The sequence below is a fragment of the Pistacia vera genome, unplaced genomic scaffold, assembly GCF_008641045.1.
Source record: "Pistacia vera cultivar Batoury unplaced genomic scaffold, PisVer_v2 Contig93, whole genome shotgun sequence".
NCBI lineage: Eukaryota > Viridiplantae > Streptophyta > Magnoliopsida > Sapindales > Anacardiaceae > Pistacia > Pistacia vera.
The window spans coordinates 1,579,302-1,722,020 of NW_022196812.1; the positions used below are offsets into that span (position 1 = coordinate 1,579,302).

Below are 142,719 nucleotides of genomic sequence, written 5' to 3' on the forward strand. Positions count from 1 at the left end.
GAACGTACAAGTTAGCTTTTAGATTTTCAAATGATATATCTATATATATATATATATATATATATATATATATATATATAGATATATATATATATATATATAGGGTTTAGGGTTATATATCTGATGTGTTTATGTTTTCAAAACGAATCCAAGCGAATGTTTTTATGAAAAACGCATTTAGAATACAGGTTTTTAGATTCCCACACGCCGAGTCTCATAGGTGCGTCCGGAGCTTATGGGGTAAAGAGGGTCGAGGCGGGCCGTGTCACTTATATAAAATTAAAAAAATATTATCAGTAGTTTCATTGTACGGCCGGCCAGGACGATGGTCTGCTACCATATTTGGTGGTACGTTTTGCAAAGTCGACACTATTAGAACCGTCTTTCAAGAATCTATTACTTTCTTGACTAATTTTGACTAATTTTCCAAAATATAACAAGATATATACAAAACTAGTCAAGAATTGATATATGGAAAACATGTATTTACTTGTAAGACTTTTAGTACTCCAGTATACGATGGAAGGGGCTTTTAGCTCAATGCTAATTGGGAGGAATTGAGAAGAGAAGCGTTTTAAAAGATAGAATTACTATTGCTTCTCAAATTTTTACTTATACAAAATGGCTAGGGGTCACCCCTTTTATAGTGCTCAAGGGAGTCTTTCACATTCCCACTTTCAACTACCACCGACCCTAATAAATATCATCTACCACCTCCTATAATTAATAACTGTATAACAATTCCCTAATAAATGAGATATTTTTACTAGATCTTTCTAAGTACAAGGCTTATTATTTGAGATAAATATATGGGTCAAATATGGACTTTACATTAGGCTTAGAAAAAATATTAAACTAGTACTATATATAAGTTTATTTGATAAACCCAAATATTCTTGAATCCAAATCAAGTTTGATATTCAACAGTATTTCGCTACGGCATTTACTTCTCCCTATAATTTTTTCCTTCGCTTTCCAATGATGCAGGATGATATATATTTACAAAAGTTTTCATTCAAATTTTTCTGTTCTACGAAATCTATCCTCTAGTCTTTTGCATTTTTTAATTTTTGTCTTCACTAGCTAATCATGGTTTTGCAACTGCAGATGAAATAATATTATGCAGAAAAGTATATGTAATTGAAGAAGAATTTAAATAAGATTGCTATGGATATAATCCTTTTTCGCAACATCAATCACAACAATTACCAATACATGAGATAGCAAGAAGGCACACGGAATTGTTATATTAACGTCTCTTCTCCTCCTATTTTCTTTGCTCTTTTTCATGTTGTCCATTTTGTCGGGACATATTCCTTTTTATATATCAGAATTTCCAACACTTAATATTCTTTGAAAAAGAGAATTCAACTTTAATTCTTAGTTAAGAAATGAACTGATGCAAATAATAATAATAATAATAATAATAATAATAATAATAATAATAATAATAAATAAACAAATCCTAGATATTATATACCAAATCAAGCCTAGCTAAAGTAAATTCAACTTTCCATGTTTTCACTCAAAGAACAATAAAAACTTTTTTGAAGTTTCATGTCGGGGGTAAGGAATTGCTTTGCCGGGGCAAGGACTCCATAAATACAGATCATAAAACATGTTGTTAGTTTTTTCTTTTAGATGAGATAAATGACCGCTTGAAACTTGTTTTACCCCTTACCTTGGCTTTAATTGGAATCTTTGAAATTGCCACAATATTTTTTTCCTTTTGGGAAAATTACGAAGAGAGGAAATCACTTACATGGAGCGAAAAGTCAGCATTATAGGTGATGTTGATAGTAAGAGCTTCAATCACTGTGGTGAAGTGGTGGAGCCTATTCAACCTAACAGCTTTAGGAGAAATGAAGAGGACGAAATCTCTAACATACGGATAATTTCCAGCGGTGAAGAAGAGTCCATGGAGAGAAAGGTTAGTATTAAAGGTGATTTTGATGGTAAAAGTTTCAATAACTATGATGAAGTGTTGGAGCCTGTTCAACCTAACAACTCTAGCAGAAATGAAGAGAACGAAATCTCTACCATAGAGATAAACTCCGACCGTGAAGAAGAATCCATGGAGCGAAAAGTCAGCATTAAAAGTGATTTTGATGGTAAGAGTTTCAATCACTGCGGTCAAGTGAAAGAACCTATTCAACCTAACAGCTTTGGCGGAAATGAAGACGGCGAAATCTCTAACATAGAGATAAAGTCCAGCTCTGAAGAAGAATCCAGTACCCTCCCGAAGATAGAAAAAGTAAGTTAAATACGGATGGTTTTTGATAGTACGTTATTTTTTAATTTCTTACAGTGATTCAATAACCCAAAGTATTTGTCTTGTACACTTTCTTATATGCGCATATAATTTTCAATTAACAGTGAATCCATCGAGGGAGGAGATTGAGGATCGTGTTCGGTGCTGGAAACTATTGAAGGCTATACAGCAAAATGATTGGAAAGGTGTAGCAGATTTCATAAGCCTAAATCCCAATGCCTTGTGTCCGCCATTGTTAGGATTTATATGCCGGACACTGTTTTTCACATGATAACTCGAAAGTTAGTTACTCCCTCTTGGCTTATCGAGAAGCTCGTATCGATGGTACCTCCAGAAACACTACATGTAAAACCCCGTTCTATATATATATATATTCTCTTTGGTTTTGTTTATAAGAAGGGACTTTTCTGTCAAATTTTAAAGTTTGGTTCGGGATGAAAACGAAGAAATGGAAACTGTTGGATTTGCATGTAGCAAGGGCACAAAATCTGGAGGTTTTTGGAAGGAAAAGATGATGTGACAGGGTTATATAGAATTAAGAGAATTTGGGGGCTGTTGTGTAAAAAATAAAATAAAATTGTTTTATATAAATTTGGGCTGCTCGCCCAAACGAAGAAGAAAAAGTTGAGAGAAGGAAAAGAAGAGAGAGAGAATGTGAGGTAAGTATCGGCCAAGTAAACATGAAGGGAGATCACACCAATTTTTGCAGAAATTGTATCATGCATGTAGTTACTAGAGTGAGTCATCTCACTATTTTCTTCGATTTGTGTAATTCTAATTCAATTTTGTTAAATTGGGTTGTTAGGTGGAGAAGAGAGGGATGATGCTTGAGGCAGTTTGGCATTTTGGGTTGAGCTAAAATTTTTGTGATTGGATTTCCAAATACTTGTTTTAAAGACTCAATTTCATTTGCATGTCAAGTGATGAATTTCTATTAAAATGTTTGGTGCAAAAATTGTTAGTTAATTATGATATTTGCTAAATCCCACTTTGCATGTTTCGGCTGAATTAATTGTTGGATGATTTTGCACTAGATTTGGTTCTAAAGTATGTGATTAGATGCTGCATGTTACATGTATATCTATATACTGTTCACACGGAATTCAATGAGGGTGAAAATGCTTGTAAGAGGTGTGGGTTGTGTTTGGCTGTTGGAATCTTTTTGTAAGAATGAAATTTTGCTAGTTTATGCTGCTGCATGTTGAATTTGAGTTTAAAATTTGTTATATTGGTGTTTGGTGGGTATATTTCTTTGACTGATTGTGCTATATTTTTAAATTTGGTTGTTTATATGAAAATTTATGGTTATGGGGTTGCTTTACTATGACCGAATGCATAAAAAGAAGTAGGTGAAGTGAACATGAAATGGAGGTGGTTCATTTTGCTGCATGGGGCTTCTATTCATGATTTATTTGGGTTTTCAATTGTGATGTTTGTTGGCTGCATTTTTGGCCGATTAAAGCAAATGGAGGCCGGGATTACATGCGTTTTGTGGACTGCATTTTTGGCCAATTTATGCATGTAATAGTGGCTGGATTCATATGTGTTCATGGCTGCATTTTTGGTCGATTTATGCATTTGATCGTGGCTGGAATGTTGTTTAAAAAATATGTTGTTTTGTGTTTTCAAATTCTCGAATTTAAGGTAATTTGAGTGGAAATTGTATTGAGTTCTTGAGTACTGCATTTTAAATATTCAATAGCCCCTTTTTATTTCCATGAGATGCACATTTTTGCATGTATAATGTAATTCATTACTTCTTAATATATATACTTTGACTATATTATCTGTATATGTGATCAAATTAGAGTTTGACATATTATATGTAGTGTTAATTGATGGATATAGAGCTTGGGTTTTGGATTTAATTAAATTGGTGTTTGGGGTTCAATGAAGTGAGTGGGCCTAATGGTGTTTAAGTTTAAGTAAATAGGCTTAATGGTGTTTGGTTTATTGAAATAGTTGGGCTGTTGGGTTTTTATTTCTTAATTTTGGGCTTAATGGAGTTGTTGGACTTAATTGAATTAGTGGATTAATTGTGTTGGTCGATTTACTTAGTTGGTGGACATAATTAAAAAGGGTTGAACTGTTTGTTTTGAAACATGTTTAGAAAACTGCAGTTTCACCCTTGTATGCGATTTTTGAATATTATGTCATATATGCATGATTTATAAGCACTTATATAATATGCTCTTGACTTATATGTTACTTGAGATTATGCATGAGATATTAGTGGTGCTACAACCACCCTATATAGTACCCATCCCCCAGTTTCAAGCTCTGTCCATGCGATACAGGATTCGCTAGGTATTGAGATATTCGGTCTTCAGGCTCTGCACATGCGTATTAAGATATTCAATGCCTTGCCTGAGCGTTGAGTCTATCCGCTAGGTATTGAGATGGTTTTCTTCAGGCTTTGCCCGCACGATGATACATCTTACTGGGTATTGAGATGTTTTTCCCAACTCTGCCTGTGTGTGGGACGCCCACCAGGTATCAAGATTTTTCCCCAGGGTACTAGTCGTGGTGAGAACCTTCAGTATCAGTTTATTGTTTCAGAGCAGGATATCAGTTTATAGTTTTCAGATACCGGCCTATAGGTTTCTGTATCAGTTAATAGTTTTAGTAACAGTCTCAAAATCAGCTTTTAGTTTTAGAATGTTCAAAATTCAGATTACAGTACTTAGAATAATTAGAAACGAGTTATGCATGCATACATGAATGATTAGCTGCTTCCATAACATGTTCATAGAATCATGTTGTTTTCAGAATTTCATAAGAACTATTACATGCCATAACTATTGTTGAAGATATGTTTTGCAAACTCCCCCTTTTCCCCACTCACTGAGTATTTCAAATCGTGCTAAGTAGTGAGTCACTGCTCAAGGTTGTGCCACGTGTCGACAACTTCTCATGTTTGTATTATGGCATATGTTCCAAAAACAAAATGGCTTATGTTTCTTTTGTAATAGTCTTATGTTTTTGTTGTAATTACACAAGACTTGATACTATGTTTCTAGATTTTCATGGATTATGCATTATATTTTTCCAGACCGCCTAAATATATTTATGTACCTATTCATACATATATTTCTAATTACATTTTCATACGGATTAATTATGTAAAGTATATTCAGGAAAACACGATTTCAGATTTCACAATTTTCCCCACACGGCACGTCTCGGTCATCCGAGTCTTGTGCGAGTGCCCGGATCCTATGGGATGAGGAAGGTCGGGATGGGTCGTGTCACTGCAAGAGTTGACAATTGAGCCTAATGGATTATCGCCTATATTCATTGCTGCTATATACGGCAATAAAAAGGCTGCAGAAGCATTTGTAGGTCGGAACAATGCTTTGCCCAACATTCGCCACAGCAGAGGTTTTCTCCCAATTCAAATATCAGCTTCATCTGGTCAGGAGGACATAACTCAGTACCTACTCAATGTGACAACTACTGTGAAACCCCGTTTTTAATCCTAATACATATTACATATTCTGTGTGATTTTATTTTTATGGAAGGGGATTTCTGTTAGTTTTTAAAAGTTTTATTGGGAATGAAATTGCAAGATAAGGAAGCTGTTGGGTTTGCATGTAACAAGGGGCAAAATCTGGAGGTTTATTTGAAAGAAATGCTGATGTGGTAGGGGTTTAGCGGGATTACCTGTAATCTAGGGGCAGAAGCATAAATTTAGAAAGACTAAAAATATAAAATATGAAGAAGAAGAAAGATGAGAGAAAAAACCCGAGAGAAAGAAAAGAAAAAGGAGAAGAGAAGAAAGAGTGGGTTGGCCGAGAGGTTGAGCGACAGAGCAATGGAGGAAATGAAACGAAATAGAATTGGGGAGAAGAAAGAAAAATAGCAGATCGGCCATAACCCAGTTTCTAATAGTCCATGCATGTAGATTGGGAGGTAGAGATTCTAAATTTCTTCTTCAATCCAAGAGAAATTAACCCATTATTGTTCTGATGCTAGGAACGAAGGAGAAGAATGGAGGAGAGTGCTTGAGCCTTCAATTTTTAGTTCGGTTGAGCTGAATAGGTGAGTGGACCAGCCAAAACCTCTTTTAAAAACTCAATTCCTTTTGTTCATGTAAAGTGTTGATTTCTATTATAGTGTTTGATCCAAATTTTGGTGTGATATCTTGTTAAATCTGTCTTGCATGTGTCGGCTGAGCTGACTTTAAAGTGCTGCATGTCCTTTCGATTCTAGCACCATGTCTTGATGAAATCTGGAATTTTTGTAAGTGGAAAATGATTGAATCCTTTTCTAAAGTTTGCATTTTTCAAGTTGCATGTAACTTGATGCTTTTGTTTGTACCATAGAGATGATTTTTGGATGTTGTTGATTTGAGAGTAGTATGGAGAAAGGTTTAAAATGGGCAGAATTAGAAATGCTAACTTGGCTGCATGTGTGCATTTTATGCATATACATAATGTTTGCGAATAGAAAAGAATTATGGGAAGTTGTATGTTGGATATGGTGGCTGACTATTGTGGTTAACTGAAATTGGAGATTTAATGCAACAATTTTATACGGTAAGCATAATGTGATCCTAAAGAACCAAGAGTTATTTATGTTTTTGGTTTAAAAAGTTATGCTGTGAAATTCTGACAGTCCGAACTTCCAAAATTTTATAATGTTTCGGGTTTGCAAATGAAGCTAAATTTCAAGATATTTTGTTTTAGACTTATAGAGATTGGGTGAAATTGATTTCACCCCAAAATTCGAAGTATTGGATTTTTTAAATTTTTAATTCTGCATGAATTCTGGAATTTCATGTTTTCTGTAGAGCATGCATTTTTCAGAACTGAAATAATCACTTATACTTACCAAATTGGTGATTTTAAATTCTGGTGAATCCTATATGTGCCTAGTTTAATTCTGGAGAGTTTCATGAGTTTAGATTAAGGCTGAATTGTTATGAATTTAACAAGTCAGTAACCTCAATTCTGAAACAGTTGGCAGATTTAAATAGTTGAAGAAAAATTGTGTTTTAAATAGTTATTGACTCGAAATGACTTGAAAATTTACTGGATCAACATATTTTTGTCGAATGCCCCTTGAAATTATAGCTTGTTTGGTGAGTGGATTAAACCATTCTTCTCCAAATCCTTAAATCCTGCTTGCTGTTAACTTGTGATTTAATTTTAAATGTTTTGATGAAGTTGGTATATGAATTTATAGTGTTCTGCTAATGAATAAATGTTGCTGTTGAGAGTAGAGAATTGGTTGATTGTATACGGGTTGAGGTTCCTATGTTTGTAAATGGTTTCTTGGTAAAAAGAAAAGAGAGGGTTCATTCGTCAGTTTTGAAAGTAAGTTTAAAACTTGCATTCTACCCCCATTTTGCTGGAATTTCATACGTTTTGGCATGATTGCTTTTATTGAAATGTGGTTGTGTCGGACATATGCTATGGTAATGGTATGTTGAAAGTAATTTTTAATCTGGGTTAAACTGTCGTTTTAAAACATGTTTGGAAATTTTTAGTTTCACCCCTGGTGTGATTTTTGAATATTTTGTCATATAGCATGATTTATAACACATATGTGGTATGTTCTGACTTATATATGTTACTTGAGTTATGCAGAGATTGTTGAAATATGCTCTTGACTTACATGTTACTGAGATTATGCATGAGATTGTTATGGTGCTAAAACACCCTACAAAGTACCCATCCCCCAGAGATACAGATTTTTGGCTCGCCCGCGCATGATAGATCTTGCCGGTATGACAATTTTATTGGCCTTCCTGGGCTTGATGTGCCGCCAGGTATGACAGATTTTATTGCTCTGCCGGGCGTTGAGTGGTCCGCCAGGTATGACAGATTTTATTGGCTCTGCCTGGGCGTTGAGGTGTCCGCCAGGTATGACAGTTCATTGGCTCTCTGCTGGCGTTGAGTGGTCCGCCAGTATGACAGATTTTATTGGCTCTGCCGCGTTGAGTGGTCCGCCAGGTATGACAGATTTTATTGCTCTGCCTGGGCGTTGAGTGGTCCGCCAGGTATGACAGATTTTATTGGCTCTGCCTGGGCGTTGAGTGGTCCGCCAGGTATGACAGTTTCAGTAGCTCTGCCCGCGCGATGATAGATCTTGCAGGTATGACAGTACATCCCTTGCTTTGCTTGCTGCGGAAGCCCACCAGGTAAGACAGATTTCCCCGAGGGTACTAGTTGCGTGAGATTTTTCTGTATTAACATCATAATCAGTTTAAATGTTCAAAATCACATTCAGTTTTTAGTATCAGCTATGAGTGATGGTCTCAATATGGGTTTCCAGAATATTTATTAAGAGAGCTTTGAGTATTAGCAACAGTTTCGAAATAAGATATCAACTTATATTTCAGTATCAGTAAAAGCTACAAGTACCAATTTAAAGTTCAGTCATCAGCATAAAGTTTACAGTATTCCCAAAATCAGTTATCAGTGCATAGTTTCAGAAAAATCAGTTTTCAATTTATATATCATCACAGCAGTTATAAATTTAGTTCCAGATTTTGTTTTGTGAACCATAGTGTTCATTGAATGATGGTTTGGATGTTTGCAGCATGATTAGTAGAGTTATTATTTTCATGATCATATGCATTCTTGAGGGATGACATAGATGGTTGCAGCATCCTTGCGGAAATATTGTTCCCAGAAGCATAAGCACTTATAGTTATGTTTTAAGTTTCCAGAAAAAATTTTAGCATTCAATGATGGCTATATTCAGAATTTGTTTCGCTTGAATGATGAGATTACATACTTAGAACAATTTTAGAAAACGGTTATAACATGCATACAGGAATGATTAGTACTTCCATAACACGTTCTATATCATGTTGTTTCTGGATTTCATAGAACTATTGCATGCCATGACTATTGTTGAAGAATGTTTTCAAACTCTCCCCAATCCCCCACTCACTGAGTATTTCAGCTCACCCCTTTTAGACCTTTTTCCCCAGGTTCCAGGAAGAGTCGTGCTGAGGAGTGATTCCTTTCGAGGTTGGGCCCTTACGTCATCGACTCATCATGTGTGTAAAATATCATGCTTGTTATCGCTCCCGAATTATGTTTTATCCTTATGTTTATCTCCTGTGTTGATTATAAAAGATATGAATATCTGATACCATCCGTTTTTGGATTTTATGAACGTACAAGTTAGCTTTCAGATTTTCAAATGTATACATATATATATCTTATGTGTTTATGCTTTCAAAACGAATCCAAGCGAATGTTTTTATGAAAAACGTATTTAGAATACAGGTTTTTAGATTCCCACACGGCACGTCTCGGCCGCCCGAGTCTCATAGGTGCACCCGGAGCTTATGGGGTAAGGAGGGTTGAGGCGGGTCGTGTCAACTACTCCCTTGGATGGTGAGACGGGCGTTGCACTGGTTAAATCTTTTATTCGTTCTGGTCTCTATTGTAAGTGTCATTGCCATAAATATTCCATATTAGTTAGATAACATTTAATTGTCAACGTAAACTCTGAAAGCATTTGCAATAATTATGCTACCTCAACTCCATTTACAGGTTCAGCTTTTGATTTATTGAAGATATATCCAAACTTAATAACTGAAAATGAGGACAGAGGAAGTATACTAGAAGAGCTAGCTTACAAGCCACTGGCATTTAAAAGTGGGAGTCGGTTTGGATATTGGCGATGTTTAATCTATCATTGTATATATGCTACTCTCTAGCTACTTTCTATATAGAATCTGTCACTAGACAGTATGTCAAAATTAACAGCGCTTGCATGTTTTTGCAGGGATTCCTGTGCAGGAAGAACATATTCGTTATCCTAAAACTGTGCTGGGAGACACAGAGAGTCAAATTGAGACTTTAAAGAAGTTCAAAAAATTCACTTATTTTGGATATATTAGTCATCAAATCTCTACTATATCTGGTTTGTGGATCACCTCCCATGTCTAAATTTATTTAAGGATCCATCTTTTAAATTCTATTACTTATAATACTAATTAAAAGATGCTATTTGTTTTATATCATAGCTGCCTTGTGCCAAAAGTTTCACATTTTGCTGTGGAATACCCTCATTAATCTAGGTATTCAACTATTTCTAATTAGAATGAGTACTTTAAAGACATATTTCTTCTGCTGACTGGAGTTGAATGACAGTTCTAGGCATCAAATACATAAGTGATATAAATTTAATGCACATTCAAACCCTTGAAATAGTTAGAATGATGTGCCATGAGGGAGTTATATGGAGTAATGCTGAAGCCTCGAAGCCATTGGCTACTTCAATTTTAACAGCCACAAGATTCGGGATTTGCGAGATGGTACGTGAAATTTTCAATGCCCATTTCTATTCTTATACTTTTTGTGAAGATGAACAACATAATATATTATTCCATCTCGCAATTTTACATCCCCAAGACAAAGTTTTTAGTCTCATAAATGAAATGGACTTATTTATATAGGAGTGGAAAGCAGCAATCGAGAATGAAAAAACTGACAACATATTGCATTTAACTGGAAGGTTGGTACCTTCAAGTCGAGTCTCTGGTGCAGCACTACACATGCAGAGAGAGTTACAATGGCTTAAGGTGATATATTTTTTGTGTATAGCTAGCATCTAACCATGCAATATAATAAAAGTTTGATAATACTTTTTTTGAATAATTATCTTTAATATAGAATGTCAAAACGACTATTTTCTTGGAATTTCTTGATCACTATAGCCCTTTTTTGATCTTGTATCAGAAGGTTGTCAACCACAAAAATGTTCTACTTTCATTTTCTACAGAAATAAATAATTACATGTAGCTTCTATAGGCTTATAAATTTGTAAATTTGTCTTCAAATAAACAGAAGTTTCAGAAAAGATTGCAGGTCTGTAGGGTTTTATAAGAAATTTAAAGTTTTTCTTGTTTTTTTGAATAATTAATATGTTATTTCATGTTCAGGCTGTGGAAAGTTATGTCCGTTCATCCTTTCAAGATCAAAAAAATTCATTCAATAAAACTCCTAGAGAAGTGTTTACGGAAGAACACAAGGATTTAGTTAAAGAAGGTGAAAAATGGATGAAGGGTACTGATTCATCATGCACTCTTGTAGCAGCACTAATAACCACAGTAGTGTTTGCAACAGCTTTTCCTGTACCAGGGGGCAACAATAATGACGGCATACCCAATTTCATGAACGAAATACCTTTCATAGTCTTTGCTATACCAGATGCCCTTGCATTCATTTCTTCTACCGCTTCAGTGCTAATGTTCTTGGGAATCCTCACTTGACGTTACTCAGAAGAGGATTTTTTGGAGTCGTTGCCAAAGAAGTTAATGGTTGGCCTTATGACCTTGTTCTTTTCCATTACAAGCATGATGGTAGCGTTTGGTGCAACATATTACATCGTTCTTTCAAACCCATGGAAATTGGTTATCATTCCAATTGCCTCACTTGGTTGTCTTCCAGTCCTGTTATTTGCATGGATGCAGTTTCCTCTCTTGGTCGATATATTTATATCCACTTATAGGCCTACTATTCGCTTTAACCGCAATTAAGCAACTGAGGATGTATGACCATGTAATTATATCTTCAGGAGCTAAACAAGGTCTTTCTTGTTTAACTATATAGTCATTATCAGTTTCAATTTCTTCTTATATTTATTGTAAATAACACATTAATTTGATAGATATTATAAACTTGATAGAAACGTTGAACTGAAAGCAGAACAAAACCAGAGCACCACATTACAACCAAACAGAGCAGCCTAGTCCTTAAGCATGAATTTTAACTTTAGCGGTTTAAAATTGTACCTCATCTGTGCATGACGCAGTATTGGTTTCAAATTTCATTCATTTTAAGCACTTACTTGACTTTATCTTTAAAAATTAATATAAACAAAAACCAAAAATCGTTGGAAAATGTTCTTTTAGCTCAAGACTAACTAGGAGGAATTGAGAAGAAAAGTGTTTTTGAAGACAAGATTACTATTGCTTCTCAAATTTGACTTATACAAAATGGTTGGGTGTCACCCCTTTTTAAAGTGCTCAAGGGCCTAGTTAGTGAATTCGTTCGCATATCATTTGCAAATTTCCGTATGTTATCAACACATCCATATTATTCACGAACTATATATCTCAGACATTTTATTCACTAATTATTCCCGTGTCAAAATTGTGCCCAACTTTTACAAACGTATTTTTCACCATTTGCTATATCATATCCGTAAAATTCTCATACTTTTTTTTTTATCATACCTGTATTTACCTTTGCATTTGAAATGTTATATTGATTTTAACTATGTGGTCCATGAAAAGTGTTAAAACCAAAATTGATATTGTTATATTTTTTAAAACGTGTTATTAACAATATGCCGTATTAAACCCGTATTGTATTTTTTCTGTACTGAATTTTATGACTGATTTTTTACAAACTTATTTTTTACTATTTGTCATATCATACCTATAAAATTTATGTATCTTTTTTTTTGCCGTGTATTACTAAGGGGGCGTTTGTCTAAGCTTATGAAAATTAGCTTATAAGCAACAATTGCTTATAAGCCAAAATTACCTTATAAGCATTTGAAATTTTAAGCAATTACGTGTTTGGTTAAAGTACTTATAAGTGGCTGATAAGTAATTGACGTGTTTGGCAAAATTTAGTTTATAAATACATTTTATTATAAAATTACTAAAAAAGATACTACATTAAACAATAGCATACTATGGAATTTTAAAATTAAACAAGGGTAATGTGGTAATATACTTGGTCAAACTAGCTTATAAGCAAAGTGCTTATAAGCCAAAAAAAAAAGTACCTTCCTCCCAACTTATTTTTTTTTAGCTTATAAACTCAACTTATAAGCTCAAAAAAATTATAAACAAACATGTCAGCTTAATTTTAGAGCTTATAAGCAAGTTTAACCAGCTTATAAGCTTAGACAAACACCCCCTAACTAGACTCAAGGGAGTCTTCTAACCTCCAAGTCCCATTTACCACATGTCCTAATAAATATTGTCTACCATATTCTATAATTAATAACTGTCTCACAACTTTCTAATAAATGAGATATTTTTACAAGATATTTCTAGTCACAAGGCCTATTATTTAGGCTAAATACATGGGTCAAATATGGGCTTTACATTGGGCTTAGAAAGAATATTAAGCTAACAATTTATATGGGTCGAAGTGATAAACCCAAATAGTCTTGGCCGAAATAAGTTTAATGTTCAACATAAATGGCTTTGGATGATCTTAGGATATAGAATAAATGGACATCAAACTAATAAATCTAATACTATTTAAATTCGATGTGACTCATCCAGTTTAGGAATTAGGATATATAAACACTGACTTCAAGCCGAAGTTCATAATCTTCAGAAGATTTAATCAAGACTTCTTTATTTTCACGTGATATTGGAGTTCCACCAGAAGTTTGATCTTCACAACAAACTGATCCTTACTTAAATTCGGTTTTGAAGTTGAAGTTTTCTCCNTCTTGGCCGAAATAAGTTTAATGTTCAACATAAATGGCTTTGGATGATCTTAGGATATAGAATAAATGGACATCAAACTAATAAATCTAATACTAATTAAATTCGATGTGACTCATCCAGTTTAAAAATTAGGATATATAACTACTGACGTCAAGCTGAAGTTCATAATCTTCAGAAGATTTAATCAAGACTTCTTTTTGGTTTTCTTCAATTTGTAGGGACGAGTTCCTGATTATCCGAATCCCATTTGTCTAACAGATCCCCACACACTGACTGTTTGTAGAAAAAGAAAATTGCAACTTTGATTGTGACAGAGGAAATGAATCGATGCAAACCAATAAGAAGAAGATTCATTAGTTCATTAATTAATGAAATAGTATATCGCTATGGTTCTGGAAAATCTGAAAGGAAAATGAAAAGGCAAATTTGGAGAAAAAGGAATTATATATGAAAGTTGATGAAAGGCTTCATGGCTGCATATATATATGTATATATCGTTGGGCAAAAGCTCACCAATTAAGAACAAATACTATAATTGAATTAAGCAAATATAAGAGGGAAAAAAGAACAAAAAGAATTTGATTGTTGAGCTGTGTAGATTAATCTACTGAAAAGCTGCAGAGTTAAAGAAACTTCAAAATCTTTTACAGCAAGGTCTAATTAAATATTGAAAAAATGGCTCTTTAAATACTGATTTTAACAGAAGTTCATTAGTTTGTCCTTGACACCTATTGAAACTTGTCTTCCCCTTGGTTTTGTTCCTCCGTTTCTGAATCTTGGACTTTGATTGTTGCAATACAAAGAGAGGAAATCACTTACATGGAGCAAACAGTCAGCAATGAAATAAAGTCCAGTGGTGAAGCTGAACCCAGTAGCAGCAGTCATGGCCCTCCGAGGAGAGAAGGTAAGTTAAATACATACATACACACGCGTGAGCACACACGTATATATATGCACACACACAGAGGATCAAGGATTGACCAAGTAAGTGTATAATACGGTTGAGCACACGAACGCACGCGCGCGCTCGCACGCGTACACACACATATATATATATATATATGACTTAGGGGTCTGGACAATCTTCCGCGTATCTCAATCAATCTTTCGAACCCTTGGAACTGTCAACTAAGCATACACACACACACATATATATGGGGGTCTGGGTCAGCTTACGCGTATCTCAATTATTCTCCCGGGGCCTTAAAACTGCTAGCAGAGTAGGAGTCTCAATGACCACCCCTATTATTGCTTTCTAATTAAAATATTGAGATTACTATGTATACACTCGGCTCTTTTTCGCAACATTTAACAATATATCAACAACAAAACAATCCCAAAAGTAACAATATATATATATATATATATATATAGAGAGAGAGAGAGAGAGAGAGAGAGGGCTCATGGAATTGTTATGTTAACGTATCTTCTCCTTTTATTTTATTTGCTAGCTTATTATGCTGTCCAGTTTGTGGGGACATATTCATAGTTACCTGAATTCCTAACGTAATTTTTAGTTTAAAAGAGAATTGAAACTTTGATTGTTAACTAAGAAATGAATAGATGCATTAAAAATTTTCATATCAATTGATGGAAATTGTACTTGAAAAGATACAAAAGGGAAGAGAACAATCTAGAAGGAAAGTGCAGAAAAACAGAGCAAGAAAAGTGAGAACTCTGAAATGAGATTCTGTTGAATTTTTACTAACTGACTGAACTAACTCTTTAACAAGAAGAAGGCTGAATTTATATAGACAGCCATCAGTAAAACGCAGCGTTTTATAACATTCTTATTAAAGAAACGCTGCGTATTAGTCATGCTTAAAGATATTACAAAAACCAAATAAAACTAGGCTTCTCCTTGATCTGCATAAGCCGAGACTAAACCACCAAGTTCTACAGTCTTCTTCTTCTTCTTTTATCAACAGTACTGAGCTTGCATGTTAAAAAAAAAAAAAAAATGGAGGGATATTTTGTTGAGATGATCAAATGGAAAAGATGGTACAAATTATTGAAAGCTTAACAAACAGATGCAAATGGCATCTCCTATGTTTAAATTACAGCTTGAATTGTTATCTCATAAATAATTTTATTGGTTAATTAAGTCATACATATTTTCAAACTGTGAACATCAATTTATTTGGTAAGAAATATTTCTTCCATATATGAAATTCTACAAACCGTAAAAGAGAAGTACAAAGAAGGGCAAAGCAAAGCCATAGAGATAGAATTCAACATAAAGTGACACGTGATGGATGCATTTAAATAAGATAAAAAAAAAGAAAGAAATTAACTTACAAGGTTTTCACTCAAAGAACAATAAAAAAATTCCAAAAGTTTTATGTCGGGGGAAGTAAGGTATTGCCTTCCCACAACTGAAATTAATTATTCCACTTCTTCTGTACGAATTGGATGAGGTATTGCCTTATATATAATTGAAAACTGGTGCCATGTTTCTCTAAAATTTTTCACTGATCAGCGATCACTTGACCAGCAAAAGTTAAGACAAATTGACAGACATGGCAGTTAGTATTCCTATTAATTCAGAAGGTAATTTTATTAATTGGTTTTACTCATTCTATACTTTACTGATGATTTAATGTCTAATATAGCTAACACTTTGTGTGTTAAAACAAAATGACAGACGTGGAACGTACTAGGAATTCTGAAGGTAATTTTATTAATTGGTTTTTTCTAATTCTATAGTTTACTAATGATTTAATGTCTAATATAGCTAGCACTTTATATTACGTACTTTCTCAATATATACAGAATTTCTGAAGAGCTATAGAGCGGCTACAGAATTGGATGTGGAGAAGCTTGATCATTACTGGCTTCTACGCAGAGCTATACAACAGAATAATTGGAAAGCTGTGGGAGAATTCATTAGTTATAATCAGCCGCAGGTGTTCACGGACAAGATTTCAGAATTGTACGAAACCCTTTTCCACTTAATTGTAAAATCAGATAATGACGCCGCAATTTCATTGCTGCGAGAGAATGTACCGAAGTTTGCAGGATCTGTATTGGCAGAAGATGCTGCTGGCTGGACGGCTTTATCAAGCGCAGCATTCCTTGGCAATAAAAAAGCTGTAAAAACCATTGTGAATTCTTGCAGTGATTTACCAGACGTACCTTCAAGTTCGAAAAATCTCCTTCCAATTCATTTTGCAGCATCTTCTGGACACAAGGAAATAGTTCAATTTCTACTTCCACGGACTAGATTACAAATAGATGAAACACGGAGCAAACTGGTTCTACGTCTGATCGATTCTAATCTATGTGGTTAGTGCAATATAACCTTAAATTTGCGGGATCTCTTTTTTCACTTAGAATTGTTTAATTTATTAATTATATGGTATAGTCGTATAGATTATTAGGAAATAATAAATCATATGATATATTATATTTATGATTATAATATGTTATATGATTCTTCAGTATTTTCCCCATGATTCTAATATATTATGATTCTATAATATATATTATATTATTATGTGTATATTTAGGATTCTGATTACCTTATTTGTGTACTTAGGTTTACCTATAAATTGTCACATTTGATTGTAAATTTTCATCAATTCAATATACACATTTTCTCTAATATTCTTTCATAGATGACCCTTTTGGCTTCTATACATTGTTGTGCTCGATCGCTCTGATTTTAGTTTCTCTTCATGCACAGGTATAGCTCTTCGTTTATTGAAGAACCAACCGCGCGATTTGCATCCAAAGTACAGAGAGAAGATTCTAAGAAGGCTGGCTACAAAGCCTAACCGGTTTAAAAGTGGGAGTCGGCATGGATTTTTGCAAAGCTTAATCTATAATTGTTAGTATCAAATCATCCCTGCTATCTTTCACTTTGTTAAATCACATGCATAATGCACCCACATATCACATAATCTTCTCATGATAGTCCAGGTTTATTTAAAACAAAAAAAAAAAGTTTTTAATTGCTATGATCATATCATATTTTGGGAATTAAAATTAGCAAAGATTGTTATATATGGGAACTTTTCTTTCCGTACAACAGAAAGAAACTAATATCTAACAAACCATCCGTTGTGGCATGATGGAGTGAATGAATTGAGGAGTTAAAAGACTAAGGGCTGTTGGGTTCAAGTTGCAACAAGGGCAAGGGGTGGCCACCAATTACCAAACCCAAAAAAAAAAAAAAAAAAAAAAAAGAGCTAATTTCTAACATTTTTCATGAGTAAATGATTAAATATTTTAAATGATTTAAAAATATTAAATTTAACAATTTGATAAGATATTTGGGAAATAAAAAACCTGTCATACATATTACTCTTATGATAATTACTTTTCATAAACAACATTGAATTACAAGGGCTTAAGTGTTTCATTCTGAAACTACAAGGGTGTAAGTATTTCATTTTGAAACTCATGGATCTCCTTAGTGTCTCAACTCTTAAGCAATGTCCATGTAAAAACCTCCAAATTGAGAAGAAAATAAAGTATAATTAATTAAATGAAGAATTAAATAAGAATGCATGCCACCTCAAACTCCAAACCAAAATGATATAAATGATAGTGTCTTGCTTTGGAAGACCAACCCCCCATATCTTTTGTGGTGCTACTCAATTTCTGGGAAAAAAACAAATTAAAGGTGGCAAGATTATATACAGATATTGGCTCCCTGCGCACGGGCTGGCAATGCCATCATCCATTGTTTTAACTTTTTCTTCTTCAAATTGTTCTCTAAAACACTCACCAATTCATCATCTCTTTGCTTCGTTGTCCTTATTGGATGGAGTCTCAAAAGTTGAGTAGGTTCAATTGAGCTCACAATTGTGTATCGGCTACGTGCCTGATCACATGCCATCGATCCTTGAAATCTAAGGGTGGTTCAGATTAAAAGATTATGGATATTTCCATCCAAATACATAACCCATCTGTTATCTGGTAGTTTATTGCTGAAGAAATTACTTTTGAGTTTCAAAATTACACTAGTAGTGTTAAAGTCATAGGAAACCTTATCCTGAATTTCGACTTGTATCCAACATAAAGATGCCTAAATTTCTCACGTCTATGTATTTGCAGGGATTCCAGTGAAAGATGATAATATGCCTTCCCCTCAGGCCGGAACCGATTTCCAAAACCCTGGAAGTGTAGATGGAGACATGGAAAACCCCAAACAGTTATCTGCAAGTACGTTTAATAGTAAATCTCTCTAATAGTTTTTCATTTCAAAATTTCCTGTATATAGACCACGATACTTGACCTTGTAAAGTCAACACTCAAAGCTATTTGTCTATATATCAGGTGGAATGCGCCAAAAATTGAACTCTATGTTCTGGAATGTCCTCATGCAGCTAGGTAAGGATTTTAATAGTTGTGTGAATTCATTTGACCAGGTTCTTTAAATAAAATAAATCTTCATTTATAAACTTGAGTTCAATACATATATACAGCCCCATGCATCAAACGCATACACGATGAAAAGTTAATTCACATGCAAGCGCTTGAAATTGTAAGAATAATGTGTGGGGAAGTTCTTTTGTACTTCGAAAAAGCTTCAGAGACAATAAAGCGACCACTCCTCACAGCTACAAGATTTGGGATTTTTGAGATTGTCGATGAAATTTTGAAGGTGTATGAAAATGCTTTTTGTTTCGTTGACGAAGCTGGAACAAATGTGTTGCAGCTTGCAGTTTTGCATCGTCATGAAATATTTTTCCGTATCATATTAAAGTATTCTGGGAAAAGTTGGACAGAGTACACAGATAATGATTGTAACAACATCTTGCACTTAGCCGGAAAGTCTGCACCTTCAAGTAAAATAGCAGGTTCAGCATTGCAAATGCAGCGGGAGGTGCAATGGTTCAAGGTGATTTATATACATTTGAGTAGTCTTTTAAGAACTAATTAATTAATTTATGTCGTGCCAATCTTCTTGATACTATTTTACAAAAGTGTTTTGTGCTTAATAAATTTGAAAAATGTGAAAGAAGAAGAAGAAAAGTATACATTTGATATTGTGTAACATTTATGATTTTATTCAAAACATAAACTAATTTTACTCTTCAAAAGATTTATTATATTCACATAAAGCTTTTTCTGTATTATATTTCCTTGAAAACTTTTAACATAATATTCTATATATGTGAAATACTAAACGCGACATTAATTTATTAGATTCAGATTTCTCACTATCCATATATGTCTAATATTATATGTAAACCTTTTCATCAGGCTGTGGAAAATCTTGTACGTCCATCCTTACATGAGAAGCGGAATGAGGAAGGAAAAACTCCTATAGAAGTGTTTGAGGAAGAACATAAGATATTAGTTAATGAAGGTGAAAAATGGATGAAGGGGAGTGCTAAATCATGCACGGTTGTTGCTGCACTCATAATCACCATGGTATTTGCCGCCGCTTTCACTATACCAGGAGGCAACAACACTGAAGGACCGGCTTTTATTATTTTCGCCATATCAGATGCGCTTGCATTCGTTTCTTCCATTGCTTCATTGTTAATGTTCTTGGGAATCCTCACTACGCGCTATTTGCCAGAAGATTTTTTGAAGTCCTTGCCCGAGAAGTTAATTATCGGCCAAATCAGCTTGTTAATTTCTATTGCAAGCATGATGGTAGCCTATGGTGCAACGTTCTACATCAATTGCACTCATCAATGGAAGTGGACTATCTTCCCAATTTCCCTTCTTACTAGTCTCCCAGTGACCTTATTTGCAATGGTGCAGTTTCCTCTCTTGTTTGAAATGATCTCTTCCACTTATGGACCTAGTATTTTTCCATCAAAGGAAGGAATAGGGAAGTAATTCTCTCTCTCTCTCTCTCTCTCTATGATGGTCAGGAGATTTCACCAGGATTCAATATGTATTGGGTATATAAACCAGAACTGTAGTCTTGAATACTTAATGAAAAACTTGTTTTCTTTGTTGTAGTTTCCTCTATGGTTGAAATTTGGATAAGACCAAGCAGTTAAGTTCATATTGACATCTTTTACTTTGCTAACATCTGGTTTTTTGAGCTGTCCAACTTGTATTTTAGAGAACTGGCAATCTGATGATTGTTGCAATAATAAGATGATTTGTACATGATTAACAGATAATGGAAATATAGATTAAAAAAAAACAGAGCTAATCATGGTTTTGTAACTCCCCTTAGTCTTTTCCATTTCTTATCTTTGTCTTCAGTAGCTAAATATGGTTTTGTAACAGCAGATGAAATATTATGCAGAAATGTTTTGTAATTTGCATATAAACTGATACTACAGAGCCAAAAAAACAGAGTTTGTGTGATTCTGTCTGCAGGTTTTTCATTCTGGATTTTCTGGAATTACTTAGACTGTATCGTCAAATTGTTTTAATCAAAGCAAAGAGAACTCTAAATATCCAAAAATACGAAACGTCAAATGTTATGGAATTAACCACAGGGAAAATACCAAAAGACTTCTTACAGACAAGTGAAGTTCCGATTTTGCATAATTTAGATACTTCAGAAGTCCACTAATTTCTAGTATAGAAATTTTTTATAGGGGAGGGCTAGCGGCTAGCCGGTTAAGCCCTTTGAAGAAAGAATGTAATCAATATCTAATTCTTATAACAAAGATAATTAAATTGGCAGAAAACATAAATATTTAGCCAGTCTTTATTTTTGTTTTTGTTTTTTATGTAATCTCTTTATAAATGAATTGTTTTTTTATTTTTTTTTTTTATGTTGTCCATTTGTGGAAATGTCCTTGTTATCTGAATTCCCAACACTTTCTAGTTTTAAAGAAGAGAATTTCAACTTGATTGCTAGTTAAAAAATGAACCAATGCCAAAACAAAAAATTGGTACATAATATTCTGTTTGCAAACGGAAAAAATGGTACAAATCATGAAAGCTTAACCCACAATGCAATTGGCATCACATTTTATCCTATCTAAAGCATTACAGCTTAAAGATATTACATATTTTCGAACACTAGACATTGATTTGTAAAAGCAAAAGAAAGCCGTAGAGATAAAGAACAAAGTAAAATCAAAGAACAATATCATAAAAGTGAAAAGAACATCCCTTGTTTTCACTCAAAGAACATAAAAAATTCCAAAAGTTTCATTTCGAGGGGAACTGGGGAAGGTATTGCTTTGCAACAACTCAAATTATTGATCGCATTTCTTAATTAATGCCGGGGGAGGCCTCAATAAATACAGATTATAACATATGTATGTTTATTAATTTCTCCTTAAAGATCGACTCTAAAATTGTTTTTCCTCTCATATTTCTTTCGTTGGTTTCAATCTTGGAAATTGTCACTATATTTCAACATTTGGGAGGATACAAAGAGAGGGAAGAAAAAATAAATTGCATGGAGCAAAAGGTCAGTGATAAAGGTGAAGTGCTGGAGCCTGTTCAACGTAACAGCTTTATCAGAAATGAAGAGTCCAGTAGTAGGAGTCACGACCCTCCAAAGATAGAAAGTAAGTTAAATTCTGATGTATCATTTAATTCTTAACAGTATTGTGTCTCACAAACTTTCTCGTGTGTAATTTCTTCTTAGACCCAAACATTCTTAAATTATTGGATATGGGCATATTTTAGAATGAACAGGTTAATTAAAACAAAGAACCCATCGCTAATAGTATTTATGTCTAATTTACTTTGTCATATGTTGATGTGGGCATATTAATGCAATTATTGAGGTCATGTTCAGTACTGAAATTAGCAAGGCTGTACAACAAAATGTGGAAGGGTGTAGAAGATTTTATAACCCAAAATCCCAATGCCTTGACGCCATTATTAGATTTATACACCGTATATCTTTTTTCACATAATAACTCGAAAGTTAGTTACTCCCTTGGTTATCGAGAAGCTCGTATCGATGGTGAGACCGGCGTTGAACTGCTTAAATCTTTTATCAGTTCTGGTCCTATAGTAAGTGTCATTGCCAAATATCCGTATTAGTTAAGATAACATTCAATTGTCAACGTAAACTGAAAGCATTTGTCAATAATTATGTTACCTCAACTCCATTTCAGGTTCAGCTTTTGATTATTGAAGAAATATCAAACTTAGTAACTGAAACTGAGGACAGAGGAAGTAACTAGAAGAGCTAGCTTATAAGCCACTGGCATTGAAAGTGGGAGTCGGTTTGGATATTGACTACGTTTAATCTATCATTGTATATAGCTACTCTGTAGCTACTTTCTATGGAATTATCACTAGACAGTATGTCAAAATTAACAGCGCTTGCATTGTTTTTGCAGGGATTCCTGTGCAGGAAGAACATATTCATTATCCTAAAACTGCGCTTGGAGAACAAAGAGTCGAATTGAGACTTTAAAGAAGTTCAAAAATTCACTTATGTTGGATCTATAGTCGACAAATCTCTACTATATCTGGTTTCTGGATCACCTCCATATCTAAATTTTTAATGATCCTCTTTTAAATTCTATTACTTATATACTAATTAAAGATGCTATTTAATTTGTTTTATATCATAGCTGCCTTGCCAAAGTTTCAAATTATGCTGTGAATGCCCTCATAATCTAGGTATTGAAATATTCTAATTAGAATGAGTACTTTAAAGACAATATTTTTCTGCTGACTTGAGTTGAATTACAGTTCGGGCATCAAATACATAAGTGATATAAAGTTGTGCACCTTCAAACCCTTGAAATAGTTAGAATGTGTGCCATGAGGGAGTTATATGGATTAAGCGTGAAGCCTCGAAGCCATTGGCTACTCCAATTTTAACAGCCACAAGATTCGGGATTCGCGAGATTGTACGGTGAATTTCAATGCCTATTTCTATTCTTATACTTTTTGTGAAGATGACAACATATATATTTCACTCGCAATATCCCCAGACAAAGTTTTTAGTCTCATAAATGAAATGGACTATTTATATAGGAGTGGAAAGCAGCAATCGAGAATGAAAAAACTGACAACATGTTGCATTTAACTGGAAGGTTGGTACCTTCAAGTCGAGTCTCTGGGGCACACTACAGATGCGAGAGAGTTACAATGGCTTAAGGTGTATATATCTTGGTATAGCTAGCATCTAACCATGCAATATAATAGAGTTTGATATACTTTTTTTTAATAATATATCTTTAATATAGAATGTCAAAACGACTATTCTTGGAATTTCTTGATCACTATAGCCCTTTTGATTGTCACGAAGGTTGTCAACCACAAAATGTTCTACTTTCATTTTCTACGGAAATAAATAATTACATGTAGCTTCTATAGGCTTATAAATTTGTAAATTGTCTTCAAATAAACAGAAGTTTCAGAAAAGATTGCGGTCTGTAGGGTTTATAAGAAATTTAAAGTTTCTGTTTTTGAATAATTAATATGTTATTTCATTCAGGCTGTGGAAAGTTATGTCCATTATCCTTTCAAGATCAAAAAATCATTCAATAAAACTCCTAGAGAAGTGTTTACGGAAGAACACAAGGATTTAGTTAAAGAAGGTGAAAAATGGTGAGGGTACTGATTCATCATGCACTCTTGTAGCAGCACTAATAAACACAGTAGTGTTTGCAGCAGCTTTTCCTGTACCAGGGCAACAATAATGACGGCATACCCAATTTCATGAACGAAATACCTTTCTAGTCTTTGCTATATCAGATGCCCTTGCATTCATTTCTCTACCGCTTCAGTGCTAATGTTCTTGGGAATCCTCACTTGACATTACTCAGAAGAGGATTTTTGGAGTGTTGCCAAAGAAGTTAATGGTGGCCTTATGACCTTGTTCTTTTCAATTGCAAGCATGTGGTAGCGTTTGGTGCAACATATTACATCGTTCTTTCAACCCATGGAAATTGGTTATCATTCCAATTGCCTCACTTGGTTGTCTTCCAGTCCTGTTATTTGCATGGATGCAGTTTCCTCTCTTGGTCGATATATTTATACCACTTATAGGCCTACTATTCGCTTTAACCGCAATTAAGCAACTGAGGATGTATGACCATGTAATTATATCTTCAGGAGCTAAACAAGGTCTTTCTTGTTTAACTATATAGTCATTATCAGTTTCAATTTCTTCTTATATTTATTGTAAAAACACATTAATTTTGATAGATATTATAAACTTGATAGAAACGTTGAACTGAAAGCAGAACAAAACCAGAGCACCACATTACAACCAAACAGAGCAGCCTAGTCCTTTAGCATGAATTTAAATTTAGCGGTTTAAAATTATACCTCATCTGTGCATAACGCAGTATGGTTTCAAATTTCATTCATTTTAAGCACTTACTTGACTTTATCTTTAAAAATTAATATAAACAAAAACCAAAAATCGTTGGAAGTTCTTTTAGCTCAAGACTAATAGGAGGAATTGAGAAGAAAAGTGTTTTGAAGACAAGATTACTATTGCTCTCAAATTTGACTTATACAAAATGGTTGGGGTCACCCCTTTTTAAGTGTCAAGGGCCTGTTAGTGAATTCGTTCGCTATCATTTGCAAATTTCCGTATGTTATAAACACATCCATATTATTCACGAACTATATGTCTCAGAATTTTATTAATATTATCCCGTGTCAAAATTGTGCCCAACTTTTACCAACGTATTTTTCACCATTTGCTATATCATATCCGTAAAATTCTCATACTTTTTTTTTATCATACCTGTATTTACCTTTGCATTTGAAATGTTATATTGATTTTAACTATGTGGTCATGAAAAGTGTTAAAACCAAGATTGATATTGTTATATTTTTTAAAACGTGTTATAACAATATGCCGTATTAAACCCGTATTGTATTTTTCTGTATCTGAATTTATGAACGATTTTTTACAAATTTATTTTTTACTACATATCATAACTGTAAAATTTATGTACCTTTTTTTTTGCTACCTGTTTTTACTAACTAGACATCAAGGGAGTCTTCTACCCTCCAAGTCCATTTACCACATGCCCAATAAATATGTTACCACATTCTATAATTAATAACTGCCTCACAACTTTCTAATAAATGAGATATTTTTACAAGATATTTCTAGTCACAACCACAAGGTAGGCTAAATACATGGGTCAAATATGGGGCTAAATACATGGGTCAAATATGGGCTTTACATTGGGCTTAGAAAGAATTAAGCTAACAATTGACATGGGTCGAAGTGATAACCCAAATAGTCTTGGCCGAAATAAGTTTAATGTTCAACATAAATGGCTTTGATGATCTTAGGATATAGAATAAGGAAAATGATAGAGTTATCGAAAAATTTACACCGAATTTGTGCATCGAATTACGTGGTAAAATCTTGACCGTTGATTAATATTAACTGATAATAAATAAATGGTCAAGATTTATCCGTCATTCGGTGCACAAATTTGGTGACACCCGTCGTAACTGTAGCATACTTATAGAATAAATGGACATCAAAAATAATAAATCTAATACTACTTAAATTCGATGGACTCATCCAGTTTAGGAATTAGGATATATAACCACTGACTTCAAGCCGAAGTTCATAACTTCAGAAGATTTAATCAAGACTTCTTTATTTTCACGTGATATTGGAGTTCCACCAGAAGTTTGATCTTCACAACAAATGATCCCTACTAAATTCGGTTTTGAAGTTGAAGTTTTCTCCTTTTCTCCTCTTTTGTAAAGAACGAAAGAGATGATCCTTATCCACCGGGTAATATATATATATTATAGCGAAAAAGAATTTATCCACCAGAAAAGCCAGCTAGGAGAAGCGTATTGGAGTACATGCAGGTAGAAAAATAGCATAAATCATCAAAAGATAAAACATAGAGAACTAATTATGGAATAAAGTACAAATAGCACTATGTTTCTTTGGTTATTCATTCTTCAACTATCTTTTCCCTTTTTCTTTTTCTTTTTCTTTTTGGTTTTCTTCAATTTGTAGGGACGAGTCCTGATTATCCGAATTCCATTTGTCTACAGATCCCCACACACTGACTGTTTGTAGAAAAAGAAAATTGCTGCAACTTTGATGTGACAGAAGAAATGAACCGATGCAAACCATTAAGAAGAGATTCATTAGTTCATTAATTAATGAAATAGTATATCGCTATGTTTCTGAAAATCTGGAAGGAAAATGAAAAGGCAAATTTGGAGAGAAAAGGATATATGAAAGTTGATGAAAGGCTCATGGCTGCATATATATATATATATCGTTGAGCAAAAGCTCACCAATTAAGAACAAACACTATAATGAATTAAGCAATATAAGAGGGAAAAAAGAACAAAAGAATTGGTTGCTGAGCTGCGTAGATTAATCTACTGAAAAGCAGCAGAGTTAAAGAAACTTCAAAATCTTTTCAACAAGGTCTAATTAATATTGAAAAATGGCTCTTTAAATACTGATTTAACAGAAGTTCATTAGTTTGTCCTTGAACATATTGAAACTTGTTCCCCTTGGTTTTGTTCCTTCGTTTTTGAATGATTTGACTGTCACAATACAAAGATAGGAAATCACTTACATGGAGCAAACGGTCGCAATGAAATAAAGTCCAGCGGTGAGCTGAACCAGTAGCAGCAGTCATGGCCTCCGAAGAGAGAAAGTAAGTTAAATACACACACACACACCATATATATACATATAGTAAGAGTCCGAATGACCATGATATTAGTGTCCTGAGAAATTAATGAATCTCCTTTTGTTCTTTTAGTATATAACAAAGTCGATTGCTTCTAAAAGCTATAATAGTATTTTAGCATTAAGTATCCTTTAAATGCTTACGCTATTCAATAACTAATAGTATTTTGTGTCTAACATTTACAACTACAGTTAATCTCGAGGGCGGAGATTGAGGATCATGTTCGTTGCTGGAAACATTCAAGGCTATACGGCAAAATATTGGAAAGGTGTAGAAGATTTCATACTCCTAAATCCCTGCCTTGACCAAACCGATTAAAGTATTTGAATTGGAAACGGTTTTTCACGTAATCAGTAGAGAGTTAAGTGCCCCCTCTTGGCTTATCGAGAAGCTCGTATCAGGTGTCCTCCACACACACTAGAACAGTTGACAGATGAAGGACGGCGAATCCGCTTTATTCAGGTTCTTATACGGTAATAGAAAGGCTGCAGAAGCCTTTGTGGGGTGGAATATTCATTTGCCAAACAGGACGAACCGCGTTGGTTTACTTCCAATTCACACAGCAGCAAAATATGGCCACAAGGAGATAATTCAATATTTACTGAAAGTGACAATGTCTCCCTGGATGACGACAATGCGGTTCAACTGCTTTAGATTAATCACGTCTGGTCACTATGGTAAATGCAATCCTATAGATTATAAACTGGGCAATTTAATAACATCAATATTGTCAACTAATTTACAGGTGCAGCTTTTGATTATTGAAGAAATATCCAGACTTAGTTTCTAAAACAGAGGACAGAGGAAGAGTTTTAGAAGCGCTGGCTAATAAGCCACTGGCATTTGCAAGTGGTAGTCAGTTGGGATATTTGCAACAGTTAATCTATCATTGTACGCTACTCTCTATCATCTTCTTTTTTTTTATCTTTAGTTTTTTTATTAATAATCTAGTATAATTGGAATTTCAGAAATCGTGGCTAATAAGCTTTTGCATCACTTGCAGGTATTCCTGTGCAAGAAGAAACATATATTTCCCAGAAGGTGGTTAGAGAGTAGAAAACATAGAGAATTCAAGAACTCTAAGAGATTCCTCTTTTTTTGGATGTATCCGTCGACATATCTTTCCTGCATTTGGTTTGTGGATCATCTCCCATCTAAATTTATTATTAGTGAATAATAAATTTTTCTCTTTTCAATTTTATTAACTTACGATTCTAATTAGAAACTGTATTTTTTTTTTTTTTTTTTTTTGGTTATATCACAGCTGTTGTGTGCATGAAATTACACCTTATGCTTTGGCATGCATTATGACTCTAGTGGAAATATTAAGCATTCAACAATTTCTAATTAGAATGAGCACTTTAAAGGAAACTTCTTTTGTGAATTGGTTGAATTACAGTTCAGGAATCAAACTCATCCGCGATATAAAGTTAATGCACAAGCAAACCGATGAAATTGTTAGATTGATGTGTCATGAGGGAGTTATTTGGAGTACTGATGCAGCCTTGAAGTCATTAAGAGTCCCAATTCTTACAGCGCGCAAGATGGGGATCGCGAGATTGTTCGTGAAATTCTGGACGCCTATTACTATTCTTACTGCTTTTGGGACGAAAATGGTCATGCTATATTCATATTGCAATAATACATCGCCAAGATAAAGTCTTTAGTCTCCTAAATAATTGGACTTATTTTGTGGGAGTGGAAAGCAGCCAGCAAGGTTGAAAAAACTGACAACATATTGCATTTGACTGGAAGGTTGGTACCTTCAGATCAGTCCCTGGAGCCGCATTACAGATGCAAAGGAACTAAAATGGTTCAGGTGATATATCTTCTTTATAGCTTGCACTAACCGTGCATAATCACAAAGATAAAAGCTATTTATATTTGTGGTGTTGTTTTATTTATGCTATTATACTACTTTTTGTTGTTAATTTGTTCTCAGGCTGTGAAAAGTTATGTGCATCCATCCTCCAAGAACAACGAAATGGATCCAATAAAACTCCTAGAAGGTGTTTACCAAAGAACATAAGAAATTGGTTAAAGAAGGTGAAAAAGGATGAGGAGACTGCTTCATCCTGCATTGTTGCAGCTGCACTCATAATCACTGTGGTTTGCTGCAGCTTTCACTTACCAGGGGGCAATGACAATGACGGGACCCCATTTTTTTTCTAAGAAATCGTTCAAAGCGTTTATCATATTCGATGCGCTTGCACTCTTTTTCCAGCGTGCTTCTTTGCTGATGTTCATGGGCATCGTCGCTTCACGTTATTCAGAAGAAGATTTTCTGGAGTACTTGCCAAAGAATTTATTATGGGCCACATCGCTTTACTCCTCTCTGTCTATGCATGAGATAAGCCTTTGGTGAAGCCATGTTCATGTCTTTCTCATAAAGGTTACCACTTTATCTACCACTATCCTTTGTTGGTTGCCTCACATGATCTTATTTCAAGGCTGCAGGTTTCCCCTTTTGATTGAAATGTTTTATCCACTTATGGACGTAGCATGTTTTAACCAATACAGTAATGAAAATGTAACTCTCCTTATGTAATACATATGCAAGTTCTTAATTTGCTATTAATTACAATTTCTATGTTTTCTTTAATTCAATAGATTGTTTCTGTAAGCTACTACGTATATTTGTATGCAGTTTCTATTGATCACCCCTATATAAACTTGTTGCCGCCAGCCGATAATAGCCAATAGGATAAGTAGTGCACCAAATTACACCTCCTCAATGGCCAGGAGATAACAGACCTGGTCATCAACTTTTCAACTCAAATCCTTCAAGTTAAGCCTACCTCTCTGGGAAGGGCATGGGTGAAGTTTTTAATAAAGAAAAAGGTTGCTTTGTACATGTGTAGGGATTTTGCCGAGGACTTTTTCTTGCAAGGGATTGAAGTTTGGTTAGTTTCGGTAGTCATTAGCTTGACCCACTAAAATATGCAGTTGTGGGTAAATGTGAAAGGAAGCTTGTGTTATGCATATAAATTTCTATATTAATTTAACAATCACTGTCGTCTTTGCAGCAGCTTTCAATACCAGGTGGTAACAAAGAGGGTGAGATACCCATTGCGCTTGCGATCTCTTCTCTTCCACTGCTTCATTGCCAATGTTCTGGCCATCCTCACCTCCGTTACTCAGAAACCGATTAATTTCTGAAGTCCAAATATGGCGTTCTCACCATATGGTGGATGGTAGCATTTGGTGCAACCATTTACATAGTTATGTTTCATCCATGGACCAATTGTCTTGCTTGGTTGTATCCCAGTGACCTTATTTACCTTGTTGCGTTTTCCTCTATTCGTTGAATTACTAATCCACTTATACATCAGCATTTTTCAAGCAATTAAGTAAATTAGGGTGTAATTCTCATATAGAGACGATTTGTCCCTGAACTAAATAGGGCTGGTAAATATTAATTCCACTCTTTAAATTGAATTATTGGTGTGCATATACTTACTCTTCTTGGGTCTTCCTTTTTCTTTTCTTTTTAAATATGATTAGGAAAGGTAAACTCCCAGAGAAACAGAGTACAATAATACTGTTTTCTAAATAATAAGTGTTGTTCGATAAAGGTTTAGATTGAAATTTTTGTACCTTCTATACTCTCTCATATAAAACTAAAAAAATTAATTACAGTAGTTTCAATAACGGCCAGCCACGACGATGGTCTGCTGCCATATCTGGTGGTACGCTCTGCCAAGTGGACTCCATCGGAATAGTCTTTCACAATATACTCTCCTGACTAATTTTACAACATATAACAAGATATAGAAAAAACTAGTCAAGAATTGATTTATGGAAAACATATATTTACTTGTAAGACTTTTAGTATCCTCTTATAGTTGGAAGAGAGCTTTGCTCAATACTAATTAGGAGGAATTGAGAAAAGTAAGGCTCCGTTTGGTTCACAATTGGGTGTTTTTAGGAAAAGTTTTTTGAAAAGTAAAAAAAAAAAGTTGAATTGGGCGGGTATATACGATGTAGGATTTATAATTATAAAATACCCCTTATATTTGTTTCTTTACAAAACACCCCCTATAATAAAATCTTAAAAGTTAACAAAAACCCCCCAACCCAATGTCAAATACGAACAGCCGGCCACTACCGCCGGAGGGTGGCGCGAGTTGCTGTAACAAAAACATTAAAAATATTTGAGGTATTAATTGAATTAACAAATTTAGGGAGTTTAAAAAATATTGAATAAAGTTGAATAATATTGTGAGTTTTTGGGTATTTTAACTGTTTAACTTTTTTGGGAATACTAAAAGTATATTCCCAATTGACAACCAAACGGAGCCTAAGTGTCTTAGAAGAGAGGTCACAAATTTTGCTGGTACAAAATGGCTAAAGGTCACCCCCTTCATAACTAATATAACCCTAATAAATATCATCTACCACTTTCCATAATTAATAACTACATAACAGCTCACTAATAAAGAGATATTGTTATAAGATCTTTCTAAGTACAAAGCCCATTATGGTTGGGTTAGATATATGAGTCAATATAGGTTTTACTTGGGTTGGAAGAATATTAACTAGCAATCTATAAGCCTGTTATATAATAAACCCAGTATTATTAGGCTCAAATCAAGTTTAATATTCAACAGTATTCGGCTTCGGCATGTTCTTCGCCCTATATATTTTTCCCTTCGTTTCCAACGATGCAGGATGATGAGATTAATAATTTCTTATATTTACAAAACTTTTCATTCAAGTCTTCTATTTTACGTAATCTATCAACTTCTGGTCTTTGCGTATTTCAATTTTGTCTTCCTAGCTAATCATGGTTTTGAAACTACAGATAAATAACATTATTTTAAGGTCTTCAAAGATATAAATTTAAGGTCTAATATTAATTGTATACTTTCTATCTAATCTACGGCCACTTGACCCCATGACTCCGTCTACGGCCATTAGAGGGCCTGCTAGAGGTAGCCGGTTGCGTTCTTTGAATAAAAAACAAATATATATATATATCTAATTTTGTATAGTGAAATCAAATTAGGCAAATAATAAATATTAATAAGACTTGTATTTTTTTCTCTCAAAGTCTATCTACATATAATCTCTTTATAATTATAATAAATTGTTTGTTATCGATACATGACACTTTGTCGAATTTCTAGTTCAATAATAATTTCAGGTAATACTCTCTCTTAAATAAGATTCTACCTATTTTGTATTTTCATATGTTGTTACTTGTTATTGGTATGAACCACGTAATCCTTTTTATATTTTGTTGAAGGTAATAATTGTGATGATTTTTTTTTTTTATTAAAGTGTGTTGAACCAATTTACCGTATCTCAACTAACCCTTCGAGACTTTGAAACTACCGATTAGGTAAAAGCTTCAGTTACTACTCCTATTAGTAACCGAGGAGAACTCAAACTCAGGATCTCTAAGTAATACACTCAAAAATTCTTATCAACCACTGGACCACAAGAGATAGTTAATGATTCATATTATGTTTTCTAATTAAAAATATTGAGATTACTATGATACAGTCGGGCTCTTTTTCGCAAATTTAACAATATATCAACAACAAAACAATCCCAAAAGTAACAATATATAAATATATATATATATAGAGAGAGAGAGAGAGAGAGAGAGAGAGAGAGAGAGAGGGCTTATGGAATTGTTATATTAACGTATCTTCTTCTTATTTTATTTGCTGCTATTATGCTGTCCAGTTTGTGGGACATATTCATAGTTACCTGAATTCCTAACTAATTTTTAGTTAAAAGAGAATTGCAACTTGATTGTTAACTAAGAAATGAATAGATGCATTAAAATTTTCTATAAATGATGAAATTGTACTGAGCTTGCATGTTAAAAAAAAAAAAAAATGGAGTGATATTTTCTTGAGATGATCAAATGAAAAGATGGTACAAAATATTGAAAGCTTAACACAAACAATGCAAATGGCATCTCATATTAATCCTATGTTAAATTACAGCTTGAATTGTTATCTCATAAATAATTTATGGTTAATTAAGTCATACATATTTTCGAACTTGTGAACATCAATTTATTTGGTAGAAAATATTTCCAATATGAAATTCTACAAACCGTAAAGAGAAGTACAAAGAAGGGCAAAGCAAAGCCAAGAGATAAAATTCAAAAAAAAATGCACGTGATGGATGCATTTCAATAAGATAAAAAAAAAAAAAAAAAACTTACCAGGTTTTCACTCAAAGAACAATAAAAATTCCAAAAGTTTTTGTGGGGGGTAAGGTATTGCTTCCCACAACTCAATTAATTATTCCAATTCTTCTTACGAATTGGATGAGGTATTGCCTTATATATACTGAAAACTGGTGCAATGTTTCTCTAAATTTTCACTGATCAGCGATCACTTGACCAGCAAAAGTTAAGACAAAATAACATACATGGAACTTCTTGTGAATCAGAAGGTAACTTTACTAATTGGTTTTTCTCATTCTATACTTTACTGATGATTAATGTCTAATATAGCTGACTTTATATTACTACTTCTCAATATATACAGAAATGAGAAGAAATTGATAGCGGCTGCAGAAGTTGATAAGGAGAAGTTTGTCGTTACTGGCCATTACGCAGAGCTATACCCAGGAATGATGGAAAGCTGTTGGAGAATTCACTAGAGATAATTCCCGCAGGTTTCACGGACAAGATTTCCGAAATTTCTTCAACCCTTTTCCAACGTAATGTACTATTAGATATGACGCCGCAATTTCATTGTTGCGAGAGAATGTACCGAAGTTTACAGAATCTGTATTGGCAAAAGATGCTAGTGGGCGCGACGGCTTTATCGTTAGCAGCAGCTTTGGCAATAAAAAAGCCGTAGAAATATGAAATTCTTGCCCTGATTACCAACGCACTCTAAGTATGGGGCCTATGAGCAATATCCTTCAATTCATTTGGCAGCAATTTTTGGACACCGAGGAAAGTAGTTCAATTTCTACTTCCACGGACTAGATTACTAATAGAAGAAAAACAGAACCAATTTCTGTGGTTCATTTCTGCTCGGTGTTTTAATCATTGGGTTAGTGCAATTTAACTTAATATGCGGGATATCTTTTTTTTCACTTAGAACTATTTTAATTTATTAATTATATGGCATAGTCTCATAGTTGACCCTTTTGGCTTCTTTAAACAAATACATTGTTGTGCTCGCTGTGATTTAGTTTCTCTCTATGCACAGGTATAACTTTTCGTGATTTAAGAACAACTGCGCGATCCGTGGTTTGCATCCAAAGCAAAAAGAGTGGATTTTAGGAACGCTGGCTGCAAAGCCTAATGGTTTAAAAGGGAGTGGATTGGATTTTTGCAAACGCTTCATCTATAGTTGTTAGTATCAAATAATCCCGCTATCTTTCACTTTGTCAAATCACATGTCTAATGCACCACACTATCACATAATCTTCTCAATTATAGTCTAGGTTTATTTTTAAAAAAAAATAATAATTAATTTCTTTGATCATTTGCCACCAATCTTGAAGATTTGAGGGTGCAGAGTAAAAACATCAACCCCAAAATATAAAAAAAATTGAGGGAGGAAAATAAAATTTTCCAAACCCCATGAGACCGGTCCTGGGCCCATGGGACCAGTCCGGACCAGGCCTCTGGTCCGGGTCCTGATTTTTCTCATGGGCCTAGGACCGGTCCCAGGCCCATGAGAGACTGGTCCCATTTGGGACCAGTCCCAAGGGACCAGTCCCAAACGGGCCCAGGCCTGGGCCCGCAAGGGACCGGTCCCTTGCCCAGGTATAACCCAAAGTATTTGTCTTGCACACTTTCTTATATGTGCATATAATTTTCAATTAACAGTGAATCCATCGAGGGAGGAGACTGAGGATCATGTTCGGTGGTGGAAACTATTCAAGGCTATACGGCAAAATGATTGGAAAGGTGTGGAAGATTTCGTATGCCTAAATCCCGCTGTCTTGACCGAACCGATTAAAGTATTTGAGAGGGAAACGGTTTTTCACGTAATCAGTCGACAATTAAGTGCCCCCTCTTGGCTTATCAAGACGCCCGTATCAGGTGTAACTCCAAACACACTAGAACAGTTGACAGATCAAGGCGGCGAATCGGCTTTATTCATGGCTTGTATGTACGGCAATAGAAAGGCTGCAGAAGCCTTTGTGGGGTGTAATCATCATTTGCCAAACGGGAGGAACTGGGCTGGTTTACTTCCAATTCACACAGCAGCAAAATATGGCCACAAGGAGATAATTCAATATTTACTGGAAGCGACAATTGCTCCCTTGGATGACGACAATGGCGTTCAACTGCTTAAAGAATTAATCACGTTCGGTCACTATGGTAAATACAATCCTTATAGATTATAAAATATGCAATTTACATAACATTCAATCCATTTACAGGTATAGCTTTTGATTTATTGAAGAAATTTCCAGACGTAGTCTCTGAAAAAGAGGACAGAGGGAGCGTTATAGAATTGCTGGCTAATAAGCCACTGGCATTTGCAAGTGGTGGTCAGTTGGGATATTTGCAACAATTAATCTATAACTGTAGGTTACTATTATCGTCTTCTTTAATTTATTGATCTTTCAGTGTCTGTCTATTATAATTGAGGAAGTCATAAAATGATTTTGCAGGGATTTCTGTGCAAGAAGAACAGATTAATAATCTGTTAAAATTGAGGAATTTCAGAAGTTCTAGCTAATAGGCTCTTGCATCACTTTGCAGGTATTCCTGTGCAAGAAGAACATATTCAGTACCCAGGAAGTCTGGTTGAATTCTAAGAGATTCCCTTTTTTGGGATGTATCCGTCGACATATTTTTACTGCATTTGGTTTGTGGATCACCTCCCATCTAAATTAATTAGTTGAATTAATAAATTTATTCCTCTTTTCAATTCTATTAACTTACGATTCTAATTAGAAACTGTATTTTTTTTTGGGTTATATCACAGCTGTTGTGTGCATGAAATTACACCTTATGCTTTGGCATGCCATTATGACTCTAGGTAATTATTAAGCATTCAACTATTTCTAATTAGAATGAGCACTTTAAAGGACATATTCTTTTGTTGAATTACAGTTCCAGGAATAAAATTCATCCGTGATACAAAGTTAATGCAAAAGCAAACCGTTGAAATTGTTAGATTGATGTGTCATGAGGGAGTTATTTGGAGTACTGATGGAGAATTAAAAGTCATTAAGAGTCCCAATTCTTACAGCCGCAAGAATGGGGATCTCCGAGATTGTTCCTGAAATTCTGGACGCCTATTACTATTCTTACTGCTTTTGGGACGAAAATGGTCATGCTATATTTCATCTTGCAATAATACATCGCCAAGACAAAGTCTTTAGTCTCCTAAATGAATCGGACTTATTTTTATTGGAGTGGAAAACAGCAAGCAAGGGTTAAAAAACTGACAACATATCGCATTTGACTGGAAGGTTGTTACCTTCAAATCGAGTGCCTGGAGCCGCATTGCAGATGCAAAGGGAACTAAAATGGTTCAAGGTGATATATCTTCTTTATATAGCTTGCAATAACCGTGCAATAATCACAAAGATTAAAAGCTATTTATATTTGTGATGTTGTTTTATGCTATTTATACTTGCATTGTTGTTAATTTTATGCTCAGGCTGTGAAAAGTTATGTGCATCCATCCCTCCAAGAACAACGAAATGGATCCAATAAAACTCCTAAAGAAGTGTTTACCGAAGAACATAAGGAATTGGTTAAAGAAGGTGAAAAATGGATGAAGGAGGCTGCTTCATCCTGCATTGTGGCTGCTGCACTCTTTTGGTTGAAATGTTCTTATCCACTTATGGACATACCATGTTTTAACCAATGCAGTAACTCTCCTAACTGATGAAGAAGCAATGACAAGTCAGCATATGAGTTCCAGCTCAGCAACATCTGTTCACAAACAGTCTGTTGTTCTGTTAAGTCAGTTAGTTGGTGTGGTGAGAAAAGTGTGTTAGTTTAAGCAAGCAAAGTTTTTTAAGAACTTTCTGTTATTTTCAGTTTCTCTTTTATCACCTGATGGTCAGGAGATTTCACCAGGATTGCCAATATTGTATTGGGTATATAAACCAGAACTGTAGTCTTGAATACTTAATGAAAAACTTGTTTTCTTTGTTGTAGTTTCCTCTATTGGTTGAAATTTGGATAAGACCAAGCAGTTAAGTTCATATTGACATCTTTTACTTTGCTAACATCTGGTTTTTTGAGCTGTCCAACTTGTATTTTAGAGAACTGGCAATCTGATGATTGTTGCAATAATAAGATGATTTGTACATGATTAACAGATAATGGAATTTATAGATTAAAAAAAAACAGAGCTAATCATGGTTTTGTAACTCCCCTTAGTCTTTTCCATTTCTTATTCTTTGTCTTCAGTAGCTAAATATGGTTTTGTAACAGCAGATGAAATATTATGCAGAAAATTGTTTGTAATTTGCATAATAAACTGATACTACAGAGCCAAAAAAACAGAGTTTGTGTGATTCTGTCTGCAGGTTTTTCATTCTGGATTTTCTGGAATTACTTAGACTGATATCGTCAAATTGTTTTAATCAAAGCAAAGAGAACTCTAAATATCCTAAAAATTACGAAACGTCAATATGTTATGGAATTAACCACAGGGAAAATACCAAAAGACTTCTTCACAGACAAGTGAAGTTCCGATTTCTGCATAATTTAGATACTTCAGAAGTCCACTAATTTCCTAGTATAGAAATTTTGTATAGGGGAGGGCTAGCGGCTAGCCGGTTAAGCCCTTTGAAGAAAGAATGTAATCATATATCTAATTCTTTATAACAAAGATTAATTAAATTGGCAGAAAACATAAATATTTAGCCAGTCTTTATTTTTGTTTTTGTTTTTTATGTAATCTCTTTATAAATGAATTGTTTTTTCATATTTTTTTTTTTTTATGTTGTCCATTTTGCCTGGAAATGTTCCTTGTTATCTGAATTCCCAACACTTTCTAGTTTTAAAAGAAGAGAATTTCAACTTTGATTGCTAGTTAAGAAATGAACCAATGCCAAAACAAAAAATTGGTACATAAATATTCTGTTTGCAAACGGAAAAAATGGTAAAAATTCATGAAAGCTTAACCCACATATGCAATTGGCATCACATTTTAATCCTATCTTAAAGCATTACAGCTTAAAGATATTACATATTTTCGAACACTAGACATTGATTTGTAAAAGCAAAAGCAAAGCCGTAGAGATAAAGAACAAAGTAAAATCAAAGAACAATATCATAAAAGTGAAAAGAACATCCATTGTTTTCACTCAAAGAACAATAAAAAATTCCAAAAGTTTCATTTCGAGGGGAACTGGGGAAGGTATTGCTTTGCAACAACTCAAATTATTGATCACATTTCTTAATTAATGCCGGGGGAGGCCTCAATAAATACAGATTATAACATATGTATGTTTATTAATTTCTCCTTAAAGATCGACTCTTAAAACTTGTTTTCCTCCTTATATTTCTTTCCTTGGCTTTCAAATTGTTTTCCTCCTTATATTTCTTTCCTTGGCTTTCAAATCTTGGAAATTGTCACTATATTTTCAACTTTTGGAAGGATACAAAGAGAGGGAAGAAAAAATAAATTGCATGGAGCAAAAGGTCAGTGATAAAGGTGAAGTGCTGGAGCCTGTTCAACCTAACAGCTTTATCAGAAATGAAGAGTCCAGTGGTAGGAGTCATGACCCTCCAAAGACAGAAAGTAAGTTAAATTCTGATAGTATCATTTAATTACTTACAGTATTTGTTTCTTACAAACTTTCTCGTGTTTAATTTCTTCTTAGACCCAAACATTACTTAAATTTATTGGATATGGGCGTATTTTAGTTAATGAACAAGGTTAATTAAAACAAAGAACCCATGGCTAATAGTATTTATGTCTTACTTTCTCATGTTGATGTGGGCATATAATTTGCAATTAACAGTGAACCCAATAAGTGAGGATCATGTTAAGTACTGGAAATTATGCAAGGCTTTTCAACGAAATGATTGGAAAGGTGTAGAAGATTTCGTAACAAAATGATTGAACTGCTAAAATCTTTTATCAGTTCTGGTCTCTACAGTAAGTGTCATTGCCATATATATTCCATATTAGTTAGATAACATTCAATTGTCAACGTAAACTCTGAAAGTATTTGTCAATAATTATGTTACCTCAACTCCATTTACAGGTTCAGCTTTTGATTTATTTAAGAAATATCCAAACTTAGTAACTGAAAATGAGGATTGAGGAAGTATACTAGAAGAGCTAGTTTATAAGCCACTGCCACTGGCATTTGAAAGTGGCAGTCGGTTTGGATATTGGCTACGTTTAATCTATCATTGTATATATGCTACTCTCTAGCTACTTTCTATATGGAATCTATCACTAGACAGTATGTCAAAATTAACAGCGCTTGCATGTTTTTGTAGGGATTCCTGTGCAGGAAGAACATATTCATTATCCCACAACTGTGCTTAGAGACACAGAGAGTCAAATTGAGACTTTAAAGAAGTTCAAAAAATTCACTTATTTTGGATCTATTAGTCGACAAATCTCTACTATATCTGGTTTGTAGATCACCTCCCATATCTAATTTTATTTAATGATCCATCTTTTAAATTCTATTACTTATAATACTAACTAAAAGATGCTATTTGTTTTATATCAAAGCTGCCTTGTGCCAAAAGTTTCACATTTTGCTGTGGAATGCCCTCATTAATCTAGGTATATGTTCAACTATTTCTAATTAGAATGAGTACTTTAAAGACATATTTCTTCTGCTGACTTGAGTTGAATTACAGTTCCAGGCATCAAATACATAAGTGATATAAAGTTGATGCACATTCAAACCCTTGAAATAGTTTGAATGATGTGCCATGAGGGAGTTATATGGATTAATGCTGAAGCCTCGAAGTCATTGGCTACTCCAATTTTAACAGCCACAAGATTCGGGATTTGCGAGATTGCACGCGAAATTTTCAATGCCTATTTCTATTCTTGTTTTTTTGAACAATTAACATGTTATTTCATGTTCAGGCTGTGGAAAGTTATGTCCATTCATCCTTTCAAGATCAAAAAAATTCATCCAATAAAACTAAAGAAGGTGAAAAATGGATGAAGGATACTGCTTCTCGTGCACAGTTGTAGCAGCACTGATAATTAAAGTAGTGTTTGCAGCAGCTTTTACTGTACCTGAGAGCAAAAATAATGACGGCATACCCAATTTCTTGCACATAATACCTTTCATAGTCTTTGCTATATCAGATGCCCTTGCACTCTTTTCTTTTATCGCTTTAGTTCTGATGTTCTTGGGAATCCTCACTTCACGTTACTCAAAAGATGATTTTTTGGAGTCATTGCCAAAGAAGTTGATGGTTGGCCTTATGAACTTGTTCTTTTCAATTGCAAGCATGATGGTAGCGTTTGGTGCAACATATTACATAGTTCTTTCAATCCCATGGAAATGGGTTATCATTCCAATTGCCTCACTTGGTTGTCTCCCAGTCATGTTATTTGCATGGATGCAGTTTCCTCTCTTGGTCGATATATTTATATCCACTTATAGGCCTACTGTTCGCTTTAACCGCAATTAAGCAAATTGAGGATGTATGACCATGAAATTTTATCTTCAGAAGCTAAACAAGGTCTTTCTTGTTTAACTATATAGTCATTATCAGTTTCAATTTCTTCTTATATTTATTGTAAATAACACATTAATTTGTTCTTAATACTAACTAAGATCTAGTTATTATAAGCTTGATAGAAACGTTGAACTCAAAGCAGAACAAAACCAGAGCACCACATTACAATCAAACAGAGCAGCCTATTCCTTTAGCAGTATTGGTTTCAAATTTCATCCATTTTAAGCACTTATTTGACTCTATCTTTGAAAATTAATATAAACAAAAACCAGAAATCGTTGGCAGATGAGCTTTTAGCTCAAACTAATTAGGAGGAATTGAGAAGAGAAGTGTTTTGGAAGACAAGATTACCATTCCTTCTCAAATTTGGCTTGTACAAATGGTTGGGTGTCACCCATTTTTATAGTGCTCAAGGGCCTAGATAGTAAATTCACAAATAAAACGCAAATTTTATGCCCAGCTGTATAATTTGCATATCATTTGCAAATTTCCGTATGTTATCAGCACATCAGTATTATTTGCGAACTATATGCCTCAGATAATTTATTCGTGAATTATTCCCGTATCCGAATTATTCTCGAATTTTGACAAAGGTATTTTTCACCATTTATCGTATCATGCCCGTAGCCGACCCGTTTTTACTAATTAGGGCGAGTCTCTGTTATAGACTATAATTTGAATCTTGGTTGTATTATTTATTTATTTTATTTGTTTAGAGCTCTAGTTCGACTTTGAATTTTGGTTTTGTTACGTGTTTAATTTGAGATTATAATTGAATCTTTGCTATATATAGTGTTTGAATCTGGAGACTATAATTTGAATCACAATTACAGTAAAACCTCTCTATAATGATACTCTATATAGGAATAAACTCTACATAGTTATAAAAAATTATAGTCCCAATTCGAGATAGTTATAAATAAGAATAAACTCTGCATTGTAATAAGTTATAATTTTTCTAATTTTGTCTTAAGGAAAGATGTCTCTATATAGTAATAATTATCTATATATTACAAAAAAAAAAAAATATATGTTATGTAAAACTAAGGTTTAAAATGAAATAAAATATTTATTTAAAATTATTTGAGACAATGATTTAAGCTTTAGAGTTATTATCACATCTTTTACCTTACGAGTACGTAATAACTCGTTAGTATGGATACTTTCTTATTAAAGCCAGAATATATTTAGTTTCTCAAACATGTTTAGAGCTTCATGACACAAAACTTTTTGTATTTTTGTACTATTATTCTTAAAATTATTTCCTTTCTTTTTTTGTCTAATTGCAACAATGATTTCGCTTTTGGTTAAAACATACACGATTTGTTGCTCTTTTGGATAATCGAAGAAGACATTAATATTCATTCGATTAGTGTAGTGAAATTATTGAATCTGATCACTCAATTCTATAATGACTCTTTTATTCTCCTCATCAGTTTCATTTGTAACTTACAATTCATTAATATTAGTGGTCCAAATTTTGCAGCACTTAAAACCATTGCCAATTGTCTGTAGCTTCACATCAATTGACCATGTATCAATTACATTTACAGTTCTATCAATAACACTTATTTTTGTTAGTTTTAAGAAACAATATTTTATCTGTTTTAAAAGTAGGCAATTGAACGTTGAATTGAAATCTTAATGTTACTAAAATATGAATTAAAATCCTAATCCTGTACTACTAAAACATGAATTATAAAATAGGAAATCAAAACTATAATTTTTGTAACTACACCTCCATTAAGTTATAACCTCTTTATAATAATAAAATTAGTTAGTCCCACCATTATGACTATAGAGAGGTTTTACTGTACATATTGTGTTATATTATTAGGTCTAATGATTATTGATTAATTGAATACTTTGTATTTGAAATGCTATATTGATTTTAACTATGTGGTTCATGAAAAGTGTTAAAACTAGGATTAAATGATTGATATTACCATATTTTTCAAAACGTATTATTGACAATATAAACCCGTATATGTTCATACCGTATTTTTTTCGTATTCGAATTTTATGACCGAATTTTTACAAATGTATTTTTTTATCATTTGTCGTATCATACCTGTAAAATTCCCGTACCTTTTTTTTTGCCATGTCCTTATTTACTAACTAGGCTCCAGGGAGTCTTTTACACTCCAACTCCTAACTACCACATACCCTAATAAATATTATCTATCATATTCTATAATTAATAGCTAACTCACAACTTTCTAATAAATGAGATATTTTTACAAGATATTTCTAGTCAATGTCTATTATTTAGGCTAAATACATGGGTCAAATATGAGTTTGGGCTTAGAAAGAATATTAAGCTAACAATTTATATGAGTTGAAGTGATAAACCCAAATAATCTTGGGCCGAAATAAGTTTAATGGTCAACATAAATGGCTTGGATATAGAATAAATGGACATCAAACTACCAAATCTAATACTAATTAAATTCGATGTGACTCATCCAGCTGAGGATATATAACTACTGACTTCAAGCTGAAGTTCATAATCTTCAGAAGATTTAATCAAGACTCCTTTATTTTCACGTGATATTGGAGTTCCACCAGAAGTTTGATCTTCACAACAAACTGATCCTTACTTAAATTCGGTTTTGAAGTTGAAGTTTTCTCCCTTTTTCTCCTCTTTTGTAAAGAACGAAAGAGATGATCCTTATACCAGGGTAATATATATTTGTGAAACCAATTTATCCACCAGAAAAGCCAGCTAGAGAGCAGCGTATTGGAGTACATGCAGGTAGAAAAATAGCATAAATCATCAAAAGATAAAACATAGAGAACTAATTATGGAATAAAATACAAATAGCACTATGTTTCTTTGGTTATTTCATTCTTTAACTATCTTTTCCCTTTTTCTTTTTCTTTTTCTTTTTGGTTTTCTTCAATTTGTAGGGACGAGTTCCTGATTATCCGAATTCCATTTGTCTAACAGATCCCCCCACACTGACTGTTTGTAGAAAAAGAAAATTGCAACTTTGATTGTGACAGAAGAAATGAACCGATGCAAACCATTAAGAAGAAGATTCATTAGTTCATTAATTAATGAAATAGTATATCGCTATGTTTCTGGAAAATCTGGAAGGAAAATGAAAAGGCAAATTTGGAGAAAAAGGAATTATATATGAAAGTTGATGAAAGGCTTCATGGCTGCATATATATATATGTATATATCGTTGAGCAAAAGCTCACCAATTAAGAACAAATACTATAATTGAATTAAGCAAATATAAGAGGGAAAAAAGAACAAAAAGAATTTGATTGTTGAGCTGTGTAGATTAATCTACTGAAAAGCTGCAGAGTAAAAGAAACTTCAAAATCTTTTACAACAAGGTCTAATTAAATATTGTAAAAATGGCTCTTTAAATACTGATTTGAACAGAAGTTCATTAGTTTGTCCTGGACACCTATTGAAACTTGTCTTCCCCTTGGTTTTGTTCCTTCGTTTTTTGAATCTTGGACTTGATTGTCACAATATATAGAAAGAGAGGAAATCACTTACATGGAGCAAACGGTCAGCAATGAAATAAAGTCCAGCGGTGAAGCTGAACCCAGTAGCAGCCGTCATGGCCCTCCGAAGAGAGAATGTAAGTCAAATACACACACACACATATACGTGTATATCAACCTTTCTTTAGGAAAACGATTGCTTCTAAAAGCCTATAATCTTTGAGAAACAGGAAACAATGACTTTTGAACTTTATCTTGTGATACACTAAGAGTATTTAGTATTAAATTCTTATACTCATTCAATGACTGATAGTATTTTGTGTCTAACAATTTACAATTAACAGTTAATCCTTCGAGGGCGGAGATTGAGGATCATGTTCGGTGGTGGAAGCTATTCAAGGCTATACGGCAAAATGATTGGAAAGGTGTAGCAGATTTCATACGCCTAAATCCCGCTCTCTTGACCGAACCGATTAAAGTATATGAGAGGGAAACGGTTTTTCACGTAATCAGTCGAGAGTTAAGTGCCCCCCCTTGGCTTATCAAGACGCTCGTATCAGATGTAAATCCAAACACACTAGAACAGTTGACAGATCAAGACGACGAATCGGCTTTATTCATGGCGCTTCTATATACGGCAATAGAAAGGCTGCAGAAGCCTTTGTGGGGTTGAATTATCATTTGCCAGACAGGACGAACCGCGTTGGTTTACTTCCAATTCACACAGCTGCAAAATATGGCCACAAGGAGATAATTCAATATTTACTGGAAGTGACAAGGACTCCCTTGAATGACGTCAATGGCGTTCAACTCCTTATAGATTTAATCACGTCTGGTCACTATGGTAAATACTAAATACTATCCTTATAGATTTCAAAATAGGCAATTTACATAACATCCAATATTTGTCAACTACATTTACAGGTGCAGCTTTTGATTTATTGAAGAAATATCCAGACTTAGTTTCTAAAACAGAGGACAGAGGAAGCGTTTTAGAAGCGCTAGCTAATAAGCCACTGGCATTTGCAAGTGGTAGTCAGTTGGGATATTTGCAGCAGTTAGTCTATCATTGTACGTTACTCTCTATCATCTCCTTTTATTCTTTATCTTTAGTTTTTATTATTAATTGAGGAATTTCAGAAGTGCTGGCTAATAAGCTTTTGCATCACTTTGCAGGTATTCCTGTGCAAGAAGAACACATATATTTCCCAGGAAGTGTGGTTAGAGATGTAGAAAATCAATATGAGAATTCTAAGAGATTCTCTTTTTTTGGATGTATCCGTCGACATATCTTTCCTGCATTTGGTTTGTGGATCACATCCCATCTAAATTTATATGTATTAGTTGAAATAATAAATTTATTCCTCTTTTCAATTCTATTAACTTACGATTCTAATTAGAAACTGTATTTTTTTTTTTTTTTTGGTTATATCACAGCTGTTGTGTGCATGAAATTACACCTTATGCTTTGGCATGCCATTATGACTCTAGGTAAATATTAAGCATTCAACTATTTCTAATTAGAATGAGCACTTTAAAGGACATATTCTTTTGTTGAATTACAGTTCCAGGAATCAAACTCATCCGTGATACAAAGTTAATGCACAAGCAAACCGTTGAAATTGTTAGATTGATGTGTCATGAGGGAGTTATTTGGAGTACTGATGAAGCCTTGAAGTCATTAAGAGTCCCAATTCTTACAGCCACAAGATTGGGGATCTACGAGATTGTTCGTGAAATTCTGGACGCCTATTACTATTCTTACTGCTTTTGGGACGAAAATGGTCATGCTATATTTCATATTGCAATAATACATCGCCAAGAAAAAGTCTTTAGTCTCCTAAATAAATTGGACTTATTTTTATGGGAGTGGAAAGCAGCCAGCAAGGATGAAAAAACTGACAACATATTGCATTTAACTGGAAGGTTGGTACCATCAGATCAAGTCCCTGGAGCCGCATTGCAGATGCAAAAGGAACTAAAATGGTTCAAGGTGATATATCTTCTTTATATAGCTTGCACTAACCGTGCAATAATCACAAAGATTAAAAGCTATTTATATTTGTGGTGTTGTTTTATTTTATGCTATTTATACTTACATTGTTGTTAATTTTGTTCTCAGGCTGTGAAAAGTTATGTGCATCCATCCCTCCAAGAACAACGAAATGGATCCAATAAAACTCCTAAAGAAGTGTTTACCGAAGAACACAAGGAATTGGTTAAAGAAGGTGAAAAATGGATGAAGGAGACTGCTTCATCCTGCATTGTTGCAGCCGCACTCATAATCACTGTAGTGTTTGCTGCAGCTTTCACTTTACCAGGGGGCAATGACAATGACGGGACCCCTAATTTTTTGTCTAAGAAATCGTTCAAAGCCTTTATCATATTCGATGCGCTTGCACTCTTTTCCAGCAGTGCTTCTTTGCTGATGTTCATGGGCATCGTCGCTTCACGTTATTCAGAAGAAGATTTTCTGGAGTACTTGCCAAAGAATTTTATTATGGGCCACATCGCTTTACTCCTCTCTGTCATATGCATGATGATAGCCTTTGGTGAAGCCATGTTCATGATCCTTTCTCATAAATGGTTACCACTTTATCTACCACTATCCTTTGTTGGTTGCCTCACAATGATCTTATTTTCAAGGCTGCAGTTTCCCCTTTTGATTGAAATGTTTTTATCCACTTATGGACGTAGCATGTTTTAACCAATACAGTAATGAATAATGTAACTCTCCTTATGTAATACATATGCAATGTTCTTAATTTGCTAATTAAGTTACAATTTCTATGTTTTTCTTTAATTCAATAGACTTGTTTCTGTAAGCTACTACGTATATTGTATGCAGTTTCTATTGATCACCTCCTTATATAAACTTTGTTGCCGCCAGCCGATAATAGCCAATAGGATAAGTAGTGCACCAAAATTACACCTCCTCAATGGCCAAGGAGATAACAGACCTGGTCATCAACTTTTCAACTCAAAATCCTTTCAAGTTAAAGCCTACATCTTCTGGGAAGGGCACGGGTGAAGTTTTTAATAAAGAAAAAGGTTTGCTTTGTACATGTGTAGGGATTTTGCACGAGGACTTTTTCTTGCAAGGGATTGAAGTTTGGTTAGTTTCGAGTCAATTAGCTTGACCCACTAAAATATGCAGTTGTGGGTAAATGTGAAAGGAAGCTTGTGTTATGCATATAAACTTTCTATATTAATTTAACAATCACTGTCGTCTTTGCAGCAGCTTTCACTATACCAGGTGGTAACAAAGAGGGTGAGATACCCATTGCGCTTGCGATCTCTTCTCTTCCACTGCTTCATTGCCAATGTTCTTGGCCATCCTCACCTCCGTTACTCAGAAACCGATTTAATTTCTGAAGTCCAAATTATGGCGTTCTCACCATATGGTGTGATGGTAGCATTTGGTGCAACCATTTACATAGTTATGTTTCATCCATGGACCAATTGTCTTGCTTGGTTGTATCCCAGTGACCTTATTTACCTTGTTGCGTTTTCCTCTATTCGTTGAAATTTACTAATCCACTTATACATCAAGCATTTTTCAAGCAATTAAGTAAATTAGGGTGTAATTCTCATATAGAGACGATTTGTCCCTGAACTAAATAGGGCTGGTAAATATTAATTCCACTCTTTAAATATGATTATTGGTGTGCATATACTTACTCTTCTTGGGTCCTTCCTTTTTCTTTTTCTTTTTAAATATGATTAGGAAAGGTAAACTCCCAGAGAAACAGAGTACAATAATACTGTTTTCTAAATAATAAGTGTTGTTCGATAAAGGTTTAGATTGAAATTTTTGTACCTTCTATACTCTCTCATATAAAACTAAAAAAAATTAAATTATCAGTAGTTTCATCATACGGCCAGCCACGACGATGGTCTGCTGCCATATCTGGTGGTACGCTCTGCAAAGTGGACTCCATCGGAATAGTCTTTCAACAATCTATTACTCTCCTGACTAATTTTACAACATATAACAAGATATATGAAAAAACTAGTCAAGAATTGATTTATGGAAAACATATATTTACTTGTAAGACTTTTAGTATCCTCTTATATGTTGGAAGAGGAGCTTTTTAGCTCAATACTAATTAGGAGGAATTGAGAAAAGTAAGGCTCCGTTTGGTTCACAATTGGGTGTTTTTAGGAAAAGTTTTTTGAAAAAAGTAAAAAAAAAAAGTTGAATTGGGCGGGTATTACGATGTAGGATTTATAAATTATAAAATACCCCTTATATTTGTTTCTTTACAAAACACCCCCTATAATAAAATCTTAAAAGTTAACAAAAACACCCCCAACCCAATGTCAAATACGAACAGCCGGCCACTACCGCCGGAGGGTGGCCGGAGTTGCTGTAACAAAAACATTAAAAATATTTAGAGGTATTTAATTGAATTAACAAATTTAGGGAGTTTAAAAAATATTGAATAAAGTTGAATAATATTGTGAGTTTTTGGGTATTTTACTGTTTAACTTTTTTGGGAATACTAAAAGTAGTATTCCCAATTGACAACCAAACGGAGCCTAAGTGTCTTAGAAGAGAGGTCACAAATTTTTGCTGGTACAAAATGGCTAAAGGTCACCCCCTTCATAACTAATATATACCCTAATAAATATCATCTACCACTTTCCATAATTAATAACTACATAACAGCTCACTAATAAATGAGATATTGTTATAAGATCTTTCTAAGTACAAAGCCCATTATGGTTGGGTTAGATATATGAGTCAAATATAGGTTTTACTTGGGCTTAGGAAGAAATATTAAACTAGCAATCTATAAGCCTGTTTAATTGATAAACCCAGATATTATTAGGCTCAAATCAAGTTTAATATTCAACAGTATTCGGCTTCGGCATGTTCTTCGCCCTATATATTTTTCCCTTCGCTTTCCAACGATGCAGGATGATGAGTATTAATAATGTCTTATATATTTACAAAAGTTTTCATTCAAGTATTTCGATTCCAAGTAATCTATCAACTTCTCTGGTCTTTTGCGTTTTTCAATTTTTGTCTTCCCTAGCTAATCATGGTTTTGAAACTGCAGATAAATAATATTAATTTAAGGTCTTAAAAGATATAAATTTAAGGTCTAATATTAATTGTATTCACTTTCTATCTAAATCTACGGCCACTTGACCCCATGACTCCGTCTACGGCCATTAGAGGGCCTGCTAGAGGCTAGCCGGTTGCGTTCTTTGAAGAAAAAAAAAAATTATATATTTATATATCTAATTTTGTATAGTGAAATCAAATTAGGCATAATATATAAATATTAATTAAGACTTGTATTTTTTTTCTCTCAAAGTCTATCTACATATAATCTCTTTATAAATTTATAATAAATTGTTTGTTATCGATACATGACACTTTGTCGAATTTCTAGTTCAATAAATAATTTCAGGTAATACTCTCTCTTAAATAAGATTCTACCTATTTTGTATTTTCATATGTTGTTACTTGTTATTGGTATGAACCACGTTAATCCTTTTTATATTTTGTTGAGAAGGTTAATAATTGTGATGATTTTTTTTTTTTTATTAAAGGTGTTTGAACCAATTTACGCGTATCTCAACTAACCCTTCGAGACTTTGAAACTACCGATTAGGTAAAAGCTTCAGTTACTACTCCTATTAGTAACCGAGGAGAACTCAAACTCAGGATCTCTTAAGTAATACACTCAAAAATTCTTATCAAACCACTGGACCACCAAGAGATAGTTAATGATTCCATATTATTGTTTTCTAATTAAAATATTGAGATTACTATGTATACAGTCGGCTCTTTTTCGCAACATTTAACAATATATCAACAACAAAACAATCCCAAAAGTAACAATATATATATATATATATATAATTATAGAAGAGAGGGAGAGACGGGGTTCTTTGGAGAGGAGGGAGAGAGAGAGAGAGAGGAGTTATGGAATTTATATAACGTATCTTCTTCTTTTATTTTATTTGCTAGCTTATTGCTGTCCAGTTTGTGGGGACATATTCATAGTTACCTGAATTCCTAACGTAATTTTTGTTTAAAAGAGAATTGCAACTTTGATTGTTAACTAAGAAATGAATAGATGCATTAAATTTTCATAAAATTGATGAAAATTGTACTGAGCTTGCATGTAAAAAAAAAAAAAAAAATGGACTGATATTTCTTGAGATGATCAAATGAAAAAGATGGTACAAATTATTGAAAGCTTAACCAACAGATGCAAATGGCATCTCATATTAATCCTATGTTTAAATACAGCTTGAATGTTATCTCATAAAATTTTATTGGTTAATTAAGTCATACAATTTCGAACTGTGAACATCAATTTTTTGGTAAGAAATATTTCTTCCATATATGAAATTCTACAAACGTAAAGAGAAGTACAAGAAGGGCAAAGCAAAGCCCAGAGATAAAATTCAAAAAAAAAGTGCCACGTGATGGATGCATTTCAATAAGATAAAAAAAATAAAAATACTTACCAGGTTTTCACTCAAAGAACAATAAAAAATTCCAAAAGTTTTATGTGGGGAAGTAAGGTATTGCTTCCCACAACTCAAATTATATTTCCAATTCTTCTTTACGAATTGGATGAGGTATTGCCTTATATAACTTGAAAACTGGTGCAATGTTTCTCTAAAATTTTACTGATCAGCGATCACTTGACCAGCAAAAGTTAGACAAATAACATACATGGAACTTCTGTGAATTAGAAGGGAACTTTACTAATTGGTTTTTCATTCATTATACTTTACTGATGATTTAATGTCTAATATAGCTTGCACTTATATTACCTACTTTCTCAATATATACAGAAATGATGAAGAAATTGATAGCGGGTGCAGAAGTTGATAAGGAGAAGTTTGTTCGGTACTGGCCATTACGCGAGCTATACAACAGGATGATGGAAAGCTGTTGGAGAATTCACTAGAGAATTACCCGCAGGTGTTCACGGACAGATTTCCGAAATTTCTTCAACCTTTTTCCACGTAATGTGACTATAGATAAGACGCCGCAATTTCATTGTTGCGAGAGAGTGTACCGAAGTTTACAGAATCTGTATTGGCAAAAGATGCTAGTGGCGCGACGGCTTTATCGTTAGCAGCAGCTCTTGGCAATAAAAAAGCCGTAGAAATCATTGTAAATCTTGCCCTGATTCACAAACGCACTTCTAAGTATGGGGCCTATGAGCAATATCCTTCCAATTCATGGCAGCAATTTTGGACACGAGGAAGTAGTTCAATTTTACTTCCACGGACTAGATTACTAATAGAAGAAACACAGAACCAATTCTGCTGGTTCTATTTCTGCTCGGTGTTTCTATCCATTGGGTTAGTGCAATTTAAACCTTAAATATGCGGGATATCTTTTTTTCACTTAGAACTATTTAATTTATTAATTATGGCATAGTCTCATAGTTGACTTTTGGCTTCTTTAAACAATACAAGTTGTGCTCGCTGTTATTTAGTTTCTCTCTATGCAAGGTATAACTTTTCGTGTATTTAAGAACCAACTGCGCGATCGTGGTTTGCATCCAAAGCAAAAAGAGTGGATTTTAGGAACGCTGGCGCAAAGCCTAAGTGGTTTAAAAGTGGGAGTCGGATTGGATTTTTGCAACGCTTCATCTATAGTTGTATCAAATAATCCCGCTATCTTTCACTTTGTCAATCACATGTCTAATGCACCCACATATCACATAATCTTCTCATTATAGTCTAGGGATTTTTAAAAAAAATAATAATTAATTTCTTGATCATTTGCACCATCCTTGAAATTTGAGGGTGGTTCAGATTAAAAAAATCAAGGATATTTCCACAAATACATAACCCATGTGTTTTCTGACAGTTTATGTTGAAGAAATTACTTTTGAGTTTCAAATTACACTAGTAGTGTTGAAGTCATAGGAAACCTTATCTGCAGTTCAAGTTGTATCCAACATAAAGATGCCTAAATTTCTCACGAGTATGTATTTGCAGGCATTCCAGTGGAAGATGATAATATGCCTTCCCTCAGGCCGAAAAGACCGATTTCCAAAATCCTGGAAGGTAGATGGAGAACGGAAATCCCCAGAGATATCGAGATATCTGCTAGTATTTTAATAGTAAATCTCTCTAAGTTTTGCCTTTCATAATTTTCCGTATATAGACCACGATAATTGACCTTTCAAAGTCAACACTAAAAGCTATTGTCTATATATATAGGTGGAATGCGCCAAAAATTGAAATCTATGTTCTGGAAGTCCTCATGCAGCTAGGTAAGGATTTAATGGTGTGTGAATTATTTGACCAGGTTCTTTAAATAAAAATAATCTCATTTATAGACTTGAGTTCATATATAATATATATATATAATATATATATATATATATTATATAATATATATATACAGCCCCATGCATCAAACGGATACTGATGAAAAGTTAAATCACATGCAAGCGCTTGAATTGTAAGAACAATCTGTGGGGGAGTTGTTTGGGACTTTGAAAAAGCTTTAGAGACATTAAAGCAACCAATCTCATAGCTACAGATTGGGAATTTGGAGATTGTCGAAGAAATTTTGAAGGTGTATGATTCTGCTCTTTTTTCTTTGACGAAGTGGAAAAAATGTGCTGCAGCTTGCAGTTTGAATCGTCAAAAAATAGTTTTTTGTTTCATGTAAAGGAGGCTGGGAAATTTTTGTCACAGTACATGGACAATGATCTTAACAACATCTGCACTTAGCCGGAAAGTCGTCAACTTCAAGAAATGCAGGTTCAGTATTGCAAATGCAGCGGGAGGTGCAATGGTTAAGGTGATTATATAAATTGAGTAGTCTTTTTAGAACTAATTAATTACTTTATGTCGTCCCAATCTTCTTGGTACTATTTTACAAAACTTTTGTGCTTATAAAATTTAAAAATGTGAAAGAAGAAGGAAAAGTATACATTTGATATCGGGTAACATTTATGATTTATTCAAAATAAACTAATTTCACTCTTCAAAAGATTTATATTCACATAAAGCTTTTTCTGTATTATTTCCTTAAAAACTTTTTCACATGATATTCTGTGTATGTGATATATTAAACGCAACATTAATTTATTAGATTCAGATTTATTAAAACTACCATATGTCTAACATTAGATGTAAACTTTCATCAGGCTGTGGAAAATTTTGTGCTTCCATCCATGCGTGAGATGAAAAATAAAGAAAGTAAAACTCCTAGAGAAGTATTTGAGGAGAAACATAAGACATTAGTTAAGAAGGTGAAAATTCGATGAAGGGGAGTGCTACATCATGCTCGGTTGTTGCTGCACTCATAATCACCATAGCATTTGCCGCCGCTTTCACTGTACCAGGAGGAGGCACCAACACTAAAGGACCGGCTTTTATTATTTTCGCCATATCAGATGCGCTTGCATTCGTTTCTTCCACTGCTTCAGTGTTAATGTTCTTGGGAATCCTTACTATGCGTTACTCGCCAGATGATTTTTGAAGTCCTTGCCAGAGAAGTATCGGCCAAATCACCTTGTTCTTTTCTATTGCAAGCATGATGGTAGCCATGGTGCAACGTTCTACATCAATTGCATCATCAATGGAAATGGACTATCTTCCCAATTTCCTTCTTGGTAGTCTCCCAGTGACCTTATTTGCAATGTGGCAGTTTCCTCTCTTGTTTGAAATGATCTCTTCCACTTATGGATAGTATTTTTCCATCAAAGGAAGGAATGGGAAGTAATTCTCTTCTCTCTCTCTCCTCTCTCAGATATATATACAACAAGTTAATTGTTCCTCGTTTAATAAAATAAATTCGACTTTGTATCAAAATTTGACTTCTGTTTTATAATAAATTCATTTATTAGCTCCTATTTAATTAATTTTTATACAGTACTTCAGTAACAAAATGAAAATCAGATTAATTAAAGCATTAATGTTAATGAAATATAGGAGAAGGAAAAATGGGAGGTTTTGCTAGGCAAGGTCAGTGATTTTTCTCATTCTCTATAGATTGATCAATATGTCAACACTGTAAAATTCTCAAGTGGGTATCTAAAATATCCGAATTTAAGATTCGACTTAAACTACAGTTACACGCAAGATTCATTGTTAAAAAGACAAAACTATTCGTATAAACTCACATGCAAGAGTGATCATTGTTAATATAATTAAGATTTGAGTAATGTTAAACACACAAAAAATCTTATAAATGTTATTGTAAAAGAGTGTAAGAAATGAACGAAAAAGTAAATAAACTCATCATATTCACTTCCTTTTATTTCCTATAACATTTATCGTTTAGTATTATTGTTAAAGATTAAATTCCCAATTCAAAAATCAGAGCATTGTTAAAATATATATGGAAGTGCTGACCAGATCAAACAGTGCATTTTTAACTAGGACTATATAAAGTCTTCCATTTAATTTATTGTGTGGACAAAACAAATGGGAAGAGAGTGGCCGGCGTTACGTTGACAAGCAAAGAAGCCTTAACCATACGCCCATACAGAGGATAAGATTATCTCTTGCCTTTCTAGCAGTTCTATTGTTTAATTTGTCGCTTAATTTAATTTTCTACCACAACATTTTATCAACTTTGGAATTCAATTTGAAAATTTCTAGAAAGATTATTTACTGGGATAACTTAAAAGATCTAGTTGAGTTGATTTTTTTTTTTCTAAATTCCATAAAGCAGATATAAATCCAAGGTCTAATATCATTGTATTCATTTTTTTATTGGTAATAGGTACTTACAGTTAGATAAATGGATGATGTAAAGTTATATAAACTCTACATATCCGGCATTGTACGAAAATAGAAATCCACAAATTCATTAATTAATTAATCAGAAAATTTCATAGCTCGGAGAACTACAAGAGGCAGAGAATTAATATGATAAGAAGAAATACAATTTATAATTTCTTGGCAATCTAGCCAGGCCACCAAGAATACCCTTAAGCTTCTTCACAGTAGCATCGTCAAGGAATGTAGTCTGCTCCACCAAAGAAGAAGCTAAGTTGTTACCAAACAAGCAAAATCAAGAATTTGTAGTCCAGGGTCCGGATTGTAAAGCTCACAACAGCAATTTGATAAGACCAAGCAATTAACTTCATGTTAACAAGTTTTTGTGCTGTCCAACTTGTATTGTAGAGAATTGACAGTCTGATTTTTGGAACAATAAGATGATTTGACATGATTAACAGATAATGGAATTTATAGATTACAAAAACAGAGAGCTAATCATGGTTTTGTAACTGCCCTTAGTCTTTTCCATTTCTATTTCTTGTCTTCAGTAGCTAAATATGGTTTTGTAACAGCAGATGAAATATTATGCGAAAATTGTTTGTAATTTGCATAATAAACTGATAACTACAGAGCCAAAAAACAGAGTTTGTGTGATTCTGTCTGCAGGTTTTTTATTCTGGATTTTCTGGAATTACTTAAGAGATATCGTCAAATTTTTATTAAAAGAGAGAGAACTCCAAATAGCCTACAAATTACGGAATTAACCACAGGGAAAATACCAAAAGACTTCTTCACAGACAACTGAAGTTCCGAATTTGGCATAATTTAGGTACTTCAGAAGTCCACTAATTTCCTAGTATAGAAATTTGTATAGGAAGGGCAAGCGGCTAGCCGGTTTAGCTCTTTGAAGTAGATGTAATTATATACTAATTCTTTATAACAAAGATAAATTAAATAAGCAGAAAACAAAAATATTAGCAGTCTTTATTTTGTTTTTGTTTTTATGTAATCTCTTTATAAATGAATTGTTTTTTTATTTTTTTTTATTTTGTCCATTTGCCTGGAAATGTTCCTTGTTATCTGAATTCCCAACACTTTCTAGTTTTAAAAGAATAGAATTTCAACTTTGATTGCTAGTTAAGAAATGAACTAATGCCAATACAAAAAATGGTACATAAATATTCTGTTTGCAAACGGAAAAAATGGTACAAATCAGAAAGCTTAACCCCCATATGCAATTGGCTCACGTTTTAATCCTATCTTAAAGCATTACAGCTTAAAGATAAACATATTTACGAACATAGACATTGATTTGTTAAAGCAAAAGCAAAATGAGGGCGAAAGCAAAGCCGTAGAGATAAAGAACAAAGTAAAAACAAAGAACAATATCATAAAAGTGAAAAGAACATCCCTTGTTTTCACTCAAAGAACAATAAAAAATTTCAAAAGTTTCATTTCGAGGGGAACGGGGAAGGTATTACTTTGCAACAACTCAAATTATTGACACATTTCTTAATTAATGCCGGGGGAGGCCTCAATAAATACAGATTATAACATATGTATGTTTATTAATTTCTCCTTAAAGATCGACTCTTAAAACTTGTTTTCCTCCTCATATTTCTTTCCTTGGCTTTCAAATCTTGGAAATTGTCACTATATTTTCAACATTTGGAAGGATACAAAGAGAGGGAAGAAAAAATAAATTGCATAGAGCAAAAGGTCAGTGATAAAGGTGAAGTGCTGGAGCCTGTTCAACCTAACAGCTTTATCAGAAATGAAGAGTCCATTAGTAGGATTCATGACCCTCCAAAGATAGAAAGTAAGTTAAATTCTGATGGTATCATTTAATTACTTAACAGTATTTGTGTCTCACAAACTTTCTCGTGTGTAATTTCTTCTTAGACCCAAACATTACTTAAATTTATTGGATATGGGCATATTTTAGTTAATGAACAAGGTTAATTAAAACAAAGAACCCATCGCTAATAGTATTTATGTCTAATTTACTTTGTCATATGTTGATGTGGGCATATAATTTGCAATTAATGAGGATCATGTTCAGTACTGGAAATTATGCAAGGCTGTACAACAAAATGATTGGAAGGGTGTAGAAGATTTTATAACCCAAAATCCCAATGCCTTGACCGCCATTATTAGAATTTATACACCGTATATCTTTTTTCACATAATAACTCGAAAGTTAGTTACTCCCTCTTGGCTTATCGAGAAGCTCGTATCGATGGTGAGACCGGCGTTGAACTGCTTAAATCTTTTATCAGTTCTGGTCTCTATAGTAAGTGTCATTGCCATATATATTCCGTATTAGTTAAGATAACATTCAATTGTCAACGTAAACTCTGAAAGCATTTGTCAATAATTATGTTACCTCAACTCCATTTACAGGTTCAGCTTTTGATTTATTGAAGAAATATCCAAACTTAGTAACTGAAAATGAGGACAGAGGAAGTATACTAGAAGAGCTAGCTTATAAGCCACTGGCATTTGAAAGTGGGAGTCGGTTTGGATATTGACTACGTTTAATCTATCATTGTATATATGCTACTCTGTAGCTACTTTCTATATGGAATATATCACTAGACAGTATGTCAAAATTAACATCGCTTGCATGTTTTTGCAGGGATTCCTGTGCAGGAAGAACATATTCATTATCCTAAAACTGCGCTTGGAGACACAAAGAGTCGAATTGAGACTTTAAAGAAGTTCAAAAAATTCACTTATGTTGGATCTATTAGTCGACAAATCTCTACTATATCTGGTTTCTGGATCACCTCCCATATCTAAATTTATTTAATGATCCTCTTTTAAATTCTATTACTTATAATACTAATTAAAAGATGCTATTTAATTTGTTTTATATCATAGCTGCCTTGCCAAAAGTTTCACATTATGCTGTGGAATGCCCTCATTAATATAGGTATTCAACTATTTCTAATTAGAATAAGTACTTTAAAGACATATTTCTTCTGCTGACTTGAGTTGAATTACAGTTCCGGGCATCAAATACATAAGTGATATAAAGTTGATGCACATTCAAACCCTTGAAATAGTTAGAATGATGTGCCTGAGGGATTTATTGGATTAATGCTGAAGCCTCGAAGCCATTGGCTACTCCAATTTTAACAGCCACAAGATTCGGGATTCGCGAGATTGTACGTGAATTTTCAATGCCTATTTCTTATCTTTACTTTTTGTAAGATGAACAACATAATATATTTCATCCTCAATTTACATCCCCAAGACAAAGTTTTTAGTCTCATAAATGAAATGGACTTATTTATATAGGAGTGGAAAGCACAATCGAGAAATGAAAAATGCGACAACATGTTGCATTTAACTGGAAGGTTGGTACCTTCAAGTCGAGTCTCTGGTGCAGCACCAGATGCAGAGAGAGTTACAATGGCTTAAGGTGATATATCTTTTGCGTATAGCTAGCATCTAACCATGCAATTAATAGAAGTTTGATAATACTTTTTTTTTAATAATAATCTTTAATATAGAATGTCAAAACGACTATTCTTGGAATTTCTTGATCACTATAGCCCTTTTTTGATCTTGGTATCAGAAGGTTGTCAACCACAAAATGTTCTACTTTCATTTCTCTACGGAAATATATTACATGTAGCTTCTATAGGCTTATAAATAAATTTTCTTCAAATAAACAGAAGTTTCAGAAAAGATTGCAGGTCTGTAGGGTTTTTAAGAAATTTAAAGTTTTCTGTTTTTTTTGATAATTAATATGTTTTTCATGTTCAGGCTGTGGAAAGTTATGTCCATTCATCCTTTCAAGATCAAAAAAATTCATTCAATAAAACTCCTAGAGAAGTGTTTACGGAAGAACACAAGGTTTAGTTTAAAGAAGGTGAAAAATGATAAGGGTACTGATTCATCATGCACTCTTGTAGCAGCACTATAAACACAGTAGGTTTGCAGCGCTTTTCCTGTACCAGGGGCAACAATAATGACGGCATACCCAATTTCATGACGAAATACCTTTCTAGTCTTTGCTATATCAGATGCCCTTGCATTCATTTCTTCTACCCGCTTCAGTGCTAATGTTCTTGGAATCCTCACTTGACATTACTCAAAGAGGATTTTTTGGAGTCGTTGCCAAGGAATTATGGTTGCCTTATGACCTTGTTCTTTTCAATTGCAAGCATGGTGGTAGCGTTTGGTGCAACATATTACATCGTTCTTTCAAACCCATGGAAATTGGTTATCATTCAATTGCCTCACTTGGTTGTCTTCCGTCCGTTATTTGCATGGATGCAGTTTCCTCTCTTGGTCGATATTTTATACCCTTAGGCCACTATTCGCTTTAACCGCAATTAAGCAACTGAGGATGTATGACCATTGTAATTATTCTTCAGGAGCTAAACAAGGTCTTTCTTGTTTAACTATATATCTTATCAGTTTCAATTTCTTCTTATATTTATTGTAATAACACTTAATTGATAGTTATTATAAACTGATAGAAACGTTGAACTGAAAGCAGAACAAAACCAGAGCACCACATTACAACCAAACAGAGCAGCCTAGTCCTTAGCATGAATTTTAACTTTAGCGGTTTAAAATTATACCTCATCTGTGCATAACGCAGTATTGGTTTCAAATTCATTCTTTAAGCACTTACTGACTTTATCTTAAAAATTAATATAAACAAAAACCAAAAATCGTTGGAAAATGTCTTTTAGCTCAAGACTAACTAGGAGAATTGAGAAGAAAAGTGTTTTTGAAGACAAGATACTATTGCTTCTCAAATTTGCTTATACAAAATGGTTGGGTGTCACCCCTTTTTAAAGCTCAAGGGCCTAGTTAGTGAATTCGTTCGCATCATTTGCAAATTTCCGTATGTTTCAAACACTCCATATTTCACAACTATATGTCTCAGACATTTTATTCACTAATTATCCCGTGTCAAAATTGTGCCCAACTTTTACAACGTATTTTTCACCATTTGCTATATCATATCCGTAAAATTCTCATACTTTTTTTTTATCATACCTGTATTTACCTTTGCATTTGAAATGTTATATTGATTTAACTATGTGTTCCATGAAAAGTGTTAAAACCAAGATTATATTGTTATATTTTTTAAAACGTGTTATTAACAATATGCCGTATTAACCCGTATTGTATTTTTTCTGTATCTAATTTTATGACCGATTTTTTACAAATTTATTTTTACTACATACATACCTGTAAAATTTTGTACCTTTTTTTTTGGCCGTACCTGTTTTTACTACTAGACTCAAGGGAGTCTTCTCCCTCCCAAGTCCCTTTACCAATGCCCTAATAAATATTGTCTACCACATTCTATAATTAATAACTGCCTCCAACTTTCTAATAATGAGATATTTTACAAGATATTCTAGTCACAACCCAAAGGTAGGCTAATACATGGTCAAATATGGGGCTAAATACATGGGTACAATATGGGCTTTACATTGGGCTTAGAAGAATATTAAGCTAACAATTGACATGGGTCGAAGTGATAACCCAAATAGTCTTGGCCGAAATAATTTAATGTTCAACATAATGGCTTTGTGATCTTAGGATATAAATAGGAAAATTATAGTTATCGAAAAATTACACCGAATGTGTCATCGAATTACGTGGTAAAATCTTGACCGTTGATTAATATTATGATAATAAATAAATGGTCAAGATTTTATCACGTCATTCGGTGCACAAATTTGTTGCACACCCGTCGATAACTGTAGCATTACTTATAGAATAAATGGACATCAAACTAATAATCTAATACTACTTAAATTCGATGTGACTCATCCAGTTTAGGAATAGGATATAAACCACTGACTTCAGCCGAAGTTCAAATCTTCAGAAGATTTAATCAACTTCTTTATTTTCACGTGATATTGGAGTTCCACCAGAAGTTTGATCTTCACAACAAATTGATCCCTACTTAAATTCGGTTTTGAAGTTGAAGTTTCTCCCTTTTTCTCCTCTTTTGTAAAGAACGAAAGAGATGATCCTTATACCAGTATAAATATATATATATGCGAAACGAATTTATCCACCAGAAAAGCCAGCTAGAGCGTATTGGAGTACATGCAGGTAGAAAAATAGCATAAATCATCAAAATAAAACATAGAGAACTAATTATGGAATAAAGTACAAATAGCATTATGTTCTTTGGTTATTTCATTCTTCAACTATCTTTTCCCTTTTCTTTTTCTTTTTCTTTTTGGTTTTCTTCAATTTGTAGGGACAGTTCCTGATTATCCGAATTCCATTTGTCTAGAAATCCCCACACCTGACTGTTTGTAGAAAGAAAATTGCAACTTTGATTGTCAGAAGAAATGAACCGATGCAAACCATTAAGAAGAAGATTCATTAGTTCATTAATTAATGAAATAGTATATCGCTATGTTTCTGGAAAATCTGGAGGAAAATGAAAAGGCAATTTGGAGAAAAGGAATTATATATGAAAGTTGATGAAAGGCTTCAGTCTGCATATATATATATATCGTTGAGCAAAAGCTCACCAATTAGAACAAACACTATAATTGAATTAAGCAAATATAAGAGGGAAAAAACAAAAGAATTTGGTTGCTGAGCTGCGTAGATTAATCTACTGAAAAGCAGCAGAGTTAAAGAACTTCAAAATCTTTTACACAAGGTCTATTAAATATTAAAAATGGCTCTTTAAATACTGATTTTAACAGAAGTTCATTAGTTTGTCCTTGACACCTATTGAAACTTGTCTTCCCCTTGGTTTGTTCCTTCGTTTTTTGAATCTGTGATTTGACTGTCACAATACAAGGATAGGAAATCACTTACATGGAGCAAACGGTCAGCAATGAATAAAGTCCGCGGTGAAGCTGAACCCAGTGCACAGTCATGGCCCTCCGAAAGAGAAAGTAAGTTAAATACACACACACACACATATATATACATATGTAAGAGTCCGAATGACCATGATTATTAGTGTCCTGAGAAATTATGAATCTCCTTTGTTCTTTTACTGTATATAACAAAGTCGATTGCTTCTAAAGCCTATATATAGTATTTTAGCATTAAGTATCCTTAAATGCTTACGCTCTCAATAACTAATAGTATTTGTGTCTAACAATTTACAACTAACAGTTAATCCATCGAGGGCGGAGATTGAGATCATGTCGTTGCTGGAAACTATTCAAGGCTTACGGCAAAATGATTGGAAAGGTGTAGAAGATTTCATACTCCTAAATCCCACTGCCTTGACCAAACCGATTAAAGTATTTGATTGGAACGTTTTTCACGTAATCATAGAGGTTAAGTGCCCCCTCTTGGCTTATCGAGAAGCTCGTATCAGTGTCCCTCCACACACACTAGAACAGTTGACAGATGAAGACGGCGAATCCGCTTTATTTGGCTTCTTTATACGGTAATAGAAAGGCTGCAGAAGCCTTTGTGGGGTGAATTATCATTTGCCAAACAGACAAACCGCGTTGGTTTACTTCCAATTCACACAGCAGCAAAATATGGCCACAAGGAGATAATCAATATTTACTGAAAGTGACAACTGCTCCCCTGGATGACGACATGGCGTTCAACTGCTTATAGATTTAATCACGTCTGGTCACTATGGTAAATGCAATCCTTATAGATTATAAACTGGGCAATTTACATAACATCCATATTTGTCAACTACATTTACAGGTGCAGCTTTTGATTTATTGAAGAAATATCCAGACTTAGTTCTAAAACAGAGGACGAGAAAGAGTTTTAGAACGCTGGCTAATAAGCCCTGGCATTTGCAAGTGGTAGTCAGTGGGGATATTTGCAACAGTTAATCTATCTGTACGCTACTCTCTATCATCTTCTTTTGTTCTTTATCTTTAGTTTTATTATAATAATCTATTATAATTGAGGAATTTCAGAAATCGTGGCTAATAAGCTTTTGCATCACTTTGCAGGTATTCCTGTGCAAGAAGAACACATATATTCCCAGGAAGTGTGTTAGAGATTAGAAATCAATATGAGAATTCAGAACTCTAAAGATCTCTTTTTTTTGATGTATCCGTCGACATATCTTTCCTGCATTTGGTTTGTGGTATCTCCCATCTAAATTTATTATTAGTTGAATTAAATTTATCCTCTTTTCAATTCTATTAACTTACGATTCTAATTAGAAACTGTATTTTTTTTTTTTTTTTTTTTTGGTTATATCACAGCTGTTTGTTGCATGAATTACACCTTATGCTTTGGCATGCCATTATGACTCTAGGTAATATTAAGCATTCAACAATTCTAATTAGAATGACACTTTAAAGGAAACATTCTTTTGTTGAATTGGTTGAATTACGTTCCAGGAATCAAACTCATCCGCGATATAAGTTAATGCACAAGCAACCGATGAAATGTTAGATTGATGTGTCATGGAGGGTTATTTGGAGTACTGAGCAGCCTTGAAGTCATTAGAGTCCCAATTCTTACAGCCGCAAGATTGGGGATCGACGAGATTGTTCGTGAAATTCTGGACGCCTATTACTATTCTTACTGCTTTTGGGACGAAATGGTCATGCTATATTTCATATTGCAATAATACATCGCCAAGATAAAGTCTTTAGTCTCCTAAATAATTGGACTTATTTTTGTGGGATGGAAAGCAGCCAGCAGGTTGAAAAAACTGACAACTATTGCATTTGACTGGAAGGTTGGTACCTCAGATCAAGTCCCTGGAGCCGCATTACAGATGCAAAAGGAACTAAAATGGTTCAAGTGATATATCTTCTTTATATAGCTTGCACTAACCGTGCAATAATCACAAAGATTAAAAGCTATTTATATTTGTGGTGTTGTTTTATTTTATGCTATTTATACTTACATTGTTGTTATTTTGTTCTCAGGCTGTGAAAAGTTATGTGCATCCATCCCTCCAAGAACACCGAAATGGATCCAATAAAACTCCTAAAGAAGGGTTTACCAAAGAACATAAGAATTGGTTAAAGAAGGTGAAAAATGGATGAAAGAACTGCTTCATCCTGCATTGTTGCAGCTGCACTCATAACACTGTAGTGTTTGCTGCAGCTTTCACTTTACCAGGGGGCAATGACATGACGGGACCCCTATTTTTTTTTTCTAAGAAATCGTTCAAGCGTTTATCATATTCGATGCGCTTGCACTCTTTTCCAGCAGTGCTTCTTTGCTGATTTTCATGGGCATCGTCGCTTCACGTTATTCAGAAGAAGATTTTCTGGAGTACTTGCAAAGATTTTTATTGGCCACATCGCTTTACTCCTCTCTGCATATGCATGATGATAGCCTTTGGTGAAGCCATGTTCATGATCCTTTCTCATAAATGGTTCAACTTTATCTACCACTATCCTTTGTTGGTTGCCTCACAATGATCTTTTTTCAAGGCTGCAGTTTCCCCTTTTGATTGAAATGTTTAATCCACTTATGACGTAGCATGTTTTAACCAATACAGTAATAATATGTAACTCTCCTTATGTAATACATATGCAATGTTCTTAATTTGCTAATTAAGTTACAATTTCTATGTTTTTCTTTAATTCAATAGACTTGTTTCTGTAAGCTACTACGTATATTGTATGCAGTTTCTATTGATCACCTCCTTATATACTTTGTTGCCGCCAGCCGTAATAGCCAATAGGATAAGTAGTGCACCAAAATTACACCTCCTCAATGGCCAAGGAGATAACAGACCTGGTCATCAACTTTCAACTCAAAATCCTTTCAAGTTAAAGCCTACACTCTGGGAAGGGCATGGGTGAAGTTTTTAATAAAGAAAAAGTTGCTTTGTACATGTGTAGGGATTTTGCACGAGGACTTTTTCTGCAAGGGATGAGTTTGGTTAGTTTCGAGTCAATTAGCTTGACCCACTAAATATGCAGTTGTGGGTAAATGTGAAAGGAAGCTTGTGTTATGCATATAAACTTTCTAATTAATTTAACAATCACTGTCGTCTTTGCAGCAGCTTTCACTATACCATGTGTACAAAGAGGTGAGATACCCATTGCGCTTGCGATCTCTTCTCTCCACTGCTTCATTGCCAATGTTCTTGGCCCCTCACCTCCGTTACTCAGAAACCGATTTATTTTCTGAGTCCAAATTATGGCGTTCTCACCATATGTGTGTATGGTAGCATTTGGTGCAACCATTTACATGTTATGTTCATCCATGGACCAATTTGTCTTGCTTGGTTGATCCCTGACCTTATTTACCTTGTTGCGTTTCCTCTATTCGTTGAAATTTACTAATCCACTTATACATCAAGCTTTTCAAGCATTAAGTAAATTAGGGTGTAATCTCCATATAGAGACGATTTGTCCCTGAACTAAATAGGGCTGGTAAATATTATTCCACTCTTTAAATATGATTATTGGTGTGCAACTTACTCTTCTTGGGTCCTTCCTTTTTCTTTTTCTTTTTAAATATGATTAGGAAAGGTAAACTCCCAGAGAAACAGAGTACAATAATACTGTTTTCTAAATAATAAGTGTTGTTCGATAAGGTTTAGATTGAAATTTTTGTACCTTCTATACTCTCTCATATAAAACTAAAAAAAAAATTATTATCAGTAGTTTCATCATACGGCCAGCCACGCGATGGTCTGCTGCCATATCTGGTGGTACGCTCTGCAAAGTGCTCCATCGGAATGTCTTTCAACAATCTATTACTCTCCTGACTAATTTTACAACTATACAAGATTATGAAAAACTAGTCAAGAATGATTTATGGAAAACATATATTTCTTGTAGACTTTTAGTATCCTCTTATAGTTGGAAGAGGAGCTTTTTAGCTCAAACTAATTAGGAGGAATTGAGAAAAGTAAGCTCCGTTTGGTTCACAATTGGGTGTTTTTAGGAAAAGTTTTTTGAAAAAAGTAAAAAAAAAAAGTTGAATTGGGCGGGTATTACGATGTGATTTATAAATATAATACCCCTTATATTTGTTTCTTAACAAAACACCCCTATAATAAAATCTTAAAAGTTAACAAAAACACCCCCACCACCCATGTCAAATACGAACAGCCGGCCACTACCCGCCGAGGTGCCGGAGTTGCTGTAACAAAAACATTAAATATTTAAGGTATTTATTGAATTAACAAATTTAGGGAGTTTAAAAAATATGAATAAGTTGAATAATATTGTGAGTTTTTGGGTATTTTACTGTTTAACTTTTTGGGAATACTAAAAGTAGTATTCCAATTGACAACCAAACGGAGCCTAAGTGTCTTAGAAAGAGGTCACAATTTTGTCTGGTACAAATGCTAAAGGTCACCCCCTTCATAACTAATATATACCCTAATAAATACATCTACCACTTTCCATAATTAATAACTACATAACAGCTCACTAATAAATGAGATATTGTTATAAGATCTTTCTAAGTACAAAGCCCATTATGGTTGGGTTAGATATATGAGTCAAATATAGGTTTTACTTGGGCTTAGGAAGAAATATTAAACTACAATCTATAAGCCTGTTTAATTGATAACCCAGAATTTATTAGGCCAAATCAAGTTTAATATTCAACATATTCGGCTTCGGCATGTTCTTCGCCCTATATATTTTTCCCTTCGCTTTCCAACGATGCAGGATGTGAGTATTAATATTTCTTATATTTACAAACTTTTCATTCAGTCTTTCTATTTTACGTAATCTATCAACTTCTCTGGTCTTTGCGTATTTCAATTTTGTCTTCCCTAGCTAATCATGGTTTTGAAACTACAGATAATAACATTATTTTAAGGTCTTCAAAGATAAAATTTAAGGTCTATATTAATTGTATTCACTTTCTCTATCTAATCTACGGCCATTGACCCCATGACTCCGTCTACGGCCATTAGAGGGCCTGCTAGAGGCAGCCGGTTGCGTTCTTTGAATAAAAAACATTATATATTTATATATCTAATTTTGTATAGTGAAATCAAATTAGGCATATATATAAATATTAATTAAGACTTGTATTTTTTTTCTCTCAAATCTATCTACATATAATCTCTTTATAAATTTATAATAAATTGTTTGTTATCGATACATGACACTTTGTCGAATTTCATTTCAATAATAATTTCAGGTAATACTCTCTCTTAAATAATTCTACCTATTTGTATTTTCATATGTTGTTACTTGTTATTGGTATGAACCACGTTAATCCTTTTTAATTTTTTGTGAAGGTTAATAATTGTGATGATTTTTTTTTTTTTATGTTTTTGAACCAATTTACGCGTATCTCAACTAACCCTTCGAGACTTTAAACTACCGATTAGGTAAAAGCTTCAGTTACTACTCCTATTATAACCAGGAGAACTCAAACTCAGGATCTCTTAAGTATCACTCAAAATTCTTATCAAACCACTGCCCACCAAGAGATAGTTAATGATTCCATATTATTGTTTTCTAATTAAAATATTGAGATACTATGTATACAGTCGGCTCTTTTTCGCAACATTTAACATATATCAACAACAAACAATCCCAAAAGTAACATATAATATATTATATATATATAGAGAAGAGAGAGAGAGAGAGAGAGAGAGAGAGAGCTTATGAATTGTTATATTACGTATCTCTTCTTTTATTTTATTTGCTAGCTTATTAGGCTGTCCAGTTTGTGGGGACATATTCATAGTTTACCTGAATTCCTAACTTAATTTTTAGTTTAAAAGAGAATTGCAATTTGATTGTTAACTAAGAAATGAATAGATGCATTAAAAATTTTCAATAAATTGATGAAAATTGTACTGAGCTTGCATGTTAAAAAAAAAAAAAAAATGGACTGATATTTTCTTGGATGATCAAATGAAAAGATGGTACAAATTATTGAAAGCTTAACCAACAGATGCAAATGGCATCTCATTATTAACCTATGTTTAAATTACAGCTTGAATTGTTATCTCATAAATAATTTTATTGGTTAATTAAGTCATACATATTTTCGAACTGTGAACATCAATTTATTTGGTAAGAAATATTTCTTCCATATATGAAATTCTACAAACCGTAAAAGAGAAGTACAAAGAAGGGCAAAGCAAAGCCACAGAGATAAAATTCAAAAAAAAAAGTGCCACGTGATGGATGCATTTCAATAAGATAAAAAAAATAAAATAACTTACCAGGTTTTCACTCAAAGAACAATAAAAAATTCCAAAAGTTTTATGTTGGGGGAAGTAAGGTATTGCCTTCCCACAACTCAAATTAATTATTCCAATTCTTCTTTACGAATTGGATGAGGTATTGCCTTATATATACTTGAAAACTGGTGCAATGTTTCTCTAAAATTTTCACTGATCAGCGATCACTTGACCAGCAAAAGTTAAGACAAAATAACATACATGGAACTTCTTGTGAATTCAGAAGGTAACTTTACTAATTGGTTTTTCTCATTCTATACTTTACTGATGATTTAATGTCTAATATAGCTTGCACTTTATATTACCTACTTTCTCAATATATACAGAAATGATGAAGAAATTGATAGCGGCTGCAGAAGTTGATAAGGAGAAGTTTGTTCGTTACTGGCCATTACGCAGAGCTATACAACAGGATGACTGGAAAGCTGTTGGAGAATTCACTAGAGATAATTACCCGCAGGTGTTCACGGACAAGATTTCCGAAATTTCTTCAACCTTTTTCCACGTAATTGTACTATTAGATAATGACGCCGCAATTTCATTGTTGCGAGAGAATGTACCGAAGTTTACAGAATCTGTATTGGCAAAAGATGCTAGTGGCGCGACGGCTTTATCGTTAGCAGCAGCTCTTGGCAATAAAAAAGCCGTAGAAATCATTGTAAATTCTTGCCCTGATTCACCAAACGCACTTCTAAGTATGGGGCCTATGAGCAATATCCTTCCAATTCATTTGGCAGCAATTTTTGGACACGAGGAAGTAGTTCAATTTCTACTTCCACGGACTAGATTACTAATAGAAGAAACACAGAACCAATTTCTGCTGGTTCTATTTCTGCTCGGTGTTTCTAATCCATTGGGTTAGTGCAATTTAAACCTTAAATATGCGGGATATCTTTTTTTCACTTAGAACTATTTAATTTATTAATTATATGGCATAGTCTCATAGTTGACCCTTTTGGCTTCTTTAAACAATACATTGTTGTGCTCGCTGTGATTTTAGTTTCTCTCTATGCACAGGTATAACTTTTCGTGTATTTAAGAACCAACTGCGCGATCGTGGTTTGCATCCAAAGCAAAAAGAGTGGATTTTAGGAACGCTGGCTGCAAAGCCTAAGTGGTTTAAAAGTGGGAGTCGGATTGGATTTTTGCAACGCTTCATCTATAGTTGTTAGTATCAAATAATCCCGCTATCTTTCACTTTGTCAAATCACATGTCTAATGCACCCACATATCACATAATCTTCTCATTATAGTCTAGGTTTATTTTTAAAAAAATAATAATTAATTTCTTTGATCATTTGCCACCAATCCTTGAAATTTGAGGGTGGTTCAGATTAAAAAAATCAAGGATATTTCCATCCAAATACATAACCCATGTGTTTTCTGACAGTTTATTGTTGAAGAAATTACTTTTGAGTTTCAAAATTACACTAGTAGTGTTGAAGTCATAGGAAACCTTATCCTGCAGTTCAAGTTGTATCCAACATAAAGATGCCTAAATTTCTCACGAGTATGTATTTGCAGGCATTCCAGTGAAAGATGATAATATGCCTTCCCCTCAGGCCGAAAAGACCGATTTCCAAAATCCTGGAAGTGTAGATGGAGACACGGAAATCCCCAGACAGATATCTGAGATATCTGCTAGTACTTTTAATAGTAAATCTCTCTAATAGTTTTGCCTTTCATAATTTTCCGTATATAGACCACGATAATTGACCTTTCAAAGTCAACACTAAAAGCTATTTGTCTATATATATCAGGTGGAATGCGCCAAAAATTGAAATCTATGTTCTGGAATGTCCTCATGCAGCTAGGTAAGGATTTTAATGGTTGTGTGAATTTATTTGACCAGGTTCTTTAAATAAAATTAATCTTCATTTATAGACTTGAGTTCAATATATATATACAGCCCCATGCATCAAACGGATACATGATGAAAAGTTAAATCACATGCAAGCGCTTGAAATTGTAAGAACAGTGTGTGGGGGAGTTGTTTGGGACTTTGAAAAAGCTTTAGAGACATTAAAGCAACCAATCCTCATAGCTACAAGATTGGGAATTTTGGAGATTGTCGAAGAAATTTTGAAGGTGTATGATTCTGCTCTTTTTTTCGTTGACGAAGCTGGAAAAAATGTGCTGCAGCTTGCAGTTTTGAATCGTCAAGAAATAGTTTTTGGTTTCATGTTAAAGGAGGCTGGGAAATTTTTGTCACAGTACATGGACAATGATCTTAACAACATCTTGCACTTAGCCGGAAAGTCGTCAACTTCAAGTAAAATAGCAGGTTCAGTATTGCAAATGCAGCGGGAGGTGCAATGGTTTAAGGTGATTTATATAAATTTGAGTAGTCTTTTTAGAACTAATTAATTACTTTATGTCGTCCCAATCTTCTTGGTACTATTTTACAAAACTGTTTTGTGCTTAATAAATTTAAAAAATGTGAAAGAAGAAGAAGAAAAGTATACATTTGATATCGTGTAACATTTATGATTTTATTCAAAACATAAACTAATTTCACTCTTCAAAAGATTTATATTCACATAAAGCTTTTTCTGTATTATATTTCCTTAAAAACTTTTTCACATGATATTCTGTGTATGTGATATATTAAACGCAACATTAATTTATTAGATTCAGATTTATTAAACTATCCATATATGTCTAACATTAGATGTAAACTTTTTCATCAGGCTGTGGAAAATTTTGTGCTTCCATCCATGCGTGAGATGAAAAATAAAGAAAGTAAAACTCCTAGAGAAGTATTTGAGGAAGAACATAAGACATTAGTTAAAGAAGGTGAAAATTCGATGAAGGGGAGTGCTACATCATGCTCGGTTGTTGCTGCACTCATAATCACCATAGCATTTGCCGCCGCTTTCACTGTACCAGGAGGAGGCACCAACACTAAAGGACCGGCTTTTATTATTTTCGCCATATCAGATGCGCTTGCATTCGTTTCTTCCACTGCTTCAGTGTTAATGTTCTTGGGAATCCTTACTATGCGTTACTCGCCAGATGATTTTTTGAAGTCCTTGCCAGAGAAGTATCGGCCAAATCACCTTGTTCTTTTCTATTGCAAGCATGATGGTAGCCTATGGTGCAACGTTCTACATCAATTGCACTCATCAATGGAAATGGACTATCTTCCCAATTTCCCTTCTTACTAGTCTCCCAGTGACCTTATTTGCAATGGTGCAGTTTCCTCTCTTGTTTGAAATGATCTCTTCCACTTATGGACCTAGTATTTTTCCATCAAAGGAAGGAATAGGGAAGTAATTCTCTCTCTCTCTCTCTCTCTCTCTAGATATATATAACAACAAGTTAATTGTTCCTCGTTTAATAAAATAAATTCGACTTTGTATCAAAATTTGACTTCTGTTTTATAATAAATTCATTTATTAGCTCCTATTTAATTAATTTTTATACAGTACTTCAGTAACAAAATGAAAATCAGATTAATTAAAGCATTAATTGTAATGAAAATATATGGAGAAGGAAAAATGGGAGGTTTTGCTAGGCAAGGTCAGTGATTTTTCTCATTCTCTATAGATTGATCAATATGTCAACACATGTAAAATTCTCAAGTGGGTATCTAAAAATATCCGAATTTAAGATCTAGACTTAAACTACAGTTACACGCAAGATTCATTGTTAAAAAGACAAAACTATTCGTATAAACTCACATGCAAGAGTTGATCATTGTTAATATAATTAAGATTTGAGTAATGTTAAACACACAAAAAAATCTTATAAATGTTTATGTATAAAGTGATGTGTCAAGAAATGAACGAAAAAGTAAATAAACTCATCATATTCACTCTTCCTTTTATTTCCTATAACATTTTTATCGTTTAGTATTATTGTTAAAGATTAAATATCCCAATTCAAAAATCAGAGCTATTGTTAAAATATATATGGAAGTGCTGACCAGATCAAACAGTGCATTTTTAACTAGGACTATATAAAGTCTTCCATTTAATTTATTGTGTGGACAAAACAAATGGGAAGAGAGTGGCCGGCGTTACGTTGACAAGCAAAGAAGCCTTAACCATACGCCCATACAGAAGGGATAAGATTATCTCTTGCCTTTTCTAGCAGTTCTATTGTTTAATTTGTCGCTTAATTTAATTTTCTACCACAACATTTCTATCAAACTTTGGAATTCAATTTGCAAAATTTCTAGAAAGAGAATTTATTTACTTGGGATAACTTAAAAGATCTAGTTGAGTTGATTTTTATTTTTTTCTAAATTCCTCATAAAGCAAGATATAAATCCAAGGTCTAATATTCATTGTATTCTATTTTTTTTATTGGTAATAGTTACTTACAGTTAGATAACTGGATGATGTAAAGTTATATAAACTCTACATATCCGGCATTGTACGAAAATAGAAATCCACAAATTCCATTAATTAATTAATCAGAAAATTTCATAGCTCGGAGAACTACAAGAAGGCAGAGAATTAATATGATAAGAAGAAATTAACAATTTATAATTTCTTGGCAATCTTAGCCAGTGCCACCAAGAATACCCTTAAGCTTCTTCACAGTAGCATCGTCAAGGAATGTAGTCTGCTCCACCAAAGAAGAAGCTAAGTTGTTACCAAACAATGCAAAATCAAGAATTTGTAGTCCAGGGTCCGGATTGTTAAAGCTCACAACAGCAATTTTGATAAGACCAAGCAATTAACTTCATGTTAACATAGTTTTTTGTGCTGTCCAACTTGTATTGTAGAGAATTGACAGTCTGATTTTTGGAACAATAAGATGATTTGTACATGATTAACAGATAATGGAATTTATAGATTAACAAAAACAGAGAGCTAATCATGGTTTTGTAACTGCCCTTAGTCTTTTCCATTTCTTATTCTTTGTCTTCAGTAGCTAAATATGGTTTTGTAACAGCAGATGAAATATTATGCAGAAAATTGTTTGTAATTTGCATAATAAACTGATACTACAGAGCCAAAAAACAGAGTTTGTGTGATTCTGTCTGCAGGTTTTTTATTCTGGATTTTCTGGAATTACTTAAGACTGATATCGTCAAATTGTTTTATTAAAAGCGAAGAGAACTCCAAATAGCCTACAAATTACGGAATTAACCACAGGGAAAATACCAAAAGACTTCTTCACAGACAACTGAAGTTCCGAATTTGGCATAATTTAGATACTTCAGAAGTCCACTAATTTCCTAGTATAGAAATTTTGTATAGGGAAGGGCAAGCGGCTAGCCGGTTTAGCTCTTTGAAGATAGAATGTAATTATATATCTAATTCTTTATAACAAAGATAAATTAAATAAGCAGAAAACATAAATATTTAGCCAGTCTTTATTTTTGTTTTTGTTTTTTATGTAATCTCTTTATAAATGAATTGTTTTTTTTATTTTTTTTTATTTTGTCCATTTTGCCTGGAAATGTTCCTTGTTATCTGAATTCCCAACACTTTCTAGTTTTAAAAGAATAGAATTTCAACTTTGATTGCTAGTTAAGAAATGAACTAATGCCAATACAAAAAATTGGTACATAAATATTCTGTTTGCAAACGGAAAAAATGGTACAAATTCATGAAAGCTTAACCCACATATGCAATTGGCATCACGTTTTAATCCTATCTTAAAGCATTACAGCTTAAAGATATAACATATTTACGAACACTAGACATTGATTTGTTAAAGCAAAAGCAAAATGAGGGCGAAAGCAAAGCCGTAGAGATAAAGAACAAAGTAAAAACAAAGAACAATATCATAAAAGTGAAAAGAACATCCCTTGTTTTCACTCAAAGAACAATAAAAAATTTCAAAAGTTTCATTTCGAGGGGAACTGGGGAAGGTATTACTTTGCAACAACTCAAATTATTGATCACATTTCTTAATTAACGCCGGGGGAGGCCTCAATAAATACAGATTATAACATATGTATGTTTATTAATTTCTCCTTAAAGATCGAGTCTTAAAACTTGTTTTCCTCCTTATATTTCTTTCCTTGGCTTTCAAGTGTTGGAAACTGTCATTATATTTTCAAATTTTGGAAGGATACAAAGAGAGGGAAGAAAAAATAATTTGCATGGAGCAAAAGGTGAGTGATGAAGGTGAAGTGCTGGAGCCTGTTCAACCTAACAGCTTTATCAGAAATGAAGAGTCCAGTAGTAGGAGTCATGACCCTCCAAAGACAGAAAGTAAGTTAAATTCTGATAGTATCATTTAATTAATTACAGTATTTGTGTCTTACAAACCTTTCTCGTGTTTAATTTCTTCTTAGACCCAAACATTACTTAAATTTATTGGATATGGGCGTATTTTAGTTAATGAACCCATGGCTAATAGTATTTATGTCTTACTTTCTCATGTTGAAGTGGTCATATAATTTGCAATTAACAATGAACCCAATAAGTGAGGATCATGTTTAAGTACTGGAAATTATGCAAGGCTATTCAACAAAATGATTGAAAAGGTGTAGAAGATTTCGTGACAAAATGATTGAACTGGTAAAATCTTTTATCGGTTCTGGTCTCTATAGTAAGTGTCGTTGCCATATATATTCCATATTAGTTAGATAACATTCAATTGTCAACGTAAACTCTGAAAGCATTTGTCAATAATTATGTTACCTCAACTCCATTTACAGGTTCAGCTTTTGATTTATTTAAGAAATATCCAAACTTAGTAACTGAAAATGAGGATTGAGGAAGTATACTAGAAGAGCTAGCTTATAAGCCACTGGCATTTGAAAGTGGTAGTCGGTTTGGATATTGGCTACGTTTAATCTATCATTGTATATGTGCTACTCTTTAGCTACTTTGTATATGGAATCTATCACTAGACAGTATGTCAAAATTAACAGCGCTTGCATGTTTTTGTAGGGATTCCTGTGCAGGAAGAACATATTCATTATCCCACAATTGTGCTTAGAGACACGGAGAGTCAAATTGAGACTTTAAAGAAGTTCAAAAAATTCACTTATTTTATTGTCGACAAATCTCTACTATATCTGGTTTGTGGATCACCTCCCATATCTAATTTTATTTAATGATCCATCTTTTAAATTCTATTACTTATAATACTAACTAAAAGATGCTATTTGTTTTATATCATAGCTGCCTTGTGCCAAAAGTTTCACATTTTGCTGTGGAATGCCCTCATTAATCTAGGCATATNTACTTTCTATATGGAATCTATCACTAGACAGTATGTCAAAATTAACAGCGCTTGCATGTTTTTGTAGGGATTCCTGTGCAGGAAGAACATATTCATTATCCCACAACTGTGCTTAGAGACACAGAGAGTCAAATTGAGACTTTAAAGAAGTTCAAAAAATTCACTTATTTTGGATCTATTAGTCGACAAATCTCTACTATATCTGGTTTGTAGATCACCTCCCATATCTAATTTTATTTAATGATCCATCTTTTAAATTCTATTACTTATAATACTAACTAAAAGATGCTATTTGTTTTATATCACAGCTGCCTTGTGCCAAAAGTTTCACATTTTGCTGTGGAATGCCCTCATTAATCTAGGTATATGTTCAACTATTTCTAATTAGAATGAGTACTTTAAAGACATATTTCTTCTGCTGACTTGAGTTGAATTACAGTTCCAGGCATCAAATACATAAGTGATATAAAGTTGATGCACATTCAAACCCTTGAAATAGTTTGAATGATGTGCCATGAGGGAGTTATATGGATTAATGCTGAAGCCTCGAAGTCATTGGCTACTCCAATTTTAACAGCCACAAGATTCGGGATTTGCGAGATTGCACGCGAAATTTTCAATGCCTATTTCTATTCTTGTTTTTTTGAATAATTAACATGTTATTTCATGTTCAGGCTGCGGAAAGTTATGTCCATTCATCCTTTCAAGATCAAAAAAATTCATTCAATAAAACTCCTAGAGAAGTGTTTACAGAAGAACACAAGGATTTAGTTAAAGAAGGTGAAAAATGGATGAAGGGTACTGCTTCATCATGCACTCTTGTAGCAGCACTGATAATCACAGTAGTGTTTGCAGCAGCTTTTACTCTACCAGGGGGCATCAATAATGACAGCATACCCAATTTCTTGCACGAAATACCTTTCATAGTCTTTGCTATATCAGATGAGCTTGCACTCTTTTCTTCTACAGCATCAATGCTAACGTTCTTGAGAATCCTCACTTCAAGTTACTCAGAAGATGATTTTTTGGAGTCATCGCCAAAGAAGTTAATGGTTGGCCTTATGACCTTGTTCTTTTCAATTGCAAGCATGATGGTAGCGTTTGGTGCAACATATTACATAGTTCTTTCAAACCCATGGAAATGGGTTATCATTCCAATTGCCTCACTTGGTTGTCTCCCAATAATGTTATTTGCAATTTTGCATGGTTGCAGTTTCCTTTCTTGGTCGATATATTTATATCCACTTATAGGCCTACTATTCGCTTCAACCGCAATCAAGCAATTGAGGATGTATGACCATGTAATTATATCTTCAGGAGCTAAAAAAAGGTCTTTCTTGTCTAACTATATAGTCATTATCAGTTTCAATTTCTTCTTATATTTATTGTAAATAACACATTAATTTGATAGATATTATAAACTTGATAGAAACGTTGAACTGAAAGCAGAACAAAACCAGAGCACCACATTACAACCAAACAGAGCAGCCTAGTCCTTTAGCTAGAATTTTAAATTTAATGGTTTAAATTTATACCTCATCTTTGCATAAAGCAGTATTGGTTTCAAATTTCATTCATTTTAAGCAATTATTTGACTTTATCTTTGAAAATTAATATAAACAAAAACCAGAAATCGTTGGAAAATGAGCTTTTAGATCAAGACTAATTAGGAGGAATTGAGAAGAGAAGTGTTTTGGAAGACAAGATTACTATTGCTTCTCAAATTTGGCTTGTACAGAATGGTTGGGTATCACCCCTTTTTATAGCGCTCAAGGGCCTAGTTAGTAAATCACAAATAAAATGCAAATTATATGCCCAGCTGTATAATTCGCTTTATCATTTGCAAATTTCCATATGTAATCAACACATCTGTATCATTTGCGAACTATATGCCTTAGACGTTTTATTGGCAAATTATTCTCGTATCTGAATTATTCTCAAATTTTTACAAACATATATTTCACCATTCGTCATATCATGCCCATAAAATTCTTGTACCTTTTTTTTTCGTACCCGTATCTACTAATTAGGGTGAGTTTTTGTTATAGACTATAATTTGAATCTTGGTTGTATAATTTATTTATTTTATTTGTTTGGAGCTCTAGTTTAACTTTGAATTTAGGTTTTGTTATGTGTTTGATTTGAGACAATGACTGAATCTTGGCTATATATTGTGTTTAAGTCTGGAGACTATAATTTGAATCTCAGTTATATATTGCGTTGTATTATTGGACCTAATGGTTATTGGTTAATTGAATACTTTGCATTTGAAATGCTATATTGATTTTAACTAGGTGGTCCATGAAAAGTGCTAAAACCAGGATTGATATTATTGTATTTTTCAAAACATATTGTTGACAATGTACCGTATTAAACCCGTATATACCCATACCGTATTTTTTCGCATCAGAATTTTATGGCCGAATTTTTACAACCTTAATTTTTGGCCATTTGTCGTATCATACCTATAAAATTCTCGTATCCTTTTTTTTGCTGTACTCGTATTTACTAACTAGGCTCAAGGGAGTCTTCTACACTCCAACTCCTAACTACCACATACCTTAATAAATATTATCTATCATATTCTATAATTAATAGCTACCTCACAACTTTCTAATAAATGAGATATTTTTACAAGATATTTCTAGTCACAAGGCCTATTATTTAGGCTAAATACATGGGTCAAATATGGGCTTTACATTGGGCTTAGAAAGAATATTAAGCTAACAATTTATATGGGTCGAAGTGATAAACCCAAATAGTCTTGGCCGAAATAAGTTTAATGTTCAACATAAATGGCTTTGGATGATCTTAGGATATAGAATAAATGGACATCAAACTAATAAATCTAATACTATTTAAATTCGATGTGACTCATCCAGTTTAGGAATTAGGATATATAACCACTGACTTCAAGCCGAAGTTCATAATCTTCAGAAGATTTAATCAAGACTTCTTTATTTTCACGTGATATTGGTGTTCCACCAGAAGTTTGATCTTCACAACAAACTGATCCTTACTTAAATTCGGTTTTGAAGTTGAAGTTTTCTCCCTTTTTCTCCTCTTTTGTAAAGAACGAAAGAGATGATCCTTATACCAGGGTAATATATATTTGTGAAACCAATTTATCCACCAGAAAAGCCAGCTAGAGAGCAGCGTATTGGAGTACATGCAGGTAGAAAAATAGCATAAATCATCAAAAGATAAAACATAGAGAACTAATTATGGAATAAAGTACAAATAGCACTATGTTTCTTTGGTTATTTCATTCTTTAACTATCTTTTCCCTTTTTCTTTTTCTTTTTCTTTTTGGTTTTCTTCAATTTGTAGGGACGAGTTCCTGATTATCCGAATTCCATTTGTCTAACAGATCCCCCCACACTGACTGTTTGTAGAAAAAGAAAATTGCAACTTTGATTGTGACAGAAGAAATGAACCGATGCAAACCATTAAGAAGAAGATTCATTAGTTCATTAATTAATGAAATAGTATATCGCTATGTTTCTGGAAAATCTGGAAGGAAAATGAAAAGGCAAATTTGGAGAAAAAGGAATTATATATGAAAGTTGATGAAAGGCTTCATGGCTGCATATATATATGTATATATCGTTGGGCAAAAGCTCACCAATTAAGAACAAATACTATAATTGAATTAAGCAAATATAAGAGGGAAAAAAGAACAAAAAGAATTTGATTGTTGAGCTGTGTAGATTAATCTACTGAAAAGCTACAGAGTTAAAGAAACTTCAAAATCTTTTACAACAAGGTCTAATTAAATATTGTAAAAATGGCTCTTTAAGTACTGATTTTAACAGAAATTCATTAGTTTGTCATTGACACCTATTGAAACTTGTCTTCCCCTTGGTTTTGTTCCTCCGTTTCTGAATCTTGGACTTTGATTGTTGCAATACAAAGAGAGGAAATCACTTACATGGAGCAAACAGTCAGCAATGAAATAAAGTCCAGCGGTGAAGCTGAACCCAGTAGCAGCAGTCATGGCCCTCCGAGGAGAGAAGGTAAGTTAAATACATACAAACACACACACGCGCGCACGCACACAGAGGATCAAGGATTGACCAAGTAAGTGTATAATGCGGTTGAGCACGCGCACACGTGCGCACACGTGCGCACACACACACACATACACACACACACACACACATATATATATATGACTTAGGGGTCTGGACAATCTTCCACGTATCTCAATCAATCTTTCGAAGCCTTGGAACTATCGACTGGGCATACACACACACACACATATATATGGGGTCCGGGTCAGTTTACGCGTATCTCAATTATTCTCCCGAGGCCTTGGAACTGCTAGCAGAGTAGGAGTCTCAATGACCACTCCTATTAGTGTCTAAGAGGACTTAAACTTAGAAGCTTATGAATCTTTTTTTGTTCTTTTACTATATATATATATATATATATATATATATAAGTCGATTGCTTCTAAAACCCTATAATCTTTGGGAAACAGGAAACGACGACTTTTGAACTTTATCTTGTGATACACTGATAGTATTTTAGTATTAAGCATCCTTTAAATTCTTATACTCATTCAATAACTAATAGTATTTTGTGTCTTAACAATTCACAATTAACAGTTAATCCATCGAGGGCGGACATTGAGGATCATGTTCGTTGCTGGAAACTATTCAAGGCTATACGGCAAAATGATTGGAAAGGTGTGGCAGATTTCATACGCCTAAATCCCGCTGCCTTGACCGAACCGATTAAAGTATTTGAGATGGAAACGGTTTTTCACGTAATCAGTCGAGAGTTAAGTGCCCCCTCTTGGCTTATCAAGAAGCTCGTATCAGGTGTCCCTCCAGACACACTAGAACAGTTGACAGATAAAGACAACGAATCGGCCTTATTCATGGCTTCTATATACGGCAATAGAAAGGCTGCAGAAGCCTTTGTGAAGTGGAATTATCATTTGCCAAACAGGAGGAACCGCTCTGGTTTACTTCCAATTCACACAGCAGCAAAATATGGCCACAAGGAGATAATTCAATATTTNCTTCCCCTTGGTTTTGTTCCTTCGTTTTTTGAATCTTGGATTTGACTGTCACAATACAAAGATAGGAAATCACTTACATGGAGCAAACGGTCAGCAATGAAATAAAGTCCAGCGGTGAAGCTGAACCCAGTAGCAGCAGTCATGGCCCTCCGAAGAGAGAAAGTAAGTTAAATACACACACACACACATATATATACATATAGTAAGAGTCCGAATGACCATGATTATTAGTGTCCTGAGAAATTAATGAATCTCCTTTTGTTCTTTTACTGTATATATAAAAGTCGATTGCTTCTAAAAGCCTATATATAGTATTTTAGCATTAAGTATCCTTTAAATGCTTACGCTCATTCAATAACTAATAGTATTTTGTGTCTAACATTTACAACTAACAGTTAATCCATCGAGGGCGGAGATTGAGGATCATGTTCGTTGCTGGAAACTATTCAAGGCTATACGGCAAAATGATTGGAAAGGTGTAGAAGATTTCATACTCCTAAATCCCACTGCCTTGACCAAACCGATTAAAGTATTTGAATTGGAAACGGTTTTTCACGTAATCAGTAGAGAGTTAAGTGCCCCCTCTTGGCTTATCGAGAAGCTCGTATCAGGTGTCCCTCCACACACACTAGAACAGTTGACAGATGAAGACGGCGAATCCGCTTTATTCATGGCTTCTTTATACGGCAATAGAAAGGCTGCAGAAGCCTTTGTGGGGTGGAATTATCATTTGCCAAACAGGACGAACCGCGTTGGTTTACTTCCAATTCACACAGCAGCAAAATATGGCCACAAGGAGATAATTCAATATTTACTGAAAGTGACAACTGCTCCCCTGGATGACGACAATGGCGTTCAACTGCTTATAGATTTAATCACGTCTGGTCACTATGGTAAATGCAATCCTTATAGATTATAAATTAGGCAATTTACATAACATCCAATATTTGTCAACTACATTTACAGGTGCAGCTTTTGATTTATTGAAGAAATATCCAGACTTAGTTTCTAAAACAGAGGACAGAGGAAGAGTTTTAGAAGCGCTGGCTAATAAGCCACTGGCATTTGCAAGTGGTAGTCAGTTGGGATATTTGCAACAGTTAATCTATCATTGTACGCTACTCTCTATCATCTTCTTTTGTTCTTTATCTTTAGTTTTTATTATTAATAATCTATTATAATTGAGGAATTTCAGAAATCGTGGCTAATAAGCTTTTGCATCACTTTGCAGGTATTCCTGTGCAAGAAGAACACATATATTTCCCAGGAAGTGTGGTTAGAGATGTAGAAAATCAATATGAGAATTCAAAGAACTCTAAGAGATTCTCTTTTTTTGGATGTATCCGTCGACATATCTTTCCTGCATTTGGTTTGTGGATCATCTCCCATCTAAATTTATTTATTAGTTGAATTAATAAATTTATTCCTCTTTTCAATTCTATTAACTTACGATTCTAATTAGAAACTGTATTTTTTTTTTTTTTTGTTGGTTATATCACAGCTGTTGTGTGCATGAAATTACACCTATGCTTTGGCATGCCATTATGCTCTCTAGGTAAATTTAAGCATTCAACAATTTCTAATTAGAATGAGCACTTTAAAGAGAAACATTCTTTGTTGAATTGGTGAATTACAGTTCCAGGAATCAAACTCATCCGGATATAAAGTTAATGCACAAGCAAACGAGAAATTGTTAGATTGATGTGTCATGAGGGAGTTATTTGGAGTACTGATGAGCCTTGAAGTCATTAAGAGTCCCAATTCTTACAGCCGCAAGATTGGGGATCTACGAGATTGTTCGTGAAATTCTGGACGCCTATTACTATTCTTACTGCTTTTGGGACGAAAATGGTCTGCTATTTTCATTTGCAATAATACATCGCCAGATAAAGTCTTTAGTCTCCTAAATAAATTGGACTTATTTTTGTGGGAGTGGAAAGCAGCCAGCAGGTTGAAAAAACTGACAACTATTGCATTTGACTGGAAGGTTGGTACCTTCAGATCAAGTCCCTGGAGCCGCATTACAGATGCAAAAGGAACTAAAATGGTTCAAGGTGATATATCTTCTTTATATAGCTTGCACTAACCGTGCAATAATCACAAGATTAAAGCTATTTATATTTGTGGTGTTGTTTTATTTTATGCTTATACTTACCATTGTTGTAATTTTGTTCTCAGGCTGTGTAAAAGTTTGTGCATCCATCCCTCCAGAACAACGAAATGGATCCGATAAAACTCCTAAAGAAGTGTTTACCAAAGAACATAAGAAATTGGTTAAAGAAGGTGAAAAATGGATGAAGGAGACTGCTTCATCCTGCATTGTGGCAGCTGCACTCAAATCACTGTAGTGTTTGCTGCAGCTTCACTTTACCAGGGGGAATGACAATGACGGGACCCCTAATTTTTTGTCTAAGAAATCGTTCAAAGCCTTTATCATATTCGATGCGCTTACTTTTTTTCCAGCAGTGCTTCATTGCTGATGTTCATGGGCATCGTCCTTCCCGTTATTCAGAAGAAGATTTTCTGGAGTACTTGCCAAAGAATTTTATTATGGGCCACATCGCTTTACTTCTCTCTGTTATATGCATGATGATAGCCTTTGGTGAAACCATGTTCATGATCCTTTCTCACAAATGTTTACCACTTATCTACCAATATCCTTGTTGGTTGCCTCACAATGATCTTATTTTCAAGGCTGCAGTTTCCCCCTTTTGATTGAAATGTTTTTATCCACTTATGGACGTAGCATGTTTACCAATACAGTAATGAATAATGTAACTCTCTTTATGTATACATATGCAATGTTCTTATTTCTATTAAGTTACAATTTCTATGTTTTTTCTTTAATTCAATAGACTTGTTTCTGAAGCTAACTACGTATATTGTATGCAGTTTCTATTGATCACCTCCTTATATAAACTTTGTTGCCGCCAGCCGATAATAGCCAATAGGATAAGTAGTGCACCAAAATTACACCTCCTCAATGGCCAAGGAGATAACAGACCTGGTCATCAACTTTTCAACTCAAAATCCTTTCAAGTTAAAGCCTACATCTTCTGGGAAGGGCACGGGTGAAGTTTTTAATAAAGAAAAAGGTTTGCTTTGTACATGTGTAGGGATTTTGCACGAGGATTTTTTCTTGCAAGGGATTGAAGTTTGGTTAGTTTCGAGTCAATTAGCTTGACCCACTAAAATATGCAGTTGTGGGTAAATGTGAAAGGAAGCTTGTGTTATCCATATAAACTTTCTATATTAATTTAACAATCACTGTCGTCTTTGCAGCAGCTTTCACTGTACCAGGTGGTAACAAAGAGGGTGAGATAGCCATTGCGCTTGCGATCTCTTATCTTCCACTGCTTCATTGCCAATGTTCTTGGCCATCCTCACCTCCGTTACTCAGAAACCGATTTAATTTCTGAAGTCCAAATTATGGCGTTCTCACCATATGGTGTGATGGTAGCATTTGGTGCAACCATTTACATAGTTATGTTTCGTCCATGGACCAATTGTCTTGCTTGGTTGTATCCCGGTGACCTTATTTACCTTGTTGCGTTTTCCTCTATTCGTTGAAATTTACTAATCCACTTATACATCAAGCATTTTGCAAGCAATTAAGTAAATTAAGGATGTAATTCTCATACAGAGACGATTTGTCCTTGAACTAAATAGGGCTGGTAAATATTAACTCCACTCTTTAAATATGATTATTGGTGTGCATATACTTACTCTTCTTGGGTCTTTCCTTTTTTCTTTTTTTTAAATATGATTAGGAAAGGTAAACTGTCAGAAAAACAGAGTACAATAATACTGTTTTCTAAATAACAGGTGTTGTTCGATAAAGGTTTAGTTTGAAATTTTTATACCTTCTATACTCTCATATAAAACTAAAAAATATTATCAGTAGTTTCATCATGCGGCCAGACACGACGATGGTCTGCTACCATATCTGGGGGTACGTTCTGCAAAGTGGACTCTATCAAGATTGTCTTTCAACAATCTATTACTTTCCTGACTAATTTTGCAACATATAACAAGATATATGCAAAACTAGTCAAGAATTGATAAATGGAAAACATGTATTTACTTGTAAGACTTTTAGTATCCTATTATATGTTGGAAGAGGAGCTTTTAGCTCAATACCAATTAAGAGGAATTGAGAAAAGAAGTGTTTTGGAAGAGAGGTCACAAATTTTTGCTTGTACAAAATGGCTAAAGGTCACCCCCTTCATAACTAATATCTACCCAAATAAATATCATCTATCACTTTCCATAATTAATAACTACATAACGGCTCACTAATAAATAAGATATTGTTATAAGATCTTTCCAAGTATAAAGTCTATTATGTTTGGGTTAGATATATGAGTTAAATATAGGTTTTACTTGGGCTTAGGAAGAAATATTAAACTAGCAATCTATAAGCCTGTTTAATTGATAGACCCAGATATTATTAGGCTCAAATCAAGTTTAATATTCAACAGTATTCGGCTTCGGCATGCTCTTCGCCCTATATTTTTTTCCCTTCGCTTTCCAAGTATGCAGGATGATGAGTATTAATAATGTCTTATATATTTACAAAAGTTTTCATTCAAGTATTTCGATTCCAAGTAATCTATCAACTTCTCTGGTCTTTTGCGTTTTTCAATTTTTGTCTTCCCTAGCTAATCATGGTTTTGAAACTGCAGATAAATAATATTAATTTAAGGTCTTAAAAGATATAAATTTAAGGTCTAATATTAATTGTATTTACTTTCTATCTAAATCTACGGCCACTTGACCCCATGACTCCGTCTACGGCCATTAGAGGGCCTGCTAGAGGCTAGCCGGTTGCGTTCTTTGAAGAAAAAAAAAAATTATATATTTATATATCTAATTTTGTATAGTGAAATCAAATTAGGCATAATATATAAATATTAATTAAGACTTGTATTTTTTTTCTGTCAAAGTCTATCTACATATAATCTCTTTATAAATTTATAATAACTTGTTTGTTACCAATACATGACACTTTGTCGAATTTCTAGTTCAGCAAATAATTTCAGGTAATACTATCTCTTAAATAAGATTCTACCTATTTTGTATTTTCATATGCTGTTAGCTAATCCTTTTACATTTTGTTGATAAGGTTAATAATTGTGATTTCATATTTTATTTTTTTCTATGATTAAAAGTGTTCGAACCAACTTATGAGCGTTTTAATTAATCCCTTAGAACTTTAAAACTACTGATTGAATAAAAGCTCTAGTTGCTATCTCTATTAGTAATCGAGGAGGGATTCAAACTTATGACCTCTTAAGTAACACATCAAAGAGTTTCTATTAAACCACTCAACCACCGAGAGGTAGTTAATTATTTCGTATTATTGCTTTCTAATTGAAATATTGAGATTACTATGTATACAGTATACACTCGGCTCTTTTTTGCAACATTTAACAATATATCAACAACAAAACAATCCCAAAAGTAACAATATATATATATATATATATATATAGAGAGAGAGAGAGAGAGAGAGAGAGAGAGAGAGAGAGAGAGAGAGAGAGAGAGAGAGCTTCTGGAATTGTTATATTAACGTATCTTCTCCTTTTATTTTATTTGCTAGCTTTTTCTGCCGTCCAGTTTGTGGGGACATATTCATAGTTACTTGAATTCCTAACGTAATCTTTAGTTTAAAAGAGAATTGCAACTTTGATTGTTAACTAAGATATGAATAGATGCATTAAAAATTTTCATGTAATTGATGGAAATTGTACTGAGCTTGTATGTTAAAAAAAAATGGAGGGATATTTTCACATAAATTGATGATCACATGAAAAAGATGGTATAAATTATTGAAAGCTTAACCAACAGATGCAAATGGCATCTCATATGCAAATTACTCTGATGCGTGTGATCTGCGATTTGGCCACGCGATCGGAGAACTTTGATGCGTGCAATCTGTGATCTAGCCATGCGATCGGAGAGCTCTGATACGTGAGATCTGCGATCTGACCACGCAATCGAAGAACTCTGATGCGTGCGATCTGTAATCTAGCCACGCCATCTAGGTGATTTGACGCATGCGATCTGCGATCTGACCACGCGATCTGAAAACTTTGATGCGTGCAATCTACAATCCGACCACGCGATCGGAAAACTCTAATGCCTGCGATCTGACCACGCAATCTGAGAACTCTGATGCGTGCGATTTGTGATCTGGCCACGTGATCAAAGAACTCTGATGTGTATGATCTGCGATCTGGCCACGTGATCTAAGAACTCTGATGCATGCGATTTGCGATCTGACCACGCGATAGGAGAACTCTGATGCATGTGATCTGCGATCTGACCATGCGATGTGAGAACTCTGATGTGTGCAATCTGCGATCTGGCCACACAATCATAGAACTCTAATGCATGCAATCTGCGATCTGACCACACGATCCAAGAGCTCTAATGCGTGTGATCTGCGATCTGGTCACACAATCTAAGGGCTCTGATGCATGTGGTTTGTGATCTGACCAAGCCATTGGGGAGCTTGGGCGCAGGTTCGAGACTTGCATGGGCCACCAAACTATTGATGCTTGATTTTGACACCAACGACTCGTACGTGCAAAGTGCTAAGAAAGTCTTAGAAATTACACTTGATAGATTCATGAGATTTGAATATGGTGCTGAGAGTATATATGTTTGCAGAAAACATAAATAAAAGATTGGCAAGAGAGATTTTTAAAGTGGTTCAGATGCTTAAAACAAATCTTACACTAACTGTTATTTTGCTATTCTCTGGCTATTTATCTGATATTGCCCATAAGGCATACAAAGATAGAGAAAAACTTTGTTTACAGAGAAAGATAATAAAGCTCAAATCTATGTCTAACTCTCATATGTCCAACCTCTTTTTTTCATAAAAAGAGGTGTCATTTATACACCTTTGAGGTCAATGTCATGAGTGTTTTACAAGTTGTCTTGATACATAGAGAGCTCTCATCCGTCTATCTCTTAAAATGAGATAAGATTGATATAAATATCTTTGAAGCAGTATGGGTTTGACAGTTAATACATTCTATCTTTTAGGCACTTATTAAGCTGACATCAGCTTGACATTTTAGGCCTAACATATGAAATTGTACAAACCGTAACAGAGAAGTACAATGAAGGGCAAAGCAAAGCCACAGAGATAAGATCCAACAAAAAGTGACAAATAAAAACTCAAATTAATTATGTCGGGGAAACAAATAAAAAAATTCCAAAAGATTTACGTCGGGGGAAGTAAGGAATTGCCTTCCCGCGACTCAAATTAATTATTCCAATTCTTCTTTACGAATTGGATGAGGCGTTGCCGTATTGCCTTATATATACTTGAAAACCGGTGCAATGTTTCACCAAAATTTTTCTCTGATCAGCGATCACTTGACCAGCAAAAGTACTTAAAGACAAGATGACAGACAGGGAACCTCCTGAGAATTTAGAAGGTAATTTTATTAGTTGGTTTTTCTTATTCTATACTTTACTGATGATTTAATGTCTAACATATCTAACACTTTATATGTTAAGACAAAATGACAGGCATGGAACGTCCTAAGAATTCAGAAGATAATTTTATTCATTGGTTTTTCTCATTCTATACTTTATTGATGATTTAATGTCTAATATAGCTAACACTTTATATGTTACGACAAAATGACAGACATAGAACTTCCTGAGAATTCAGAAGATAATTTTATTTATTGGTTTTTCTCATTCCATACTTTACTGGTGATTTAATGTCTAATATAGCTAACACTTTATATGTTAAGGCAAAATGACAGACAGGGAACTTCCTATGAATTCAGAAGGTAATTTTATTAATTGGTTTTTCTCATTCTATACTATACTGATGATTTAATGTCTAATATAGCTAACACTTTATATGTTAAGATAAAATGACAGGCGAGGAAAGTCCTGGGGATTCAGAAGGTAATTTTATTAATTGGCTTTTCTCATTCTCTGCTTTACTGATGATTTAATGTCTAATATAGCAAACACTTTATATGTTACGACAAAATGACAGACATAGAACTTCCTGAGAATTCAGAAGGTAATTTTATTTATTGGTTTTTCTCATTCTATACTTACTGGTGATTTAATGTCTAATATAGCTGGCAATTTATATTACCTACTTTCTCAATATATGCAGAATGGATGAAGAAATGTAAAGCGGCTACAGAATTTGATGAGGAGAAGTTTGTTCATTACAGGCCACTACGCAGAGCTATACAACAGAATGATTGGAAAGCTATTGGAGAATTCATTAGACATAATCACCCGCAGGTGTTCACGGACAAGATTTCCGAATTGTCTGCAAACTTTTTCCACTTAATTGTACGATCGGATAATGACGCCGCAATTTCATTGTTGCGAGAGAATGCACCGAAGTTTGCAGAATCTGTATTGGCAAAAGATGCTGATGGCAGGACGGTTTTATACAAGGCAGCAGCCTTGGGCAATAAAAAGGCTGTAGAAACCATTGTGAATTCTTTCCCTGATTTACCAAATACAACTTCAACTGCGGACGATGAGCTTTCAATTCATGTAGCAGCAAGCTTTGGACACGAGGAAATAGTTCAATTTCTACTTCCACGCACTAGATTACAAATAGAAAAAACAGAGTACAAATATCAGCTGGTTACATGTCTGATCGAATCTAATCTATTGGGTTAGTGCAATATAAACCTTAAATATGCGGGATCTATTTTTTCACTTACAATTGTTTAATTTATTAATTATATGGTATAGTCGTATAGATGACCCTTTTGGCTTCTTTCACAATACATTGTTGTGCTCGCTCTGATTTTAGTCTCTTCATGCACAGGTATAGCTCTTCGTTTATTGAAGAACCAACTGCGCGATCGTGTTTTGAATCGTGTTTTGAATCCAAAGCAAAAAGAGGAGATTTTAAAAATGCTGGCTAAAAAGCCTAAGCGGTTTAAGAGTGGGTGTCGGCTTGGATTTTTGCAACGCTTAACCTATAATTGTTAGTATCAAATAATCCCTGCTATCTTTCACTTTGTTAAATCACATGTCTAATGCACCCACATATCACATAATCTTCTCATTATAGTCTAGGATTATTTAAAAAAAAAAAAAAAAAGGTTTTTAATTTCTATGACCATATGTCATCAATCCTTGAAATCTGAGGACGGTTCAGATTAAAAAGTCAAGGATATTTCCATCCAAATACATAAGCCATCTGTTATCTTACAGTTTATTGTTGAAGAAATTACTTTTGAGTTTCAGAATTACACTAGTAGTGTTAAAGTCATAGGAAACCTTATCCTGAAGTTGAACTTGTATCCAACATAAAGATGCCTAAATTTCTCACGTGTATGTATTTTGCAGGCATTCCAGTGAAAGATGATAATATGCCTTCCCCTCAGGCCGAAAAGACCGATTTCCAAAACCCTGGAAGCGTAGATGGAGACATGGAAAACCCCAGACAGATATCTGAGATATCTGCAAGTACGTTTAATAGTAAATATCTCCAATAGTTTTTCATTTCACAATCTTCCATCTATAGACCACGATAATTGACCTTGTAAAGTCAACACTCAAAGCTATTTGTCTATATATATCAGGTGGAATGCGCCAAAAATTGAACTCTATGTTCTGGAATGTCCTCATGCGGCTAGGTAAGGATTTTAATGGTTGTGTGAATTCATTTCACCGGTTCTTTAAATAAAATTAATCTTCATTTATAGACTTGAGTTCAATATATATATACAGCCCCATGCATCAAACGCATACACGATGAAAAGTTAAATCACATGCAAGCGCTTGAAATTGTAAGAACAGTGTGTGGGGAAGTTGTTTGGGACTTTGAAAAAGCTTTAGAGGCATTAAAGCAACCAATCCTCATAGCTACAAGATTGGGGATTTTTGAGATTGTCGATGAAATTTTGAAGGTATATGAAAATGCTTTTTGTTTCGTTGACGAAGATGGGAAAGATGTGCAGCAGCTTGCAGTTTTGCATCGTCATGAAATAGTTTTCCGTATCATATTAAAGGAGTTAGGGAAAAGTTGGGAAGACTCCGTAGACAATGATTTGAACACCGTCCTGCACTTAGCCGGAAAGTCAGCACCTTCAAGTAAAATAGCAGGTTCAGCATTGCAAATGCAGCGGGAGGTGCAATGGTTTAAGGTGATCTATATACATTTGAGTAGTCCTTTTAGAACTAATTAATTAATTAATTTATGTCGTGCCAATCTTCTTGATACTATTTTACAAAAGTTTTTTATGCTTAATAAATTTGAAAAATGTTAAAGAAGAAGAAGAAAAGTATACATTTGATATTGTGTAACATTTATGATTTTATTCAAAACATCAACTAATTAATTTCACTCTTCAAAAGATTTATTATATTCACATAAAGCTTTTTCTGTATTATATTTCCTTAAAAAACTTTTTCACATAATATTCTATATATCTGAAATACTAAACGCATCATTAATTATATGTAAACTTTTTCATCAGGCTGTGGAAAATCTTGTGCCTCCATCCATGCAGGAGATGCAAAATAGTAAGGGTAAAACTCCTATACAAGTGTTTGAGGAAGAACATAAGACATTAGTTAAGGAAGGTGAAAAATGGATGAAGGGGAGTGCTTCATCATGCACGGTTGTTGCTGCACTCATAATCACCATAGTATTTGCCGCCGCTTTCACTATACCAGGAGGCACCAACACTGAAGGACCGGCTTTTATTATTTTCGCCATATCAGATGCGCTTGCATTCGTTTCTTCCATTGCTTCAGTGTTAATGTTCTTGGGAATCCTCACTACACGTTACTCGCCAGATGATTTTTTGAAGTCCTTGCCCGAGAAGTTAATTATCGGCCAAATCACCTTGTTCGTTTCTATTGCAAGCATGATGGTAGCCTATGGTGCAACGTTCTACATCAATTGCACTCATCAATGGAAATGGACTATCTTCCCAATTTTCCTTCTTGGCAGTCTCCCAGTGACCTTATTTGCAATGCTGCAGTCTCATCTCTTGTTTGAAATGATCTCTTCCACTTATGGACCTACTATTTTTCCATCAAAGGAAGAAATACGGATGTAATTCTCTCTCTCTCTCTCTCTCTCTCTCTCTCTAGATGTATATAACAACAAGTTAATTGTTCCTCGTTTAATAAAATAAATTCGACTTTGTATCAAAATTTGACTTCTCTTTTGTAATAAATTCATTTATTAGCTCCTATTTAATTAATTTTTATACAGTACTTAAGTAACAAAATGAAAATCAGATTAGTTAAAGCATTAATTGTAATGAAAATATATGGAGAAGGAAAAATGGGAGGTTTTGCTAGGCAAGGTCAGTGATTTTTCTCATTCTCCATAGATTGATCAATGTGTCAATACATGTAAAATTCTCAAGTAGTGTTGATGCTTGATTTTGGACATCAACGATTCGCACGTGCAAAGTGCTAAGAGAGTCTTAAAAATTACATATGATAGATCCATGAGATTTGAATATGGTGTTAAGATTATATGTGTTGCAGGAAACATAAATAATAGACTGACAAGAGGGGTTTTTATAGTAGTTCGGATGCTTAAAACAAATCCTACATCCACCATTATTTTATTATTCTCTGGCTATTTCCATGATATTGCCCGTAAGGCATACAAAGATAGAGAAATACTTTGTTTACAGAGAGAAATAATGAAGCTCAAATCTATGCCTAGCTCTCATATGCCCAACCTCCCTTTTCGTGAAGAGAAGTGTCAATTTATACACCTTTGATGTCAATGTAATGAGTGCTTTGCAAGTTGCCTTGACACATGGAAGGCTTCTGATCTATTCTTCTTTTAAAATGAGATAGGGTTGGTATAAGATATCTTTGAGGCGGTATGAGCTTAACAGGAATTACAATTTATCTTTTAGGCACTTATTGAGATAACATCAGCGTGACTTTTTAGGTATAACAAGTAGGTATCTAAAAATATCCTAATTTAAGATCTAGACTTAAACTACAGTTACACGCAAGATTTATCTTTCTTCATTGTTAAAAAGACAAAACTAATCGTACAAACTCTTGCATGCAAGAGTTGATCATTGTTAATGTAATTAAGATTTGAGTAATGTTAAACATAAAAAAAAAAAAAAAAAAAAATCTTACAAATGTTTCTATACAAAGTCATGTGTCAAGAAATGAATGGAAGAGTAATAAACTCATCATATTCACTCTTCCTTTTATTTCCTGCCACATTTTTATATGTTTAGTATTGTTGTTAAAGATTAAATATCCCAATTCAAAAATCAGAAGAGAGCTATTGTTAATATATATATATATATATATATATATATATACTGACTAAATCAAACAGTGCATTAGACTGTATAAAGTCTTCCATTTAATTTATTGTGGGGACAAAACAAATGGGAAGAGAGTGGCTAGTGTTATGTTGACATGCAAAGAAGCCTTAACCATACGCCCATACAGAAGGGATAAGATTATCTCTTGCCTTTTCTAGCAGTTCTATTATTTAATTTGTCGCTTAATTTAATTTTCTACCACAACATTTCTGTCGAACTTTGGAATTTAATTTGCAAAATTTCTAGAAGGAGAATTTATTTACTTGGGATAACTTAAAAGATCTAATTGAGTTGATTTTTTATTTTTTTCAATTCCTCATAAAGCAAGATATAAATCCAAGNTCTCTAGATATATATAACAACAAGTTAATTGTTCCTCGTTTAATAAAATAAATTCGACTTTGTATCAAAATTTGACTTCTGTTTTATAATAAATTCATTTATTAGCTCCTATTTAATTAATTTTTATACAGTACTTCAGTAACAAAATGAAAATCAGATTAATTAAAGCATTAATTGTAATGAAAATATATGGAGAAGGAAAAATGGGAGGTTTTGCTAGGCAAGGTCAGTGATTTTTCTCATTCTCTATAGATTGATCAATATGTCAACACATGTAAAATTCTCAAGTGGGTATCTAAAAATATCCGAATTTAAGATCTAGACTTAAACTACAGTTACACGCAAGATTCATTGTTAAAAAGACAAAACTATTTGTATAAACTCTCACATGCAAAAGTTGATCATTGTTAATATAATTAAGATTTGAGTAATGTTAAACATACAAAAAAATCTTGCAAATATTCTGTATAAAATAATGTATCAAGAAATGAATGAAAGAGTAAATAAACTCATCATATTCACTCTTCCTTTTATTTCATATCACATTTTTATCGTTTAGTATTATTATTAAAGATTAAATATCCCAATTCAAAAATCAGAAGAGAGCTATTGTTAATATACATATGGAAGTGCTGACTATATCAAACAGTGCATTTTTAACTAGGACTATATAAAGTCTTCCATTTAATTTATTGTGTGGACAAAACAAATGGGAAGAGAGTGACCGGCGTTACGTTGACATGCAAAGAAGCCTTAACCATACGCCCATACAGAAGGGATAAGATTATCTCTTGCCTTCTAGCAGTTCTATTGTTTAATTTGTCGCTTAATTTAATTTTCTACCACAACATTTCTGTCGAACTTTGGAATTTAATTTGCAAAATTTCTAGAAGGAGAATTTATTTACTTGGGATAACTTAAAAGATCTAGTTGAGTTGATTTTTTTTTTTTTTTTTTTTAAATTCCTCATAAAGCAAGATATAAATCCAAGGTCTAATATTCATTGTATTCTATTTTTTTTATTGGTAATAGTTACTTACAGTTAGATAACTGGATGATGTAAAGTTATATAAACTCTACATATCCGGCATTGTACGAAAATAGAAATCCACAAATTCCATTAATTAATTAATCAGAAAATTTCATAGCTCGGAGAACTACAAGAAGGCAGAGAATTAATATGATAAGAAGAAATTAACAATTTATAATTTCTTGGCAATCTTAGCCAGTGCCACCAAGAATACCCTTAAGCTTCTTCACAGTAGCATCGTCAAGGAAAGTAGTCTGCTCCACCAAAGAAGAAGCCAAGTTGTTACCAAACAATGCAAAATCAAGAATTTGTAGTCCAGGGTCTGGATTGTTAAAGCTCACAACAGCACTAGCTGGTTTCCCACCGCCATTCGTTTGAAAATGCAGCAATCCTTGCGGGAAAACCATGACATCACCCTTGAAAAGTGTCTTCACATAGACAGAATTAGCTGAAGAAATGAATCCGGCAGTAATTTTTCCATGCAACACGTATAGAATTTCGGACGCAGCCGGGTGAGTGTGCATTGGGACAACACCACCAGGCGCCAGGTCAAGCCGAGCAATGGACAATCCGAGGCCATTCAGGCCCGGGAATTGAGCTACAAATGAGGGAGTCACAGCAGCTTTGATAAGGTTTGTGGTGTTTCCAGCAACTCCAAGGCCTGTGAACACAAAGTCATTTGTTCTTACTTTGGTGGGTGTTATGCAAGGATAGCCTGCTGGACCTGCTGGCCGTTTCAGGTTTGCCACACAGAAGTCAATGGCAGCTGCATTCTTGGAGAAAGTGAAAAGGAGAGCAAAGAAGTAGAGTATCTGGAGCATTTTTGTGGTTTGGTATTGAATGTGGTAATCGTTTGATGGGTTTGGCTTGGTTTATATAGAACTTTGGATGCGTATAGATGAGGTTTGGAGCTCGTGCAATTTGTACATATGCCACAATTTAAAAAAAAAAAAAAAATCTACTCACGTCATTTAGCCCAATTAGTACTCCTACTTGTTTAAAAAGATAATATCCAACTTTAAGTTAAGGGACGCATTCTGAAACCATTTTTTGAGATAGGTGAGAAACAAATCCGAACTTCATCAAATAAAATAAGTAAAACAATCCGTAATAATCTTAACTCCTGGAACCACACTAATAAAAGGTTGATAGGAGATGTTACAATGAAAATATTATTTATCCAATAATATCATGTATGTATGTATGTATGTATGTATAGAGAGCAATATATTACACCGATAAATATACAAGGAGAGCAATATATTACAACAATAAGTAAGTACATGAAATGAAAATAGATATATGGAAAAAGGATATTCTGATTGGAAAAGAACAAAAATTTTGTTGCTGTGAAGCATATGGCCCTTGGTTGCCGAATTAAACAGATAAAAAACAGGAATCCTCTTTTTCTTGTAATTAAAAACTGATGATTGGAAAAAGAAAAGGAAATTAATTAGAGCACCGGCCCTTAAAATTGAACAGTGACAGGCATGATAAACAATGGCCCGTTTAGCACGACAAGTATTTAATGATATTGCCTCTCTTGAAAACTTTTTTTTTTTTTTTTTTTTTGTATGATAAAGGTATCCAAACCAGTTTGCGTATACTTTAACTAATTTTCTTAGGTCCTGAAAGTTCAACCAAATAATTCTCCAATAGCTACCTCTATTAGGGTCTGAGCAGACTCGAATTCAGAAACTTGAGAAAACTCATTTTACTCTTTGACTACCAGGCCACCAATGGTGGTTAAATTTTAACACTTATGCAGCTATGCTTTAGAGATTTCATAGACAGGTTGACACTTTGGGACATGGGACCAAATTCTCTTCTGATACAATCTTGTACACATAAAGTAACTTATCTGTTAATTGTTACTCAAATTGCAGCATATTTAAGAGGTTTTATGGTCAGATGAATATTCAGAAATTTAAATTTTAGAATTGTAATATTAATAAGATACAGTGGAAGAAAATTGCCAAGATATTGGGAAGTTAATAAATTATCCTAAAGTATTGTCCAGTTGCTTCACATGGGAACAGAGAAAGGAGGTGCATAAGAAGACAGATTGACAGCTAAAAGCTTAAAGTTTATCTTTCAAGCCTTGCTGTCCTACAATTCACAACCATGGAAACAATGAGTGGCCCTTGAGACTTCCCTTCCTGCTAAGATTTTTCATCCAAAGCAAATGCCGCAGTTGTCAAACAAGCTATATATCTAGAGTGCTTTGTCATATTTTGTTTTATCCTGAGATAATGCATTTTATCTTTGTCAATGAGAAATGATTTTTCCTTTGATTTCATAAAGCTATTGCCCAATCGAAACAAGGGAACTTTGGAAAAAGGAAAATGGGTTTAGAAGAAGCAGTTAGCTATTTTTTTGTCTTACTTTCTTGACTTATAATGTGGAAAATATGGACTTCTCAAACGTGTAGAAAAAGCAGTCAAGACCAAGTAGCTATAGTTAAAAAACTTTATTTAATTATTACTAAAATTAAGATAGCCATAGGAAGATAATTATGTAACATGTCGGCCCAATTGAATAAATATTGTCTCTTTGTGCAGAGGTTTACATGAAATTTATTTTTGAACTTCACGTAATCATTCTGTCTTATTCACTGGCAATGTAAAATGTGACAAATTAACATTTTAAAGTATTTTTTTAAATGAATTCATAGGCATTATATATGTGATATGATTCATACTTTACATGAGTTTTGGATGGATTATCGGCTTTGCATGAGTTTAGAATTGATTTGTAAATATTTAGGTTTGAGTCGGGTTAGATCTATGGTTAGTCCAAATGAATTAGGGTAACTATTATATGTATATTATTATAGTAGAAAAACCCTAATACAAGAAAAATAGAAAGAAATAGTAAGCTATCGGTACTTTTTTATTATAGTATTCTGTGGATTTTGAAACTCAATAAAATTGTTCTATTTAAATGTTGAATATAGTTCTAGTAATTAAGAACAAACCGGGTAAATTAATTATATCTTCTTTACTTTTCTGTTTTATTTATTATGTGTTTTGGTTATGATTTCAACATTATGTAATGGGTTTGTCTCCCAGTCTTAGTCTATAAATTGCCAATAAGTAGTTGATTCCGAAATTGCGGAAGACGAATTTCTGGCAACTGGAAAAAAAAAAAAAAAAACAAAAACAAAAATTACAGCTGAGAATGAAGTTTCTTGGAGGTTTTAAACGGAGGTTTAACGATCAGCCGCAAAGTGTTGTAGGTTATATGAATAATGCATGTGTAAAAGCTAAAGCTATGCAGATATTTAGAAACCAAAAATATTCTCCAATAATTTTGTAGCAGACTGACTCTGCAACGATGCCAAGTAGAAATATGAAGTGGACAAAAAGAAGAAAATAGCATTCAAAGTTTGAATTTTACAGGCTTTGAATGTGCATTCTGACGATATTTGATGATGAATATCATAAGGCTAGATTCTACTACTGCAATCAAATGTACTTGAATTTGCCAGACCACTTCTTTGGACAACCAGTCAACCACTGAGTCATAAGTGTCCACATTTAACTGAATTCTTTTTTGTTTTTTGGTTCTGGAATTGCTTTTAACAGCAAAAGCACATTATATAGCCGCTGTACTGTACGTGTTAAATGTTGTAACTATTAGTTTGTGTGTAACTATGCGAACCATCTTATTCACATCAGTGAAATTAAATGAAGAAAAAGGATACTGATTTAATAACCTTATTGAATAGTCTTGAATTGCTTTTAAGGGCAAAGGACCACGGTTTGGGACACTTCACGCATACCTCAACTAATTCTTAAGAGAGAATAGCGTAATAATCCATTAACCGAACATGAAATCGTGCATCTACCTATACTATCTTCAATTCGTCCTAACCATCTAGGCTACGCACGACATATTAATCGTCTTTATTCACAACAAAGAAAATGAAATGAAGGAAATATCTTTCTTAATATGGCAATCTTTTACCAAATTGTACGTTAACCATTCGATAATATTATTAGAGCAATAACAATCCTTGGATAGACTTGAAATTGATACCATACGCTTTGATTGAAGCCAGACTGGGCTGATAATGGATCACATCACAAATCCCTAAAGTGGCTTAAACTTGTAAAGATGAAGCCCACCTCTATGAAAAAGTATGCTCTTTGCAATTTTGTTTTTGTTTTTGATATTTCTATTTCCAACCTTTATGGTAAAGTTGGTGACAACAGGCAGCTAGGTCCACCTTTCAGAAATTTCACTGCATAAATGCTTAATATTCCTGCATTTCAAGAGTTTACCAAGCTACAATGGATCTGTAAATTGATGAATAAAAACCTGAAAAACAAATCCTAAAAACAAGATCTCACCCATCCATGGATAACCCAATGGTAAGGACGAATCAAAGGGCTACAAATGGTCATAGTGGTAAGAGCAAACCAATGGGCTGCAACCTGCAAATTAATGCAGTAATGAACAGTGATGGACAATGATGAGCAGTAAACAGTGCTTAATAGTGTCGACGATGTCAGGATGCAACGAATTTTGGCGTGGCACTTCGAAACGGCCAAATAAGTTAGGCTTGTGGCAAAGTCACAAGTTTTGTCATTTTTTAGCCTTTTGGAATCATTTAGATGGGTTTTTAGGCATTTTTTTTTTTTTTAAGTTTTTTAGGGGTGTGTTTGCAAACTTCTAGAGTTTTTTGGGTTTATTTACAATTTTTAGAATGTTTTAGGACCTCTTGGATGATTGTTTAATATTCTTTTTCTAGGTTTTTTTATTAGGGCAAACTATAAAAAGGTTATTATAACCGCAATAGAGCAGTTTTGATGATTATTTATATTAATGAAAGTTTAAGAACTTTTTATGGTTGTTTATTCGGTTTAGTATCCGAACTTCATATATTCTATGGTAGTTTTTTTTGTACCAATTATTTCTTGATTGTTCAATCATCTTATTATTTCGGCATTATAAATGGTAATGACAAATTATCGTGAGATAACTTTTGGTGGGTTGTTGTGGGATACCTCAATTATAAAAAGAAAAAAAAACGCGTCATATATCAAAGCCCTTTAAAATTTCTTAAGCCCCTAAAGATATAAAAAATCTAACAACACAAAGGTTTCTTTATATATTCAAAAAATTATTATACGTTTAAGACTTAACTGTGAATGAATTAATTTCCTTCTTATTATTTTTCATTTTAGTTTTTGTTCTGCAATACACAGTGCAATCAGTTGGGAACCAACCCGTAGAGTTAGGCAAAGCAGGAGAGTGACTGACTCACAAAGTCTGGTTCTGTGAGTCAAAGAAAAATATCTCAGCTCAGGTGAGGTTTAGACCTACAGATGAGACCTATAAAGGAGACTGTGAAAGTACTGCCAAAAATGCTTCACAGGGAAAGATGACTAAGACCAGAATCTAAAGAGCTCTATTCGTTCAAAGGAAACACACTGTATAATTTGAAAACAACCCGAGAGAAAAACCAATAATAATATTGGTTCATGAATGAATGAATGATGTGGTGAGTTCGTTGAAGCAGCATAATAAAGGAGAAAGAGAGGCATGTGTTCTGGGACAGAGAAACACAGAGTGAATAGTCCTGACCTCAAGAGTGCACTTCTCTGCTGACACTTTTACCTGCTAACTTTCAACAAAGTTTAAAAGTGACTGCTTTTAATTGCAAGCAAACAACACCAAACCTCTCTTTATCCAATGGTTTTTCACTTGCTCTGCTATTACNTGTAACTATTAGTTTGTGTGTAACTATGCGAACCATCTTATTCACATCAGTGAAATTAAATGAAGAAAAAGGATACTGATTTAATAACCTTATTGAATAGGCTTGTATTGCTTTTAAGGGCAAAGGACGACGGCTTAGGACAGTTCACGCACACCTCAACTAATTCTTAAGAGAGAATAGCGTAATAATCCATCAACCGAACATGAGATCGTGCATCTACCTATACTATCTTCAATTCGTCCTAACCATCTAGGCTACGCACGACATATTAATCGTCTTTATTCACAACAAAGAATATGAAATGAAGGAAATATCTTTCTTAATATGGCGATCTTTTACCAAATTGTTATCATTAGAGCAATAACAATCCTTGGATAGACTTGAAATTGATACCATACGCTTTGATTGAAGCCAGACTGGGCTGATAATGGATCACATGACAAATCCCTAAAGTGGCTTAAACTTGTAAAGATGAAGCCCATCTCTATGAAAAAGTATGCTCTTTGCAATTTTGTTTTTGTTTTTGATATTTCTATTTCCAACCTTTATGGTAAAGTTGGTGACAACAGGTAGCTAGGTCCACCTTTCAGAAATTTCACTGCATAAATGCTTAATATTCCTGCATTTCAAGAGTTTACCAAGCTACAATGGATCTGTAAATTGATGAATAAAAACCTGAAAAACAAATCCTAAAAACAAGATCTCACCCATCCATGGATAACCCAATGGTAAGGACGAATCAAAGGGCTACAAATGGTCATAGTGGTAAGAGCAAACCAATGGGCTGCAACCTGCAAATTAATGCAGTAATGAACAGTGATGGACAATGATGAGCAGTAAACAGTGCTTAATAGTGTCGACGATGTCAGGATGCAACGAATTTTGGCGTGGCACTTCGAAACGGCCAAATAAGTTAGGCTTGTGGCAAAGTCACAAGTTTTGTCATTTTTTAGCCTTTTGGAATCATTTAGATGGGTTTTTAGGCATTTTTTTTTTTTTTAAGTTTTTTAGGGGTGTGTTTGCAAACTTCTAGAGTTTTTTGGGTTTATTTACAATTTTTAGAATGTTTTAGGACCTCTTGGATGATTGTTTAATATTCTTTTTCTAGGTTTTTTTATTAGGGCAAACTATAAAAAGGTTATTATAACCGCAATAGAGCAGTTTTGATGATTATTTATATTAATGAAAGTTTAAGAACTTTTTATGGTTGTTTATTCGGTTTAGTATCCGAACTTCATATATTCTATGGTAGTTTTTTTTGTACCAATTATTTCTTGATTGTTCAATCATCTTATTATTTCGGCATTATAAATGGTAATGACAAATTATCGTGAGATAACTTTTGGTGGGTTGTTGTGGGATACCTCAATTATAAAAAGAAAAAAAAACGCGTCATATATCAAAGCCCTTTAAAATTTCTTAAGCCCCTAAAGATATAAAAAATCTAACAACACAAAGGTTTCTTTATATATTCAAAAAATTATTATACGTTTAAGACTTAACTGTGAATGAATTAATTTCCTTCTTATTATTTTTCATTTTAGTTTTTGTTCTGCAATACACAGTGCAAGCAGTTGGGAACCAACCCGTAGAGTTAGGCAAAGCAGGAGAGTGACTGACTCACAAAGTCTGGTTCTGTGAGTCAAAGAAAAATATCTCAGCTCAGGTGAGGTTTAGACCTACAGATGAGACCTATAAAGGAGACTGTAAAAGTACTGCCAAAAACACTCTGCCAAAAATGCTTCACATCACGGGGAAAGATGACTAAGACCAGAATCTAAAGAGCTCTATTCGTTCAAAGGAAACACTCTGTATAATTTGAAAACAACCCGAGAGAAAAACCAATAATAATATTGGTTCATGAATGAATGAATGATGTGGTGAGTTCGTTGAAGCAGCATAATAAAGGAGAAAGAGAGGCATGTGTTCTGGGACAGAGAAACACAGAGTGAATAGTCCTGACCTCAAGAGTGCACTTCTCTGCTGACACTTTTACCTGCTAACTTTCAACAAAGTTTAAAAGTGACTGCTTTTAATTGCAAGCAAACAACACCAAACCTCTCTTTATCCAATGGTTTTTCACTTGCTCTGCTATTACCTCCTCACCAACCTATTAAAATCTAACTCATCTCCCTTCTGCGGTTCTGCCACACTAACTATTCATACAAAATGATCCTAACATTGTCCGGAAGCCACTAATTATTTGAATGACTAAAGCAAGAATTATTCCAAATTACCAAATCATCGTCACGTTTGTTTATTTATTTATTTATTTTAATTGGATGGTCTAGTCATCGAATAACACTTTTAGGTGCATTAGTTAATAGATTTTGAGTTTAATTTAACTCGATTATTATAAGAGATAGTCACTACAACTCTTAATTAATCGATAGTTTTAAAGTTTCAAGAAATTAGTTGAGGTGCGCACAAATTAACTCAGACACTTCTAGTTATAAAAAAAAAAAAGTATCCAATAAGTTCTACTACAATCCTCAAGATAAATCTCTTTTTTTTTTTAAGTTAACTGAGGTGTACGGGCCAATTCCGCCCAGGCCCCAGGTAAATCGAATTTGAGACTGTCGATTAAAGTCTTACATAACCCCTTTCGTTTGTCCGTTGGACTACCTATGGTGGGTCACTTTTTTTTTCATTTATAATTTAAAAAATTTCAAACTTACATAATAAATCTGAATTTGAAACTGGAACCCTATGTGAGAACAAAACACAAATCTAACCTAAACCCTCCTGCTGGTGACCAGTTAATCACTTCAAACTCAAAATAGAAGGTGAAGATTACTTCTCATGAATTATATTCCTAGTAAGTTGAAACCTGAAGAGTTGCTGATTGTGTATTGTTTTTTAGCTGATTAGAGCTTTAGATTGAAGCTCCTAAACATTTCTACAATAGAGATGACATCGGGTGGATTCATCAGAAACTTGTTTTTCACTAGAATGGTTTCTGCTGTTGTCGTCAAATAACACCCATTAGTGCATGCAAATCAGCTTTGGTTTATCAGAATAATCAGAGGTTTAATTACTTAGAACTTCAATTATGTTTTAAAAAGTAAGTACATCTGTGAAGTAAGGCATCACAGTATGTATAAAAGCTAAAAGCAAGAAACCCTAAGTCCACAATCCACTGTATCTCCGAGTTTATCTTTACAAACTAAAGGCAAGTGTGGGAAAACCAAAAAGGTTGAAAAAAGAAAAAGCAGCTCATCCGTACTAAAAAAGCAGGCCTCAGGTTCTTAGCTAAGCCCTCTGAGCCTGAGGTGTGTTTGTATCTCTCTCTATGCATACATACATAGTTTATAATACTTTATAATAAAGTAATATTATACGACACAAACACTAGACAAGGGTTTTAGTTTATAATACTTTATAATAAAGTAATATTAACACTAGACAAGGGAAACCCTTATCAGCAAGGATAGATAAATCCACAATGTTATTAATGTAGCCTCAAATAAATGAGATGGCACTCATTTCCAGGACTAAGATGTGAAGACAGCAATACTAAAGGTGGATGGATGACATAAAAGTAGCCTAAGCTGTGCCCATATTTAAATTAAATTTTACTTGTATTACATTTGTTTATGGATTTCTGTAAAGATGTCAGAGACAAGGGCAGCAACAAAGGCAGAAGCATCAGAGCAGAAGGCAACAGAGGTGCAGTCATTATAAGAGCAGACTCTCTCAGTACTCAAGATAGAAAGAGAGAGAGAGTAGAAGAGAGAGAAGAGAGGTGAGGTGAGGTGAGGAGCTGGCAGTAATATCATCATAGCCATTAGTTTTTACTTTCTATCCATGCACAGAAGAAGATTCTGCAACCGAGGGACTATGCAAAAATACCCTTCAAATCTATCAACCCAACAACAGCAAAACTCTCTTAACTTGTTGCATCTTCCATCATCAGCAGCAGCAGCAGCAGCAGCTAGTTCTTGGTCTTTTATCAAACATCCTTCTTTTTCTTCACCTTTTTCTGTTTCAAAGATGATCACTACTGGTGCAACAACTAGTGCAAGAGATATTAGGTCTCCTTTTACTCAAACCCAATGGCAAGAACTTGAACACCAAGCTCTCATCTTCAAATACATGGTGTCAGGAGTCCCTATTCCTCATGAACTCATCTACTCAGTTAAAAGAAGCCTAGACTCTTCAATGGCTTCAAGACTCTTCCCTCCTCAACCAAGTAAGCCTTAGCACATACGCTTTGTGATAGGCCTTTTTTGTTATATTTTTTTTTTTTAAGTGTCATATTTTGTTGAATGCTTTATTATAACTTTTGAGGTTTTGGTGCAGTTGGGTGGGGTTGTTTTCAGGTGGGTTTTGGCAGAAAGGCAGACCCAGAACCTGGAAGGTGCAGAAGAACAGATGGGAAAAAATGGAGGTGTTCAAAAGAAGCTAACCCAGACTCAAAGTACTGTGAAAGGCACATGCATAGAGGCAGAAACCGTTCAAGAAAGCCTGTGGAAGCTACTTCATCGTCACCTCCAACACCAACAATAAATCCTTCTCCACCAATTCCATCACTCAACAGAAGTAACATCTCCATCAACTCTTCACCAACTTCTTTTCCACATATATCTCCTGAACTCTATTCTCAATCTCATCATGATCCAACTCAAAAGACCACCACCTCTCTTCTCAATCCTTTTCTTTACAACCCTCAAACTTCCTCTTCAAGAACTGTTCCTGGCTCTTCTGGCTTGTCACCGCAAGATAACATTTCTACTACTCATCATTTGTTTTTTGATTCTGGAACCTGTTCTCAGGCTGACAAAGATTACAGGTAATAAGTCTGTTTTACAAGGAAAGTTTAAGTTAACTATTTTTGCTGTTTTCTTTGCTTTGATGGTTGGTTAGTTATTAAGAATATTTTGATTCTTCTTGCAAAATAGGTATTTTCATGGGATGAGAGAGACTGTTGATGAGAGAGCTTTCTTCCCAGAAGCTTCAGGGAGTGTTAGAACTTTACATGATTCATGTCAGCCATTGACAATGGAAGGTTCATACAAACCATACTCTGAACAGTCTCAGTTTCAAACTTTTTCTCAAGAGAACTCCAAACAGCAACAAGAGCAACATTGTTTCGTTTTGGGCACTGATTTCAAATCAGCAAGAACCATGAAGTATGAAAAAGAAGATGAAATACAGAAGCCAATACACCACTTCTTTGGCGGTGAGTGGTCACCAAAGAACACAGACTCCTGGCTTGATCTCTCTTCCAATTCCAGACTTCACACTGGTAAAAAAAATTTAATGTTACTGTTCCTCTTTATTCCTTCAATACTGTTCCAATATTTGTCTTCTTCTTGAACTTGATTTTTATTTATTTATTTCTTCCTTGTGTTTGCAGATAGTTGATGATGAGGTCTCAATGATGGACAATTATTCCAAGTCCAAAATAGTACTCTTAGCTGGTGGGTCACAGCCTTTTGTCAAAATTGTGGCTAGGAGAGCTTTGGTTTGCTTAGAAGTGATGAACAATAATGGAGGGCCACATGAAGCTATATAAATATAGATATATATAACCTGTCTTTTGCCATCTTGATACTTAAATTTCTTTCTCTTATTCCCCTGAAAGAGAACATGTTTGGGATTTGTATAACTTTTACTTGTTTGAGTGGAAGCATCTTTCATATGCTTTGGCCTTTCTTCATCCTTATAATAGAAAGTTTGACTAAGCTAGTTAGCTACTTTATTACTTTTGTCTTTTGGGTTCCATGCTTATTCTTCTTCACAAACTTGGAGTCTCATCTCGCAGTATCTAATTAAATCAGATTATCAACTGTATCTCATAATATAATGTCCTGTTTAATAACCACACGATCGGGCAAAGAACTTAAGCTTATTAAAAGCGTGAATATAGCAGCAGACTAGCAGTGAAACAAATGGGCATATTAATGGTGGTGTTGCAGTAGCAGAGCCAGGGTACATGAAAGATGTGAGAGTGGCACGACACGACCCTTAACATTTCTGTCCTGGAAGAAGGAATTGAAGCTGCAAACCTGAACCTGAGACTTGAGAGATGTTAAATTAAACCAATAATAAGTGTACTTTATGAATATGAAATGAACGAGTTCATATATATTGCAGCTGGCATGCACCAGTCGTACAATAAGCAGAGACCTTTGAAGAACCAGAACACCAGTGGCTCATGCTAATTGCAGCCTCCGATTAAATCTAACGCCGCCCAAATAAATGATCACACCCACCAGGGTTCGCAAAATGGTTACTGAAACATGTGGTTTACTGATATAGAGTATCAATTCAAAGAACTTCAATTGCTTATGAACTCTGGTTTGCAATTCAAACACGTTGTTCCTCCTCCTCCACTCTTAAAACTGTTTGATGGGGCTGGCATGGGTCACTGGTCACATCATTGCTGTTGTATAAGCAGCTCGCTATAAAAATGGCCCCTTACAGTGTTCTGTTCTTTTACCACTGTTTTGGTCAACATTGGGCTCATAAATTTAAATGTTCCTGGAGGAGAAACCTCTTTTTCTTTCTTAGCAATAATTCCAGATTAAGATTTTGGATACGCAATCATAATTCATAATAGGAAATTGCAATTTTTTTTAACCCCTACCCCATCCCGCCCCAAAGCCCTGTCACGGGATATTGTCAAGACGGAATGAACTCCCTTTCACTAGGCCAATATCACATAACACCATTTTTAAATAAATTATCAGTGCTTCAGGTCATTGAAACTTTTTTCTTTTAATAAAGTGTTCGGATCTACAATTCTTAAAGGAAACTATCCTGTAGCGATCTATCAATGCAGCATCTCAAGTAAATCATGGGCAAAAGTATGCCCAACAAAGAACCCAACCTGAAACTTGGACCATTTGCAATGCTCTTGGCTCGCCTTTACCTATAGACTACCATGGGTGGGTAAATTGAAGTGTGGAGAGTGGGACACTGTCAGACTAAAAGTTTTTATCATTTCGATACATTTTATATATTTTTCAATATATCGATATGATGAACACTTTTGTTTTGATTATTAAATTCTTATTTAGAAAATAATAATAATAATAATAATATAAAAAAAGAAAAAGAAATTAATGTCACTAAGAAAGGTTATGTGAACTTTATATAGCTTTATTAAACAACCAGCTCATCAAAACTCAAAAGCTAATATAAGCTTGAATTATCTGTAGCAATAAAGTACAGTTAAATTTAGAATTATAACAAATTCCCCCCTATTTGTTTGTGACTAAAGTTTGTTCTCCTATTGTCTTGTTTCCCTCAAATTTAGCTGTGTCATCAAGATATCTTTCTAATCTACTTACCAAACAATTGGCCAAGGTTTAAAAGCAGGAAAAGATGCATGATTGTTGCACATTTTCAAATGTTTTAACAGGATTTGATCCATTGATTATCTGCAACGCGACTTTCATCACTAAATATAGATACATTCTCATAGAATCCAAGTCCAGATCAGTGCCAGACAATGACAAATGGGCAACATGATACCCTCTCTCTTTCCAACTCATTTATATTCAGAGTCAAATATTATAAGATCCCAAGCAATAATTCTTTGGTTAGCAGCCTACCATCACAGGAAAAATTGACTAATAGGCCTATCAAGCATAAAGTGACAAGGTTTTATCTTTATCTCTCAATCAGATACAGCTTCAGCTCTCTCTGAACAGTTTTGAAGACTAACCAAAGAAATTCAGAAAAGAAATTTGAGCCAAACAAGAACTTATGGTTGTTTATTCACTAATAGTCTATCAGCCAAACCAACATATTTGATCTGAACTACAAACATTTTTCAGGGTAAGCATGAGCATTATTCATATGACAAGAATCAGATGTCAAATAGCATTTAGTTGCATATCTTATTTGCGACGACGAAACTGAACGAGTGCTTGAAGAAATGCAAACCAACAAAGATGGTTTCCAAAAGCAACAAGCATTGCTTCATAAATGTAACAGAAATATAACAAAACAACGAAACAATGCAAGTGCAATGCAGTACATTTTCAAGGTTAGATAAACATCACACAGAACAGATCCATAAATAGATCACCTAAGAGGCAACATGCTTCTTCCGTAAGATTTTCAAAAGCATCAAAAGAATGGTAGCACTATCTAAAAAATTTCTATATACAAGAGAAACCGAAAGAATGTATAACCATACTAAGAGAACAGAGGAGGCACTAAATGCTATACAAAACAAATCCCTAAAATTTTAAAAAATCATGAATCCCAGAAAACAGCAAGGGTGTATAAAGAATATAGAACCAACACCTTGATATAATATCCACAAGATGCTCAAGTTACTAATTAATTTCTGGAAAACTTTATAAGATCTTCTAATTCTTCACTACAACAGACAAACATGATTGCTATATGTGCAAACAACAATCCCCGTTACATTCTCCAGCATGTCGATCAAATTAATTGCAGACCAACTCCGTACCTCCTAATGCATGAAAATCATAACTTCACCTTGAATGTTTGATCAAATCAAGTTTATTGGCTATTCCTATTATTGCTCCTCTTTCATTTCGTATTCCCCAGAAGCATTAGAAATGCTAATGGACAGGAAAAATTGCAACAATGAACAAAAAAAATTCAGAAAGCATCTTAAACATGTCACAAGTCTTTAAGAGATACCAATCAAATGAACAAGCATTTAAAGTGACTAAATATTGTCATTGTAATCCTTAGATAACTTCTAGATTTATCATTAAGTCACATAGTTAACTGACAAATTTAACAACGTTTAAGAACGCACAAAAGCTGTAGGGAAAAGGATTTCTCCAGCTTTAAATTATCAGCCGTGTAGACAAAACTACATAACCGAAATGAAAAATATGTCAACATGATGAACAACATGCCCATCTGCATTTTTTTTTACAGAGAACCTCAAATGAAGACACCTATACTCCACACTCAATTTGATAATATGTACCATCATTCAACAATCTCTAATTGCCTTGCCCTTAACAGCTCATCGTCAAAGAATCTGAATCCAATCCAATAAAACCCTCACATCCAAGAAACTCATTCCAATCCAATTCAATCAATAAGCCTCCACATTGTAATTCAATGCCCCAAACAAAAGAATAATGATATGACAAACTTCAAGAAACCTATAACCAAAAAGAAAAAAAAAAAAAAGAATTTCAAGAAGAGCAAGTTTCATATCTGTCACTGATCTTCAAAAGCTGCCTTCTCTTGAAAGCCAAGAACCCCACTACACCAATCTGCAAAATTGCTGCAACGCCAACAAACAACAAGCCAATCTTTTTCCCTGTATTGACCTTGTTTTCATGTGTAGGTGGTGGTTTTGCAGGATTTCTTTTTTGATGATGTGGTCGGGATTCATTGATTTCATCCGATGTAGTATTGACGGCCCTCCGAGTCGGATTTGATGGCGGCGGAGTGGGGTCCGACGGCGGCGATGTGGGTGGGGATTGTGATTCCGGGGGTGGAGGTGAGCGTAATCCATTAGGTGGTGGTGGCGGTGCTTGTGGTGGCGGAGGCGAGGGACGAGGCGGAGGTGGAGGCGGAGGTGGTGGGGGAGGCGGTGGAGGGGTTATATTTGCATTAATTTGTGAATTTGACTGAATAGAAAGAGCAAAAAAGGTTAAAACAAAGCATAGATTGTCAAAATGGGAGACAATGATGGTTCCATTAAGCAAAACAATCACTTAAGCCCCAATAAAAAGAAACAAACTGTTCAGGGAAATCAAGATTTAGTTTTGATGCCAAACTCTTGATTTTTCTCTCCCTTTCTAATATTTCCTGCATCTAGCTCAAATAAGGTCACCCCCGAATTCTGAAATTCCTCTTCTTTAGTACAGCCTATTCAAAAATTCGGTTCAAAAACAACTAGGGTTGGCGCAAAAGATCAAACTTTTGAATCTGGGTACTTCTGATTCCTACTTTTTATGAAGAATCAAGGACAAGGATCACTGGGTTCGTCCCAAAAACCCATAGATGCTCAAAATCATGAACAATGTAACTTGGTGTAAACAAAAGATTAGATTGTCTTTGAATCCTCATACTCCACTTTTCAAATTTTTTTCTTTTTCTTGGGGGGGTGGGGTTTTTTTGTTGGGATTCTGGGTAAAAAAATTAAGAGGAATGAGTCAAAAATGAATTGGGTTGTTGAGAAAATATCAATTTGAAAATTGAAACGGCATTACATCAGGTCTTTGTCGTCTGACCTATTCCACCTTGGAGACAAAGTGTTTTGTGTTTTTATGTGAAGAGAGGCTACGCTGGGTTCAATGGTTGGGGACAAGTCTGAGCTGCTCCTCAAAGATCGTGATCTGTCAAATTGTGTATTAACTTGAGAAGGTGGGGCTATACCACCGTTTGATGGATGTTTTGTGGGCCAATGGAATTGGACATCATGGTTTGGTTTCCAAGTCTAGGTTTGGGCCCATTTGAGATTCTTGATAAAATCTTATCATCTAAAATCTCAATCCCACACCTCCTGCGTATCACATGATCCATGACATTCTACTGATTCTATACCGAAACGCAACATTATTCATTAATATGCATAAACAACATTTTTAGTACTATATATATAATATAATTATATATATATATATATATATATATATATATATATATATATATATAATATATATGTTGAAAGTGTCTACACCAGTTTATGCGTGTCTCGATTAATCTATTAGACCCTAAGTTACCCTGAAGTTAACGACCAGATCCCTTTCAGTATTATCCTTTTAGCAACCAGAGGAATCAACTCAAGACCTTTGAATAATACACCCGAGTCTTTACGCCCCATCCCCCACCCAGGGTGATTAATACAATATATCTTACTATGTTACATTCATCTTCACTTCGTTTATAAGGTTTAAAGTTTGGGTTTGATCATCATTCATCAGTATCAATTGTCTCTTTTGATAATATCATTGACAAGGTTTAACCGTAATAATATATAATGATTCGATTCTATACATGTATTTTAACTTTCAAAAGCCTTGTTACAATTAACTCTCAATGATCCTCTTTAACCTATATGAAATGAGATTTCTAATCATCCAGATGTTATCCAGAGATCTTATGGTCGAGTCTCACAAAATAACCACTTATCATATTTATGACTTACCTATTTCATTGAGCTTATAGATGTTCAATAGACCTTGGAGACTTACTTGACTCATTAGATTTAGGTGTTCAATAAACTTTGAGGACGAGTTGAGATGCACACACAGCTAGCCCAAACACTACATTATAAAAACATAAAAGAGATTTCTTCATCATATTTGTTACAAAATATATATATATATAATATATTCCTCTTAACTTATCTTGAATAATCTATTTATGGTCTCACATGGGGCATGTGGCCTCTAGAAGGTAAATAATCAGAGTCCTATACGCCTTTGCAAATTAAATAAATTGGGTTGCTACTTCTACTATGGGCGCCCCAAATCCAATGCATTAGGCTACAAACATTGCACATATAACCCATAGATGGGAAATAATTTATTTATTTATTTATTATTATATTGTAAAAGGAATATTAAAAAAATTATATCAAATAAAGCATTAATAATGATTCATCCATAATTAGATGATCCGGTCATAGAACAAAAAAAAATCAAGAGCCTCGAGCCAATAAAGACCAAGAAAATTGACTTAAGAATAGAGGCGTGTAAGGTTTCTTCGAACTGGATGGAGATTGACCCTTGAATAGAGTCGGCGATGGGCCGTGTAGGCCCATGGCACAACATGGCATGAAAATATGCTTGTCGTGCCGTGCCATGGGCCTTAAAAAAGCTTGTGGGCTCGCACGGCACGAAAAAATAAATAATAAAATTAATAGCTATTTATTTTTAAAATATAGGCGTGTAAAGGTTTCTTCGAACTTGATGGAGATTGACTCTCGAGTAGAGCCGGCGATGGGCCGTGTCGGCCCATGGCACACACGGTATGAAAATATGCTGCTGTGCCATGCTGTGGACCGACACGGTACAAAAATAAAAATAAATTAATACCTATTTATTTTTAAAATAGTCGTTCCCCCCCCCTACAGGGGGTAACAATTAGTTTTTAAATAGTCATTACCCCCCCCCCCCCCCCCCCCTTTTCCCTCCCGTCGAAAGAATTTATTTATTTTTTATTATTATTATTGTAAAGGAATATTAAAAAAATTATATCAAATAAAGCATTATAATGATTCATCCATAATTAGATGAATCCGGTCATAGAACAAAAAAATCAAGAGCCTCGAGCCAATAAAGACCAGAAAGTTGACTTAAGAATAGAGGCGTGTAAAGGTTTCTTCAAACTGGATGGAGATTGACCCTCGAGTAGAGCTGGCGATGGCCCGTGTAGGCCTATGGCACAACATGGCATGAAATAATGCGTGTCGTGCCGTGCCATGGGCCTTAAAAAAAGCTTGTGGGCTCGAAGGCACAAAAAAATAAAATAATAAATTAATAGCTATTTATTTTTAAAATAGCCGTTACCCCCCTACAGGGGTAACAATATTTTTTTAAAATAGTCATATACACCCCCCCCCCCCCTTCCGTCCCGGCCGAAAGAATTTATTTATTTTTTATTATTATTATTATTGTAAAAGGAATATTAAAAAAATTATATCAAATAAAGCATTAATAGATTCATCCATAATTTGATGAATCCGGTCATAGAACAAACAAAATCAAGAGCCTCGAGCCATAAGACCAAGAAATTTGACTTAAGATAGAGGCGTGTAAAGGTTTCTTCGAACTGGATGGAGATTGACCCTGCGTAGTAGCTGGCGATGGGCCGTGTAGGCCTATGGCACAACATGGCATGAAAATGCGTGTCGTGCCGTGCCATGGGCCTTAAAAAAAGCTTGTGGGCTCGCACGGCACAAAAAAAATAAATAATAAATAATAGCTATTATTTTTAAAAATAACCGTTACCCCCCTACAGGGGTAAATTATTTTTTAAAATAGTTATCAACCCCCCCCCCCCCCCCCCCCCCCCCCCCCCTCTTTCCCTTTGCGGGGTAACGACTATTTTAACTTAAAATCATGTTGCTAAGTCATTATGTGGTGCCGACAGATTTCAAGCTTCAAAATCGTGTTGTTGAGATCTATTTGAAGAATTTGGAAATTAATGAAAATAAGATGTATACTAATTCTTAATCATAATTTCTAAGTTTGATTGTAATTTAAATTATAACTTATAAGTAATAAAAGTGTTGAAATTCAATGGCTCATTATTTTATTATATTTCATGTGATTATATTTTTAATTAATATAAATACAAAATGTCACTAAATATAACATATAAAATATTTTATAATAATTATTAATAATAAATCAAAATTACCATAATATATAAATATTAAATAAATATTTTTACAAAGCACGTGAGCCGGTCCAAGGCATGACACGATATTAACGGTCTGCCGTGGGCCTTCAAATTTCATGGGTCGGCACGACCGATAGGGTACGAACTATGCGGCATTGGCACGGCCCGATGAACCTTGAATTTTATGGCACCCCACCACCACCTCTACCCTCGAGTGTAAGGTGCAAGGGGGCTTGACTGCAAAACCCACCCATCAAGCAGGGACGAAAGTCACCTTAGTAATTCGACGGTGCCGAGATGAAGGCCATCTCCATCAATAAAGTTACTCTAGGGATAAGAAACTATAATCAATACTTTATTGAATAATGCTACAGTTTCAAAAATATATACCGAATTACGCACTGACAGACATGGCACCATCCTCTTTTCTTAGAAAAAAAATTCATAATTAATGGACGATCATGATGGTATCACCTTTGATTGTACATGAATTCGGTATATGTTTTTGGGTAACTGTATCATTTTTCATCCATAATTACATTATATTAATACTCTATCAAATAAATTTGAATAGGATTATTTATTTGATTGTGTACATCTAATTATATTTAACTTCAACTAATAATGTAATGCATTAATCAAAGTCACAAAAATTCTTGTTTTTCTTAAGAAAAAGCCAGTGACAAAGCTTCTCACAGTGTATACAAGAATCTATTGTTTAAGGGAGAAAGACATTTTCCCAGCCAAGATTTGGGGAAACGACACCTTCCCGCCGTCAAGTTTCAAAATGATACTTTTCTATCTGTCAAGTTTCAAAAAGACACCTTTCCACCTTTCATCAAATTTCATTAATGTTTTTTTGTTAATATTTCAATGACAAGATAAAAATATCTTTAAATAATTTATTATAAATTAAAATTTTTACTCGATTATTTATTAATTCTAAGGGTAAACATATCTTTTTTCCTTTGTTTATTTAATTAATTAAGAATAATGATTTTCTATATTAATTGGTAAAAATAAAAATATTATAAATTTAATAGATTATTAAATAACAGTGATATAATAAATAAATAAATATTAACATCGTTTAATTTTAAACAATTCTATTACCATTAACTTTTTAGCTATAGTTAATTATTTTTTATTTTTTAATATTTCACTTTTTGACTAATTAAAAAATAATAAAAAAGTTAATAAAATCAAATATTTAAGGATATTTTTGTCTTTTTAATAAAATATTAACTAAAAACATAGCCGATGTTAATGAAGGGTGTAAAAGTGTTATTTTGAAACTTAAAGGGTGGGAAAGTGTCGTTTTGCCAAACCTTGGGTGGGAAAATGTGGTTCTCCCATCGTTCAACTTTGAAGTTGTTAAAGGAGAAAAAGAACTTCGCCTGCCTGCCTGCATAGGTTTGAACTTCGCCTGCCTGCCTGCATATGTTTGAAGTTTTACAGTAGAGTACTATGCAAAATGCATGCTAAGAAAGATTCACTCTAAACTTTTTGACTACCTTCTGCAACAACGAATGACAAGAGTTTACCCTAAACCCTAGAAAAGCAGCAATGTCACATGGGAGAGAGAGAGAGAGAGAGAGAGAAAGCATCCATCAGCAGCCCTTTCTTTGCATTGTGCAGTGGAGCTACGAAGAGCGAGAGCAAAAACCAACTTATCAACAAGAAGGATGTTTGGCTGGATTCATGGTCATCGCAGTCTCTTTCTTTACAGACTCCAAAATTTGTCTGCACAAACTGTCCTTCACCCCCTCAGATGAAAGGATCTAAGCGAAGGGTTTTTTGTATCCCTTGTCCCATCATCTCTCTCTCTTTTCCTCTAAAATTTCCAACCCCAATTAAATTTCACAATAAAAACCATGAAAGTGATGCCAATGGCAATCCTGTGAATCTTTTTTCTAACCTATTCAACGCACATATTCATATGTATATTATTCATTCATGTGAACAGCATTATCAGAGTTGATATATAGAATTATAGATGTTGGAATTGCTGAGACACACATGGGAATGGATGGAGAAATCAGAAATGGGACATGGGAGATGGGGGATAACTCCTCCAAAATTATATCTATTATGCAAATGCCTTGGAACTTGATGATGCTCTCTATACGTTTCTATTATAGGCTACAGTTCAGAAACTTGTTAGGGCACGCGAGCTGTCGGCTCTAGCTAAAACTCATTCTGGGTATTGCTTTCTCGCTTGCTTTTTTGTGTCTTTTAATGTAAAAATTTGCAGAGATATTTGTTACGAGCCATTGTCTATGAATCATCAAACCACAGAAAATGAGAGATCTTGAAAAAATTAATAAAACTTTATCAAAAAAGTAATAAAAATAATGAAACTTCGTTTGACGTGCAAAAAGTTAAGAGAGAAGTAGTATTGTAATATTATATTCCAATCATGTAAAAAGTCAATGAGTAGATGCCAAAGATTTTGCCATCACTGTAAGCCAATAGGGCAACTGATAGCTGTAAATCTGATCAGAATCAATGGCTAGCTACACCCAACATTGAAAGCAAGTAATACACTAATACCCACAGCTGGTAATGGGGTTAAAGTTTGAAGCAGGAAACAACAGTACCCAAACCAATGAAAGAGCTGAAACCCTAGAAACGTAGCCCTGAAACCCTATTTCTGCCAGCAAGCATTAGGTCTAAAAAAAATCTAGAGAGATAGAGATGAGATCGGTAAATTTGACGGAGAAAAATCGCAGCAGCTAGCTGCATGAAGTATCTTGTCCTGTGGGATTTTGTCTCTATGTGTGTTCCTCTCTGTTGCCAGGTTTTTCACTTGAGCTAGATTTTATAATTTGGATCCGAATCTATCTCTAAATTTTCTCCCTGCAACACTCTCGCAGTCTGTACATATTCTCTTCCACCTTGATATTCGAAGCTTCGCAGCAAAAATTCATGTTAATATCACTTTTAAAAGAACATATTTTTTCTTGAAAACAAATCAAAGTCCCTAATGGGCGCTGTCATTGAAGCAAAAACTTAACAAATATGTTCTTTTTACGTTAATCAAGGGTATTATTACGGACGGGAAAAGTTTATCCTGATGAGTTTTGGTCAACTTAGTGTCGCTGGTCATTTGTTTTATCCCAATACTTTAAACTGCTACACTTAAACCTTAATGTACCTAAGCCCCATATGGATAAATTCATTCAACTCTAATAAAATTATCGAATCCACTTTCTTCATGCGCAAATTTGTGTTGAAATCAATACCCTAATGGTGGTAGAGGTCCTTCGTTCATTTCATTAGAAAGTGGGAAATAAAATATTATCTTGGAAAAGTTCACACATATCTTGGACTATATGGGACAAAATGGATGGTGAATCCAATGTTTTCGTTTCTATTTTCTTTTTCTTGGGTTTGGAGAGTGATTTTACAAGCCATGGAGGGGCGTCTGGGATTGGCATTGAATAAATGAAAGTATGAAACTATGGAAGAGAGAGAGAGAGAGAGAGAGAGAGACAGAGGCATGTAAAGCTAAAGGCACGCAATTTAAGGCACCCCTTGTTCAGAAGAGCAGCAGCAGCAGGCTTGCTGGATTCTCTCTCTCCCTTTCTGTCTATCGAAAGAGTCAAAGAGCTGAAGCTTACCCAGTTTTTGACTTCTTCTACAGCTGTATAATCTGCAATTGCATTAAGCGTATGGTAGCAAACTAAACTTAACAGCTAGCTGCCTCTATCAAGCGCCATCAACAAGGCATCTACAATCTACACTGTAAATCCCCCGTTATCTGTATGTGATCTTCTCCCATTTAATAGATGTAATGTCAAGTCTTGTCATAGGGTTAAACTTTAAACCTCTTCTAGAAGAATCTTCGATGGAGAAGCCAACTTGGTTAAGAGTTATAGCTTGCGTCTATGAGCTGAATGGCTGAGCCAAAANTATTATATTCCAATCATGTAAAAAGTCAATGAGTAGATGCCAAAGATTTTGCCATCACTGTAAGCCAATAGGGCAACTGATAGCTGTAAATCTGATCAGAATCAATGGCTAGCTACACCCAACATTGAAAGCAAGTAATACACTAATACCCATAGCTGGTAATGGGGTTAAAGTTTGAAGCAGGAAACAACAGTACCCAAACCAATGAAAGAGCTGAAACCCTAGAAACGTAGCCCTGAAACCCTATTTCTGCAAGAAAACATTAGGTCTAAAAAAAATCTAGAGAGATAGAGATGAGATCAGTAAATTTGACGAAGAAAAATCGCAGCAGCTAGCTGCATGAAGTATCTTGTCCTGTGGGATTTTGTCTCTATGTGTGTTCCTCTCTGTTGCCAGGTTTTTCACTTGAGCTAGATTTTATAATTTGGATCCGAATCTATCTCTAAATTTTCTCCCTGCAACACTCTCGCAGTCTGTACATATTCTCTTCCACCTTGATATTCGAAGCTTCGCAGCAAAAATTCATGTTAATATCACTTTTAAAAGAACATATTTTTTCTTGAAAACAAATCAAAGTCCCTAATGGGCGCTGTCATTGAAGCAAAAACTTAACAAATATGTTCTTTTTACGTTAATCAAGGGTATTATTACGGACGGGAAAAGTTTATCTTGATGAGTTTTGGTCAACTTAGTGTCGCTGGTCATTTGTTTTATCCCAATACTTTAAACTGCTACACTTAAACCTTAATGTACCTAAGCCCCATATGGATAAATTCATTCAACTCTAATAAAATTATCGAATCCACTTTCTTCATGCGCAAATTTGTGTTGAAATCAATACCCTAATGGTGGTAGAGGTCCTTCGTTCATTTCATTAGAAAGTGGGAAATAAAATATTATCTTGGAAAAGTTCACACATATCTTGGACTATATGGGACAAAATGGATGGTGAATCCAATGTTTTCGTTTCTATTTTCTTTTTCTTGGGTTTGGAGAGTGATTTTACAAGCCATGGAGGGGCGTCTGGGATTGGCATTGAATAAATGAAAGTATGAAACTATGGAAGAGAGAGAGAGAGAGAGAGAGAGAGACAGAGGCATGTAAAGCTAAAGGCACGCAATTTAAGGCACCCCTTGTTCAGAAGAGCAGCAGCAGCAGGCTTGCTGGATTCTCTCTCTCTCTTTCTGTCTATCTAAAGAGTCAAGGAGCTGAAGCTTAACCAGTTTTTGACTTCTTCTACAGCTGTATAATCTGCAATTGCATTAAGCGTATGGTAGCAAACTAAACTTAATAGCTAGCTGCCTCTATCAAGCGCCATCAACAAGGCATCTACACTGTAAACCCCCCGTTATCTGTATGTGATCTTCTCCCATTTAATAGATGTAATGTCAAGTCTTGTCATAGGGTTAAACTTTAAACCTCTTCTAGAAGAATCTTCGATGGAGAAGCCAACTTGGTTAAGAGTTATAGCTTGCGTCTATGAGCTGAATGGCTGAGCCACAAGTTTCCGGATACGAAAGGTCATGTCTAGAGAAAAGATATTCAATCTTAATTTCGACCCTTGTACCATTTCAAATTATTTATATACTGTTACAAAATCCTGCATTAAGTCAAATCTTGCATGGCATCTTCTTGACGAGTGAACAACATTTGATTAACAAGAGTAACATATTGAAGAAACTTATAATATTAGCTGTGCATACTGCATAGTGCATACTTTGACTGTAAATTCCAGTTGGTACAAAACTTGCACAAAAACTGCACCTGCCTGCTCAATTTCAACATATATAATATAGTGTTGATGACAAGAGTCAAAATCAGTAAAAGATCATCAAAAATAAAATCAAAACATGATTAATTTAACTGTTAAAACCATTCATATTCCCTTGTTAACATATAAAGCTCCTGTTTAGCTAACTAAACTTGATTAACTTCCACTGTGAACTACTTTCTTCTACGTACCCTAACTGTGTTATTTTTTTTTTTTCTTAAAAGCAAAACATTTCACTACTCATTCCACAGAGCAAACATAGGGACTTGATGAACCAATCCCAAATTTGCAAGCCTGCTGTTACTTGCATGATCACTTCCAGTATCCCCATCTTCATACTTTGGACCCTGCAATGAGAAATAGCCTTGGGAGTAGTCTCCACCAATGCCGAATTCAGTAGCCAATCCAACTGAGCATTTGGGGCTTTGAGGGTCAGATGAAGTCCTGCTACTTGCCGCAACCAGCGAAGAATCAGTGTTAGTGTTAGTACTTTGATGGCGTTGTTGATGATCATCTGAGTTAGTACTCCACAGCATGTCAGCCAATTCATCGGATGCCTCGCCACTTGCCATGGCTAGAAGTGGTTGAGGCGACGTCGAAGAGGCACAAGAATTATACTCCTCAAGAGTAATTGGATTAGAGTCCTTAGGTGATCTTTTGGCAAGGTCACTGCCCAACAGTGTAGAGCTTGAGCAAATTCTCTTCACATCATACCTACTTATATCAAAATTGGTCACAGCACTAGTCCCCCTAAATTTTATTGCAGCAATATCATAGGCTTCTGCAGCTTCCTCTTGTGTACCTACATTGTCAAAAATAGACTTAATTTTTATTTTGTTGCAAAATTAACATCATAAAATATTGGCATAAAGTTTAAATGAGAGAGAGAGATTGAATATGGATGCTTACTAAATGTTCCAAGGTACAAGTCTTTGTTGCCTGCAACCCTTCCAATTCTTGCTTGCCACCTTCCATGCTGATGGTGTCTGTGAAGATAAAAGAAAAAAACTTATCAACTAAAAGGAAAGATGGATAGATTCAATAATGGAAGAGCTTTAATAATGTACCAAGAATACACATTTCATAACATAAGCTATTAATAATGTCTGTCTATTATTGCCTATTATAACGGGAAAAGGCTGCAAAATGCAGTAAATAATGAACTTTATCATTCATGTCACTTTCTGCCATGCATTTACCTTGTCACACCTCTGTACATAGAAGCTCCTCTTGAAAACCCACTACTTTTCCTGTCAAAACATCATAAAAAAAACTTCATTAATCAACTTTACTTATTTGTTACTTACTTTACACATTTTCAAATGCGTTTTATCAACCAATTGGTTTTCTTAGCAATTTGAATAAACTACTGTAACATTAATACCTTCTTAAATTGGCAACAAATTCTTGTCTTGTCATGTGCTTCATTTCTTCAAGCTCCTTCCCATAAGTGCTCAACTAAGTAAATTGATAAAGAAAAATGACTACTATAATCAGTTGTTAATTAGTTGAAAAGGAAGAAACACTTATAATGTCACCAACAAACTTACAGAAAAATTTATATGAGTTGTTGGACCCCAATATTTCAAGGCAGCCAAATCATAAGCCCTAGCTGCTTTCTCTTCCTTGTCATATCCACCTGATATATGAAATTTTTTTTTTGGCAAAAAGAATAAAGGAGAGAAGATGCATGCGCAGAACCCTAAGTTACTTATTCTTAAATAAACAAAATATATAATAATAATAAATTATAATATTCATGACTTCTTTAGATTCACATCGACATAATTAATTAAAGAACATGCAAAAGAATACACCAGTTTCACTTACCAAGGTAAACTGCAAAAAATTGAAGAAGCCGAAGGAGAAATCCCCAGAAATGAAAGAAACATCACAGTTAGTATAATATTCTTTGCAAGATACCCAAAAAAAAAAAAAAAAAAATTATGATTAAAATTATTGACATTGTTTATACTCTCTTACCTTGCCTTCCTTTTCTTGTTTGTCCTTCTTTTCTGCAACTGTTGTCCCACAAATGGGCCTCATATCTTCCTGTCCACCTATGCCTATTAAATTTCACAACATAAACAAAACAAAACAAAACATAGAACAACAGAATAAATGCCCATCAATATTCAAACAAAGCTAAAGTTGAACTTAAATAGAAGTGAAGAGTAATTATGCAGAAAAAAAGTCTTCATATTACCTAGTAACACCACGATATTGTGAAGTTCTTTGCCCAAAAGTATCAATAGATTTGCGAGGAACCGGTTCTCTAGCAAGAGTTTTCCCCACAGCCCGTTTGCGATTATCAGGAACTCCTTGTAATGGCACAGAAATTGCACCCATTCCACCATTTTGTTCTGTGCTAGTGGGGTTCATTGTGAGAGAGAGGGACTGATAGCTACAGTTGTTGGATTGATTATCAGTAGGAGTTTTCTCACCAGAAAATGGTGTTTGTCTTAGCAAAGACTTGAACCCAGAAACGGAAGTTGCATTCTCAAAGGGGACATGGTACATGCTGAGGTTAGAGAGGTGAGTCGGGTTTAAATCACTGGAAATTAGGGTTTGTGGGGTGCCAATGTAGTGGTGCTGATGATGAGAGTGAGAGTGAGAATGGATTATCCCAGATGGGTTTGTAAGACTTTCACTGGGTTCCATCTCTCCATTAGAGTTGAAACTTGGAGCTACGTTAACATTGATTCCAGAGTTTAAGTCTTCACAATAAACAACTTTGTTAGCATCATGATCAGATGGAGAGTTTGAGTAACAACTTCCCAAGAAATCTTCAAGCTTTGGACCTTCCTGATCATTTGCACCGCTTGAACTTCCCATTCCATCCTCATACCTCCAATCTCCTTCAAAACACAAAAGCAACAATCTTGAGAAACATGCAACAAACTATTTGAAAGGAACAAACATGCAAGAAAACAAAAAGATTATACCATGAGAAGAACGTCTGAAAGGATCGACAACACAAAGAGACCCATCAGAGCGCAAAGGCATGACAGACAAAGAAGAGTCCTCATCATGATGACGATGATGATGAGTGGAAAAACAAGGAGGGTCTTGGTCTTCTCTACCAACATAACCTTCATCGATTCTCAGGTGAGGAGTCAGAGAAAACCCCAACCAGTTACTCATTCTCTAGAAAAATGAAAAGACAACAAAAAAACACAGTGTTTCTCTTTATATATAAATAAGAATAGTTGGCTTGTGTTGCTGTATTGTGTTGTGTTTCTCTCTTTCTGCTCTTTGTCGTAATTGTTGTTGTTCTTCTCTACCGGGACTTGGGATTTTGGTTTGAGAGCTCAAACTTCAAAAACGTTTACAAACTTCTCTCGTCTTATATTCCCAGTTCCGCATCTGTTTTGCTAATATGCATAGGCTTTCGTGCCCTCTCTTTCGTTTCCTTCTCAGTTTTTGCAGAGGTGGCCATCTCATTTTTTATCTTTCATTTTTCTATACTATTCGTCTACTCCAATGCTTTCGTTTAGCAAGAATTTAGTATCTCATTTCCAAGATTTTTTTTTTTTTTGGTCTTAATTCTGAATAATTCATATTAAACTTATAAATAATATAACATTTTACTAATATTAACTTATTTGAAAATCAATTATTTTAGAGTTATCTTTGCATAATGTTTTTTTTTTTGCCGAATAATTTCCACCTATCCAAAGTTTGGCATAAAGACAGATTGATACCAAAAAGTTTGAAAATGAAAAACAGATACTTTGTCATATTCTATTAAAGATTTATGTCTGCTAAAAGACAGTATAGTAATTTCATCTACAGTCATAAAATTTTAAAATTTTAAATCTTTTTCTCCATATCCACTCTCACCCCAAGCCCGTTTGCACAGCCTTCTTGGGTTATCGATCGCTTTTTTGGCCGGATTTAGCATTTTTCTATGAAGTTTGGTGATAAATAGTGGCACTGGCCCCTGCTGGCACACGTTGGGAATGGAGATCAGTAGATATTCTAGTCTTTTCACTATTTTTATTTTTTAGCAGATGAAAATTCCTAACAAAACATGACAAAAAGTGGGTGTTTGTTATTTCCAAACTTTTTGGGTACCACTTTGTCTATACAACAAACTTTGGGTATGTGTAAGTCGTTCCCCCTATTTTTTTTAACCAACATATTTAGACCAGTTCACGTGCACCTCAATTAATCCTTAAAAGAGACTAATTTAGCAATCCACCGTCACGGCCCCCTAATAAAATTACAGACGTTCAGATGGAAAATCGAACCTGAGACTATACGCTTATCCACTCTATCCTCAATTTTATTAAACCATAAACCTTAAATCTTAAATTGTCTAGAGTGCCAATAACATACATTAAGCTTACAATCCGAAAAAAAGAAAAAAAAAATCATATCAATAAATTTATAAAAGTGTATAAAAATAATTATCCCTAATTAATGCAGCCTCATATGCTTCAATTATGGATTTGAGTATTGAGCGAAAGGTTAAACTTATGAGTTCTGTATCGTAAGTCAACCTTATTACACTTGTGTCAATCAGAAATCGTCAAGTGCTTCCTCGATACTAAAATCAAATGATTAGGGGGCATCGAATCCGGATTTTCATTCAAAATAAATTTTTGCGAATTAATAATTTTAATGTGTGTTATAAAAATAACTCATTTAAGAATGTTAAATTTTAGGTTAACTTCAATCGTCCACGAGAGAAAATGTTAAGTCTCTAGGGTTAGTGAAGTAGTTTTCATTTAAGCCATAGATCGGAGTTTTTATAGATTTGATTAATGATGAACGGCTTAGATCATAAGGTTGATAACAGTATGATGCACCAGATTCACCCTCAAGATTAGAATTTAGCACAGTCAGCGATTGGTCCACGTAATTTACTTAAGCGCTGTATCTAATACTCGCAGCTGTAAGTTTCAAGACTCTACTCGCTATCGTTATGAAAAATGAACGGTGATTAACGAAGGGTAATCTGGTAAATTTAATTGGAAACCTTGAGAACTCCGCTGGATAAGTTTTAAGGGTAGAATGGTATTAACAACGCAAAATTAATACTGGCTTTTAGGGATTTTTCTTTTTTTTTTTTTTCAGAAAAAAAAAAATAAAAAACTCTTAGGGAGAGGGTGTTTCATTTTTAAAGGAAAATTCTCTTTTTAAGGTGAGGGTTTTGATACAGAGATGACGATGATGCTAATGGTGGTGTTAGGTATCGACAGTTCGTTATTGTTTCGACAATTCAACCACAGGTCAAAAAGGGTTAACTGCTAAAAATAATTTTCTGATGTAATTGATCAGCTAAGCCCTCAATTCTCAGTTCGATAAGTCAAACCGGTTAGGTTGGACTAGGTTTCAAAACAGCGAAAAATATCATTAATCATATGGGGGAATGAAATAAAATCTTAAATCTTTTTGGTATATTCTCAAGAATGTCTAAGTATACAATATCGGATTATCTAGCATAGTAGAATAACGTATTATGCATGACAATAACCATTCTTCTGGCTATTTTAATACTACAAACTTGTATTTTTTATAATACTAATGAGAGACTGATTTAGTTGATAAACTTTGAATCCCTTCAACTAAAGAGACACGTTATCAATAAATATCGGAGTCTGAAATACAACTTTTGTACCCTAAGATTCATTCACCATAGAATAATATTACACTTACTAATTTTTTATACAAACTTTCTCATACAAGTTGATGTGGCAAAAGATGATTGAATGATCTTAAATTAAAAATAAACTTTTACCTAGTAATCTTTTACCGTACCAGTTTATATGAAAAAATTTATAAGTGTAGTATTACTCCTCCATCGTATCTCATCTTCTTATAACATTATTAAGTTATATGGGCTCCCATTTTTACTTGATGGGTTTGCAGTAAACTTATGTTAGGCCCAATAAACTGTGGGCTTTTCTTTTCTTGATGGACTTGTTGAAAATGGGCATTAGGCCCAATAAATTGTGGGCTATGAAGGGTGCTTATTAAGTCAAGGTTCAATTTTGTATTCTGAATAAATAGTTAGGTAACAAAAGATGAATGTGAAACAAGATTCAAATTCAGCATCTCAAAAGAGTGTCACGACCTTATTTCGCAACGTCAAAATTGATATACACAAACTAAAATAATAAAAAAATGAAGAATTTTAACTTATATGAGTGGTTTTGTATGGTATTTTTGTCACACATTCAAAGTATTTATTTCAAATTTTGTTTCATAGTGAAAATCTTATATATCAAAGTCTAATGTGAATGATCTTGAGTGNAATAAATAGTTAAATAACAAAAGATGAATGTGAAACAAGATTCAAATTCAGCATCTCAAAAGAGTGTCACGACGTTATTTCGGAACGACGAAATTGATATACGCATACTAAAATAATAAAAAAAAATGAAGAATTTTAACTTATATGAGTGGTTTTGTATGGTATTTTTGTCACACATTCAAAGTATTTATTTCAAATTTTGTTTCATAGTGAAAATCTTATATATCAAAGTCTAATGTGAATGATCTTGAATGATAATTTGATATCATATAAAATTTTAATACGGTCAAAATTTCATAATCATGGGACATTTTCAATGGTTACATTTTTGTGAAATGACCCATTTCCAAAAGAACAAAGTAAACCACTAATCTCGTGGTTGGACGATTAGACTTTAGTCATCTGGGTGGGTTATCCAGAGATCTTATGTTCGAGTCACACAAAGTGACAATTTACTACATTTGTGGCTTACCTGACATATTATATTTGTAAGGTGTTCAATAGACCACATGCTTGATTATATGGAAAAAAAAGAGAGAACAAAATAGAGATTGGGTTAGATTGAATTGGGTCAAAATTTGACTCAATATCAAACAAGGAGGCCCAAGACAAGGTTGATAAATGGGTTCATTTTTTTGTTTAATAAACTTTCCCTTTAATTATATGGTTCAAATTTAGAAAGTTTCTTCGGAAGAAGAAAATTAAAGGCAAACGTTCTAATCGCTGTTATTCGGTGCAATGACATTGGTCATTTTGTCAGAAATTATCCAAATAAACCAAATCAATCAGCCAAGATGATCCAACGACTTTCTTAGATTACATATTCTATTTTTTTTCGATGATGATATTGAAAGTTGATTCTCTGTTGATGATGAACCAGTCGAAGACACTATCCTTCAATTCGAGGCTATTGATACTGATACTAGTCTATTTGATATGGACTCGGAAAACTACCTTTCTTCATATCAGATTCAACATATGCCCCAGCCAATTCCACCCATAGCTTTTTCCTATCCAATTCTTTTGGCAAAAATTCAGATATTTCCTACAAAATATGCCAACCCTATTCCCATCATAGCCTCCACTATGTTAAAGTAAAACCAAAAGAAAAGAATGAGATTTTTGTCTTCTAACTAAATTAAACCTTTAATTACTGGCATGATCTCACACATCAAAATGTTCTCTTCCTCTACTCTAAGCTTCATTCCAAGGCTAGGCATATTCCTTAATACACCACAATATTATATAACTTCTTATTCAAATCTGTTGGATTACATTAAATCAATGACTATGAATTTATTTCGTTAATCAATGTAAAAAATTATTAATAGAAAGAACATATAAAAAATAAAATAAAATACATTAAATTTAATATATTAAAAAATCCCCAAAAAATATTTATAAGTAAAGAAACATAATTTAACGCAACTTGTATATTTAATGTATTTTGTAAAATAACTTAATTTAGATTCACTCTCAACCACATTAAAATACTTTACTCTAACGACTCAACAATTATGTATGAAAAGTGGGGTTTTCCCCCTGCCTCGGTCTTGAATTCGAGTTGTACCAAAAGGTGACCAATCACTATCCCTAAAAAAAAAATGGTAAGTTTATTCGTTTCACTGGTCTTGAATTTGAGTTGTACCAATGAGCGACCAATTATCATACTTAAAAAAATAAAAATAAAAAGTGGGGTTTTCGATGTTAACTCTTTATCTATATATATCTCAATAGTGAATTCAACACGGCCAAGTGGAGCAATTGTGATTCACAAGTAAATATATCTTTAACAAATAAATATAATTGTAGCTATCAATCCAGAAGCTTTTATGTAAACTATAGGATTTGATTAAATTACATGAACATGCACTATCACATGCAATTTCTAAATTATCAAACTCCAAAGCTTTGTGCTTGTACAGCTATTGTCTAATATATATACTATTTAATTGCAAATTCAATGGTCAATATAGTAGTTCGGCAGTAGGATTCTATTATGTCACTGTGAGCTTGTGACATTGCTATTCAGGGGAGGTGACAACTCTCAATTATTATTTATCATGGAAGAACATAAATATTTTAAATACTATAAAAAAATATTAGTTCGATAATGTTACTGGACATCGATCCTCCTATTCTGGTAATGTTTATGGGTGGCCATTAATGTCAATAAACAGCCAAAGTTCTAAGTTACGATACTATCTTGGTAGTGGAAGAGTATATCTTTCTTTAAAGGCTATAAAGGCACATTTGTTTTATTATTTCTAGTTTTCTACCCCTATTCGTCAAATATTGTTGGACACATTATTTGAGAAATATTGATTTTTTAATTACTTTTAGACCCTTTAAGTTTTTTAATTTCATCAAATACCCTTAGAAAAAAGTTTTAAAATTAACAAAAACACCCCCACCCACCCATACTTGCCAGATTCTGGCAACCACCACCTGTGGTAGCCTGAATCTGTCACAACGGTCTACACCACCACCAGAAATGGTCGGTAATTCACCGATCTGGCATTTTCCGGCCGTCGACGACGAGATTTGGTCGTGGATCTGGCCGGAAAAGGCCATATCAACGGCCTACCCTCCAGATCCGACCGGTCTGTGGTGTAACACAATTTTCCGGCCAGATTCCGACGGTGGTGACCGGAATTTAGCACTATGGGTGGTGGGTGTGTTTTTGTCATTTTACAAAATTTTTATATATTGGGGTGTTTAGTTAAATTAACAAACCTAGGGGTTTTATAAATTTTTAAATTTTACCTCGTAATACTCGCCTATTCAACTATCCAATATTATTCCCAAAATCCAATCTAAAATAATAAAACAAATGGACCCAAAAGTATTAGTCCGATAATGTTATTGGACGGTTGATTTTTTTTTAGATTTATAATACCATCTTACTATTACGACGACGTTAATAGATGATTGATAATCAATGATGAATAGAATTTTTAGATTTACAATACTATCTTGTTAGTCCGATAACATTTGGTAAAATTTTTAGATTCCAAATCTAAGAGCTCAAAGTTTTTTTTTTTTTTCCTCTTTCATATTTATACGTAGTTGACTTGACATAACAATATTTCTAGAAGTTTTTTAAACCCTAATTTCTTCTCATTAGAAACTAAAGTAATTAGCGAAAGCTTCCTAAATTCTAAAAAAGTGCTTTTGGTAATTAAAAACACTTATAATAAGCAGTGTAGGTGAAGAGTCAAGGTTCCCGAGGCAAATTCCAAGGGGTTTGGTGGGCATATGCTATCTTAATCTGGAAAAAAAATGTTTCTTACCACATGAAAATTTATTGACTTAAAATAACATCAACTGCCTTTACAATTAGGGCAACATCAAGTAGTTGGCAGTTGTTTAATGACATTGTCATGGCAAGAAACCCTTCGCTAATTCTGAGAGGGTTTGGTGAGCTTTCTGTTGAAAAAATATCCAGGTCTTCTTCTTCTTCGTGCATCATTATCTGGGGAACCAAAAATCTTCATCAAGGGTCCCTCCACTCCATATATAAAAGGAATAAATAGCTTCTTCACTTGACCTTATTGCAGATTAATTAATTTATCTTTTCATTTTGTCTTTTATCACATCACTACTTCCACACTTTCCAAAGAATTGATCAAGTTCTTCTCTCTTTCCCTATGCACTTTCATGTGATAATCTTTCTCTCATTCAGTGAAATTTTCAGCACAGAAATTCACTGTACAATGCCATTGTATCATGGAATATGCTGCGGCCTATGGAATGTTTTATTAATTAACTTAATGACAGAAAGAATCTAACATTATGCCATATATATATATAGTTCCAAACTGAAATTGCTCATCATCTTCTAATTAATCTGCTTTTCAGTTTTATTCTGAGTCCAAGAGAGTAATGTTCATGCTGTGTTTTCACCTAATACTTATATTAAATTTAGCAAACTTTAAACCTAATTCCACTTTCGATGATGATAAACATTTTTAATTGTTTGATTGAATCCAAAGACACTTGTTTTTGTAAAATTGTCAATTAACAGTACATGAAAAAGATCGTATCTTGCTGATTGATTTTGCTTATGTTTATATTGAAATCCCTTAGATTTAGTGAAAGTGAAATTTACACCCTTGTGATTGATTGATATTACTAAAAAGTAATGATTCTGTTATGTCTAAAAAGTCAGGGCTAATGTGGACTCTCGTCAATAAGAGTCAATTAGAATTCAGGGAGGCTTTGTGCCATCTAGATGTTGTCACATCGCGCAATGACGAAAGAGGTATAATTCCCGTCAGTGCAACAGGTGAATGTCATGCTTGCGAGTGGCTAGGAATCGTCCACCTGTCCAAGCCCTACGCAATTTAAGGATATCTCTCATGCAGACAACCAATGAGAAGCGGGTTAGGAATTATACCCCACCTGTCAGATTGCAAGCTCATGATTATTATCTTGAATCCTCCCACTATAAATAGAGGACTCCTTTCTCATTTACGAGATTGACTTATCTTTAGTCTTAAACAACATATACTCTCTCTCTCTCTCTCTCTCTCTCTATTTTCTCTCTAGATTGTAACTCAGCTCGCTACATGCGACCTAACTGTAACCATTTATTAATATAATTACAGTGGATGTAGGAATCGCTTTTGAGCATTCGAACCACTTTAAAAACCGTCTTTTATTTACACTCTTGTTGCATATTTGCATATCACGTGTAACTTTTAAGCCTGCTTAGCATTTTATATGTGCGAGTTGTTGGTGTCAAAATCAAGCATCAGCAGATTCGAAGGGTAAAATGGACTATTTCACTCGAGTGACCTGAAAACATCATGGTGAGGCCGCATGTGGCTTTGATCACTTCACTAAATTCAACTGGAATCATACATACCAAGTTATCAAAACAACGACCAAATTAATATTATTGTGGTTGGATCTGGTCATGACTTTGTGCCAATCAGGTTTTTGACTACAACGTTGTGATTTGGCCTCTATTATAGCTAGATCTTGCCACACAAACACCATCTTACATGGGTTTATTTGCCTTTACACTAAAAATTATACGTAAATTGTTATATCCGATTAAATGACTATTAATTATAGGGGTATAAGTGTCACTATTAGAAACTTGTGGGTCACCAGTTAGTTAAACCTAAAGGGGTATCAATGATACCTTCAAAATTCTTGATTGCATCTAACACTTGAATTTCCTAACTTAACTTTTTGACCAAGTCTTATCATCAACAAAAACTATACAAAATTGAAAGGGTGTATGTGTGCATCACCACAATCTCCTATTCACAAACAAATGAGTAAAGACAGAAACACACTAGATCCCTAAAGGCATTACTTACCCCTTAAAAAAAGAAATTCAAACCCCTCAAATCATATTTAATTCTTCATCTTCTTGCACTAACATCAAGGCCTCTCCAATTTTTTTATTTATTTTTCTCCCTCAACTTTCCAAGCCTTTCACAAACACATTCTTTAATGCAAAAGCCTTTGAGCATATACCATTTCTCAAACAAATCTTTATCTAAGAGCAAATTGCATGCCTTGGTTAAAATATGTTGCACATGCAAAAAGAAACTTTGTATTAACATGAAATTCTAGACCAAATCCACAACATGACAAACATGTCTAATCTAGGGATCTGATTACTTTATCTCAGCCCTCTGATCTGTTGAATTTTATTTTATTTTATTTTATTATTATATATATTGATCAATTCCCTCAATGGCTATGGCTATGCCACCTTTTGCTTTTGTTACTGTCCAAAATCAGGTATACACCCACTTAGAATTATAAAAATACAAAGCTACTTTTCTCTTTAGCAGCCTTTTTAGTAACTTATATGATCTTGGTTTTTGCTTGTACAAAAACTTTGCAACTCTCTCATTACTCAATCATCAGTGTCTTTTTATGAGGACCAAATGTTCAAAATCTTTCTCAATTTATTTATAAATTATATATATGTGTACATATAAGTAAGTGGTAGTTGAGGCTCTTCTCTTCCACCAAGAAGGGTAGATAAATACAGGGACCCAATATTATAGGCCAATCCAGCTCTCTCTCTCTCTCTCCCTCTAGATAAGCAGCAAACTTCACACAGGATTCAAGAAGCTTCAATTCTTCTTCTTTCTTTCTTTGCACAAACTTACACAAGAAAAGCCAAAAAATTAATGGCTCCTATGCTGTTTGATGACTCGTTGAAAAGAGAAGCTAAGCCATCACTTAAAACCAGTATGAATATGATCACTACTAAGAAGGAAGTCAACAAGGGAGCTTGGACTGCTGAAGAAGATAGAAAACTAGCTGAGGTTATTGCAGCTCATGGCCCTAAAAGATGGAAGACCATTGCAATTAAAGCAGGTTCAATTCATATACACTCTTTCATGTCATCAACTGAATATGATAACTTCTTCTTCCATTTTCATCAGAAATACATACTGATTGGTGTTCGATTTTCGCAGGCCTAAATCGATGCGGTAAGAGTTGCAGACTAAGATGGATGAATTATCTGAGACCAAATATCAAGAGGGGGAATATATCTGATCAAGAAGAAGACTTGATACTTAGGCTACATAAACTCCTAGGCAACAGGTTTATTTATCTCTAAACATTGCAAATTTGAAGTCAAAACTGCATATTCTTATTCATGTTATTTATTTTTCTTTTCTTTCTTTTCTTTTGGTTAGGTGGTCTTTGATAGCTGGAAGATTACCAGGTCGAACAGATAATGAGATAAAGAACTACTGGAATTCTCATTTGAGCAAGAAAATAAATCAGAAAGAGAAACAAAGTGGGGGGTCAACAAGAGAAGCCACTGTTAATAATCCTAAAGCTGAAAGAATAGTTGCGGAGAAGGTCAATGTACAAATAGTTAATGAAGAGAATAATAACACATCAACAAGTACTGGAGGTGAAGACTCAAACATTGGGTTCAATGTGGATGAGTTCTTTGATTTCTCCAATGAGGATCCTCTAAACTTGGAATGGATGAGCAAATTTCTGAGTTCTGATGAGGGTTTTTCAGTAGAATAATGTGTAAACTTTGTTAATTTTCTCTGCAAAATTCTGATGCAGTAAGTTAACTGCTAATCAATCTGTATGTGCATTAATTCCGACACATAATCTATAAAATTTATTATCCTAGCCAGTAGTATTAAAGCACTAAAATTTTTGGCCTCTATTAACCAAACACTTGAGAGAGATTCTTTTGTAGTGGAAAAGGGTGGTGATAAAGTGAAAGAGAGAGCGTCTTGATTGCTGCAGACGCAGGGTTTATCTTTAAACATGATGAGACAAAAGGCCATAAGAGAGTCTCAAACTCACAAGATGAATATTTTTGGTAGAGAGAGAGATTTTTTTTATTCTATGCGTCCCTTTTATTCTCCACAAGCAATTATTAATTTATAGCATCCAATAGACTTACAAAGAGAAAAATGAGAAAGCCTTTTGTACAATCATATCACTCATGACGTCTGTAGTCCCCATGTCTTTGATAAAAGCATCACATGATACAAAAAAAGTTGTTTCATCAAAGTGAATTAAGCTGGCAACTGGGTTGTCATGTACCAGAGAAGAATAATGCCGTAAAAAGATGCGCGAATGAAGAGATGATGTGATAAGTAATAGTGTATTAGATTACGCTTTGATCGTTTAAGAAGTATGGTGTGAAATAATGCGAAGATTTGAACACTTTCTCTACCTTCTGAGCTTCATAAATGGTAGCTTAATTGACTGAACAAGCTGAACTGCTGCACATGGGGGATTATTTAAAGCATACATCTTCTTGTGCCATAAAGCTCTGCATTGCAAATGTATTATTGATGCAATAATTCCTGAATCATCTTCCGCTCTTCTTGTTTTTTCACCAGCAAAAGCCATCAAAGATTATTGCAAAAGTGAAGTCAAATAATAATACACAAGAAGAGCTCTAATGGCCTCTGTCAAAAAAGGTCATCCCCGACGGATTCTAGTGAAAGAATGAGTGATTAGTTCATCTTATATGAACCTTAAGTCCCAATAGAGAGGATAAAGCAGAGGGGCAATCTGCATTCTTCAGTAATATCATCAAAAATTGAACTCAAAATTCCACTAAAAACCTTCGTGTTTGACGGAGGGCCCTGCCCGACAGATTGTTAAGAATGATAGCTCATCTTGCATCAAAGTGGCTCCAACATTAGGTGACCAAAAGATTAGTACAACATGCAGTAACATCTTCATGCTAGTACATTGAATTCTCTCAGTATCACATGGTCTTTCAGAGTACTGACCTGAAAAATTTACAGCCAGAGTATTAAAACTCCTTTTAATATGCTCAACAAACACCCACTTAAGGGCATTTATTTTTGCACCAAATCAAACAGAATGTATACATTATAGTTTGGCTATATTTGGATGTTCATATTTAAATGTCTCCACCAAACAAAAAACTTTAGAGCTGACATTGCCATCTTAATGCATTTATTCACCTTAACATTGGGAAGCTGTGCTACTGAACTTCTACAAGGCAATCATTAGCAGTTTTGAAATATCACCATTAGTTACTAGTTTACGATGGAAAAAACCATTCTAAGACAATGTTCATATAGACTTAAATGATACATAGGAGAGTACATTAGGCCAAGTTTCTAACAGCTGCCAAGCACCAACACAAATAATTGCAAAAAGGAATATTGACCACTTTATGCATCAGAATAGTATTTCAGCTTTACATCAAAATGAATACGTATATTGCAATTCTTGTGCAGAAAATTATGCTAAAAAAAAGAAAAAACAAAAGAATGTGAACTTTCAGCTTTCAATCCATCTCCCCGGTAGGAATCTTTCAGCAAATCATGTTCGTTTGGTTGCATGAAAGTGAAAATTTCAGAGTTCTGCCACAGAAGCTGCACTTGTAGAGAACAGGGATTGGAAAGGAAAAACCTAGAAAATTAATGGAGGAAAGGTGTGCGCTAGCACAACAATGAATTTTATTTTTCTTCACTCACCAGAACAAGCAGAGATAAAACTACATAATAACAAATACATAAAGGAATACTTACATATGAACAGTTTTGTATCATCGGACCCATCACAGAATCAGCCCCATGCCATGGAGCAAGCATAATTGACAATCAATTTACCATCAAAACCAAAATTCTGCAACGTCAAATCAGCTGTGGATAAGCAACAGATAAAAGTATGAAAGTAGCAATGCAATTCAAAAGATACAGCATAAAGTCAATATTGAAATTTAAATGGTTTTGTTGATTATCTTTACAGAAGCAACAACAATCTGGACTCTGTTATACTCCTCAGAAGAAACTAAGATAACCTCCATTAAAAGTCAAAGACCTTACAAAACCTTTTCTCCCAAACAAATAACATTTTTTCACTAATCATATCGGAATTGAAATTTAAAAAATCTAAAAAATTGAATCTTAATGCAAATTTACGCAGGTTCCATGGTTCCATTATTACATACTCATCATAATCAGGAAAAGACAAAAGATATGAGGATTAATACACCTTGTTAGCCAACAAAGCTTCTCCTAGTACACTCAACTTCCCTCGCAGATAGACACTCAAGGACAAGGGTTAGAGGAGTGGTGGACTTATATAAATAATCATATAGTAACAACATAAAAGACAGTATCTTACATTCACATGCAACATTGTGTATACAGAACATATAGGCACTTCTACCATAATTTTGCTAAATGAGAACCATTTTATGTGAATCATGGAGTATTTAAAAAGTTTTCAATCCTTGTTCCAAATATCATACTACATACAAAACATACTCAAGGATGTAAACTCATATCAAAGCCAAATAAATTGATTGAAAACCACAAAATAGAAAAAAAGGTATCTCGTTCTAAATGTTCATAAAGAATAAACCACAAATAGGTTACGCAATTACTTGGTCTTTCATGGCAACTTATACTGTAAAACAAGACAAGCACCAAAACATTGCCAATACTTCATTGATGCACATGGGTGGAATAATGAGCAGATAGAAACACAGAAAACATGTAAATATTCAATTCAATAAATTCTTTCAACAATAATGGGACAGGAAATATATATCACTACCCATAGGAGAAGGGGAGATGAAAATCAATAGCATTAAGTGAAACTTACATTATACAGATCGATTACTAATTCATCCGGGTTTGGTGAGAATGCACTGTTAACATACACAAACTAAAAAACAGTAGTAAGAGCTTAGTACGCAAAACACATAGGTTGTCATAATACTGGCCTAACATTATTAAACAAATACCAAGGTCTCTCGGCCAAGATGTCGGCATAGGAAGTCAATTACTTTTGCAAACTTGTCAGCTCCCGATATCTGCCAAATTGTTGAGCCTAGGGATATCAGCATTACAACAATAACATAGCAACAAAAAATTTTGTTATTTCAATCAGCTTCAAGATAAAAAGTCAGGCCAGACGAAAGATTATGAGAGCAGTAAAACTTGAAACTCAAATTACACTATTTTTCTGACGACCTTGGGAGATGGCTTACTGCTAAGTAACTTCAATCATGTTCCACTTATACTCCCCAATAGTTTACAAATCTTCACAAAAAGAGCCAATGGATTTCAAAATGCAAATTTAAAAATATAATTGGGCATCGATATTTTTTTTTTCTTTCAGTCATAACAAACTATAAACATCACAACTAGAACAAGCATCCAAATTTAACCTTATTCTAGCATCCCACACATGAAAAATTCACACAAATGCGAAATCAATTTAGGGTTTCAAAAAGGGCATCTGCATACACATTCATGAACCTAAAAATTAAAATAAACAAATATAATTTCCAACTACAAATTTCACTCTTATTTCAATGAACCCACATACAAAAACTCATCATGCACAAAATCTCCCTAAAACACACCTGGGTTTCACATATGATCAATTAAAATATCAAAACTTCACCAAATAAAAAACATATAAATTGATCAAATGACCACCTTGAACTTGGCCTGCTTAAGTATAGGAGCACCGCCAGTGGCTCTAAAGTGAACAACAACTGCATCAAAGTTGAAAAAAATAAGAAGAATTTAACAAATAATAAAAACCCAATTAAACGATTCGAAATTAACAATTTTGATAAATTAAAACGCTGACAAGCAAAAATCGCATATGGGTTTATTCATGGGTGAAAGATTACTCGCCTTTTCGAACAGAACTCGGTGACTCAGTCGCCATCTCGTCTTATCTGAATCAAATACTGGGTTGAACGAGTTTTGTAAGAGTTGACAATGAAAATTGCTACTAGTTGGTTTCCACTTATTTTTGGGCTCTTGAAGTGTGGAACAAGCAATTCTAAATTGATTGGAAATTTGGAAGGGATAATATCAGTGAACTCCGCTAAGGCTTCCTTTATTAACACCCCTAACTTTTTAAAAAATCAAACTTTTCCATAGGTTTCTCTAACTATCATTAATCACCCCGTACAATTCTCGTTGACCTCTCTATGGAGGGTTTTACTTTGTTTTGAGAGATTAGTGGTAATTAGGAAAATGTGAGGGGAATTTGGAAATAATTAGAGCGAAGATCAATAATATTATTAAAGTGTAAGAGCTGTTTACAAAATTAGGATAAAAATAAATATTAGGAAAGGTAATAAATTATCCATTTTAATAGTATAAGCATTATTTAAGCATCACCAAATCTTTTTTTTTTTTTTTTTAAAGGCACGAGATGTCTCCACACTCGAAGATATGTGACTAATTCTCAATCGAAACTCGGGTAAATGCCCTTGGTCATAAGTTGTTTCCAGAGAGATACAAACCCTGATATTGGGGGTAATTTTTTTTGTTTTTTTCTTTATGATCGATGATTCTTGATGTCAAGCATGCCTAATTAGTCCAAGAAAATAGAATGGGAGCCACCTAAAACAGGTTTTAGTGAGATCGACTAATGGTACATATCAATCTAACGAAATATTATATGTCGCATGAGAAACAATGCATACTTTGATAAAAAATAGAATGAGTTAGTCTTTTGATTTATAAAAATGCGTGCTTTGGGTGCGTTTGTTTTATTATTCCTTATCCTATTCCCAATCATATTCCTAAAATACATGTTTGTTTAATTATTTGAGAAATACTATTCTATTTTTTAATTATTTTTAGACCCCTTAAGTTTATTAATTTATTAAACACCCCTGGAAAAAAGTTTAAAAATTAACAAAAATACCCCCACCCACCCATAGTTGCCAGATTCCGGCGACCACTATCGGCGATTGTCGGAATCTATCACAACGGCATAGAAACGATCGGAAATAGCCGATAATTTGCCGATTTGGCCTTTTTTGGTCAAATCCATAGTCTGGTCAAGGTTGACCGACAATGACAGCTATATCTTTATGACCTTTTGTGGCTGTCGATGGCCAGATCTGGTCGTAGATTTGGTATTTTCCAGCCAGATCCGTGGTGGATCTGGCCGGAAAAGGCCATATCAATGCATGACCGACCAGATCCGACTGGTCTGCGTTGTAACGCCATTTTCTGGCGGTGGTGGCGAGAATCTGGCATTGTAGATAAGTGGGGGTGTTTTTGTCATTTTACAAAAAATTTATATATTGGGGTGTTTAATTAAATTAGCAAACCTAAGGAGTTTTTTTTTTTATTAATTTTTAAATTTTATCTCGTAATACTCACCCTATTCAACTACCAAATATTATTTTCAAAATAACAAAACAAACGCACCCATTTATAAATTAGTCTTTTTTTACTTAAGAATGAGGGTCTCATTCATGACAATCTAGTTATCACGATGTTCATGCCAATTGAATTATTATGATGAAGATAGAATATTTTATATCATTTAAAAATATATAATCTAGGTCAATAAGTAATATTTTATAAATTCGAATCCAACAATACAAGAAGAACACTTGTACATTGTGATGCAACCTTGTTGGATTTTATTGCCAAACATGTGGAAAATGCAAATTGGGTTGTGATCATTAGCCTTGATTAACTAACAATATCATTAACATTTGTTTAAACCTAATCTTGGAATAAGTGTCATGCATATTTTAATTATAAAAACAAAAACCCAATTAAATAAAAAGGTGTATATATATATAAAATCAAAATATCTCTCATATGTGATGTTGATATATACAATCATTTTATGTTAATAAATATTAAAAACAAAATTTTAGTTAAAGGTATTTTTAAGATGTAAAAGTGATGTATAGTGCTTCATAGCACCTTCGGAAGTCTAGATCTTAGGAAAAAATTGGAAGCATCTAAACATTTTTTATATAAAAAACAGTAAAATAATTCAAACGGGTAAAAGATTTGGGATGTCCCCATCTTATGGGGAAGCCTTTCGCAAGTCAATTCTTCAACTTATTTTCAAACACCGAACATGTGCTCCTAACTCCTAGAACACCACAACCACCACCACTAAATTAAAGAAAATTGTAATAAAAAAAAAGGAAAAGAAGAAGAAGAAGAAGAAGAAGAAGATAGAAGCCTTTTTTAATTAGAAATGAAACAGTTAAATAAGAAAAAAGAGTGGTTGCCGGCGGTGGCAGGTGAGTGGGGGTGGTGGCTTGGGTGGGCTACAATTTGTTTTGAATTCAAGGGTAATTTTGTCCAAAAAGTTAATTAATTGAGGTAAAATAGCAAAAGTTATATTCATGTAAATTAATTTAAAAATAAGGGTATTATTGTCTTAAAATTTTATTAATAAGGGATAGAATTGTAATTAAAAAAATGGAGGTTGTCAGATTACTTCCAATATTATCAACAGTAACTACTATTAGTATTAGAAGATTACCGGAATCTTATATTACTTGACAATCAAATGTCATCAAATATCTTTCTGTCAATATATAATAGAATAATCATTTAACAATATATGTAATAAGAAAAGAAGAAGATAGAAGTATTTTTTTAATTAGAAATGAAATAATTAAGTAATAATAAGGAGTGGGAAAATGTAATGAAACTATATGGGTTGATAATTTGGTGGTGATTAATTAATTTGTTGAATATTGGATTCTTTCTTATTATGATAAAGACAAGTTGTGTATAAGTTGACCCCATTTTATATTTTATTAATTAATTAATCTAGCTGTTGGTATGATTATGTAAGTGATTATACATTTATATCAAGAATTTCAACATAAAATTATAACCTAGACTAGGCATTCTTTTTCTTAAACAGGAACCTAGGTTATTAATTAAGCAATTAATATCCCAAATTGCTCATAATTATTCTTACTTACTCCACAAGAGTATGGAACCACCACTTAGAAATTAAACATTAAAAAATTTTAAAGTTAACTTAAAAAGCCATCAATAATGGGTTAATTAGATGAATTTAAATATAAAAATACTCTAAATTTGTTAATTATTCTTCAATGGATTATTAGTTTAAAAGGAACAATTCCAATTTGGTTACAATAATTGATGAAGGGTCTTGTAATTTGTTTTAATTGAATAATTCAAATGTTAACCACCCTTGGTTGGTCGGGTGGGGCATTAGAGATTTTTGAGTGTATTACTCAAGAGGTTTTGAGTTCGATTCCCCTTAGTTGTTAATATGAGTGACTGTGAAGGGTTTATCTGGTTATTAATTTCAGGACTTTGGAAGATTAGTCGAAGTATGCGTAAACTGGCTCAAACACCTTCGATCATCCAAAATAATAATAATAATTCAAATGTTAACAACTTGGATTTATGTACGCAAATGTCTTTGTCTATGGTCAGCATCAAAACATAAAGGGAAAATATATATATAAATTATTTGAGGAGTAGGGTTTTCTATTCTATTCTAGTCTCATCGGGAAGACATTATCTTCCACTAAAAAAAGTGGCTAAACAAAGATTTGATTTAGGTAGTTGTCAAAAGTAATTAATTGTAGAAACCAAAAACAACCCTATTTTGGCTTAATTTTCTTAAACTAAAATCATTTCGGGAGGCCCATTTTCCAGCCAACTAATTTTCTTTAGATCTGACATTTCGATGATGGTTTTCATAGCTTTTGATTAAAATAATATCAGCCTTACAAAGAGTCATACAAAGAGATAAATTCAGTCTTTGAAATTCATGATTGTATTTCTCTCTCTCTCTCTTTTCCCTTATTTTAAAGATTAGATTTACCTCTTTGTATGACTTTTTGTATGTCTCTTGTAAGGCTAGTATTACTCTTTCGATTATATATGTAACTTTTCTTCAGTACAAATTTAAAATATAAATATCCTTTTAAATTATATTTTATTATTGATAAAATAAGAATCTTTATTCTAATACCATGTTAAATATGTACGGAATAAATATAAAATTAATATCATTTAAACCTATAACCGGTTGCATCTTTACTAATTTTATTTTATTTTTATTGAAAGTGGGGTAGTTTTATGAGTTTATGTACATCAAGTTTTCACAAAAAGATCGATAATGGAGGCCTTAATGATTCACCTTTATTGTGCAAGTTTCAATCTCATGCACGTTCCCTCGTCAGTTTGGTCCACCTCAATAGTATCAAATTTGCTTTTCACCAACCAATGAACGAAACAAATATAATGAAAAAAATAATTAAAAAAAAGTGAGAGAGAGAGAGTTTTGATATTCAAATTCTTTAAATTATACATAGTTTTATTTTATGTTCCCACTAGATTGCAAACGACAAGCTCAAAGAAAGAGAGAGAGATATTCTTATGCACATGGAAAATTAACCTATTTTGCACGAGCTACATCCTTAACTATCTCTACATGTAGCTAGGTATATACATAATATGATAATAATAATAATAATAATAATAATTACAATAATATTAGTTAAGTCAGGTGATTATTTAGTCTTGAAACCATTCAAATCCGGAGCCCATTAATGAATCCATAAAGGGAAAATCGGAGTCATGGAGCTTCTTCTTGTCTTCACAAAACAAAAGGGTTTGGTTAGAATTCGGATGACGATCATCACCACCACCTAAAGAGCCTTTGTCACATGAGTTAATGATTTCAGCACTACCACTTGGACCTCCATTATTAATAATATTTTCAAAAGATGATAATTGTGAGAAATCTGAGTTGAGAAATGACAGTAAATGCTCGTCCATTTGCAAATCCATCATGAAATCCGATAGATTATTCTCCTGAAAGTTGAATTCCGGTAATGCTTCACCTCCCTTCACAGTATAATGATCATCTTCATCATTATTGTTCATCACCACTGTGGCTCCACCTCCACCTCTGGATCCGGCTCCAGCTGCAAGCTGCTTACTGTCAATAACTTGATGATCTTGGTCAAAATTTTGTGGTTCTAAGGGACTAATGACCACTTTGTTACACTTTGAAGCCTTTGTCCAAATCAAATTTGAATCCTTATCAGTTTTCGGAGACGGAGACTTGGATGGCGATTTTTTTTCGACTGCAAAATTCGCCTTTTCTCGGTACTGATATGAAGCTCTTCTGGTAGTACTTGATGGAGAGTTTGTTTGATGGTGGTCTTGTAATCTTTTGCCAATGTTGGTGTTCCAGTAGTTCTTGATTTCATTGTCTGTTCGCCCTGGAAGCCTTCCAGCAATTAAAGACCACCTGCAAAACCACCACATTCATAATCCCTCTGTCAAACCTTAACTCCATTAATTTCTTTCACATCAATCTAAATTAATTACTTTAACTACAAATTAAAAGAAAAACAAAAAAAAAGAAATGAAAAGAAATGAACCTGTTTCCCAGGAGCTTGTGTAGCCTGATTATCAGTTCCTCTTCATCGCGACTAATGTTGCCTCTCTTAATATCAGGTCTCAGATAATTCAACCATCTCAATCTGCAACTTTTCCCACATCTTTTCAATCCTGCAAATTAACACAATTAACCATATATTAATTAAAACTACTCTGTAATATGTACAAAGATACCTTAAAAATAATTATATATCTCACCTGCTTTTTTGGGTACATTTCTCCATTTTCCTTCACCATGAGCTTTAATGTACTCAGTGAGTATTTTATCTTCTGAAGCTGTCCATGCTCCTCTATTCAACCCTTCTTTTGCACAGCAAGGACTCCTTCCCATCTCTCTCTCCCTCTCTCTCTCTCTCTCTCTCTTTCTTTTTGAAGTTGTCCGGTTTGTTTTTATTTTGAGCTCCCAAGTGTTTGGGTTGTATCTCTAAGAGAGTGAAGGAGCCAGGCAATATATATGCCAATTTTATATATATATATATAAATATTTCACTGGTCTCTCATCATGTTGGTCACATATATATATATTAAAAAATTACCCTAGAAGTTCATGAATCTCTCCCTCTCTCTCTTTTCGTCTGCCTCTTCAAGTCCACACTTAAGAAAATTTTGATTTCTCAATTGAAAAATCTTATGTTGATTAAAATCTATAAAAAGTCTGGAGGGGGTTTTGGTAGTTTGTGCAACTGGGGACCATCCTTTTGCCTAACAGGTTGAGGTAATAATGATAGCAAACACACACATAAAAAATTAATTTAAAATGCATTTTTATATGTGGTGATGAAGATAGCAGCAGCCTCAATAGTCTATTGTTTTGCCTGCAGCTTGGTATTGTTTAACCAACACCAGCACACCATAAATACTTTCACCTGCCCTTCTTCTATTCCTGCCCCTGCTGGCTGTTCCCTCTCAAGCTAACTTTCTCGCCCTTTTAC

At 33.9% G+C, this 142,719-nt stretch overlaps 15 protein-coding genes and 2 long non-coding RNA genes across 20 annotated transcripts; 12 read left to right on the forward strand and 5 right to left on the reverse strand.

Annotated features, from left to right (window-relative positions):
• The first annotated feature begins 10,406 nt into the window (after window positions 1-10,406).
• Window positions 10,407-11,844, forward strand: LOC116120262 (ankyrin repeat-containing protein ITN1-like). The gene is made up of 3 exons (XM_031406211.1): window positions 10,407-10,554; window positions 10,696-10,821; window positions 11,182-11,844. Exons 1-3 carry the CDS (start codon window positions 10,426-10,428, stop codon window positions 11,509-11,511), a joined length of 585 nt encoding a protein of 194 aa, XP_031262071.1. The 5' UTR covers window positions 10,407-10,425; the 3' UTR covers window positions 11,512-11,844.
• A 4,351-nt stretch (window positions 11,845-16,195) lies between these two features.
• LOC116120352 lies at window positions 16,196-20,517 on the forward strand. The gene is made up of 8 exons (XM_031406304.1): window positions 16,196-16,266; window positions 16,361-16,387; window positions 16,489-17,001; window positions 17,402-17,545; window positions 18,778-18,885; window positions 19,000-19,053; window positions 19,149-19,564; window positions 19,930-20,517. Exons 1-8 carry the CDS (start codon window positions 16,236-16,238, stop codon window positions 20,515-20,517), a joined length of 1,881 nt encoding a protein of 626 aa, XP_031262164.1. The 5' UTR covers window positions 16,196-16,235.
• A 19,183-nt stretch (window positions 20,518-39,700) lies between these two features.
• LOC116120263 lies at window positions 39,701-40,327 on the forward strand. The gene is made up of 3 exons (XR_004126520.1): window positions 39,701-39,819; window positions 39,923-39,976; window positions 40,054-40,327. It is a non-coding gene; the product is annotated as an uncharacterized LOC116120263 (long non-coding RNA).
• Window positions 40,328-44,410: 4,083 nt separating this feature from the next.
• LOC116120353 (ankyrin repeat-containing protein At5g02620-like) lies at window positions 44,411-47,122 on the forward strand. Its single transcript, XM_031406305.1, has 7 exons — window positions 44,411-44,495; window positions 44,703-45,026; window positions 45,241-45,429; window positions 45,535-45,663; window positions 45,796-45,849; window positions 45,924-46,351; window positions 46,481-47,122. Exons 1-7 carry the CDS (start codon window positions 44,411-44,413, stop codon window positions 47,063-47,065), a joined length of 1,794 nt encoding a protein of 597 aa, XP_031262165.1. The 3' UTR covers window positions 47,066-47,122.
• A 21,251-nt stretch (window positions 47,123-68,373) lies between these two features.
• Window positions 68,374-71,564, forward strand: LOC116120258 (ankyrin repeat-containing protein ITN1-like). 2 transcript variants are annotated; one of them, XM_031406207.1, is made up of 7 exons: window positions 68,374-68,441; window positions 68,542-69,072; window positions 69,233-69,382; window positions 69,740-69,871; window positions 69,976-70,029; window positions 70,125-70,540; window positions 70,906-71,564. In XM_031406207.1, exons 1-7 carry the CDS (start codon window positions 68,417-68,419, stop codon window positions 71,380-71,382), a joined length of 1,785 nt encoding a protein of 594 aa, XP_031262067.1. In that variant the 5' UTR covers window positions 68,374-68,416; the 3' UTR covers window positions 71,383-71,564. The 2 variants fall into 2 exon arrangements, with proteins under 2 accessions (XP_031262067.1, XP_031262068.1); XM_031406208.1 differs by having other exon boundaries at window positions 70,260-70,540.
• A 3,923-nt stretch (window positions 71,565-75,487) lies between these two features.
• LOC116120264 lies at window positions 75,488-75,968 on the forward strand. Its single transcript, XR_004126521.1, has 3 exons — window positions 75,488-75,575; window positions 75,679-75,732; window positions 75,810-75,968. It is a non-coding gene; the product is annotated as an uncharacterized LOC116120264 (long non-coding RNA).
• A 58-nt stretch (window positions 75,969-76,026) lies between these two features.
• LOC116120354 (ankyrin repeat-containing protein ITN1-like) lies at window positions 76,027-76,667 on the forward strand. Its single transcript, XM_031406306.1, has 2 exons — window positions 76,027-76,464; window positions 76,584-76,667. The coding sequence occupies exons 1-2, from the start codon at window positions 76,027-76,029 to the stop codon at window positions 76,665-76,667; spliced, it is 522 nt and encodes a 173-aa protein (XP_031262166.1).
• Window positions 76,668-79,288: 2,621 nt separating this feature from the next.
• LOC116120355 lies at window positions 79,289-80,444 on the forward strand. The gene is made up of 2 exons (XM_031406307.1): window positions 79,289-79,386; window positions 79,981-80,444. The coding sequence occupies exons 1-2, from the start codon at window positions 79,302-79,304 to the stop codon at window positions 80,442-80,444; spliced, it is 549 nt and encodes a 182-aa protein (XP_031262167.1). The 5' UTR covers window positions 79,289-79,301.
• On the forward strand, window positions 80,411-82,747 carry LOC116120356. The gene is made up of 6 exons (XM_031406308.1): window positions 80,411-80,561; window positions 80,795-81,292; window positions 81,366-81,512; window positions 81,631-81,768; window positions 81,901-81,954; window positions 82,578-82,747. Exons 1-6 carry the CDS (start codon window positions 80,477-80,479, stop codon window positions 82,745-82,747), a joined length of 1,092 nt encoding a protein of 363 aa, XP_031262168.1. The 5' UTR covers window positions 80,411-80,476.
• Window positions 82,748-89,998: 7,251 nt separating this feature from the next.
• Window positions 89,999-91,480, forward strand: LOC116120259. Its single transcript, XM_031406209.1, has 3 exons — window positions 89,999-90,049; window positions 90,144-90,559; window positions 90,893-91,480. The coding sequence occupies exons 1-3, from the start codon at window positions 90,001-90,003 to the stop codon at window positions 91,478-91,480; spliced, it is 1,053 nt and encodes a 350-aa protein (XP_031262069.1). The 5' UTR covers window positions 89,999-90,000.
• Window positions 91,481-94,173: 2,693 nt separating this feature from the next.
• LOC116120260 (germin-like protein subfamily 3 member 1) lies at window positions 94,174-94,966 on the reverse strand. Its single transcript, XM_031406210.1, has one exon. It carries the CDS (start codon window positions 94,925-94,927, stop codon window positions 94,298-94,300), a length of 630 nt encoding a protein of 209 aa, XP_031262070.1. The 5' UTR covers window positions 94,928-94,966; the 3' UTR covers window positions 94,174-94,297.
• An 8,600-nt stretch (window positions 94,967-103,566) lies between these two features.
• On the forward strand, window positions 103,567-105,517 carry LOC116120405 (growth-regulating factor 5-like). Its single transcript, XM_031406362.1, has 4 exons — window positions 103,567-104,026; window positions 104,137-104,626; window positions 104,736-105,082; window positions 105,194-105,517. The coding sequence occupies exons 1-4, from the start codon at window positions 103,642-103,644 to the stop codon at window positions 105,199-105,201; spliced, it is 1,230 nt and encodes a 409-aa protein (XP_031262222.1). The 5' UTR covers window positions 103,567-103,641; the 3' UTR covers window positions 105,202-105,517.
• A 3,328-nt stretch (window positions 105,518-108,845) lies between these two features.
• Window positions 108,846-110,996, reverse strand: LOC116120357 (formin-like protein 3). The gene is made up of 2 exons (XM_031406309.1): window positions 110,942-110,996; window positions 108,846-109,504 (listed from the first exon to the last, which is right to left on the reverse strand). Exons 1-2 carry the CDS (start codon window positions 110,994-110,996, stop codon window positions 108,978-108,980), a joined length of 582 nt encoding a protein of 193 aa, XP_031262169.1. The 3' UTR covers window positions 108,846-108,977.
• Window positions 110,997-119,064: 8,068 nt separating this feature from the next.
• Window positions 119,065-121,972, reverse strand: LOC116120400 (AP2-like ethylene-responsive transcription factor AIL1). The gene is made up of 9 exons (XM_031406354.1): window positions 121,774-121,972; window positions 121,035-121,686; window positions 120,812-120,894; window positions 120,659-120,667; window positions 120,379-120,467; window positions 120,213-120,286; window positions 120,028-120,078; window positions 119,738-119,814; window positions 119,065-119,630 (listed from the first exon to the last, which is right to left on the reverse strand). The coding sequence occupies exons 1-9, from the start codon at window positions 121,970-121,972 to the stop codon at window positions 119,065-119,067; spliced, it is 1,800 nt and encodes a 599-aa protein (XP_031262214.1).
• A 9,088-nt stretch (window positions 121,973-131,060) lies between these two features.
• On the forward strand, window positions 131,061-132,245 carry LOC116120281 (transcription factor WER-like). The gene is made up of 3 exons (XM_031406237.1): window positions 131,061-131,441; window positions 131,543-131,672; window positions 131,768-132,245. Exons 1-3 carry the CDS (start codon window positions 131,252-131,254, stop codon window positions 132,111-132,113), a joined length of 666 nt encoding a protein of 221 aa, XP_031262097.1. The 5' UTR covers window positions 131,061-131,251; the 3' UTR covers window positions 132,114-132,245.
• A 210-nt stretch (window positions 132,246-132,455) lies between these two features.
• Window positions 132,456-136,350, reverse strand: LOC116120299 (ubiquitin-like protein ATG12). 3 transcript variants are annotated; one of them, XM_031406257.1, is made up of 5 exons: window positions 136,247-136,350; window positions 136,043-136,101; window positions 135,343-135,411; window positions 135,201-135,263; window positions 132,456-133,348 (listed from the first exon to the last, which is right to left on the reverse strand). In XM_031406257.1, the coding sequence occupies exons 1-5, from the start codon at window positions 136,278-136,280 to the stop codon at window positions 133,295-133,297; spliced, it is 279 nt and encodes a 92-aa protein (XP_031262117.1). In that variant the 5' UTR covers window positions 136,281-136,350; the 3' UTR covers window positions 132,456-133,294. The 3 variants fall into 3 exon arrangements, with proteins under 3 accessions (XP_031262117.1, XP_031262116.1, XP_031262118.1); XM_031406256.1 differs by lacking the exon at window positions 132,456-133,348 and adding an exon at window positions 133,585-134,216; XM_031406258.1 differs by lacking the exon at window positions 132,456-133,348 and adding an exon at window positions 133,585-134,233.
• Window positions 136,351-140,650: 4,300 nt separating this feature from the next.
• On the reverse strand, window positions 140,651-142,274 carry LOC116120267 (anthocyanin regulatory C1 protein-like). The gene is made up of 3 exons (XM_031406218.1): window positions 141,986-142,274; window positions 141,769-141,898; window positions 140,651-141,635 (listed from the first exon to the last, which is right to left on the reverse strand). The coding sequence occupies exons 1-3, from the start codon at window positions 142,116-142,118 to the stop codon at window positions 140,894-140,896; spliced, it is 1,005 nt and encodes a 334-aa protein (XP_031262078.1). The 5' UTR covers window positions 142,119-142,274; the 3' UTR covers window positions 140,651-140,893.
• Between the last annotated feature and the right edge of the window lie 445 nt (window positions 142,275-142,719).

Coding starts and splice junctions, on each gene's coding strand:
- LOC116120299 (XM_031406256.1), bottom strand. CDS start 136,280: ATGGCGACTGAGTCACCGAGTTCTGTTCGAAAAG. Junction 136,102..136,246: donor ACCGAGTTCTGTTCGAAAAG/GCGAGTAATCTT, acceptor ACTTTGATGCAG/TTGTTGTTCACTTTAGAGCC. Junction 135,264..135,342: donor ATCTTGGCCGAGAGACCTTG/GTATTTGTTTAA, acceptor ACTGTTTTTTAG/TTTGTGTATGTTAACAGTGC.
- LOC116120354 (XM_031406306.1), top strand. CDS start 76,027: ATGTTATTTCATGTTCAGGCTGCGGAAAGTTATGTCCATTCATCCTTT. Junction 76,465..76,583: donor TTTCAATTGCAAGCATGATG/GTAGCGTTTGGT, acceptor GCATGGTTGCAG/TTTCCTTTCTTGGTCGATAT.
- LOC116120267 (XM_031406218.1), bottom strand. CDS start 142,118: ATGGGAAGGAGTCCTTGCTGTGCAAAAGAAGGGTTGAATAGAGGAGCA. Junction 141,899..141,985: donor AAATGTACCCAAAAAAGCAG/GTGAGATATATA, acceptor GTTAATTTGCAG/GATTGAAAAGATGTGGGAAA. Junction 141,636..141,768: donor CACAAGCTCCTGGGAAACAG/GTTCATTTCTTT, acceptor GTGGTTTTGCAG/GTGGTCTTTAATTGCTGGAA.
- LOC116120258 (XM_031406207.1), top strand. CDS start 68,417: ATGGAACTTCTTGTGAATTCAGAAG. Junction 69,073..69,232: donor CGGTGTTTCTAATCCATTGG/GTTAGTGCAATT, acceptor CTCTATGCACAG/GTATAACTTTTCGTGTATTT. Junction 69,383..69,739: donor GCAACGCTTCATCTATAGTT/GTTAGTATCAAA, acceptor ATGTATTTGCAG/GCATTCCAGTGAAAGATGAT.
- LOC116120353 (XM_031406305.1), top strand. CDS start 44,411: ATGGAGCAAACGGTCAGCAATGAAATAAAGTCCAGCGGTGAAGCTGAA. Junction 45,027..45,240: donor GCTGCAGAAGCCTTTGTGGG/GTTGAATTATCA, acceptor ATTTCAAAATAG/GCAATTTACATAACATCCAA. Junction 45,850..45,923: donor GCATGCCATTATGACTCTAG/GTAAATATTAAG, acceptor GTTGAATTACAG/TTCCAGGAATCAAACTCATC.
- LOC116120259 (XM_031406209.1), top strand. CDS start 90,001: ATGCGCCAAAAATTGAACTCTATGTTCTGGAATGTCCTCATGCGGCTA. Junction 90,050..90,143: donor GAATGTCCTCATGCGGCTAG/GTAAGGATTTTA, acceptor ATATATATACAG/CCCCATGCATCAAACGCATA. Junction 90,560..90,892: donor GGGAGGTGCAATGGTTTAAG/GTGATCTATATA, acceptor CTTTTTCATCAG/GCTGTGGAAAATCTTGTGCC.
- LOC116120356 (XM_031406308.1), top strand. CDS start 80,477: ATGGAGCAAACGGTCAGCAATGAAATAAAGTCCAGCGGTGAAGCTGAA. Junction 80,562..80,794: donor TGGCCCTCCGAAGAGAGAAA/GTAAGTTAAATA, acceptor TACAACTAACAG/TTAATCCATCGAGGGCGGAG. Junction 81,955..82,577: donor CATGCCATTATGCTCTCTAG/GTAAATTTAAGC, acceptor TTTTGTTCTCAG/GCTGTGTAAAAGTTTGTGCA.
- LOC116120352 (XM_031406304.1), top strand. CDS start 16,236: ATGGCAGTTAGTATTCCTATTAATTCAGAAG. Junction 18,886..18,999: donor CCCCAAACAGTTATCTGCAA/GTACGTTTAATA, acceptor TCTATATATCAG/GTGGAATGCGCCAAAAATTG. Junction 19,054..19,148: donor GAATGTCCTCATGCAGCTAG/GTAAGGATTTTA, acceptor ACATATATACAG/CCCCATGCATCAAACGCATA.
- LOC116120357 (XM_031406309.1), bottom strand. CDS start 110,996: ATGAGTCAAGTAAGTCTCCAAGGTCTATTGAACATCTATAAGCTCAAT. Junction 109,505..110,941: donor CTATAAGCTCAATGAAATAG/GTAAGTCATAAA, acceptor TTGGGGCTTAAG/TGATTGTTTTGCTTAATGGA.
- LOC116120405 (XM_031406362.1), top strand. CDS start 103,642: ATGCACAGAAGAAGATTCTGCAACCGAGGGACTATGCAAAAATACCCT. Junction 104,027..104,136: donor ACTCTTCCCTCCTCAACCAA/GTAAGCCTTAGC, acceptor GTTTTGGTGCAG/TTGGGTGGGGTTGTTTTCAG. Junction 104,627..104,735: donor CAGGCTGACAAAGATTACAG/GTAATAAGTCTG, acceptor CTTGCAAAATAG/GTATTTTCATGGGATGAGAG.
- LOC116120281 (XM_031406237.1), top strand. CDS start 131,252: ATGGCTCCTATGCTGTTTGATGACTCGTTGAAAAGAGAAGCTAAGCCA. Junction 131,442..131,542: donor GACCATTGCAATTAAAGCAG/GTTCAATTCATA, acceptor CGATTTTCGCAG/GCCTAAATCGATGCGGTAAG. Junction 131,673..131,767: donor CATAAACTCCTAGGCAACAG/GTTTATTTATCT, acceptor TCTTTTGGTTAG/GTGGTCTTTGATAGCTGGAA.
- LOC116120400 (XM_031406354.1), bottom strand. CDS start 121,972: ATGAGTAACTGGTTGGGGTTTTCTCTGACTCCTCACCTGAGAATCGAT. Junction 119,815..120,027: donor ATGTACAGAGGTGTGACAAG/GTAAATGCATGG, acceptor TTATCTTCACAG/ACACCATCAGCATGGAAGGT. Junction 119,631..119,737: donor CTTGTACCTTGGAACATTTA/GTAAGCATCCAT, acceptor TTGACAATGTAG/GTACACAAGAGGAAGCTGCA.
- LOC116120262 (XM_031406211.1), top strand. CDS start 10,426: ATGCACATTCAAACCCTTGAAATAGTTAGAATGATGTGCCATGAGGGA. Junction 10,555..10,695: donor GATTCGGGATTTGCGAGATG/GTACGTGAAATT, acceptor TTATTTATATAG/GAGTGGAAAGCAGCAATCGA. Junction 10,822..11,181: donor GAGAGTTACAATGGCTTAAG/GTGATATATTTT, acceptor TTTCATGTTCAG/GCTGTGGAAAGTTATGTCCG.
- LOC116120260 (XM_031406210.1), bottom strand. CDS start 94,927: ATGCTCCAGATACTCTACTTCTTTGCTCTCCTTTTCACTTTCTCCAAG.